At 52.5% G+C, this 137,499-nt stretch overlaps 6 protein-coding genes across 9 annotated transcripts; 4 read left to right on the plus strand and 2 right to left on the minus strand.

Annotated features, from left to right (window-relative positions):
• Positions 1-13,989: 13,989 nt before the first annotated feature.
• On the plus strand, positions 13,990-43,377 carry HDAC5 (histone deacetylase 5). 2 transcript variants are annotated; one of them, XM_065896585.1, is made up of 26 exons: positions 13,990-14,011; positions 20,874-20,948; positions 32,232-32,505; positions 32,564-32,733; positions 32,844-32,958; positions 33,241-33,371; positions 33,508-33,654; positions 33,744-33,856; positions 34,148-34,279; positions 34,500-34,722; positions 35,698-35,909; positions 36,172-36,498; positions 37,253-37,418; positions 38,257-38,390; positions 38,777-38,897; positions 39,339-39,388; positions 39,531-39,638; positions 40,009-40,064; positions 40,202-40,289; positions 41,216-41,335; positions 41,588-41,685; positions 41,860-41,978; positions 42,455-42,588; positions 42,853-42,937; positions 43,081-43,246; positions 43,338-43,377. In XM_065896585.1, the coding sequence occupies exons 1-26, from the start codon at positions 13,990-13,992 to the stop codon at positions 43,375-43,377; spliced, it is 3,426 nt and encodes a 1,141-aa protein (XP_065752657.1). The 2 variants fall into 2 exon arrangements, with proteins under 2 accessions (XP_065752657.1, XP_065752658.1); XM_065896586.1 differs by having other exon boundaries at positions 20,877-20,948.
• Positions 43,378-45,438: 2,061 nt separating this feature from the next.
• G6PC3 (glucose-6-phosphatase catalytic subunit 3) lies at positions 45,439-49,650 on the minus strand. Of its 2 annotated transcripts, XM_065897463.1 has the most exons (6): positions 49,382-49,650; positions 47,388-47,494; positions 46,981-47,071; positions 46,670-46,788; positions 46,345-46,486; positions 45,439-46,110 (listed from the first exon to the last, which is right to left on the minus strand). In XM_065897463.1, exons 1-6 carry the CDS (start codon positions 49,597-49,599, stop codon positions 45,747-45,749), a joined length of 1,041 nt encoding a protein of 346 aa, XP_065753535.1. In that variant the 5' UTR covers positions 49,600-49,650; the 3' UTR covers positions 45,439-45,746. The 2 variants fall into 2 exon arrangements, with proteins under 2 accessions (XP_065753535.1, XP_065753537.1); XM_065897465.1 differs by lacking the exon at positions 46,670-46,788 and having other exon boundaries at positions 46,090-46,110; positions 49,382-49,599.
• Positions 49,651-52,309: 2,659 nt separating this feature from the next.
• On the plus strand, positions 52,310-71,966 carry LSM12 (LSM12 homolog). Of its 2 annotated transcripts, XM_065897577.1 has the most exons (5): positions 52,310-52,517; positions 54,373-54,506; positions 68,116-68,225; positions 69,644-69,770; positions 70,550-71,966. In XM_065897577.1, the coding sequence occupies exons 1-5, from the start codon at positions 52,394-52,396 to the stop codon at positions 70,640-70,642; spliced, it is 588 nt and encodes a 195-aa protein (XP_065753649.1). In that variant the 5' UTR covers positions 52,310-52,393; the 3' UTR covers positions 70,643-71,966. The 2 variants fall into 2 exon arrangements, with proteins under 2 accessions (XP_065753649.1, XP_065753650.1); XM_065897578.1 differs by lacking the exon at positions 54,373-54,506 and having other exon boundaries at positions 52,394-52,477; positions 70,550-70,642.
• Positions 71,967-83,421: 11,455 nt separating this feature from the next.
• On the plus strand, positions 83,422-86,867 carry TMEM101 (transmembrane protein 101). The gene is made up of 4 exons (XM_065897521.1): positions 83,422-83,563; positions 83,887-84,067; positions 84,952-85,098; positions 85,821-86,867. The coding sequence occupies exons 1-4, from the start codon at positions 83,427-83,429 to the stop codon at positions 86,127-86,129; spliced, it is 774 nt and encodes a 257-aa protein (XP_065753593.1). The 5' UTR covers positions 83,422-83,426; the 3' UTR covers positions 86,130-86,867.
• A 1,426-nt stretch (positions 86,868-88,293) lies between these two features.
• On the minus strand, positions 88,294-92,734 carry NAGS (N-acetylglutamate synthase). The gene is made up of 7 exons (XM_065897193.1): positions 92,309-92,734; positions 91,461-91,735; positions 91,133-91,346; positions 90,652-90,832; positions 89,927-90,098; positions 89,646-89,828; positions 88,294-88,447 (listed from the first exon to the last, which is right to left on the minus strand). The coding sequence occupies exons 1-7, from the start codon at positions 92,732-92,734 to the stop codon at positions 88,294-88,296; spliced, it is 1,605 nt and encodes a 534-aa protein (XP_065753265.1).
• A 37,940-nt stretch (positions 92,735-130,674) lies between these two features.
• PYY (peptide YY) lies at positions 130,675-131,752 on the plus strand. Its single transcript, XM_065897225.1, has 4 exons — positions 130,675-130,731; positions 131,148-131,335; positions 131,425-131,505; positions 131,656-131,752. Exons 2-4 carry the CDS (start codon positions 131,148-131,150, stop codon positions 131,678-131,680), a joined length of 294 nt encoding a protein of 97 aa, XP_065753297.1. The 5' UTR covers positions 130,675-130,731; the 3' UTR covers positions 131,681-131,752.
• Positions 131,753-137,499: the final 5,747 nt, after the last annotated feature.

The following is a 137,499-nucleotide window of genomic DNA, read 5'->3' on the forward strand; positions in this document are numbered from 1 at the left end:
ATGCCCTGTGCTAGCTCTTCACACAGGTACCCCACATCCTGCTCTAGCAACCCAGGGAGGAGGAGGTCATTGTCCTTTCTTATGAGTGAGGAAATTCTAAAAGATAAAGTAAATTTCCAAGTTTACATAGCTGGTAAGTGGCAGAGCGTCAGCTCAGGTCTAGGTCTTTACCCTTTCATTGGGGCTGGGTCCAGTGGTTAAACTGATCGCACTCTGGGCTCTGATAACCTGGGGTCAGATCCCTGTATCCTTACTTACTGAGTCTGCTGCTTTTGGCAATTTCCTTATGTCTCCTGAGCCTCAGATCCTTCATCTTTAAAGTGGGGGCAATAATAATAACAATAATAGTAATAGCAACAGGACACTCATCTTGTGGAGTTGGGAGGATGAAGTGAAATGGTGCAGGTAAAGCCTGTTGCCTGCTGCTCCGTCTGTCTGCTGGGCAGGACGAGTCCTCAGTGGGTGTGCTAGAGAGGCCCTACTGCTTGAGGGTGATGGAATGTCCTTTCCAGACTGTAAATCAAGGCCTTCTCATTGGGGGGTCCTCGGTCCGCAAGGAGTTCCCAGGAGAAAGATGACACCGCGATGTCTCTGCGTATGCGGGGGAGACCCTTCAAACCTGGGGGGACCTCATCTGGCACTGTACCCACAGAGTCTGGGTTCTGCCCTGGTCCTGACACTTACTGATTGCTTAACCTCACTGGGCCTCTGTCTCCTTATCTATAAGATGGAATAGCACCTACCTTGTAGAATTGTGAGAATGGTAATACATGTGACAGGGCCTTTCAAAAGGAAGTTGCTCAATAAATGTTTAGCAGAAAGGGGGCAAAATGTATGTCAGGACTTCCCTGGTGGCTCAGTGGTTAAGAATCCGCCTGCCAGTGCAGGGGACACGGGTTCGAGCCCTGGTCCGGGCTCGAACTAAGCCCCTGCACCACAACTACTGAGCCTGTGCTCTAGAGCCCACGTGCCACAACTACTGAAGCCTGCGTACCTAGAGCCCGTGATCCACAACAAGAGAAGCCACCTCAATGAGAAGCTCGTGCACCACAACGAAGAGTAGCCCCTGTTCACCGCAACTAGAGAAGGCCCGTATGCAGCACAAAGACCCAGTGCAGCCAACAAAACAAAACAAAATTTTGTCAACCAAAGACGACTTGCTGGAGGGACACAAATTGGGCCAGTTTGGTGTGGCTGTGGCCCATGCCCCTCCGTGTAGCATCAGTCCATTGTGTCTTGTTCTCTATGGTTTCATGACCTCAGGGCCAAGAGGGCCTTCCAGAATCACAGTGCCCAATCCTCCGATCACAGAGGGGAAACTGAGGCTCAGAGAGGGCAAATGATTTGCCTGAGCTTCTATAGGCAGAACTGGCCTGTGTCTCCCAGGTTCCCTCCTTCACCACTGCTTCACTCTGCTTCTTGGGGCTCTGTTGTTTCCACAGGATCATAAGCTCCCAGAGGGCAGGCACATTTGCACCCTCTGTCCCCTCCCCGACATGCACACCCCGCCCAGAGAAGATGCCCTGGAGGGACCTGCAGACATTTGGAATGTGACTGGCCATAACCGCCCTTGCACTGTTGTGCTCATGTGGCCTTGACTCCTGAGTGGGCAGACAGGAACCCCGTATAGTCCAGGAAATCCTGGGCCTCACTTCCAGGTCCCAGCAGGGCGGTGGGGGAGAGGTTTCCTTTTCAGCTACAGTCCCCTGGGCCTCCTGCTCTTCTTGCTGCTAGAGGGGTAAGAAGCCTCTGTGTGGGTCACTCTGGGTCCTGGCGGGTAGCGGGGGTGGAGTTAGGCTGAGAAGCTTTTTCCCACCTCTGTCCCAGGCCTCCTGGTCACCTGCTGTCCTTTAGCAGGTAGCTAGCTGCTATGCGAGGCTCTTGGTCGATATACTGGCAGCTTTTTTCTGCTTTCTCTCTCTACATAACATATATATTAAAGGTACCATGACAAATGGTGGTAGCTGCACCCAGAATTGTCTTTATTTTTAAACAAATTCACAGCTTATTCCAGAAGCCACAGCACTGGCTTTCTCAAGGCTCGGCCATTGCCGAGTGAAGAGACAGTGACCTGCTTCCAATCTCTGGGCCAGGAAGGTAGGAGGTAGGAGGCCTGGGAAAGGACAGAAAGTGTCGAGGGCTAGGTAAGGCTTTCAAGTGAGAAATGACTGAGGCCCTCACCTCTAGCCACTTGTTTTGGTTTTGGTGTTTTAGAGCTACAGCTGTAGAATTGTTAGCTCACAGAGCTGGAAAAATCCTCAGAAGTCATCCGTTCAATTATACCATTTTACAGGTGAGCAAAGTGAGGTCCAGGGGGTAGCAGCCTTCCCAGGCACCTGTATGTTGCTCTTCTTCCAAACATCTCAAATAGTCAAGCGTGACTGTATCCTGGATGCTGGCCTGAAACAGGTTTCCTTCTGCCCCAAGCCTGGAGGAGGGGGTCCTGGGAGGAAGGCAGGAGAGGGAGGGGAGGAGGAAACTGTTTTTCCATCTTTCCTTTTCAACTTCACCTGTTGGACCCTCCAGAAATGTCTCCAGCTGGAAGGAAGAAAATCCAGTCCAACCCTCTCATCCTACAGGTAAAGAAACAGAGGCCCACGGAGAGGAAGGGACTTGTCCAGGGTCACGCTGGGAGGCCTGGGCCAAACTCAGGCATCCTGGGGGCAGTTTTCATTACACTCTGCATAGCTCAGTCCTCAGTGACATTCCTTTGCTTTGTGCCTTGGGGCACATGAATTGTTTGCCCTGAAATAAACTCTCTTGACTCTTGAATGTATTGTAAACCGCCCGTGGGCAGGACTGAACCTTAAAGCATGCTGAAGGAATGAAGGTCCCGCCTCAACTTCGAAGCCTAGCACTACGCTGGATGTTGTCATCACATCTAATTTGGGATTCTCAGAGGGTCAGGACTGAAAGGAACCTTGGAGAACAGAAGTCCAGTCCTGTTCCCCAGATAAGGACACCAAGGCCCAGATGGACGCATCCAATAGCATACCCGGATGGAGCTGATCCTAGGACCTAGGTTTTCTCATCTCCTGTCCTGTTTTCTTATTTATTTATTTATTTTTGCAGTCCCCAAAATACCTAGCATTGTGCTAGCCTGATAATTTTTCAATGAGCTCAATAAATTCTTGCTGAATGGACTAGAAACAACATGCCTCTACGTACAAGTTGCCCTTGGTAATTGATAAAAGCTTTAAAGAATGCGTATTTCCTTTGATAAATATCCAGTAAATCGGTGTTGTCTGAGTTTATCAGCTCAGTTCTTCCTTGTTCTATTAAATATTTTCCACCCGAGGCTGTATTTAGGCACAGCTGGACTATTTCCACCCCAGGCACCCTTTGGAGGCCGGCAGGGCCACCTAAAAAGTGTTGCTCCACCGGGGACCAGAGCTGTGGGCTGGACCGCTCTGACAAGGGCCACCCCAGAGCCTCTGGAATTCTATCCATGGATCTGAGGCTTTCTATCCCAGGAGAGATTCTGGGTGAGAGTTTGCAGGTAAGAGCACATTGGCACTGGGTGCCCTGTCTGTTCCCCAGGTAATGCTAACTTTATTATTATTTATTTTTATTCGTTTATTTATTTATCTATTTTTGGCTTCGTTGGGTCTTCATTGCTGCACACGGGCTCTCTCTAGTTGCGGCGAGCAGGGGCCACTCTTCATTGCAGTGCGTGGGCTTCTCAATGCGGTGGCTTCTCCTGCTGTGGAGCACGGGCTCTAGGCGCGCAGGCTCAGTAGTTGTGGCGCGTGGGCTCAGTAGTTGTGGCACACGGGCTTAGTTGCTCCTCGGCATGCGGGATCCTCCCGGTCCAGGGATTGAACCCGTGTCCCCTGCACTGGCAGGCGGACTCCCAACCACTGCACCACCAGGGAAGTCCCTAATGCTAGCTTTAGGTGCTGTGTGAGTGAGAGGGATGTGGAGGGAGATGGGTGTAGCTGTTGGTTCCGCAGCATTCACCGAGCAGGGAGGAAGAGCAGGGAGGAAGGTTGCTCTCTGTCCTGCTCCAAGAACTGGCCAAGACATTTCTCATGATTTTAGACAGGAGTAGCCGCTCCCAGAGCCCCCGGCACTGCTGCTCACCACTCTTTTTTTTCCCCAGCCCTGATGCCTCCTTCTCAAAGTCCAGTGGTGCTGCCAACCTGTCAGGCTATAGGTTAAACACCTGGCTCTCCTCCAAGATTGATTTCCTTCTACCAAGAGGCCAGATTCACCACTGGGTCCCAGGGTCAGAAGTTTTCCCATCAGCTACTAGATCCCATCTGCCCGATCATTCTAAATTGGGAAACTGAGGCACTGGTTAAGGAGACAACCCTGTGACTCCTGTTTCCATGGTGAATGGTCCTGGCAATGGCCCACCCCAGGGACTCATAACAAAAGATAGTTTTATTCTCTGTGAGACACCCTAAGATCCTTAAAGGCCGTTTCATCTCTATATCTCCAGCACCTATCGTTTGTGCTCAAGAAAAGTAAGAAGAATTCATGTGGAATTATTTAACCCCACTTACCAGAGAAGGAAAAATCTGAAGGCTCATCAGGGCCCCATATGGTGAATTCTCCTAAGTTCTGGGGCATTTGGCCACGGCGGGGACAAGGAGTTGATCTCAGAAACCTACAGAGAACAGGGCTGGAGAGCCGGGCTTGGGAGCCCAGCTCCCCCAGGCCCTTTTCCTAGTATTTGGTGGGACAGCCAGAGAGACATGGGTCTCAATCCTAGTTCTTGCTTGCATGAACTCTGTGACTGGGCAAGTTATTTAGCTTCTCTGAGCCTCAGTCCCTTCATCTGCGGAATGGAAAGGGCCTGGCCATAAGACAGTTACTGACATCTATCATACCACATGGGGAGATTCTTCCCCATGTTCTGAGATCTTGAGAGAAGAAATTCCAGAGTCTTCAGTGTCCCTGAAACTTTATCTGCTATATGTCAGGTGATGTGCTAGGTGCTGGAAAGGCAACGAAATATATATGATCTTACGGCTTTTCTCAAGTGGCTCATACTCTGCTTGGGGAGGTAAAATATATGCACTGAAAAAGCAAAATCCCAACCCAACCTAACCACCCAAGAGACATCATAAGATTGCACAAGAATGACGGGAAATGGATGGCACCATCATTACAGGATAGAGGCAAGAAGACCCCTGTCTTGGAGTGACACAGGATGACTTTGTTGGGGTGGCCTTTCTGCTCAGAGTCCACAGTCAAACAGTGCTTATCCTAAAAAAAAAAAAAAAAAAAAGTGCTTATCCTGGCTAAGTCATTTAACACTCATTAGGGGAAGAGATGCCATATGCCATAAATAGATGTATAGTTACAAATTGTTATCAGCATCAGTGAAAGCATATGTGGGCTTCCCTGGTGGCGCAGTGGATAAGAATCTGCCTGCCAATGCAGGGGGCACGGGTTTGATCCCTGGTCTGGGAAGATCCCACATGCCACGGAGCAACTAAGTCTGTGAGCCACAACTACTGAGCCCGCCTGCCACAACTACTGAAGTCCGCGTGCCTAGAGCCCATGCTCCACAACAAGAGAAGCCACCGCAATGAGAAGCCCGCGCACCACAACAAAGAATAGCCCCCGCCCTCCACAGCTATAGAAAGCCCACGCAGCAATGAAGACCCAACGCAGCAAAAATAAATAAATAAATATTTTTTTAAAAAGGAAAGCACATGTAACAAGAGGATCTTATTTAATCAAAGGACCAAGGAAGACCTCTTATAGAAAGTGATGTTTTTTTGGATCACGCCCTTGCAGCTTGTGGGATCTTGGTTCCCTGACCAGGGATTGAACCCAGGCCCTTGGCAGTGAAAGTGCAGAGTCCTAAGAAGTTATATTTAATTGAGCTCTATGGATGAGTAAGAGTTAGCTCGGCAAATAGAAGAGGGGAAGGGAGCATTCCAGAAAGAAAAAACAGCCTGTGCAAAGGTCCTGGGGAGCAAGGGACACACTATTCACGGACATGAGAGAAAGCCACAATGGCTGGAGTATAGAGAGCTAAGGGAAGTGAGGTGAGGTGGGACCAGATCATGTAGAAGCTTCTAGGCTGTTTTTTATCCAAGTATGAGAAGTATGACCAGCTGCAGCAAAATTCCCTGTGGTACTTACTAAAAATGAAGATTCTAGGCCCATCCCCACCCCCACCTCTGTCACTGGGGTTCCGGAATCAGCATTTTGAACATGTTCCTTAGGTAATTTGTGAGTACCCTAAAGTTTGAAAACCACTCTTCTGGGACAGATACAGATTTCGGTGACAAAATTGGAAAGGTTTTAAGCCCTCCCTTGATTAGATTTGTGTTCTAAAAAGGTCATTCTGACTTTGGGAGAAGGCTGGGATGGATGTGGGGAGTGGACTGGTTGGGGAGGCAGCTATAATATCTCAGGTGAGGCATGATTTGGCTTCAGAAAAGGGGTGGGGATGAAGACAGGTGGGACCTATTCATGAGATACTTTGTAGGAAGAACCTTTATCATTTATTACAGAACATTGGGCTTCCCTGATGGTGCAGTGGTTAAGAATCCGCCTGCCAGTGCAGGGGACACAGGTTCAAGTCCTGGTCTGGGAGGATCCCACATGCTGCGGAACAACTGAGCCCGTGCACCACAACTATTGAGCCTGCACTCTAGAGCCTGCGAACCACAACTACTGAGCCTGTGTGCTGCAGCTACTGAAGTCCACAAGCCTAGAGCCCGTGCTCCGCAACAAGAGAAGCCACCGCAGTGAGAAGCCCGCGCACCACAATGAAGAGTAGCCCCTGCTCACCGCAACCAGAGAAAGCCCGCACACAGCACCGAAGACCCAGTGCAGCCAAAAATAAATAAATAAATTTATTACAGAAACATTTATATAGTCACTTTTTCCGATCAGATAAGTAACATGATAGTTGCAAAATTTCAGCTATACAGAAAAAGATAAAGAGGAAAGCAAAGGTAAATATTTTGCATATATTCTTATAGGCTTTTTGATATACAAACATATTCAGACATATGGATCTAGTTTTTTGTTGTTTATAATAATGGAACAATTCTGTAGTACTTGTTTGATTTCTGATTTTCAAGAGAATCGTATACCTTGAGCACCTTTTCAGGTCAATATGGACATATCATTTTAAATGTCTGGATCTGGATGGTATTCCTCTGAATGGATGTGCCTTAGTTTATTTGCCAATCCCCTACTGATGGATCTTTAGGTTGCTTCCAACTTTTCACATCATTAGAAGCGATCTCTTTCCTTCTATACTCAGTTTTGAACACAACAATATTTATTTCCTTAGAATACATTTTCGTTAGTGGAATTACCGGGTCACTGACAAACCACCTAGGTTCTATCACACATACTCATATTGTGTTCTAAGGGGAGCTGTAGAAGAGGATAGCACCGAAGCCAGGGACCGGAAGTCTTCCCTTTGAAGGCCTTGGACTATTACTACATTACAGCTCTACCCTGGCCTTTCCCATTCTTTTTTTTTTTTTTTTTTTTTTTCTTTTTTTTTTCTTGGCACACATTTAGCGTGTGCGGTCGGAACTGGCGGGTTCGAGACTTGTCCCAGACATCCACCCCCAGCCTGGACCCCTAGCTGGGGCCTCCACGGCCCTCCCAGCCCCTAGGAATCCATCCCCAGTTCCCCTCCCCCACCGCGGGAGGGCGTGTTAGGGAGCCGCTTAGGCAGGCAACGATTGCACCATCCACGGTTTGAAAAGGAAGTGGAGGAAGCGCAGGCAGGAAAATCATGCATCCCAAACGCCGAGCCCCCAGCAGCCAGGCCCGTACGCCTGCAGCGCTCCTTCAACCGCTACTCCCAGGGCTCCTTCAACCACTACTCCCAGGGCTCCGATCCCTTGCCTTCCTTCCTCTCCCCAGCCCAACTCTTTGCTGGGTACTGGCCCTTTTAGAAGCTGTCACGGTGGCGCTGTTGGCCCCGCCCGGCGGGGAGGGCCAAGAAGGAGGGGAGGGGTTGCTGGTGGCTGAAGCTGGGGGTGGGGGTGTGTGTGGGGGGGTGGTCTGGGTCTATTTTTAGCTCCGGGTCGAGTCACGTGACGGCAGTGACGTCTCGAATGTTGTTGTTGGTGGCGGCGGCGAGCGGAGCCGGAGGAGCCGCCGCAAAGATGGAGGAGCCGTCGAGGAGGTGCTGCCGCTGCTGCCGCCGCCGCTGCTGCCGCCGCCGCCCGCGAAGCCGGAGCTCGAGCCGCAGGGGGTGAGCGCGCCCCACCAGCCCCGATCCCATCTCCCCCAGGCTCCCCGGACTCGACGCGGCGCCCCCTCCTCCCGCCGTCGCTGCCCGCGGGCTCCCCGAGCGCGCGTCGCGCTCCGCGCCCCCCTTCTTCCCTCCCGGCGCCCGGGTGCCAGTAGGCGCCCCCCGGGAGCATCGCCAGCCGGTAGCCGGGCCTCTGGGTTACTGCGCGCGCCCCTCCCCGCCCCTCCCAGGCAGGGGCGCCTTCCCTGCAGGTAAGGGAGGGGCCCGTCTTCCCGCTACCTACACCCCCAGATGGCCGGGAGACCGGCCGGGGATGTCTGATTTGTCCTCTCCCGGGAGACGCGTGGTGCGTTGCAGGGCGTTTTGAGCCCTGCACCCGGATTCTGTGCAAAGCCCTCTTCGCTGGACACCCTTTCTTGGTACTCTGAGGTGAGGGGCGCTGCCCACCCCACAGCGCTTCTAGCCATACCTCAGAACGCATCCTTGATTTTGTGTCCTTGACATCCGTGCTTGAGGAGGGGGCCTGCGGGCCCACCTCACTTCTCTCTCCCATTATTCTCACCCCCTCCCCCGTGAGGCGTTACTGCGTTTGTTCCCACCCTCTTCTCCCGTCTGACACCCTGGAGCCAGAGAGAGAGAGCTAGGAGATGAAAGCTGCCCCCCTTCTTGTCTGGGGTGGAGGCCCCCCATTTTTCATCCTGGGTCTGTATCTCACAGAGAGAGGGACACTGCCTGTGCCTTTTAACTTGGGTAGGCTGCTTCCCCACCCCACCCTTCCCTGGGCCCCTGGGGAAGATGAGAATTGGCTGGGTGATAAGTAATTAATCTGGGAGTCTGGTTGTGGGGAGAGAAGAGGGGAAGGTGGGAGCACCCCATTTGGGGGAGGAGATGACCACATGATGTCCCCCGTTGGCCTTCTGAGATGAGGTGTGTCCCTAAAGAGGAAGGGTAGCAGCTGCAGTTGCTCTTGGGGGTGCTCAAGAGACCCACCACTCTGACAGTGACCACTGTGCTTCTGGGGCCTGGAATGAGCTTTGGCGACTGGGGGTGATGATGGTGGTGACTGGGTTCAGGGTCCAACTGGGAGGGAAGGATGGAGCAGACCATAGGAACAAAAGGAGGCAGGGGGTGGGAGATCAGGAGTCTTAGCCAGAAGGACCCATGACCAGACTGCTTTGCAGGACTGGAGCCTGGAGCTGGGTCCTGCCCTGGGCCTCCTCAGGTTCAGAGGATGTAGGCAGGGAGGGTCCTCAGTTCGAGTTCCAGGCAACAGGGGCCCTGAGCCTATGCTGGCTGTTTAGGCGCTGGGCTGGGCTGGGCTGGGCTGGGGATGGTGGGTGAGCCATGTTGGGGGCTGCCTGCTTCTTCATTTCAGTCTTCCTTCCTTCCTCTTCCTCTTAAACACAAAGCTTGGGGAGCCCTTAGTTTGCCTCCTGCCCCTTCTCTTGAATCTTCTCTTTGCTCTATCTCCCCTTGGACTTGGATCTGGGCTATGTCCAGACAAGGCAGGGTGGGCGTCTCTGAGTTAGAGGGGTGGGCCCCTAGCGTCTCCACTATATGCCGGGAATGTATGCCTGCCAGGGGCCAGAGAGACCTACCAGGTGCAATTTACTTGGGGGCAAGGATGGAGGACATGTTAGCTCCGTGCCAGCCTCCCCTTCCCAATATATCCTCCTCTGTGGCTGGATGGAGTAATCTGGGGGGGGGGGAGGGCAGCACTATCACATGCCCCACCCACTCTAAGTAGCTGCAGAGACAAAGGTTTGCATTCCCTTCCCTAGGGGTGGCATCTTAGCTGTGTGTTTAGAAATGGGGGCTGGGGCTGGGGGGTGGTGGTGTGGGGCGGGGAGTTTGTGTTTCTGCAGGGGGGAGGGGGCATCAGCTATAGGAGCTGGGGGGAGTGCAGTTGGTGCCGAAGTACCAGCTGCTCTTTAATAATTAATTCTTCCTACTCACATCCCTTTGAGGAGGGATGTCTGGAACACGGCATCAGGCTCAGCCAGCCTGCTGGAGGACGCACTCCTGTTGGTGGGGGGTGGGGGAGAGACGGCGAGGGGGTGCGGTTCTTGGCATTTTTGGAGCACTGTTGCTTGCTCATGAATGAAAACCTGATGCAGCCCGTGAGGGGGCCTATTGTAGCCGACTTTGGCTAATTAAACTTTCTCTGCCTTTCTTCTCCCCCACCCCACCTCACCCCAGCCTCGGCCCCAGCCGTTTCTTGGATGGGGACTCTGTCTGGTAGTGCTGGTGAGGGGGTACCGTTCTGCGTGAGGTTTTAGGGCAAACAGACCCGGTCTTCTGCCCTTTGCCTCCGTCTTGCCCCTCCCTCCCCTCTCACCCCCACCCCCCCCACCCTTTTTCTTTTTCTAGAAATAGCAGCCTCCTCCATCTGGCTTGTGCAGATGCCTGGAGCTGCGTCTGAGCAGACAAGCAGAAATGGGCCGATTGCAAAAATGAATTTGTCAGCCTGGGGCCTTTTTTCCTCCCCTGTTGCCCTCCCCCCTCCGTTAGTCTGGGCCCTGGACATTCAAGTCAGCCATCCCTCTTGGCTCTGATCGCCTGCAGGCTTCTGGTGGGCCAGCTTGGGGGAAGGCACACGGCGATGGAAGCTTTTGGAGGCTGGGGAAAGCGATCAGCCGATCAGCCGTGGCCATGGTCAGGAGGGGTCAAGATGAGAGTTCCTTTGTGCCTTGGGATGGGATATCTGGACTTGTAGCTTTCTGATGACGTCTTTGGGGCACATCTCATATTGTGAGCAGTCTCAGGCTCACAGGATTTGGTTCAGACAGCTCACCTGGCTGCCTTGACCTGGGGACAGGTCCCCAGCCTCAGTGCTCAGGACTTGGGCCTGCCTCTAGCAGGGCCGGAGCTGGTGTGCTGGCAGAGCGGCTGCCTGGTGGTGCTGGAGTTCAGCTTCCTTGAGGGTCAAGATACCTGCAGGGCAGCATTGTGAACTTCTGGCCTTTGAGGCGTTGCATCCTCCTCATGTCCCTCACTTGGCTGCCCTTCTCCTGCCACCCTCTGCCAGAGTTTTTATTGCTCGTGAATGGAGTGCGGGATATTCCCCTAGGGTTTTTGCCTTTCCTCCCCGGCTTAGCCATGAGCTTGTAGGGTGAGATGCAGCAGGTTACCTGCCGTCCTGGCTGGAGGTGGGAAGTGGGTTTGGATCCTGGAGTGGGACAGAGGTCTGACTGGAAGAGAGAGTTCTCAGGGGATGGGGCCAGGGCCTGGGGTCTGCCTACTTGTGATGTCACGGAAGCCGGGCTACTCACTGGTTTGGCATCGAAGTGCCAGGAGCCACACAGCCCTTGGTCCCTGACTGCCCACCAAGACCTTCCTATAACAAATGGTCAGCAGTGAGTTTCTCTGGCTGAGGAGGCACCCAACAGCTCAGGTTTTAACCATAAAGCTGCCCTTTCCCCTTGCATGGCCCTCCTTAGTCAAAAATCTATACCTGGGACTTCCCTGGTGGTCCAGTGGCTAACACTCCGCGCTCGCAATGCAGGGGGTCCGGGTTCCATCCCTGGCCAGGGAACTAGATCCCACATGCATACCGCAGCTCAGAGTTTGCATGCCGCAACTAAAGATCCTGCGTGCCGCAACTACGACCCGGCTCAGCCAAATAAATAAATAAATATTTAAAAAAAAAAAAAAAAAAAAAAAATCTATACCTGTCCTGTCTGTCCTGATTAGACGGTGGATGCTGCTTTGTTTCCCAGGGAGGCTTGATGGGGGTGTTGGCAGACACTCTCCACAGGTGGATGGGGGTCCGGGGTCCTGCTGCATCCTGCAGGGTGGGCAGGAGTGTAGCCTAACAGAGTCCTGAGCCCCTTGGGAGTTCTAGGAGCCCCTCCCTTCCTCTTCTCCCCAGGGGGTGAGGAAAATGGGGGCTCAGGGCAGATCTTAACGTAGATTGTGTACCATGGAGGCTCTGCCCCTCCTGAGTGCCCTGTTGTGGAGGTTCCTTTCACTAGGGAGATGGGCTGGGGCACTCGGGCTGCTGGGAATCGTGGGAATTTCTGAACCTGTGTTCCCCAGCCCATGGGAAAGGGTGTGGACGCCAGCCCCGGGGTGGGCATGGGCTGAGCTGTCTGCCCACGCGGGCCCTGCCAGGGCACCAACAAGCCCACCTGCCACCTTCCTGAGCTTGGCCCCAGTCCTGCGCAGCCTCTTTTGTCCTTGCCCCACACCTGTACCTGCTGGGAGCAATTCAGCCCCTTCTCTCTGCCTCCTCCCACCTCCCCATCTGAGTGCACCTTGCTCCAGCTACAGAGTCCAAACCTAGGGGGCAGCAGGCCTAGGAGGACTTGAGGTCTTCCTACTCTGCATGGCATACGTGTGTGCATGTCTGTGTGTATGTTCCTGTGTCCCTGCCGTGGCTGACTCCTGCGCTCCTCGGCTCCAAATGGGCCCCACACCTGGCAATCCTTGAGAATGCAGAGCTTACCGAGAATTTATCCTGCCAGGAGGTGGGCTGTCCTGGGCTGGAGCTGATTGTCTCTTCCTAGTTTGGGGAGCAGAGTTAGGGTTTAAATCTCGGCCTCATCGATCGCTTCCAGCTACCTCGATTTCACTGGGTGTTGGAGGGCCTGCCTTCATCTGGAAGAAAACGAACGAGATCGTGTCTAGGGTGGATCGTGGACTGTTTAGGGATGGGCCCAGGTGGGTGCGTGTGTAGTGTCTGAGGCTTGAGGACTAGCTGTGGGGCTGGAGCGAGGTGGGGAGCTGGAGAGGTGGGGACAGGTTGGCAAACTCATGGTCCTGTAATACGGGGACATCCTCTCTTACTATATTGGCCTCAGCGGGTATACTGCTGGGCCTTTTGGTGCCTTTGTACAAACTGGAAAACGGTGTCCCTTATTCTGGGTGGATTTAGCCTGTGTAGCTTGGCAGGCAGAGCAAAGGCTGGATTTCAGACCTCGTTGCACAGGGCACAACCTATACAACACACACAAGGCCCTGGGCTTGGGCCTTGGACCCCCAGTCCAGAGGGCACCGGATGTGGGATGAATGTCTCTGTCTTTCGAAATTCTTGGAAACAGCATGGTTAATGGGTAAAGGAAAAACAATTGTTGCCCTCTTTATTCTGACCTGTTGTTGAATGGGGGAGACCAAGACAGAAGCACATCACGTTTCCAGAGTTGGGTGGCACAAGGATCAGGGAGTAGGGAGAAGATGAGAGTCCCACCTCAGGCTACTGGGGCTGGGATACCAGTCTCTCCCTTAAGTTCTGCGAGGGGCTCCAGATCAGCCCTGCGTCTCCCCACTGCCCTGGACAGAGGTCAGAAGCACTTTCCCTGCAGTTTCTCCTTTGGTGAGCACCATCTCCCACGTCAGGCACCCTTGGGAGTCTGTGAGGTCTCCCCACCTGGCAGTGGACATTGTCACCTAAAAAAGGATTTTGTTGTGGCTACTGTAGCCATTTCCCTTCCCTTGAGGGCTGACGTCCTCACCAATTAGAAAGAGAAGAAACCAGGGTCTGGTCCAGTTCTGTGCCCCTGGGCCCATGGCCCTCCCTCTCTTCCCTAGGTGTAACTGACAAGCTCCAAGGTCTCCTTTGACTCTCAGATTCCAGAGTTGGGGACCTCTAACCCTGCTCCATCTCTCCCCAGGGATGCCGTTCTGAGTGCCTGACTGCCTCGCCCCGAAGGATGGCCTCGGATGGGCGTTAGAGGCACAGCGGCCCCGGGCTCCTGTCCCGTCCGTCTGTCTGTTATCGTCTGTCTCTCTTGACATCACCGCAGCTCCACCCCCTCCCGTCCCAGCCCCCAACGCCAGCTTCCTGCGGGCCCAGAGCCGGCATGAACTCTCCCACCGAGTCGGGTAAGAGCTGGGAGGCTGGAGAAGGCACCTGGGGTGGCTTTGGATGTAATGGGCTGTATGGGTATCCAGCCCAGGCCAGCTGCCCTTCAGGGTCTGAGCCGTAAGGGAACAAGGGGTCAGGAGTGGAGAATCATCGTGAGAAAAGGACAGAGGCAAACCTAAAGTGATTGACCATGGGGTAGACCTGAAACTGATGGGTTGACGGTCCAGCCTGGCCCTGGGAGGGCATGGGTTCAACTCTGTCCCCAGGCCTGCCCTCTCAACTCAGGGGCCTTCAATTCCGTGCCACCCTGCCCTGTTCACCAAGACAGGCAGGGCTGAGGGGGATGTGTGCCCCTGAACCTCTGCAGGCGGTCTGGGGATGATGTTGGAAGAAGTTCCCTATGATAGCTGAATGTCCAGCTTCCTTTTTTGTGGTGGTGTCCTCTCTTCCTGGTGGAGTGTTTCTCTGTGTTCCTTACTTTATTCTTAGTGGCGCTTTGCAGGGCCTTCAGCCTTAGCCTATGTTGGGATATGTGGTATTGGGGTGGGCATGCAGTGACATGTTGGCGGAGGAGACTTGGCTCTCTCCTTTGAGTCCAGGTAGACATGCCCTGGACATGGGAGAGTCCTAAGTTGGGGTCTCTGAGGTTTCTTATTCCCCTCTGCTCGTGGGAGCCTGCCTAGTGCTTCCAGAAATAGTCAATGGGTGGGACTCCAGGCAGCTTTGTGTACGGGTGGGTCTGGGTTTGTGCCCGTGAGGGTGTGTCCAAATGGCCTGAGCTGGACCCTCAGGAGTTTCACAGGGGGGTCTTGGGTCAGTGTGGTGAGAGTAATAACTGCCTTCCCTCCTTGGCTGTCTCCTTCTGCACAGACTTAAAGGATCAGAGTCCATCTTGCTCAACTTTAACCGCTCCCCCCCCCACAGGCCATCCGGTCACTTAACATCTTTTTCTGTAGGGGTGGGAGCTATTTCTGCTTCTTTAGAGATAGGGAAACTAGGGCCTAGAGACCAAAACCCACTTGCAGGATGGTACTGAAGCAGCACCAGGGAGGAATCCAGGCCCCTTCGCCTCTCGTTCCCTGTCCTTGCCACCGTGCTCAATCTCATGCTTCCTGTTGTGAGGCTCCCCTGCTGGCGACCTGTGGCCCTGACCACAGCCCCAGGGCTTCCAGCAGATTCGATTCAGGGAAGCCGAAGCTGGCGGGATTGCTTGGCTTTGTGACCTTTGTTTTGGTCAAGGCTGTGCCCCCTCCCCTTTCCCTTTCCAGCATGACATACCCCGGGCACAGACAGAGTAGAGAGCCAGCTGGAGGAGGCTGGGCTCCTGAGACTTAACCAGGTCAGCTTTGCCGATGGGCCCCCTCCTGCAGGGTCTGAGGCTCCCCCTCAGGTCCTCCCGCCTCTGCCTGCCTCCATTCCCCCTGCAGGGGCTGTGCCAGGTGTTAGACGTGGAGAGGTCTGTGTGACTCTGGTGCTGGAGGGGGGCTGCCCTGACTTCCTGCTTCCTCCTCTGAGGCTGGGCTGGCGAAGGGAAGGAGAGGCCTGGTGGGTTCTCATCAGCCCCTCGGCCATCTCAGCTGGACACTGCCCCTTGCAGGGTCAGTTGTGCCCGGCAGGGGTGCCAACCACTCCCTTCCTGAGCTACCATGCTGACCTGTCCAGGAGCCACTTCCAGTCACACCGGGCCTGGGGTCTAACCCTTGGCCAAGGGAACAGGAGCCTCCCAGAGGCATCCGTTGGTGGCTTGGGGAGGACGTCTTCCAGCTTTGGGCTGTTATTCCCTTACAGTGAAAGGCTGAGATAATCAGCCTCAGATAGATCAGGTCAGTGGGTTGCCTTTCCACATGCAGGTGGTCCGAGTACCCCCTTGTAGCCACTGGTGCCAGGGCTGGCAGGGGCTGGAGGTATCCATCTGCGCTGAGCCGGGCCAGGAGGGGCCTCGAGTGGGGCCTGTGGAATTGGCCGTGCCTCCTGGCTGGCTTTCCCGCTCCCCCCAGCAGGGGGAGATGCCGTCTTCTCGTGTTCAGGAAGGAGGGAGGAAGAGAGGGGGCCAGAGATTGAGAAGCTGGTTTTAGGACTGTGGCCAGACCTCAGAGCTGGGATCGTCGTCATTGTTCAGGGCAGCGCCCTGAAGTCTTTCCCACCGAGTTTTCCCGGGGCTCCGGGCCTGGCTCGCCCGCTTGTGGAGTTCCAGCTGCTCTGGCCCAGGGCGAGGGCCAGCCTCCACACAGCCTCCCCCTTCGAGGGGCCCAGCATCTGCCATTCCCAGAGCTCAGGGTGGCATCTGGGCTGGGGCTGCGGGCGTCCGGCGCCTGGCAGAAGCCTGGGAAGTCAAATGAAACCATGAATTGTAGCTGGGCGTCCACATCCCGGGTAGACACCTCACAGGGCGCCCCGGAAGAGCGTGAGGCTGTGGGGCTGGGGATAGAGATGGGGATGAGAATGGTTAGTACCCAAGGCCTGGGTGCCCCGGCCCCTGAGCACCTCCCACCCCCTCCCGAGACTCACTTCTCTCTCCTTAGGGCGCAGAACGGCAGGCCTGGGTGAGGGGCAGTTTCCCTCCATTTCTCTCAGTGCAGGAACTTTCCTGTTTGGAAAAGAAAAATAGAAGATGGTCCATCCCAGCCTTCATAGCAAACAAGTTAGTAAGAGAGCACATTCCGGGTGAGGGGTGGCAGGTAGAGATTTGGAGAGATTTACTTCTGGGGCTCAGCCGTCCTCCCCGGGGAGTGGGAGCTGATCCACTTACCTCTGGGCTGGGCCGAGGGCCAGCGTTTGACCTGATTCGCCTCTCTTGCAGTCTCGGGAGTACAGGCAGAGCCACTGATGGGCTGCCCGCTTCCCTGAGGAGGCCACGGCCTGGGGTCTGGCTTCTCTTCAGGCAACAGGGGACTTGAGGAGCGAGGCTTTATTTTCATTTCTGCTCCCCTTAGTGGGACTGAAGGACTGACAGAATGTGCCCCTGGCCAGCCTGGAAGAGCTGCCCTGGGGCCTGGGCCCACTCTGGTCACCGCCCTGTCTTCCATGCTGTTGCCCAGAGGAGAGGGCAAGGGTGAGGCTCGAGCCAGTCTGTGTGGCGACAGGGCCCCAGGAGAGAAGGTGGCCAGGTTCCTTAGCCCCAGCTTGGGAGGGAGAGAAGCTTCATGACAACACCTGCCTGCCCAGCATCTCCCAGCTCGCTGCACACTTTCTCTCCTTCCCTTTCCTGGCTGCCCCCTCCTTTCTGGGTGACCAGAGAAACTGGGGCATAGGCGTGGGGTGGAGCCAGGAACCTCGGTGTCCCGCCTCCCAGCCTTGGGCTCTGCCTCTGAGCCCCCAGGGAAGGCAGAGAAAGTGGGTCAGAGTCGGCGTGGGGCGGGGGGTCTGGGAAGTGGACTCTGGTGTCCCTTCTCCACTTAGATGCCCCCGCTGGCACACCTCTGTGCTCACTATAGATCAGGATCTGCCCCACTCTCCCCTCCCCTGTCCCATCATTCCAGAGGGATTGAAGGCTTAGCACGGGACGTCCGGAGGAGGCAGGGTCAACCCTGAGGGGATGTGCAAGATGCCAAAGTAGGTGTTCACATTTTTCCCAGACTTGGTCTCAAGAGATGGTTCGGCCAGCACCTGGCATGGGACCTGGCGCACGGCAGCTCCTGGGCGATGCTGACGGGCTCCAGCATGACTGGGCTCCAAGGGCAGGAGAGAACCGGAGGGCAGGCAGGCCCTATGTCTCCAGGACCCCAGGGCAGCTGGCACCCCACACTCCATCTGGGGTGCTCCCCGGCCAGCCCTTGGCTTTTTTACCGTGCACAGAGCAGACTTTGCTTTTTTCTTTTCGGTCAGGCCCCCACTCCAGCCTCTTGAGCCCAGGAAGTGGGAGCCTTCAAGAGCTCAAGGAGCCACATTAGGTTCTCCTCCTCGAGATTTAGAGGGTTAGGAGGCCTGAGCCCAGCCTCCAGGGGAGGGAGCAGAGTGAGCAAGGTCATTGCGGCACCAGGGAGGGGTCGGTGCCTGTTCCTAATGAGGCTCCTGTAACCCACGCTTCGTGGGTGCTCTGTAAGGTTTGTGGGATGACACATGGGAGAGCTAGATGCGTGGGGATGGAGAAGAGACATGAACCGCAAGGAGAGGGGCTATAAAGCAAGAAGGATTGAGATTAGACATTAGGAAGACTTTGTTGCATGACTTGAATCTCCGAAGAAAAAAAAAGACACTTGTCCCCATCCCAGGCCTCCTGTCTTATTCCCCTGGAGGATTCTGGGAACTACACTGAGGATTGTCTGGCTGTGTCTGACACTTCACTTCCCACTTCAAGCTGTTACTGGAAGTCATAGTAGCGCTGGGAACTGCCCCGGGTCCCCGGCTCTGGCCACCTCTGGGTGCCCAGTCTCCTGGGTGCTCCCAGCTTTCCTAAACAGGGAGTTGTGTTTCCTTAGGTTTCTGACTGCTCCACGTTCTGGGGCCCCTGCTTTTGAGTCACTGTAACTGATGATTTCCTCTCTTCCAGAACAGGGCTGCCCTACCATACTCTTCTGTGCCTGGGGCAGGCAGAGAGAGTCAGGACAGGGCTAGCCAGCCCTTCTGGTTGCTTTCAGCGTGGGTGGGTGGAGTCCTGGCTGGGAGGGGCTGCTGCCCCCAGCTTTCTGGGTTCCCTTGAGTCTGCTGCCTGTCACCTGTTAAGGAGACCTTGACCTGCCCTTCCCTTGCTCTTGAGAGAGCCTGGTTGGCTAGGATGAGATTGGGGCAAGGGGTGCTGAGCAAAGTCCCCAGACCTACCCTGAAATGTCTACCAACTCCAGAGCCCTGTGGGGAGCATTGCTCCATCACCAGTTTTCTGGAGTCTGCCCTGGCTGAGAAGCTGAGGCTCCAGAGCTTTGTTTTGTTCCTGTTGACCTCCAACTCCCTCAATATACATCTTGCCAGCCAGTCTAGGGCCTGGGAAAGCCCACCTCTGCCACTTACCCATCCACGTGATCCCCCCCACCTGAGGGCAGGAGGCCCCTTTGCCATCCCCAGCTGGCAGGAGCCACAGCTACTGTGTCCTTGGTTGGCCAGCTCCTCCTGGGCTCCCGACAGGAGGGTGAGGTCATCTAGTCCAGGGACAGGACAGGTGTCCCTGGCTCCATGCCTAGAGTTGGGGGCAAAGGGGGCCAGGAGGGGGCTCCAAAATAGCCACTGTGACGTCAGGAAGGGGGAGGGGGACACAGACCCAGGAATAACCAGGCTATTAAAAGGCTCCAGTGAGGTCAGGGGGCCAAGTGGGAGGCACAACCTCAGGAGGAGGGATGGGCCAGCAGTGGGCTGGGTAGGCGGGTGTCACCAGTCCTCATGGCCCTCTAGCCTTAGGTGCCAGCAGGGCCCCAGTAGCCGGGGCTGCTCTGCCAGGCCTGGGGCTGGTGGCTGGTGGGGAAGGGCTGGATGCTGGCAGCCCCTTGACTCTTTTTGAAGGGGCTCCAACCTCAAGTCTCTTCCTGCCTGGGTACCGGGGGTCATTATACCTGTTAATGGAAACCCTGGGGCAGCTTCGTGTGCTCCCTGTGCAGGAGGCAGTGGGTTGTGGTGGTTAGAGCTCAGACTTGAACTTCAGACATCCCAGACCTACCACTGAAACAGCTGTATGACCTAGGGTGAGCGACTTCATCTCTCTGTGCCTCGGTTTCCCCGTCTGCACCTCTCTTCTGAGGTCATCGTGCAGAATAAACGAGGTGATGTATGTGCTGCTCTTAGCATTACACCTGGCACACTGCCACAGGAAGAGCTACCTGTGCTCTGAGAACGGGCAGGTGCTCCCAGGTGCCCTTCCCTGGGTGGGGTGAGGCCTGTCCGGGAAGAGTCTCCCTGCCCCCTGGAAGGAAGCCGAGCAGCCTCTGGAGGTGACACCCCTAATGGGTAGGCGGGAGCTGCCCTTTAGCTGCTGCTCGGGGGTCTGCCTGCTGGTCGAGGGGGTGGGGGAGCCACCCCCCAGCTCGGAAAGAGGGCAGAAATTAAATCAACTCCCATCCGTCGGCTGTTAGAGGGACTCCAGGGAAGATGCAAGTTTAGGCCAGGTGGCCCTGTCTGCCACCCTCTCCCAGACCCTTCCAGCTCCTTTACTTGCTCTGGATGGCGAGAGGGCAGATAGAGGAGGAAATCTGGCTTTTGGGTCTCTAGCCCCTCGCCAGCCAAGAGCAGCGCCAGAGCTGCTCCCAGATGCGTGGGTATTCCAGCGTGTGCCCTTCCCCAGCGCAGGCTCTGGCCACCCGGCTCTGTGGCGTTGGCCCTGAATGCAGGCCCTCCCCTGCCCCCATCCCCCTGCCTGGCGCTTCCTCCTGGGGTGGAACGCGCCTCCCCCTCCCCCACTTGGGGCCTCCGCCAGGCCCGGGCTCCTGGCAGCCGGCCGGCGGCTCCCTGAGCATGCTCCACCTATTTATAGACAGGGCCCTCCCCCAACTGCTATTTCAGTCTCCTGCCAGCTGCCGGCGGCTCATTCGGGAAGGAGGAGCAGGGAGCCGGGCCCAGAGCTGTCACCCAGGGCTGGGAGGGAACGCAGAGAGCCCGCCTGCCTGCTCAGCTCCCCTTCCTGTCCCCTGAGTGCTCAGCCATACCCGCTTCTGGGAGCTCTGGAAGGGCCAGTGGTTGGATGCCCCTCTAGCAGGGAGCTGGGCCTGTGGCTCTGGGGCTCCTGGCTCCTCCTGCCGCCTGCAGTGCCCAGGCCGGATGAGGCACCTCCCCACAGCGCGGGTCCCAGCAGCAGTGGCCTGAGGGAGCCCCTGAGCAGCGAGGGCCCCGCCCAGCCACCTTCCCTTTGGCCGACTCCCGCCTCAGGCGGCCCCCTGCCGGGCATGCTGCTGGTGCCCAAGGCTCAGGGGCTTGTGGAGATGCTGCAGACCATCTATGAGACGGAATCCTGTTTCTCAGCAGATGGGATGCCAGGCCGGGAACCATCCTTGGAAATCCTGCCTCGGACCCCTCTACATGGCCTCCCTGTGGCAGGTAAGTGCCTCGGTGTCCCCGCCTGCCCTCTGCCATTGGGCATCCTTGTCTCTGGGGCTGAGCGTCTGGCTCCAAGTCTCGCCCGGATGGGGTCCTGCTTAGATCTTCCTGGAGGTCTTTGTTGAGGATATGTGCAGTCAGGGGAGGTGTGCTTACTGGGATGGGCTTCCCTGCTCTTCCTGGGCCGAAACCTGCCCTCCCACCATGCCCTCCAGCTGCACTCTGCTGCATCTCTTCGAGTCCCTTTGGCCTCGGGCAGGGTCGACATCAGCTGCTGGGGGCTGTGGATTACTAGAGGATCCTGGCCTAGTTGGCACCATGGTCAGAGGGGAGGAAGTGGGTCAGTGACCTGCCTCCAGGCTGTCTGCTCCCCGGGTCTGGACAAGGGAGGAACCCGTAGCCCGAGTGTCCATAAGAATAAAGGCTACCCCCACTCCTCTGGCTGGGTTCTTAGGGTCAGAGGGTCCAGTGCAGTGATTTCTGCCGGTGCCCAGTCAGGAGTGCCCTGGGCATCACACACCTGGGGAGGAGGCTTGATGCAGCTGTGGTAGAGGTAGGCAGAGGCCGGCAGCTGGGATGTTGGGGGTCTTGGCTGCCTTGGCTTCTGGCTCCCCCATACCTCTCCTCCCCCCCAAGCTTTGGTTTATTCTCAGCCCATGAGGATGAAGGAATGTTACTCAGGCTCATAGGGCTTGAGGACTCCCTAGCCCTCCCACCTTCTCAGCGGGGACCTTTTTGGCTCTTGGCTGGGGGTGGTGTCCCCCAGAGCCGGGCCACTCCTCTCCTCCCTCCCGGGAACCTGTTGGCAGCATCAGGCCTTCCTGGCACAGCCTCCCCACCAGGCCGGTACCACAAGATGCTTCCTCTAGGGAGGGGCCTGCTGGACCCGTGCCCGCTTGGCCCCTCCTGGCAGTGGCTTGGCACTTGGGTGTGGGCGTCTGTGTGTGTATGTATGGGGAGTCTTTGCCTCTGGATATGTGGGTGTGGGTCCCAGGCTTTGAACTGGAAGGTGGGAGCCATGTGCCTGTGCAAGTACCAGTGATTTGACTCTAAGCTGTCCAGGGATAAGGTTGCAGCCGGACTGGGATGTGTGAGAGGATGGAGGTTTGGGGAACATTTGGAAAAGCCTTCAAGCCTACCATCTGCCTGAGCAGGGATGCCCATGTAGTCTCCTCAGGTCACGGCATAACCCTGGGGACCAGCCCTGAGAGTCCCCGTGCAGGCCCCTGGGATGGGGGGGTGGTGGAACCTTGGGGCCAGCCGTGCAGAGTCTCTGCACAGTCCCCTGGGAGGGGTGTAAACGCAGAGGGCCGTTCTAGCCCTGGTCGAGTGGAGCTCACAGCTCTAGCTAAAGACCTGCCTGCTCACTCCTATCCTGAAGCCTCTGGGAGTCAAGGTGGTCCCTTGCCAAGCAAAGGGCTGACTGTGCAGAGCATCTGCCTGGGGGGTGGTTCTACCCCATTCGGCAGATGCCATAGCAGCCCACCCATCCTGTCCCCACTGCCCCTTGCCTCCCAGAAGCAGTTGGCGCTTGGCCTGAAGTTTCCTCCTCAGCACGTTCTCTCATCCTCTTTCTAGTTGGGCCCCAGAGTCCTTGCAGGCTGGAACCCTGCTGATCCCATCCATTCCCTAAGGCTCCCTGTCCCTGCATAGACCCCCCCAGCCAGTCCCTCCCCCCCACCCCCTACCCCGACACATGCACACTGCCTAGCCGTCTGAGCGGTGGCGTGGTCCATGCTGGCAGGAGGGAGGCGTGAGTCACCTCAGCGGCTCGGGGAGAGGGCTAAGAATGTTCCCCCTGCACAGCTCTGATGCTGTGTCTGTGACGCGGCTGGGGACAGATATAGGCCTGGAGCTCGGCTGCCTTGTGTTTTTTTTTTTGGACTCTGGAATGTAAATAGATGTTTCAAATAGAAACGCTTTAACCTTTGGGTTAAAAAAAAATCCACCCCGGATAAACACGGCCATGAGGGCCAGGCAGCCTGGTGTTCCCCCCCCCAACCCTCCCCCGCCACCTCCTCTCTCCATCTCTTGATCAGTCTCCAGACAGGATGCAAAAGCCTGTGGCTAAAAAAGCAGGTGTCCAGGGACGCTTCTTGGGCAGTGTGTGTTGCCAGGCCTCCCCAGCCCGAGGGCTTGAGGAAAAGGGGCTTTCCAGGGTGGGTGTCTGCCCTGAACCCTCTGCCCACTCCAGCAGTCAGTCTTTGGAGCCCTAGTTTAGGGGCATCCTTGGCTCTCTGGACTGTCTTGTGCGCACTTAGCACAGTGCCGGGCACATGGATGAATGAATGTTGCTTGAGGGGTGTTGCTTGAGGACACTGGCATCCAGGGTTCACAGCAGGGTTCCTGGGCTCTGTTCTGGGGCTTGGTCCTCTAGGTGAATAGACAGATATGGTAAGTTGCCCTGGTGGGTGAGCCAGAGTCTTGGCCGGCGAGCCCACGAAGGATGTGGGGTGCTCTCCTCTGTTCCTGCTTGAGGACGGGGACAAAACACAGCTTCTGCTAGTGCTGTCGGGTCTTCCTTGATAGATGGGGTCTCTGCCTGGCTCCTCCCGCAACAGCCCAGCACACAGTGGACACCCCTCTCGTACAGGCTCGGTCCCGGCTCGGGGAGCCCAGGAGCTTGAACTCTGGTGAGGGTTTCCCAGGGATGCAGTGCTGGGGGATCCCCTGCCTCCCTTCTGTTGGGCCTTGGATTTCCTTCTGGCCTGGACTGGGCAGCGCACTGCTGCTTGGGCAACGTGTAGGATGTTAAAAGCAGGCGTGGAGGAGGAGTCTTCTTTCCCCAGTGAGGGAGGGTGTGAATCCCGCTTATGCCAGGAAGGGATGCTATGCATGTTGGGAAGTGCCATGGGGTTTGGGTTTGAGGTTTCCCCCTGGATATTCTTATTCACGTTCTCCATACCATTCCAAGCTTGGCTAGGTAGGTGGGTGTGTAGGCATAGGGGTGTGGGTAGGTCGGAAGTGCGAGACTGGGGTGGGAGGGGAATTAATATTATAATCTACTAAATGATGGGTATTAGGGTGCTTTCCTTACCTTATCTCCCTCGGAAAGGTATAAATAGCTATGTTTTACAATTGAGGAGGATCTGAGAAGTTAAGGAACTTGCGCAAGGTCCCAGAGTAAATGACGGCTGGGCTTCCGACTCAGGGCTTTGTGTAGGGCGACGTCTAACCCATACAAGAGCTTCCCTGTACAAACGTCTTAAAGGTGGCCCTTCTTCCAGGTGGCTGTATCCTCAAGCCAGAGTGCATGGCTTAGCACTGGGAGCATGGGCTAGACTTCAGCCCCCAACTTGCCCCTTCAGTTGGGTGCCCTTCTGCAGTACACAGCCTGCACAGCCTTATGTGGTGGGTCTGCCTTTGTTGCTTCCAAAGTTTGTGCTCCTCGACCAGAGAGACCATTCTGGTCTTGGGGGGCTCCTGAGGTTTCTGGGAGGAGACTGTTTTCTACCAATACTGGGGGCCGCTGGATCAGCTGTTTCCCTCCCTGTAGGGATTTCGGCCCAAGGGGGGAGAAGGGGGCTCAGGAACAAAGTTGAACACCCTGTCCCATTCAGACAGCCTCCCCTGCCCCCATCCCCCCCCACCCCATCCCCTCTTCTTGTTTTTGAGACCCTCAGCTGTCCCTTCCCTGCTACACAGCTGCCAGACAGGAAATCAGATTAACCGTGTCCACGCACACAGCTGTAACAGCTGTCAGGTTGGCAGCAGAAATGCGGCCAGCGGGGGACACTGTGAGAAAGTAGCTCTCAAACTTTCAGTTGCCACAGAATTACCGAGGGGAGCTATTAAAATGCGGATTCCCAAGCCTTACCCCCCCACCCCCACCCCAAGGTTCGGATTCCGTAGGGCAGCCCAGGAACCAGCATTTTGAACACATCTCAGATGATTTTGATGTGAGTAGGCTCAGACCATGCTTGGAGTATGGGCAGGGGTCCTATGGACAGGGGTCATGGGGCCTAGCAGCCTGCCCGTGGATGTCACCAGTCTCCCTAGAAGGCCTCGATGGGCTTTGGGACTCTTGGGAGAAGGCCAGCTGCAGAGGGAGGGAGGCTGTTGCCTCAGTCAGATTCAAATCCAGCTCCCAGCAGCCTGGCAGTCTGGAGACGGAGGATGTCTTAAGACACTGGGGAGCAGGTGTCTGAATCCCAGCGGGGCAGGGGATTATGACAAGTGGCCAGGGGGACAGGGCGCTCTGCTGGACGCTCCGGGCTGGGCTGTGTTCGGGGAGTAGTGCAGGCAGAGCTCCTGCCCTGGAGCCCCTGCTGTCCACCCCAGGTGTGGAGCGAGCAGTCCCAGCAACATTTGCAGACTTTGAACGGTTAGTGTGCCTTTTCATTGCTTCTAGCTTAGTGCCCAAGTGTTTCCTGGAAATGGCTGGGCTGGGAGAAGTGAGTCTACTTCTCCTCCAGAGAGCTGCTCAAGACCGGTGACTGACTCTGTTTTTGCCGGTGAGAGATGCTTTGTGCCTTCCACCAGGGCTCTGCATCCCTTAAGCTTAAGGTCCTTGAGAGGCACGGTCTACCTCAAGGTTTCTGGGGGTTCCGTTCACTTGGCCCCCTTTTCCCCTGCACTCTCGGCTCTGGGGTTCTGGGGCCAACCAGGTCTCCCATCTAGATCCCTGGATCCTTCACACGGAGTCTGGCTCCCTGCTGTCATTAAGTGCAGGAATAGCCTTCAAGATTTCTCCTGGGTTTTGGTGGGAGGCGAGAGAGAACCAGAAGACCCAGGGTTAAGCCCCGGCTCCTCTGCCTCCTTTCCAGGTGACTTTGGATGAATTTCTTCCATCTCTGGCTTTACTTTCCTCCTCTGTCAACTGGGGGAGTTGAGTCTTTGACATCAGTTTCACGTTGCTTCCGCCTAAGAGGGGCTTCGGGTCACCCGAGTCCTGGCCCCAGGTGGATGTAGAATGGTCCTGGGGAGAGGGGTGTTGCCTGCAGCAGGCACAGCAAAGTTTCCAGATACCTGGAAAGGCTTTCTGACTGCCGGGAGCTGGGGCCCCAGAGCAGGGACCAAAGCTTGTGCTCACCTGTGTTAAGTAATGCTTTTAAGGGACTGAGGGATCCCACCGCTGTGGGCTGAGCCTCAGAGGACAGGGTGGCCCTTCTTGGAGCTAACAAGGCAGGGGAGGCCGGAGAGACAGGCCAGGAAGCGCTGCCACCGGGAGGAGGCTCTTCCCAGGGATGCCTCCTCCTGCGCTGGGATCCAGCTGCCGGCTGCTCCGGCTTGTGTGGGGCCCACTGGAAGGGCTTTGATTGGGACAGGACCACAGAGTGACCTTGGGACGGTCTGAAATGAGAGCGCTAAGAGAGCTTAGGCTTCACTAGACCGCCAGAGGGGTCCAGGACACACACAAATGTCAGCCATTAATAGCCTCTACTAGTACCTCCTGAGATTTTCCCAGGCTCTGCGCCAAGCCCCACTGCACGTGTTATCTCTCCGGAGCCCTAGCAGCTCTGGGATGTGGGTGCTGTTCTTCCTCCCATTTCACAGATGCCCGCACGCAGCACAAGGAGGGGCTTGGTGTCTTGCCCTGGGAAGTGGCAGAGGCTGACTCGAACCCTGGTGTTCTCTTATTCCAGAGCCCTCGCTCTTAACCATTACGTGATGTGTGTTGGCTTGCGCTGCATGGGGAGTTGGGAAAATTGCTAGGTGAGCGTCATCCCCAGCTCGCACATGTGGAAATACTGTCTGCATTGTGGTAGAACCTGTCGAGCCTAAATTGGCCTCCCTAGTCACGTAAGAGCACAGAAATAGATCATGGGAAACCGTCCTTGGTGGGGAGGGGTCATCGGCGTCATGGGGAGGAGTGTGAAATGCTGTTCCCTGCCTCCTTCCAAAATCCCTCAAGGCCAGCAAGGGGACAAGAGCCTTTTCCCATTCTCCAGAGGAACAGAACGAGGTCATTTGACATTTAAGGAAGCCGCTGACACCCCAGACTGCTGAGGGAGCTCCTGAGGGCCTGGGTGCTGGTGGAAGGCACTGCCCTCTAGGGTGGGCTGCCAGCCTGTTGCCTCTCCAGAGGGGCCAGTTCTCTAGGGCTGGCTCTTGCTGGGCACCTGGGATGCCCCGCACTGGAGTTAGCACTGCGTAGGTTAGTGTTCAGACGGAGCCCGCCTGAGCTGGGAGCCGGGACACCTGGGTTTGAGTCCCTGCGACGTAAATGGTGAGATCTCCTGCACAGCAGCCCGAGAGGCTTGGTTTCCTTGTCTGTGACACGAGGCAGCTGAAGCAGGTGAACCCTCCCCTTTCTCCCTCTTCGTTCTTCTTGTTGGGGGTAGTAGCTCTTCAGATCCAGGGCTTATCTGCAGAGGCCTCATTTTCATCCTGTGTAGACATTCCAAACCGCTTAATACACCCCTCCCTCAAACGCTATGTACCCTGGCTCCCCTCCTCCCCCCAGCCTTCTGTGGCTGGTGGCTTCTGGGAGCAGGGTCTTTTCAGAGCCAATTGTTAAGCTTCTTAGGTCTACCAGGTCAGTCTACCCACTGTGGTGCTTCTCCAGGGGGAACTCAAGGTACCATTTCCTTGCTGCTAGGGTTTGGGTCACAGGGATACTGGAGTTGGTGACCTCTCCAAGAGAAGGCTGGGAGCTGGGGCATGGCCTGTGCTGTGTTCAGAGCAGGAGGAAGGCTTGACCTTGCTTTTTATCTTGAACCCTTTTCCCAAAGGTGCTGCTAAAAACCTGCTCTTGGTGTCCTAGAACCCCTTGTCTGCTTGGGGGCAGTGTCGCTTTGCCTGGACACTCTCTTTTTAGTCTAAGCCTGTGCTGGCAGTCATCCCAGAGGTTACCCTGTCAGCACCTGCGTCATCCTTCCCCCACCCCCCCGGCCCCGCCCCCGCCCCGAGGAGTCAGGGTATCCCTGGCAGTACTGCCCAGAGAATCTGCTGTGGGAGCCCCCGCTGGGCTGATGGCGCAATGGGGCTCATGGAGAGATCGGAAGCCCAGCTAGATGGGAAGGAAGTGTCGCTAAAGTATCACTGGCGCTGCTCAGTTGTACCCATGAGCTGGGCAGAGTGGTCTGCTCTAAGCCAGAGCCTGGTGTGTGCGGGGCCCTTCTGATGGCTGCCCCCCCAGCTGCCTGGGCCGGGGCTTCTCCGGGGAGGCAGTGTTGGTTAGTCCTTCCGAAGGCTGGAGGACAGGATTCTCTTGCCGCCAGTTCCTAAGGCCACAGCTCCCAGGAGGCAGGGTCAGAGTCCCCGGAAGGGGAGGAGTATGGAGTGGGCAGACCTGAACTCTTCTGTCTGCCTCTGCAGGAGGTCCCTGGGTCAGTTACCGGCTTCCTCTCCACTTCTGCCGCTCTCTGTCAGGAGGAGGCCTGGGGTAGGAGGCCGTGCCCTCCCATGTGACCCCTTCCCAGGCCTTTGCTGGCCAGAGTCCCCAGCCTGTCCTCTTAGGGACCAGTGTTCCTCCATCTACTTTCTTCCCTTTCCAGAGGTCCTGCCACCTTTCTCAGTCCACCAGGAGGCGGTCGAGAGCCTCCTCCTATCATGACACTCCCATTTCCCCTTCCAGGTGCTTGGTTCTCAAGGCAGCCACTGCCACCAGCTCTGCTCATGCTAAGCTTGCAGAGGGCACAGATCCTCGAGGGGGAGCAAGGCCAGCCACACTCTAGGTGTCATGCCCAGAATACTGCATTTGGGGGGCTCTGTGCCTCCCCCCACCCTTTCCCTGACTCCAGCTGTCCAGCCGCAGCCCCTTCCATCTTGGATGGAGCCGGGCTACTACCTGCAGACCCACGGGCTGCTGCATCCTGTCCAGGCCCCACAGGGCCTGCAGAGTAATATTCCCAGTCGCTCGTGCTTCCTGCTTGTGTGGGAACAAGGCTGTGTGGCAGAGCCTGCCGGCCGCCCCGCCACCTGCATACCAATGGGACTGAGGCTGCGACCGCAGCACAGGACCTAGCATCTCTGCCGCGGTGGCAGCGGCGGCAGCGGCTGTGCGGGAGCCCTGGTGGGAGAGTCCCCTCGCCTGAGCCCGTGCCCTCTCTGCAGGGCTCCTGCAAGAGAAGCCAGCACTGCTGGCGGCAGTTCCAGCCCAAGCAGGGTTATCTGCTGGGAGCCAGGAGCACTTGGACCCCTGCCCTTCCCTGGGCGGGCGGGCGGGCTGGCATCCGGCTCCCACAGCCCCGGCACTGCCGGGAGCAGGTTGAAGCCTGTCCACCTCTTGGCTGAGTGATCAGAGTGCCATGGGCCAAGCCAGCCTTGCCTAGGAACAGATAACACTCCGGCCAGCCTGGGACCTTGCTGAGTGTTTCCGGGGCTGGGGACACCTGAGGCTGGCTGCTGGTTCCTTGCTGCCATCCTACTTTTGCACCCTGGACAGGGCCGGCCACCTCCAGAAAGGGCCTCTGTAGTTTCCCAGGGCCTTTCCTCCTGGTGCTGGGGCAGGACATGGGTTAGGAGGGAAAGTGAGTGAGTGTGTGTGTGTGTGTGTGTGTGTGTGTGTGTGTAAAACCCCACCCTCCTGGTCACATCTGGCCACTCCTGCAGATGTGGCTCTGGCCTTGTGGCCGCAGAGTCGTCAGTGTGGCTGGCTGGCAAACCACAGAGGAATGTGCCCGGCAGTGCTGGGGGAAGAAGGGCTAATGGGGAGCATGAAAGATACTATGCTCAGGCCACCTTCCCTCTCCCATCTCCAGTGGGTCCCAGGAGCCATGTTCAGCCATGAGGGTAGCATGGCCTTGGCCTTCAGCAGGCCTTGTCCCTGCCTTGGGGGGACACTCATTCAGTGCAGGCTCCCTGGAGAGATCCAGGCTCACAGACTGCAGTGGGTGTGGGAGCCTTTCTTAGCTCAGCCTTTAGCCCCCCTCCCGGCTCCCTCTCCACTCCTGATAAGAGATGGCAGTGGGGGCCTGGGCAGAGGCCTGCTCGCGAGGGCAGGGGACACCGGCAACCATCAGGATGGTGGGGTCTCTCCTTCTGCAGGCCTGGGCTGGAGTGGGCCTCCTTGCCACCGGAAAGTCTGCCCAGCTCCCTGTGGCCTCCCTGGGCTGGAGTGGGGAAAGTGAGGGCTGTCTTTGGAGAAAGAAGTGGAAAAGAAACAAGACGGTCTGGCCCTGCCTCTCTCACTTCCTCCTTTCCAGGCAGTGGGTAGCTTGCCTTCCCTTTCCTGCAGGCGTCAGGAAGCTTTGTGGGGTGTGGGCTGGGCTTGGGGCTCCCTGCTGGCGTGGTGTTTGCCCAGTTGCCCTGGCAACCGTAGGGCAGTGGTGGAGAGTGACATTCAGTGACCAGAGGACAGTATACAGGGATCGAGAGGTCGAGACCCATCTTTCCCATAAGCCCATTGGAATCTTTTGCCACTTCCTGGGGCCCCTTGGTCCATGGTCCACATGGGGGGCCTGGACGCAAGGTCTTGGGACCCAGCAGTTCCCTCCACCCCTTTCCCCTTTCCCCGCGGGTTCTCCCTGGGACTGGAGTTCTGAGATCTCTGCCTTGGCTCCAGCCAGCCCCCCCTGCCATTACCCTTCTTCCTGTCTGATTCCCTTTCCTTTCCTGTCTCCTCCTCCCACCTCCTCCCTGCGCCTGCCCGCCCATTCTCTCTCTCTTTCCCCCCTCCCCCCAGGCACAGCTGCTGTTTGGCTCACTCTATATATAGCGGCATTTTCAGGGTAATTACAATAAAACTGTTGAAAGGAGATAATCCAGCAAAGGAAGCGAGTCTGACTCCCAGCCCCCTCCTGTCCCTGGTTTGGTGCAGCCCTGCACCCCCCCTTTTCCTGCGGCCTCCTGCTCCCACCCCACCCCGTATTCCCATAGCCTCTCCTGCCCGCCCCATCTGCCCTAGCTGAGTGTGGGGCAGAGAAAAGGGGAACGAATAGGGATGCCCAGAGGGTCTCCACAGCCCTCTCCTGGGCTTAGAGAGGTCCCTGGCTGCTAGCCACGTTAGTTCTAGAACTAACGTCTGTGCCTCGGTTTCTCCTGTAGTATATAGGCCTCTTGGCAGGGATTGTGTGGTGTTGAGAGGTGGGGGAGGAGGCACAGGAAGGACGGTGGTTAAAAGTATAGGATTTGGGGCTTCCCTGGTGGCGCTGTGGTTGGGAGTCTGCCTGCCGACGCGGGGGACACGGGTTTGTGCTCCGGCCCGGGAAGATCCCACATGCCGCGGAGCGGCTGGGCCCGTGAGCCATGGCCGCTGAGCCTGCGCATCCGGAGCCTGTGCTCCGCAACGGGAGAGGCCACAATAGTGAGATGCCCGCGTACCGCAGACAAACAAACAAACAAAAAAAGTATAGGGTTTGGAATCACATCTTGCTTCCTTGATCACCTGGCTGTATGTCTTTGGTCGTGTTACTTACACCTCTCTAAACCTCAGTTTCCTTATCACTAAAGTAACTCACAGAAAATGCCCAGTGGCCTTAACTATCAATGACGATATTCTTCGTTGAACACTCGTGATCTTCCAGGTACCCTGCTTTGCTTATGCATGTTTTCTCTCTTTTTTATTTTTTTAATAGATTGATTTATTTAATTTTGGCTGTGTTGGGTCTTCGTTGCTGCATGCGAGCTTTCTCTAGTTGCGGTGAGCAGGGGCTACTCTTCATTGCAGTGCGTGGGCTTCTCATTGCGGTGGCTTCTCTTGTTGCGGAGCACAGGCTCTAGGCGCGCAGGCTTCAGTAGTTGTGGCGCACGGGCTTAGTTGCTCTGCGGCATGTGGGATTTTCCCGGACCAGGGCTCGAACCCGTGTGCCCTGCATCGGCAGGTGGATTCTTTTTTTTTTTTTTTTTTTTTTTTTTTTTAATTAATTATTTATTTATTTTGGGGCTGCTTTGGGTCTTTGTTGCTGCTTGCGGTCTTTCTCTAGTTGCAGAGAGCAGGGGCTACTCTTCGTTGTGGTATGCAGGCTTGTCACTGCGGTGGCTTCTCTTGTTGCGGAGCATGGGCTCTAGTTGCGTGGGCTCTAGTAGTTGTGGCCCACGGGCTTAGTTACTCCACAGCATGTGGGATCTTCCTGGACCAGGGATCGAACCTGTGTCCCCTGCATTGGCAGGCAGATTCTTAACCACTGTACCATCAGGGAAGCCCGGCAGGTGGATTCTTAACCACTGCGCCACCAGGGAAGCCCTGCACGTTTTCTTAGTGAAGTTCATGGCTTCGATCTCATTTAATGAAGGCAGAAGGTTGTATCCACAGAGCAGAGGGATTTGACTCCCCCCTCCCCCATTCTCTTTGGCTCTAGTAGTCCTGCCTGGTAGCTTTCTGGGCCCCAGGCATAGCAGCCAGGGCCCGGTGGGGTCTGGGATGGCCCACTGACCCCTTCCTGTCTCTTCTCCCCGCAGTGGAGGTGAAGCCGGTGCTGCCAGGAGCCATGCCCAGCTCCATGGGGGGCGGGGGAGGAGGCAGCCCCAGCCCCGTGGAGCTGCGGGGTGCGCTGGCAGGCCCCGTGGACCCCGCGCTGCGGGAGCAGCAGCTACAACAGGAGCTCCTGGCGCTCAAGCAGCAGCAGCAGCTGCAGAAGCAGCTCCTGTTCGCTGAGTTCCAGAAACAGCACGACCACCTGACCCGGCAGCATGAGGTCCAGCTGCAGAAGCACCTCAAGGTGAGCGAGGGAGGGCGCGGGGGTGGGGGGCCACCCAGACCTCTGACCCCCGCCCGGACCCGGCTCACCCAGCCTCGCTCCCCTTGCGCCCCTGCAGCAGCAGCAGGAGATGCTGGCAGCCAAGAGGCAGCAGGAGCTGGAGCAGCAGCGGCAGCGGGAGCAGCAACGGCAGGAGGAGCTGGAGAAGCAGCGGCTGGAGCAGCAGCTGCTCATCCTGCGAAACAAGGAGAAGAGCAAAGAGAGTAAGGCCTGGGGCCGCTCGGGGCCAGCTGGGACTCCTGCCCCGCCCCACGCCTCCCAGCTGTGGGGACCTGGCCCCAAGCTCCCGGGTCAGCTGTGCCCTGTCCCGCAGGTGCCATCGCCAGCACTGAGGTGAAGCTGAGGCTCCAGGAATTCCTCCTGTCGAAGTCAAAGGAGCCCACACCAGGCGGCCTCAACCATTCCCTCCCACAGCATCCCAAATGCTGGTAATGGCCCTTGGCAGGCATGGGTTGCACAGGTGTCCTGCTCAGGGGCTGCTTGGCTGCAGGATGGCAAGGGGCTCCTGGCCTGAAGCCATATAGGGGCCCTGTAATCTCTCCTAGGAGACGAGACTCCCACCCCTGTTTGTCTCCTCGCTGCCCTCCCCAGGATCCATTTCCTATCCCCATATGCAGTGGATGTTTCATAAATGTAGATTGCTTGGTGGCCGGTCCAGCTGCCTGGGTGATAACCTACATCTGTTTCCATCCCCTCCCTCCACCCTGCAGGGGAGCCCACCATGCTTCTTTGGACCAGAGTTCCCCTCCCCAGAGCGGCCCCCCTGGGACGCCTCCCTCCTACAAACTGCCTTTGCTTGGGCCCTACGACAGCCGCGATGACTTCCCCCTCCGCAAAACAGGTGAGTGAGTACAACCTGGCCTCCCAGGGTATGGGTGGGTGGGGTGGGCAGAGGTGGGAATGTGGAGGGGCCAGGCTAGGCCGCAGGTGTGTCCGTTTGTGTGCGTGTGTCTGAGCCCCGGCTGCCTTCTCCCCAGCCTCCGAACCCAACTTAAAAGTACGTTCGAGGCTAAAGCAGAAGGTGGCCGAGCGGAGAAGCAGCCCCCTCCTGCGTCGCAAGGACGGGACTGTCATTAGCACCTTTAAGAAGAGAGCTGTTGAGATCACAGGTGCCGGGCCTGGAGGTAAGGGCTCCTCTCCTGTCCCTGCTCTGAGGGCCGGGGAGCGGGGGGTGGCTCCGAGCAGGCCCAGGTGACAGCCACTTCTCCCATAGCGGCAGCCGTGTGCAACAGCGCGCCAGGCTCCGGCCCCAGCTCTCCTAACAGCTCCCACAGCACCATCGCCGAGAATGGCTTTACTGGCTCAGTCCCCAACATCCCCACCGAGGTACAGGCCTGCCAAGGGCTGGGCGGGTGGGCCAGCGCTGCTTTCTGTCCCGTCCGGTCTGTCTGGCTGAGCGTGCCCAGCAGGGACCCTCTGCCTGCGTGGACAGGCTAGAGGGACCTATTGCCCCGAAGTGGGATCTGTCCCACGGGCCTCTGGATGGCTCTTATCTCTCAGTCCCCCCAAGGTGGGGCTTGGTGCAGGAAGCGGGGCGCCATTCAGAGCCCTCAGCCTTGGCCCCAGGTGGCCCCCCTTTGCCTGCTCTCATGCTTGTCTCTCCCAACTGCTCCCCAGATGCTCCCCCAGCACCGGGCCCTCCCTCTGGACAGCTCCCCCAACCAGTTCAGCCTCTACACGTCTCCCTCTCTGCCCAACATCTCCCTAGGGCTGCAGGCCACGGTCACTGTCACCAACTCGCACCTCACCGTAAGTACGGGGCACATACCCTGTCCTCCCTCTGGTGTTGAGGTCTTCGGTCCTGGATGTCCCCGGCTGGGGCTGTTGTCCTCCCAGGGTCCTGATGGAGATCAGATGGCCCTCCCCCAGAGCTGGGGGTGGGCAGAGGGTAGGTGAGGGATGCTGGTCCAAAGTCGGCATGACTGGGGACAGTATAAACCCCTCCCTCATCTCCATCTCCTCTCCCCAGGCCTCCCCGAAGCTTTCGACGCAGCAGGAGGCCGAGAGGCAGGCCCTCCAGTCCCTGCGGCAGGGTGGTGCCCTGACGGGCAAGTTCATGAGCACATCCTCTATCCCCGGCTGCCTGCTGGGCGTGGCACTGGAGGGCGACACCAGCCCCCACGGGCACGCCTCCCTGCTGCAGCACGTGCTACTGCTGGAGCAGGCCCGGCAGCAGACCGCCCTCATCGCTGGTGAGTGGGCGGGCAGCTGTCCGAGGAGGGGGTGTCAGCCCCCCCCCACCCCATTCTGAGGGCTCAGGGAAAGACCAACTGCCAGGGAGAAGTAGCCAGGGATCCTCACCAGCCCTGTCACAGCTCCCCTCCACGGCATCATTGATTTCTTCCATATTCTACAGACGTTATTGAGTACCTACAGCCGGCCAGGCACTGTTCCCGAACTCTGCCGTCGTCATGGAGCTCACATTCCAGAGCAGTGCTGTCCAGTAGAGATATAATACAAGCCATATGTGTACTTTAAAGTGTTCTAGTGGCCACGTTACAAAATGTAAAAAGGAACAGGTGAAATTAGTTTTAATGACATATACTTAACTCAGTATGTCTAGGATACTATCATCTGAACATAAAATGAATATGAAGAGTTAGCAATGAAATATTTTACTTTGTTTCATACCGTCTTTGAAATCTGGTGCGTATTTCACACTTAGAGTACATCTCAGTTGAGACAGGCCATGTTTCAAGTGCTCAGTGGTCACGTGTGTCTGGCAGCTATGGGATTGGACAGCGCGGCTTTGGACAGTCAGCCCATAAGTAGCTGGTGGCATCAGAAGAGGTTCTGCTTAAAAGACACGTGACCCTGGCCTCCAGGCTTCCCAGCTGGGTGGGATCCACGTCCATGATCAGGGAGGTCTTGCAGCTGGGGAGAACTAGTCATTGTTCATGCACACGGAGGGCCCAAGACTATACGTGCTCGTAAGTGAATCCAGGACGTTTTGCCAGAGGTGGTGGCTCTGAGCTGCGAGACTGTTCAGTTGTGGGGAGGAGGAAGAACGGGGTTCAGGTTTGGGGGCAGGGTGCTCCAGGCCCCTCGCGGGTTTCTCCTGAGTATGGAGGCGGCGCTGCTCCAGAGGCGGGAGAGTCTCGGGATGGGAGTGGGAGTCTGGTGCCCTGACAGTGATGGTTACTTCCCTCCCCGCACCACCTCCACAGTGCCGCTCCACGGGCAGTCCCCGCTGGTGACGGGTGAGCGCGTGGCCACCAGCATGCGGACGGTAGGCAAGCTCCCTCGGCACCGGCCCCTGAGCCGCACTCAGTCCTCGCCGCTGCCCCAGAGCCCCCAGGCCCTGCAGCAGCTGGTCATGCAGCAGCAGCACCAGCAGTTCCTAGAGAAGCAGAAGCAGCAGCAGCTGCAGCTGGGCAAGGTGAGCCGGGAGAAGCAAACATCCGGGGCCGTGCTGGGGTCAGGACACAGAGGGTGCCGGGCTGGCAGGGGGCTGACACCCAGGCCACTCCCCAGGCTGCATCAGAGGAGCCGCCTTGCCTTTTTCTAATTCACATCAAAGGTCTGTATGGGCTGGGCCGCTGTCTGCCGGGGAGAGAGGAGGGAAGGATAGAACCTCCTGGGCCACAGGCTGCATAGCCGCGCCCCCTCCCAGCTGACGCGCCTCCTTGCTCTGCTCCTAGATCCTCACCAAGACTGGGGAGCTGCCACGGCAGCCCACCACCCACCCCGAGGAGACAGAGGAGGAGCTGACAGAGCAGCAGGAGGCCTTCCTGGGGGAGGGGGCCCTGGCCATACCCCGAGAAGGCTCCACGGAGAGTGAGAGCACACAGGAAGACCTGGAGGAGGAGGAAGAGGAGGAGGAGGAGGAGGAGGAGGAGGAGGGAGAGGAGGAGGAGGAGGAGGAGGAGGAGGAGGAGGAGGACTGCATCCAGGTCAAGGATGAGGAGGGCGAGAGTGGTGCTGAGGAGGGGCCCGACTTGGAGGAGTCCAGCGCTGGTTACAAAAAGGTGCCCCCTCTGCCCCAGCCCTCGATCTCGATCACCACCCCTGCGTCCTCCCCGCTATCTTTCCACCTTTCCCTCTCCCCAGTCTGCAGTTTCCAGGCTGTGCAGGAACAACTTTTTAAGAGTGAAAGGGGAGCAGGAAAGAGACAAGGGGCTGTGGAACGGAGGGAGCTGCTTGTGTCAGTCTCAGAGCTGTCTGTGCCCCGTCTGCCAGCCCCTCCCTGCGTCTGTGACTGCCCCCGCCTGTCTGCTTCAGTGTGTGTGTGTGCGTGCGCACGTGTGCACATGCACGTGGTCTGTGTATATCTGCGTTTCTGCCTGCGTAGGGCCGGTTGTGCGTCGGTCTCTGCGTGCGTGTGTACACACACGCCCCCGCTGTTACTACAGTCTGCCCTGGTGCCTAGCATGCACTCCATTCATTGCGGACACAGCTGAGCCCTCCGGGCCTGACTCATCCCACCCCCTCTCACACCCCCGTCCCTCCCAGCCTCTTACCTCAATGCTACTCTGGTAGCATGACTCATCACGTCCCCCCCCCCACCCCCCCGCCCATCTCTCCCCATCTCCTCGGAGATGGAGATGAAGATGGCTAAGGCTGGAGTGTCTCCTGTCCCTGGAGGGAGGAGGGTGGGGGGAGGAGGCAATACAGAAGAGAAGGGCTGGATTCAGGCCCCCCACCCCCTGGGAGGCCACCTGTCCTCACTTCCATTTCAGACTAAGCCTCACCCAGGCTCCCTCCCACTCTCCTCCTTCCCAGGTGTTTGCAGACGCCCAGCAGCTGCAGCCTCTGCAGGTGTACCAGGCGCCCCTCAGCCTGGCCACTGTGCCTCATCAGGCCCTGGGCCGCACCCAGTCCTCGCCGGCTGCCCCTGGGGGCATGAGGAGCCCCCCGGACCAGCCCACCAAGCACCTCTTCACCACAGGTGAGCCCCGCGCCCGCACGAGCTGTCCTCACATCGTCTGCCAGGGGCCTGTGCATGGCATCCAGCCTTGGGCATCGTGAAGAGATAAGATACAGCCCCTGCCCTGGAGAGATGGCCAGGGCCCCTCAGAGCACCCCGAAGGGAGGGAAGACAGGCCTTGGCCCCCTCCCTCTGCACCACAGCCACCTGTGGTAGTGGTGGCAGCCTCTGCCTCGGTGGGAGGGCGGTGAGTGTCCCTGCCCACTGGGGCAGCGTCTTCTTTCAGGGGCCCACCCCACCACTGCTGAGGGACCACCAGTTTTGTGCCCTCGCCACACAAGCCCTGGAGGCCTAGGTGGAGGGAGCCCGCTGTCTCAGCTTGGTCCTGCTGTTCTAGCTCCCTCTCTGCCCTGTGAGGTTAAATGTGAGGCCTCAGACCATTCCAGAAGGCTCTTCCATGTGAAACTGCTCTGTGCTGGGCTCTGAGGGGGCACAGATGCTTGAGGACGGTCCCGACTCACCAGTGGGGTGTGTTGGGGGGTAGAGGGGCAGCACACAGGGGCTGTGACAGGAGGGGGAAAGGAGGATGTGCCATGAGGTCAAAACCGATGGGGGTGTCAAGGGCGGCCTGCTGGAGCCTTGACGAGCAGGGAGGCTTTTGATAGGTGGTGATGGGGGAAAGGAATTTCATGAAAAGAAGAGGGGCAGGTGTGTGGGAGGGCAGCTGGGGTGCCTGTGAGGAGGTGCTGGGACCAGGGTGGACTGGGGAAAAGCTCAGTGAGCTCTGCTGAGGATGGCGGGGGCCAGGCTGTCACACGGCCCAGAGCAGTGCTGGCTGACAGGTGTGTCTCTGGCCCAGGTGTGGTCTATGACACGTTCATGCTGAAGCACCAGTGCATGTGTGGCAACACACACGTGCACCCCGAGCACGCTGGCCGGATCCAGAGCATCTGGTCTCGGCTGCAGGAGACAGGCCTGCTCAGCAAGTGTGAGGTAAGGGAGCCCCTCCTTCCAGCTTCCACCTCAAACCCAGCGAAAGCCTTTGTGTTGCCCCTGTCGGGGAAGCCTCTGTCTGGGTCTCTTCTTCATTCTCTCTTCAACCCCTGACTTCAGGGCCAGGCCCCCCAGGCACCTGCCAGTTCCATCCCTTGTAGCCTGGTTCCCCCATGATCTCCAGCTGAATGGGGGAGGGTCCTGGACTGGGGTCCCTGGGGGACCAGGGCATACTTTCTCAACAACCTTTGATCTCCCGAGGCTAGAAAGTGGCTCCATGTGCCGTGCCCCAGGCTGTGGGGCAGAGAGAGGGGCTGGACCTCGGGGGAGCTGAGCCTGCGGTGCCATCCCTCTCACCGGCCTCTCTTCCTGCTCTCCCCTGGCAGCGGATCCGGGGTCGCAAAGCCACGCTGGACGAGATCCAGACGGTGCACTCCGAATACCACACCCTGCTCTACGGGACCAGCCCCCTCAACCGACAGAAGCTGGACAGCAAGAAGCTGCTCGGTGAGCTGGCCGGCCGATGGGGGGGCGTGGGCCAGGCCAGGTCTTCTGCCCCGGTGGGACTGGGGTAGGCGGGTGGGTTCCCGCGGGCGCAGTTACTACATTGCACGCCTCCAGAGGGCGCCATTCACACAGACTACAACATGCTGGTGGGATGTGTGCAGGAGGATGGGAGGTGACGGGTCAGGCCTGGTGATGGGCTTTGCCCTTCTCCCTAACCTGTCAGGCCCCTTTTTCTCCCTGCCATTTGCCCCAGAGGTAGGATTGCCCCCCCCGGGACGGGGGACAGACATCTCCCAGCTGGCATGGGCTGCAGAGGCCTGTCGTGTGCTGGGGCCTGGCCTTCTTCTTCTGTGGCTGAGTTTACTGCCCTCTGCACACCCCAACCTGCGGCTTCGGCAGTCGAGGCAACTTCCAGAGTAGCTCTGTTCCTCTTCCCTGCAGGCCCCATCAGCCAGAAGATGTACGCCATGCTGCCTTGTGGGGGCATCGGGGTGAGTAGGGCACCTGCCAGTGGGGATGGGTGGGTGGTGCTCCCAGCTCCAGCCCCTCCCTTCCTGCCCACCACAGCTGCACCCCCATTCTCGCCCTCCCCCTGCAGGGGGCACGCTGAAGCCTGCTCTCCTGCCCCCGCAGGTAGACAGTGACACCGTGTGGAATGAGATGCACTCCTCCAGTGCCGTGCGCATGGCGGTGGGCTGCCTGGTGGAGCTGGCTTTCAAGGTGGCGACGGGGGAGCTCAAGGTGAGTGTGTGTGGGGCCTTGGTCCTGTTGCCTCAGGAGCGGGTGATGGGGGCAGCTGTGGCTTTCCTGTCAGTAAGGCACCATCCTCTGTAATCTCAACCTTCAGGTGCAGATGTGGGGAGGAGGTGCCAGCTCCAGGCCAGCTGGGGGGTGAGGGGTAAAGAGGGAGTGACCAAGAGGCACTAAGGTCTGTGCTGTCATGGGTCTCACGTGGCCCTCGGCTGGCGTTCCTAAAGGTTGTGGGATTGATGCTTATGACGTATGTTCTCGTCCTGGCTTATGCTTCTCTCCTTCTGTGTCCACCCACTTCGTGGCCACCTTGCCCACCTGTCTGCCTCTTGTTTCTGTGCCTCCGTCTGTACCTCTCCAGAATGGTTTTGCCATCATCCGGCCCCCAGGACACCACGCGGAGGAATCCACAGCCATGTGAGTGCCACCGCAGCCCTGCCCCAGACCCACTGCCTTCACACCATCTCCCTCTCAGCAGAGCTGATGCGCGTGTATCTGTGAGCAAACATCCACTAAGGCTGACGACCTGCCCTCTTCTCCGCTCACCCCCGCAGGGGATTCTGCTTTTTCAACTCTGTAGCCATCACAACCAAACTCCTGCAGCAGAAGCTGAATGTGGGCAAGGTTCTCATCGTGGACTGGGTAGGCAGTCGGCTGGGGGGACCAGGGTCAGCCTTCAGGAAGCCTCCACCCCAGCCCCATGCCCTCGTCCTCAGGTGCCCGTGCTGGGGCTGTTAGCCCAGCCTTCACAGTCCCATGGGGCCCCCCTCCTCACTAGTGGAGACTCGAAATGCTTTTAGCCACTGGTCCACCTTGGCCCCCAGCCCGCAGCCTTGAGCAGCCGAGGAGATTTCCTGCCTTGAGTGGTAGAGACAGCTCCTGCCGTTGCTGGAGTCCCTGTTGACTGGGGGCTGACTGTGTGCCAGACACGTGGTGCTGCTTCATGGCCGCCTTGCTTCCTAAGTAGTAGGATGTCCATTTCGATAAACAGAGAATACTGGGCTGTTGGGGGACTTACCCAACCAAGGTTACTTAGCTTGGGATGTTGGGTACTGGGTTTCGGATCAGGCCTGTGGGCCCCGGCATTTCTGCTCCTGCTGCCACGCTGTGCTTCTCCGCCTCTGCCTCTCACAGCAGAGGGAAAGGCCCCTACCGCTCCCTGTGAGGAGCCAGCCTCAGCAAGGAGGGATCTAATCTCTTCGAAGCCCACCTTGGGCTTCAAAGTTCATGACGTTGGGTTCTCCTTCAGAATGCATCTGTCTGCTTTCACTTCCTGACTAGCCGTACTGTTTCCCTCCACACTCCTGAGCGGAGTGGGCTCGCAGGGAGATCCACCACATTCGTCCCCTGGCTTTGTGTCTCCTCTGTGCAGTGCCATGTCCCGGCCCGCAGACCCTGGTTAGAAAAGCGTGGGGTGATTCCGTGGCGGACAGAACACAGATGCCCTGTAGCTAGTGGTGGGCTGCACCCCCAGAGTCCACCACAGGGTCGGGGTGGGCCAAGGAGAATTTTGACCTTTGGGTCAGACCCTGGGCCTCTTCCCTGATGCTCCCACCCCTTCCCACTAGGACATTCACCACGGCAATGGCACCCAGCAAGCATTCTACAACGACCCCTCCGTGCTCTACATCTCCCTGCATCGCTATGACAATGGGAACTTCTTTCCGGGCTCTGGGGCTCCTGAAGAGGTACAGCTCCTGGGCTCAAACGTGGGGCCCTCGGGGAGATAGCAGAATGGGACCTGGCGGGGAGCCATGGAGGCCCGTGGTGGTGCTGGTACCTGGGGAGTCTGGGCTCCTAGTGGGAGGACCACGCCAGCCAACTGCCCCTCCATGCAGAACAGAGGTCAGTGGAGTGAGGGCTGGAGGCAGGGCTGAGGGCGGGGCAACGTCTGGGATCCCCAGGCAGTGAGAGTAACCCCTCCCCAACCATACTGCCAGGTTGGCGGAGGGCCGGGCGTGGGGTACAATGTGAACGTGGCATGGACGGGAGGTGTGGATCCCCCCATCGGAGACGTGGAGTACCTAACGGCCTTCAGGTGGGGACTGAGAAGAGCCGAGGGAGGGGTGGGAACCCCCGGGCCCTGCCATGGGAGGGGCAGAAGGCACTCAGTTCCGCATGGGTGGAGGGGTTCGGCTCTGTGTGGGGGGCAGAGCCTGGGGAGGCCTGGCTGAGCCACCTGCCAGGGTCAGCTTGGGCCCTCCCTTTGCAGGACAGTGGTGATGCCCATTGCCCACGAGTTCTCACCTGACGTGGTCCTGGTCTCCGCCGGGTTTGATGCTGTCGAGGGACACCTGTCTCCGCTGGGTGGCTACTCTGTCACCGCCAGATGTGAGCCTGTGGGGGGATCGAGGGAGGCTATGGAGCAGTGAATATGGGGTCGAGTGGGAGGTTGGGAGGAGGGTTGAAGGCAGGTCTAAGACTTGGAATCATCCTGGCAGCATCCTCCCACTCTCCCTCTGCCAACCCTGGCCTTGAGGGGCAAGCAGGTGGTGGGGGGAGCATCTCCTCCAGGAGTTGTAGGGATGGAGCTCGCTGATCCCTCATGTTTCAGTGGTGGTTTTTCATGGTGCTCCTTAGGAGACGCGTAATTGGATCTTTTTAGCCTCTTAGGTTTTGTGTTTTATGGAGCATTTAGTCCATTGACACTGAATTTTATTATGGATATCGATTTGGGTTTAAATCCACCATCTTCTTTTGTGCTGTTTGTCCCATCTCTCGTTTCTTTTTCTCTCCTTTCGGACTTTTTCTTGAATTGAGTTTTTTCTTTAACCATTTCCTCTTCCTCCCTTCACCCATCCCTAAAGGTTTTGGCCACTTGACCCGGCAGCTGATGACGCTGGCAGGGGGCCGGGTGGTGCTGGCCCTCGAGGGAGGCCATGACTTGACCGCCATCTGTGATGCCTCTGAGGCGTGTGTCTCCGCTCTGCTCAGCGTGGAGGTGAGGGGTGCACAGCGGGACTGGGGGAGGTGGGCCAGTAGGCCAGGGGGAAGGGGCCAGCGAGGGAGGGTCCCTCTCCTGGGTCAGGCAGCACCGAGGGCCCTTGGTGAGGTTTTCCTGATTCCTGAGGACAGGTGGTGACCAGGGAAGGCTTTCTAAATAGAGGTTTCCCCAGAAAGGCTATGCTTGCCCCTGTCATGGGGCTGAACGGGGGGATGGTTAGAGGGGCAGCCACTCTAAGCCTTCTCTTCTTTCCCCTGCCAGCTGCAGCCCTTGGACGAGGCAGTCTTGCAACAAAAGCCCAACGTCAACGCAGTGGCCACGCTAGAGAAAGTCATCGAGATCCAGAGTGCGTGGGCACAGGCAGAGGGACTCAGGGCCCAGCTTGCCAAGGGGGCGGAGCTTGTGTGACGCCAGGGCTAGGGCTGGGGGTGTCCGTACGTTTGGGGGTTTCTGGCTCTCCCTGACCCCCGGCCCATCCCTCATCCACAGGCAAACACTGGAGCTGTGTGCAGAGGTTCGCTGCTGGTCTAGGCCGTTCCCTGCGGGAGGCCCAGGCCGGTGAGACAGAGGAGGCCGAGACTGTGAGTGCCATGGCCTTGCTGTCGGTGGGGGCCGAGCAGGCCCAGGCTGCTGCAGGCCGGGAGCACAGCCCCAGGTGAGGTGCCCCCCACCTCCCTGCCCTCGCCCAGACTGCTCCCCCCCATCCCACAGTGCTTCAGTGCCCTTCCCTGTGCTTGTGCCCACAGGCCAGCAGAGGAGCCCATGGAGCAGGAACCTGCCCTGTGACGCCCTGGCCCCCACTCCTCTGGGCTTCTTCATTGTGATTTTGTTTATTTTTTCTATTAAAAAACAAAAAGTCACACATTCAACAACGTCTGCTGTGTGGGTCTCTCAGCCTCGCCCCTCCTGCTCCTCTTAGCTGCCTCAGGCCCCCCCTTTCCCCCGCCCCCCCGTGGCCCATGTCTCAGCTCTAGAAGTTTGCGCCCTCTGTAGGGCCAGGGGTACCCTTTCCAGCCCTTCCCTCACATTGTATCCCACACCCACTTCCTGCATTCTGTCTTTGTGCCCCTTGGAGCTTGGGCCAGCTCAAGGTGGGCCTGGGGCCCAGATAGCACCTTCCGGTTCTGGGGTCCCCCTGAGTGAGGAGGGAACAGTAAGTTTGGTGCCTTGGCTTCAGCTGACTTAGGGGGAAATGCCTTAATTTCACCCTCCTCCCCTCTCCAGCCCCAGGGGAGGATCCGGAGGGTCCCTCTACAGTCTTAAGATGTAGAGTGGAGGGGAGGTGGGCTCCGGCCCTGCGATTCTCACTCTTTTCCCCCAGTGTCCTCACCATCTCCACACAGACCCCTCTCTCCTCCTCCTTTCTCCTGGCCTCAGCACCGAAGGGAAGCTTTGTGCTGTCGGATGTGGGCCTGAGTGGGCCTGAGGTTCGCGGGCAGGGCTGTCTTGCCTTCCCCTCCTCAGGGCCTATTTCCCCTTCTCAGGGGCTGGAGAGGGTGAAAGCGTGGGGGGAGGTTTGGAGCTGCACTCCTGGGTTCTGAGGGGCCAAGAGGAGGCGCAGAACCGGGCCTGCTCTCCATCTTACTCTGTCGGCCTCCCTGCCCCTCTGCTGGCACAGTCTGGGGAGCGGGGAGAAGGTGGTCCCTGCAGGGGGGCTCCAGGCTGGTGAGAGCCCCCCTGCTGTTCAGGACCAGATTTCCCCAGCCATCCAGCACGCTGCAAGCAGAAGGGTCAGTGGCCCACCTCTCTCCTGGGGCCTTTGGCTTTGAAGCCTGGGGATGGTGAGTGGGAGTTCTAGAAGGAGCAGGGCCAGAACCCAGGAGTCTGCCCTCAGCTGTAGCTTGTCTTCCTCCTGGGCTTCCTTTGTGGGCCACCAGCCCAAGGGAACTAAGACCAGGATGGGGCTGGGCACTGCCCTTTCTCTTTCCCAGAAGCCCTGCTAGCCTTCTTGTTTCCAGGGCTAGGAGCCCACAAGGCTTCTAGCGAATGCTCTCCAGCCTGTGGGAAACCAAAGATGGGAAGCAGCTCCTAGGGGGCTGAGTCTTACTCCCTCCTTCTCCCCAACACCGCATATACTTTCTTTCCTCCCGCCCCCAGGGCTCCACCAATCTGTTTACATATTTATTATCCTAATAGGGGCCTGAGCAGGGTTGAGGGAGCCAGGGGAGGGGCAGGAGTCCCACCACCATTGGTTCATTGTGCGCTTGTGTCTTGTGTGTTGTTAGTGTGTTCCAGATCCTCCTGGGGGATGGGGATGGGGCTGGGCCCAGGGTACCAGGCCTCCCCATGCTGAGCCCCAGCTCCGGGCCGCTTACCCTCCCTCTCCCCACGGCCGGTCTGGTTCTCATGTAAACCCACTCCTTGCTTTGTCTCCTTGGACATGGATTTCAGTTAAGTATTGTGTAACCTGTTACACTGTGTGTCCTTGTGTAAATAAACTTGTTTCTGGCAGTGCCTTCTGGGGCCAATGTCTCTGTTCTCTGGGCTCTCAAATGGAGTTGAGGGTCTCATTCCCCCTCCTGGCCAAAAAAAAACTACCTTTCTCCAGCCCCTGGACTAGCCAATTTAGGAAACAAGAGGCTGGGGTGGGAGGGAGTGGGATCTCTGTCCTGTGGGTTAAGAACAAGGTTTCACTGAACGTAGCCACAGCATCTCCTGGAACCTCTGTGTGGCCTACGTGGTGATGGTGGGGAGAGGGCCCGGGCTGAAGGTCTCCCTGTTCCTTTTGACTCTCAGTCTCTGGGGGCACAGGGTTGAAGCGGGTGCAGAACAGGTGGCCTGGCAAGGGTTCCACCTGCAGCCACACGGGCAAGTCCAGTGGAGATGTGCACAGAGTCAAGAGAGGAGTCCAGAGGTGTGGAAGGGCTTTATTGGGGCTGCTCTGAGCCCCTCACAGTGTTACAGGAACCCACTGGTCTCACTGTTGCCTTTGCCCTTTGGGGACATGGGAGGGAAGGCAGGAGGAGGACCAGCCTTCCTGGGAGAGAGAAGGCCCTTCTTTAGGGCTGAGACCAGGTGGTGGGAGAAGTAGAAAATTCACCATGAGCAGGGCCTGTTGGGGGCTGGAAGGGGACGGGGCTGCCTCCCTGGAGTGTGGAGGTCACGGAGTGTGTGGGCTTTGTGAGAGGGAAAGTGGCAGTAGGAGGCACCTAGGGTCAGGAAGAGCGGATGGGTGGTGCTTCCTGGGCACTGAATGTGTGCACCAACCAGGGCACGAGGGCCAGGACCAGGCATGGCCAGAGGGTGTGCTTGAGGAAATTGAAGATGTAGAAAAGGCTGATCTGAGGGGGGTAGCCCAGCCAGTCCAGGGGGCCCAGCAGCCCCATGGCCAACACAAGGCAGGCTAGCTTCTGGCCATGTCCCAGGTATGCCCGCCGCACCTGGGCATAGCAGGGGGAGTGAAGGGCGATGCCCAGACCCAGGGCGGCCCCTGAGTCGCGGCTCAGAGAGGCAAAGGGCCGGCTGTCCAAGTGTACCCACTCAGGCCGTTCACACCACTTAGAGGCTAGGTTGATGGACCTGTGGGGAGCGAGAGTCTTTGCCAGGAGAGAGATTCCCCTGGGTCCTAGAGGGCTGATGGCTCTCCACCCCTTTGGGGCCTACCGCCATGTTCTGCCGTGACCCCAGGAGACTCAATGTTTGTGAACAGCTAATGTGTCCCGTTTTAGCTACAACCAACCAGAGACCCACCAGGCCAGGTATAGGTGAGGCAGGACAGACCCCAACTTGCCCAAGCTTCAAAGCAGGACTTACCAAGAAAGATCCAGGCCCAGTGTAAAGAGGGTCCAATAGATGAGGCTGGCACCCAGCAAGAGGGCCAGTGAGGTCAACCCGTAGAAGCTTAGCTCCCGCTCCGTGGGCACCCGGGGGGTCATCAGCCAGCCCAGGACAGCACCTAGGGAAGTGGGGTGACAGCAGCTTCAAGGAGTTTGGGGATATGACCCCCACCCCGAGCCGCAGGGTAGTTTGGCAGGAGAAGGGGGCCCTTGGGGTTGGCTGTACAATGGGAAGATCATACACTGGTCCTCCCACTGCCAACGGCACCCTCTGGGTCCACCCTGTTGCCCCAGTTGCTCACCAGTTATTAGGCCAACCAACACCTGGTGAGGGAAATGTGCTAAGAGGAAGACCCGGGACAAGCCGACCGCCAGCAGGAAGGTGCAATAAGCCAAGCTAGGTATCACCCTCACCCAGCGGCTAAAAAGAAGAGAGGCAAATGGTTCAGGAGGTGTCCACGCACAGCTTCCCTCAGCACCCAGGCACCTCACAGTTTGACCAGATGCCCCGGCGTCTGCAGAACTCCAGCTCCCAGGCTGCCCTTCTGCTGGGTCTTTTGGGTCCAGGGTACCATAACCTCTGCCCCCGTTGGTGGGCAATGCCAAGGTGTACCTGTGGGTCCGAGTGGCCACTTGGGAAGAGATGGCCGTCATTATGGGCCAAAGGGCTGCTCCTGTGATCATACAGTGTCCGGAAGGGCTGCCTGCCAGGGGATTCAGAAGCTTGTGGTGAGAGGATGCTGGTGGAACCCAGGTGCCCCTGGTGACTGCTCAACCCAGCTGCCTCCCCGTGGCCGAGGGGAGAGCCTTCCTCCAGCACTGACCCTTAGCTCCCTCTGCCCTGAAGCGGCACGGGTGCTCTTCTCCTATAATTCAACATGGTCTTCCCTGGGTTTCTTTGTTCTCTGGCCCAGTAACTGAGAGGCTGGGCCTCTGATTAGGTTGCCCCAGCTGAAAAGTACGACCAAACACTCACTGAACCCTAACCACATTGGGAGAGGGAAGTTTGAGGCTTCTCACCTGGACCAGTTTCACAAGAAGAGGGGAACTGGTGAACCTGGGCTGGAGCCTGGCTGTAGTACCCAGACTCATGGACCCACCAAAAGGGCCTATCTCCAAACAGAAACCTAGAAGAGAACAGATGCAAGATGCCATTACACGCACACACAGCCAGGGGAACGGGGGCTGAGGCAGAAGGGCACCTGGAGCACTCTGGAGGGCTTACAGGCTGGAGTCAGAAAGGGTGTCCAGTTCTGTGCCATTGCCTTGCCAGGGTTTTTTACCTTGGAACAGGAGAAAGCATGCTATTTTTTTTAAAGTGATAAGGAGGCAAGAGATTGTGGTGTGTGCGTGTGTGTGCTCTGAGATGCTCAGAAGTCCCATCCTTAGCCCTCCCGCTACAGGGCCAGCTCTGCTCTTGCCATCTATAGAGAGCCCAGGACCTGCCCCTCGCCCTCCCTCCCCAGACCCTCACTGACCCTCCTGCTTCTCCTCTCTCCGTTTCCCAAATTCCAGACTGAGTTACTTAGGTAAGCCTCTGGTCTTTGAAAATGGGAGTGGGGAATGGACAAGGAGGCTGAGAGAGAATGAGGAAGACAAAAAATTTCAAAATCCACTGGCTTAGCCAGGTGCTTCGCTGGACCCTGGGAAACACACTGCAGAGGCTGCTGTGGCCAGAAAGAGAAAAGGTGGGAGAGCAGAAGAGATGCTGGCAGGAAGCCAAGTGCTGGGGAGGGAGGTGCGGAAGGGACTTGCCTCTCCCTGCCAAAGAGTGAGCCTGGATCATGCACCAGATGCTCAACACATACTTAGGAAATGAATAGGGGCTCTGCCATGTGGGGGGCATTAAGAGTGTCTACCCAAGGGGGTGGTCTTAGGGGAACAGGACTAGAGAGGAAGGCTTATACAGACTCTGAGGAAGGAGAGCACAAAGCAAAGAGCAATTCAGTAGGAAGGAAATGATCAGACAATTGCTTTCCGTTTACAGCAGGGATGAAGCCCTGGCTGAGAAGAGTGGAAGGGAAGGTATTTTGTTTTTCAGCAAGTCATTCCAGCCCATCCATTCAAGTGTCTCCTATGAACCTCCCTTCCCTCCCCCAGGCTGGCAATCTGGCAACAGAGACAGTGGTGAGGGGTGAGGGGAGGTGCAGCTGCATGCCCAGCGGGAAGTATAGCTCCCTTCTGCACCCAAGAGAGAACAGGTGGCACAAAGAGATACACCCCAAGGGCCCCACCCACTTGCCTGGGGTTCCTGGCTTCTAAGTCTGTGTGCAGAGCCTACTAGTGAATGAAGGGGAAAAGGGAGAAGAGAAAGTGTTCCCTGGAAGGCAATGCTTTAGCCCAGTGCTTTTTGAAATTTCCTGTGCACACAAATCACCTGGGGTCCTTGCTAAATGCGGATTCTGATTCAGTGGCTCTGGCGTGGGGCCTGAGATTCTGCATTTCTAGCAAGTTTTAAAACGCTCCTTATGCTGCTGGCCATGGTCTGGGGGACCACACCTTAATCCGCAAGCCTTTTCTGTCCTTAGCCACTAGTGTGAAGCCTGGCACAAAGCATGCTTCTTAAAAACTATGTCAAATAAACGAATGAATAAATGAATCAAAGAGGGAGTTGAGAAGCAGGACTTTCTGCTACTTAAGTCACCACAGATGCCTGTTAAAATACAGATTCCCAGCCCCTCCCCTGGAGTTTCAAAATCTGTCTGTCTGAGGTGGAATGGGGTATTTGCATTTTAAATACGCCCCCTTAGGTGATTTCTCTGATCAGGCCCGTTAAACACCAGTTTAATGATTAGGATGGGGACTCTGAGGTCCAAGATGCACAAAGATGCTCATAGGGGAAAAGTCAGTGGCCACGGGGTAGGGGTGGGAGGTCTTAAGGCCATGGGTTCACTGTCGGGGCGGGGGGGGAAGCCAGGCCTTTGAGGCAGCTGACGAGAGAGATCAAGGACTGCACAGGGCTCAGGGCCTTTGGGGGTGGGGGACCAGGACGCGGGAGGGCTTCGCTGTCTCACCACTTGAAGACGAGGTTGAGCCACTCGGTGATGAGGCTGATCCAGAGCACTGCGATGCCCACCCGGCGAGAGGCGTAGTAGGCCACGGGAAAGTAGAACAGAAAGAGGCTCTTGGGGTCGCCCAGAAAGGTGACCCAGAGCCACACGTTCTCCAACCAGGGCAGCTGGTTCTGCAGCGCCTCGGCCATCGCGATGCCCGCGCCCAGCGTGGACTCCATGGCGACCCCGGGGTCGGCCCGGCCACGGTTTGAGCTAAGGCGGAAGCCGAGGAGTCCTGGCGACCGGGAAGCAGCTCCTCACGGCCCTCCAAAGCCCACCCTTCGGATCCGAGGCCCCGCCCCCTGTTGGTGGCCGGGGAAAGCCCCGCCCCCTGCCGCCTCAGGCTCGCGCGAGCCAGGCCTCCTGCCGGTACCGTTTCCTCCTCCTGCGCTCTTCCCGGGCCTCCCTCTCTACTGGGCAGCGCAGGGGACAAATCTTTTCGAAGGCGTTTCCGCAGAGCCCCACGTGGCTGCTATTGCCGGCACGTGGGCAGAGGGCGTAGAGGTGGCTCCAGCTGCTGTTCCGGGTCATCGGACAGACTAACCTGAGGGTCGGCGGTGCGTCCAGGGTCCCTCCTTTACTTCTGTGAAGATGGATATGTAATATCCCGGGCCAGGATTCCTTCCAGACCAGACCTTTCTCCTCCAGTAGAGCTACCCTCCAAAAATATTTCGAGATCTCTTGGAGAGAAGGCTAGGGACAACCCCTGCTGCGGGGAGCCAGGCATCCCTGGTTGGTGCTGAAGCGGGCCCCTATGTTTGCACACACAGCTGGCTAATCGGTACACGCCTTCCTCCCCCAGCCCAAGACTCTCCTGCTTGAATTCCTCTGCTGTTGATTTGGAGGCTGACAGATCAGCCTCTTGATTTTGAGGGGTCATCCCTAATGGCTTGAGAGTTGTTACGCATGGCACAGTCTAAATCACCCTTCCTCCCAGTTCTGTGCTTGCCTTGCCCCTCTCCTTTCGTCGTCTCGTCATCTTGCCTTCCAGAACCCCGCTGGGCAGATAAACCACGAGATAGTAGCTGGGTTGGTAAAGGAAGAGGAGAGGCACACACCCACGACAAAAATTGGAATAATCCCTTGGAGGAACACACAGAAAATAGAAATCTCAGCAATTCTAGGTGAGGTCTTGCCTAGAGGCAGAGGTGAGGTGGGAGGAGACCGGTGAAGTGGTTCCTTCCTACCTCAAGCAACTTTGTTCTTGGAGAGTTTTTGAGGGGTAAAAATGAGAATGTTAATTTGGGTTCTTCTTGGAAAGAGAGTAATTTCACTAATTAAAAGGGTGTGGGGAAAGGAAGCTGGATACAAATCTCATTTTGCTCCCTTGCTAAATGTTTTTCAATTGCCCCAAGGAAAAAGCCTAAATTTTCTTAGTCTTTGAAAGTTTGCTTGGCCTCTAGCCAAGACAACCTTTACCAGCCCAGTCCCACATTCTGTTTCATGATATTTCTGAGCTACTTTATGCTCCCTGAAATCACCAAGCTCTCTCCTTTTAGGGGTCCTGACGTCTGCAGTTACCTCTGCTTAGAACGTGGCCACTCTTTCCCTGCTTGTCTTTCAGGTCTCAGATTTTTCCACTTCTTCCAGGAAGCTTTTCCTTACAGTGCCTGGCAGTCATTCATGAGAACCTATAATCACAATGTTATATAAAAGGTGGAGTGGCAGTTATGTATGACTTGTTATGGGGTAGATGTGAAAGTTCTCTGGAAAAACCCAAGTATGAGGGAGCAGTATGTTTATTTCTATTACAATGATTGTACTAATATGGGCCCAACTTTAGGAAATTGATGTCTCTTGCAAGGCAAGGAAACACTTTTGAAACTTGTTCAGGTTAAGTAGTGCCAGGACTGGCCCTTCGCCTCCCTCTCTTTGCCTGTTGCTACTCATACATGAGGCTCTAGAATTTCTTTAGTGGAAGGGTAGGTGGGTTAGGGATGGCAACTGGTGATGGTAGGGCTTGAAAATGCATCTGTATCCTACTTACATGTTAAGAAAACTGTTTCGTATATTACACAGTCATTAATGGGGGGCCCAAAACTCCCGCCCCAAGGCTCCCTTTGTCAATACCATTGCTCCTCATTCTGGCTCTTTGCCAGGTTTTCTAGAGGAGAGGGCAAGATGGGAGATGGGGAAGCATCTTGAGTTCCAACAGTGATGGGTGATCACGGAGGAACTACCATTTATTGAGGATCTACTACGTGCCATGCATTTGTACACATTATCTCATTATCTCCCGCTCCTCCTAACTACTCTGTGAGGTATTATCTAATATAGCATAGCAGTAAATAGCACCGTCTTTGGAAACAGGTAGACCGGATCCTTGCTAGTTGTGCGATCCTGGACAAAGTTTAGTCTAAGACTTAGTTACTTCCTCTGTAAAATGAGGATATTGATTCCTACATCGAAGGGTTGCTGGATGCTCAACAGTGGTAATACAGAAGGAATAAAGAAAAGAATCAGGCTTAGTAATTTGCTCAAGGTCACATAACTCAGTGGAATTCCGGTTCCGTTTTAGCTAACTCTACAGCCAATGTTCTTTCCACTACCACTTTGTAGTTAGGTGTAACCGTTTTGAGCAAGTTTGGTTAAGTCTTCTGGGCCTCGGATTCCTCATTTGTAAAATATAGAGTTCATTCATCAGACTCTTGTGTCAAGGTGTGCACATAAGGGAGACTGCAGTTCCCTCCTCCCTCCCGTTTTCATTCCACGTAGGTCATTTATCTTTAACTTCTAAAATGGACCTTGCAAGCCTGTTACAAACCGGGCGCAGCCGCACAAACGTAATTATTCACATTCCTCTTTATTTCCTCTTTTCTCCTCATCCACCTAGGCTCCCGCCCCACCCAGTCCAGGCCACGCCCTAGCGTGTGACGTCAGCACGCCCCGTGCGTCGCGGCGCGGCGCTCACTGGGGGCCCGGCTTTCGCCCGCTGCTGCCGCCGCCGCCGCCGGCCGCGGCTGCTCTCCCAAGATGGCGGCTCCTCCGGGCGAGTACTTCAGCGTTGGGAGCCAGGTGTCGTGCCGGACGTGCCAGGAGCAGCGGCTGCAGGGCGAGGTGGTAGCCTTCGACTACCAGTCCAAGATGCTGGCTTTAAGTATCCTTCCCTGCGCGGAGCCCGAGGCCGGGCCGGCGTGTATGTGCGGCCGTGGGGGGGCGGGGGACGACGGCGGTGGCTGGGGCCCTCTCCGGGCCTAGGGGCGACCGGCTACCGCGGCGCCCGGAGCGCATGCGCACGGCCCTGAGCTCCCCTCCCCCTCTCGTGGGTCCCTCGGTCCGCCTTGGGGACCCTTGTCTCCCACCCCTTGTGGGAGCTGGGCCCCGATCGAGGGTGGGTGGGTGGGTGGAGGGGGGCTTGACACGCTGATTGCTTTTCGGGGGGAACGCTAGGAGAGGGGACACAGTAATCCGGAGAGGGGTGGTCGTGGGAGGGGGCTGGTGATTGGAGCCCGGATGGGAGGGGGACGGGTAAAATCATGTGGGGAAGGGGTGTGTAGAGTAAGGAACTGCTAGTGAGTGGTACAAGGGTATGGAGTTCAGGAGGGGTTGTCCACTGATGGGATTTGGTCCAAGAAAGGGCGGTGGGGTGGTGACCAAATGGGCCTCGCCTGTTTGGGGGGAGAGTAACTGCAGGACAGAGTTTGTAGCAGAACTGGGGATAGGGGCTTGTTTTGCTGGTGCTTGTGTATGCGTGGTGCCGCTGGGGGCAGGGAGTGCTGAATTTTCGGCTTCTCCGTGATTTGGAAGTTGCTGTTTTGGGGATGTTTGTATTGGAAACCTGGTCTAGAGAGAGGACCACGTTTTTCAGGGGCTTATGTATGGACGTGTGGGTTACAGGTGAAAGAGTAAACTGTTTTCTCTTGTCAGCTCAGCACATGGAGTCCTGACTTCTCCATAGCAGTAGCCTTCCCTTTTGAATGTGTCAGTGTTTAACAGAATGGAAAAGGTGGTCTCTTTCTTTGGGGTGGAAGTGATTTCTGAATTACTCCAGGAAACTCAGTCGTGGAAATGGAATACTACCTGGTTGTAATAAATGTGCCACCCCTTCCCCTTTTATTTGAGCCACAGGTGGGTTTATTTGGATTTTTTTTTTTTTTAAGTAATCTCTTATGGCACCTTTCAAAAGGAAGTTTCTTACTGAGTCTGCTGCTGCCTTTGACTGGCAAGTATTTTAATTCATTTAGCTACTGGTTGTGGATTTGTAGTTTAGGAAGATGTCCTTTGAAACTAATTACAGCAAGAAGAGTTGCAGATTTTTTTAAATTTTTGTTTTTGTTTTTTGAACACAAGACTTCATACCTGGACCAAGTAAGACCTTTTACATTAGTGGTTTAGTTGGAAGGGTTTCGGAATGAAGAATTACTCTACCTTTATTTGACATACAGTATGCTTTTGAGAAATGGTTGGAGAATGAGTGAATGAGTGAGTGAGTGAGTGAATGAATGAATGAATGGGTTAGCTAGCTGGGTCACCTTGAGTGAGCTTCCTTTCCAGTGTTGTAGTTTTCCTGTGCAAAATGGGAAATCTCAAATCTGAAAAAGAGAAAAGAGCACTGTTTGGATATAGGGAGTATTATACCAAGAACAGAAAGTACTTGCTCTTCAGTGTGGTTCATTAGGTTCAAGACAAACAGTATACATAACGGCATTAAAACTGTATTAAGCCTCTTCATAAAACCGGTAAAGAGAAGGTGACAGAAACACTGTCGAGGCTTCCAGTTTTGGATTGTGTCTGGCTTTGAAAAGCTTGAGATCTTTTGGTTATGGGGTTGTGCGGCAGGAAAGTGACAGGCAGAGACTTCCTGAGGAGAGGTGTGATTCTTGTGAGGCTCCCTCTCTTGCTTGTGGCACACCTTTTACACAAGCCTTGGGTGAATTGTGTTTTCCATGCCCCTTTGGGATGTGTCAGTTCTCTGCTTGCCCCTATTTTCCTTAACTTTACTTTTTCACCAGAATGTCCCTCTTCCAGTGGAAAGCCCAACCACGCAGACATCTTGCTCATAAACTTACAGTATGTTTCAGAAGTGGAAATAATTAATGACCGAACAGAAACCCCTCCTCCCCTAGCTTCACTCAATGTTAGTAAGGTAAGGACTTGAGGGCAGTTCTGGTTCTCCAAAATGATGGGAAATTTGAGTCTCATTGACTCTTGGTGGTACATACATTATCCATTGTTTGTTTTTCATTTTTTTCAGTGATTTACAATTGCTTGTTTTGATATATTTTTTAAAAAAATATATCAGTTTAACTTTTCTCTTTATTCCTGGGTATCTTCAGAAGATTTTAAGAAATGTCTTAATGCCCAAATAGAGAAATAGAGTTGAGAGCTGGCTTTTGTCCTTTGTGAAAGAGGGCTTCCCCGCCCCCCGCCCCTCCCCACAACCTGCAGTCCATGTGTGAACTTCCAGTGTTGGGAGGGTTGGGTAGGGACGTTGCTTCTGAACCTCCTGAAATTGTGTATGTGTGCACATGAGAATATATGTTTCCTGGGTGAAGATTTGGAATATGTTTTTAGATTCTCAGAGGGATTAATGACCTACAAAAATTTGAAAACCACTGCCTTAGAGCTTTGTTTTTGTCTTTATGTTTGAATTTCGAGGTCTAACAAAATTAGAGTTTTAGGATATTTTAATCTTGGATGTACAAATTGGTCTCTGGGAACCCTCAAATAACTTTCCTGATTCTTTAGTTCTGTTAGCCAAAGTTCATGTTGATCAATAATAGTAATACCCCAAGCCCTGTTGTAGCCTTTGCTGTCCCCTGTACTTGGAACACCCTTTCAGAATGACTGGAGTCGTATCCATCAGGACTCAGTTTAATGGCACCTCTTTCAAGAAGTCTTCTCTGATCATTCAGGCTAAAGTGATTTGCCCCCATTCTCTCTTACAGTACCTTAGCCTTCAGAGATAAGGTGACATATCATTTACAGTCCAACCTGGGACATTTTCGAGAGTAAAGGGGTGGGTGGTGCTTTTGTTTTACACCAAGTATAGATTAGTGTGTCCTGGGCAAATTGCGACTTAAGGTTACCCTCTTCATAGCTTTTTTGTAGTTATAATTGTATATCATCTGTTTACTTTTCTATCTAACCAAAATTTGTTTTGTGGGGATCGGAGCTATACCTGTTTTGTTCATCACTAAATATACAGAGCCTTGCACAGAGTAGGTGCTTCGTAAGTACTTGTTGAGTGAGTAAGTTAGGCCCTCAATTTTCATAACTGTTGCCTTAAGTCTCTTGAGTTAGTGTGGTGGAAGTTTTTTTCCCTGTACATGAGTATTGTAATAATGTATATTCTCTTGCCTCTCTTGGGAATGTAGTGTGTTTGCTACAATTCAGCAAAGCAGGGAGACACTCAGGCAGCTGAAACAAAGGAGAGTGACTGAGGCTGGCAGAATGCAGTTACCTCAGATCTGGAGCTCCCTTCTTACTAGATTCCAGGGAAGGGCCACACTTTTTTGTTTTACTGATGTCTGAGGACAGATTCAGAAGGGTCTTGGGTTTCATATTAAAGGCTGTTGCGTACAGAATGTCCCATTCTTAGACTTATAGATTTTTGGAACACTGGCTCAGTCCTCCTATTAAAGTATAGGTCGTCTTTGGATGATCTTCTGTTAGCAGAAGAGATTATTTTATTTTTGGCTGCGTCGGGTCTTTGTTGCTGCGTGCGGGCTTTCTCTCGTTGTGGTGAACGGGGGCTACTCTTCATTGCGGTGCGCAGGCTTCTTGTTGCGGTGCCTTCTCTTGTTGCGGAGCACGGGCTCTAGGCGCACGGCTTCAGTAGTTGTGGCTCGCGGGCTCTAGAGCGCAGGCTCAGTAGTGGCGCGCGGGCTCTAGAGTGCAGGCTCAGTAGTTACGGTGCTAGGGCTTAGTGGCTCCGTGGCATGTGGGATCTTCCCGGACCAGGGCTCGAACCCGTGTCCCCTGCATTGGCAGGTGGATTCTTAACCACTGTGCCATCAGGGAAGTCCCCAGAGAGATTTTAAAAGTTTCAAATAAAATAGTTTATGCCTGGTATGTTGAGGGTGAAAAGGGCTCTAAGTTATCCTTTAGTGTTTGTAGGGTATGAGAAGTTTGTCAACAACCTTTAGTGAGTAGTCGAGGAAAGGTTATCTGAAAGAGGGATGATTTTCTCAAATTTAAAAGATACAGGATTCCGCTCTTATGACCACCAAGTGCCACCATTTATCTGAGAGGGGCTGGAGTGGTGTGGATGGGACTGTTAAGTGGGAGCTGTTGAGAAGCAATTCTTTTCTTACATTTGACTTCAAGTATAAATGGTTCTTGGTTATTAGTTTGCGGATTATCTTTGCCTTTAGGGTTTTGCTTTCTGCTGGTCAGTTGTCTCCTAGCATTATTGTAAACTAGTTGTTTACCCACTCTTTCAAGAAAGCAGCCAGAAGTAATAGGTTGTGGAATACCAGAAATCTTTACTTTTCTTGCTTTGTGGCCTGCTAGCCAAGTCTTGAAAAAGGAGTCAGAAACTGAAGACTAAAATTAGGTTGGAGGGCTATCTTTGGGTTTCATTTATTCATTCTTCATTCGTAGAGTTGTTTATGAATAAGCTATATTGGTTTTCCCTTGAAACCAACCTTTGAGGATGCTTTGTGATTCTTCCTGAGGGCTCTTACTGTTACTGAAAACAGCTAATCTGGGCAACTACATGTTGCTTGAATGACATGAAAAGCTCATCTCATTTAAGAGCATGAGCTTGAGTGTTTTTTTTTAGGATGGAGGATTGTTTAAGCATTTTAGAAGGGAACTAAAGTGCCTTGAAATCCCTGGAAGAAAACTGTTGATACTTGCAGTCTAGGGAGCACTACCTGTGTACTCCACTTGCAGTGGAAGATAACATCACATGATGGCTCATCTTGCTGACATAGTAAGTGCTCTGTTTAATTAAACCGGTTGATATAAACCGGATATTTACTCCGACCCAGCAGGAAATGGAATAGAGGCCTTTTAAAGGAAATATTTAATTCCAGCCCAACTAGAGATGGTATGAACTAGCAATTCTTGGAGATGAGCTTGTTCAGTTTTTGGTTGGCACTTTTACTGCAGGCTAAGATGTCCTATGTCTGTCCACAGCAGTGAGACGTAAGAGGAAGCTTGGAAGACGACAGTGGGGTCGCAGAAGGTGGAAGTTTTGAATATCATTTTATCTTCTCCACAGTAACATTGTACCCTGTAAAATTGTTTCGAATTTCCTGACTGTGAAAGTACAAAAGCACACCAAAGCCAATCATAAGTGAGGTTCAGGTTATTCACCATGTGGCTTATTAGTTTTCTGTCACGAGGAAGGTTTAAATCTTGCATGAGGATGAGAGCCCAGGGTCTGCATGGTAGGGTGAAGTAAAGTGTTTCTTAACAAGTTCCTTTGAGTTGACTCCACATTTTGTTCTCTGGGGATAGAGATTGCCCATGAGTTAGCAGTGCTCTCAGATGATTTGGGACATGTCAGTATTAACAGAGTTCTCTTTTATGTAGTGTTTATCAAACATTTACTGAAAATTATTTTGTGCAAGGCATTGTGGTAAGCTCTGTTGGGGACCACACCTTACATTTTTCTAGGGCTTTACAGTTTACAAAGAGCTTTGACACATCTTGGTTCATTCTCAAAACCGTGCTTTGTGATCTTTAGAGTGTATTCTTTTCCTTTTAGTTTAAGAGATGGGAAGATAGGCTTATCAGTTTAAGTGACTCGTTCTAGGTTATATGGCAAGTAGTGTGGGAACGATTATTTTTACGTGCCACCCTCTGAACTAGTAATCGGTAGACATCTCGTTTAATCCTAACAATAGTCCTTATGGTGTGCGTACCATCACTATCTTACAGAAGAGTAAACTGAGTCTCAGAGAGGATGAGTCACTGGCTTAAGGTTGTTCAACTAGTAAGTGATCGAGCTGGGATTTGAACTCAGGTCTGATGTTTTGATGGCAAAGTCCCATGTTTTTTCTGCTTCTGTGTGCTTACCCAAGGAACTTATAGAGTAGGTTGGTGACATGAAATGAGTATGCAGATATCTATAATCCTAAGTAATATTTCTGAGTAAAGAGAAACATCTGTGTTATGTGGTCAGCAGCAGAATGGTCTAGTAGAAAGAACATTGGAACCAAGTGGATAAGTCGTTAAAGTCACTCCCCTGCCTCTTAACCTTGCTGGGCATCAGCTTTCTCACTGTGGAGATGGGATCATGTTAGTGCCTATCTCATAGAGTTGTTTGGAGGATTCGGTCAGGTTGACCAGAGCTGGCAGATGTTAGTCCTATTCTCCCGCATTAGCTGTGTGCAGCCAGTTGATGTTCCTTGAATTATGGTGTAGGAGCAGGATGGGGGGAGAGGGACAGTATGACAAAGGGAAGCAGCCAAGAACATTGGCACTGTTCCTATGTCAGTCTTTCCTGATACTGGATCTGACATTCACTCAGATATCAGAACTTGCCAACCCAAGACTGGGGAAAATCAAAATTATATTGGATACCTCTTGTTGTGACCAGAATTAACATGAGTTTCCAGGGCAGTGTTATCAAGGGGCACAATTAAGTGAACACTTGCCTGAGTACTGGAGGTTAGTGTGAGCAGTCAAAGAACTTAAGAGGTTGTGCTTTCAACTCCTGAGACTCTTAGGAAGAAACTCACTGAGACAGCCAAGGCAAGTGTTAGGTATTCATTTGTTTGGATAAATGCCTCCAGTGCATCGAATGATATGTAAGTCTTCTTTTCACTTTGCTGATTTGGAGAAGACTTTCTGGAGGAGATGCTTGTATGTTGTGCAGGAGGCAGGAAAAGGGACAAAGCATGGAAAAGAGAACTCCACAGATAAGGCATCTACCTCGCTTACCACTGACTGATTGATCAGCCTGTTTTGAGTATTTATTACCCATTTGTACCTTACTAACCAGCACTGAGTGATTAAATGGAAGAAGAACCAGGAAGAAGAGATTCAAAGAGCATTTCATCAGCACCTGGTAGTGAAGAATGAGTTTGCTGCCTTTGGATAAAAATGATACTTGGGAGATTGGTCTGGGAGTGGAAGGGCCTGGGAAGGCTGAGAAAATGGAAGAGTCACAAAGTTCACTTTTGAAAGGAACTGATGTCATTGCTTACCTTTAGGTATGATGTCACACAGGGAAGAACTGACTTGGTTTTTGTTTTGATTTCTCACCAGCTTGAAAGCTAAGATTTAGCATAACCTTATGGCTTTTTGTTGATGTGAGGGATAATCCTCAAGTGTGAGAAAATTCCTGGGGTCGTTGGTAGCTACTGCATTGTGGCCTGTGTTCATGGACGTATCCTGTTAGCTGAGACCTTGACCATATCTTGACCCTAATGTGTTGAGGTATGGAGTTATCACCAAGTAGAATCAGGCGACTTGGCCACCCTATGTTTAGGTATGTATATATTAGTAAAAGGTAGAATGTGTTCATATTGTGAAAGTGGAAGGAAAATAACCTGTCTAGGGAAGGCAAGACTTTTTTGTCAGATAAAATTTTTCTGGCTCCTTGAAGCTACGTGTAACCTACTGGCTCACTTGATTAAAATATGTTGTCAAGGCCACAGTCCCAGGTTAGAGTCCACCAGTAAGTTTTGCACCTGACTCTGAGCAGACAGCTGCTTCCTCACAGAAGTGTCATGAAGATGCAAGTGTGGGGTGAAGAGGAAGAACCCATCGTTGCTGAGTAACAGGGACACAGTAAGTAGTGAGTGGTGTGAGCTGAAGTCAGAGAGGTAGGTGATTGACTGCCATTTTAAAAATCACTAACCTTTGAAAGAGGTCACATTTGGTGGCATTAAAACATTGGGGTCAGGGCTTCCCTGGTGGCGCAGTGGTTGAGAGTCCGCCTGCCGATGCAGGGGACGCGGGTTCGTGCCCCGGTCCGGGAAGATCCCACATGCCGCGGAGCGGCTGGGCCCGTGAGCCATGGCCGCTGAGCCTGTGCGTCCAGAGCCTGTGCTCCGCAACGGGAGAGGCCACAGCAGTGAGAGGCCCGCGTACCGCAAAAAAAAAAAAAAAAAAAAAAAAACATTGGGGTCAACCTGATAACCATAATAGGGGGTGCGGCGTTCCAGGCTAGAGCTCATGACTCACTTCAGGCTATAGTGCATGGCAGCCAGCTGACTTGGTGGAGCCCTCCTCAGGTCAAGAGTTTGGTTCTGAAGGGGGCTTTCCTGACATCACAGGGGTGTGGGGAGAATCGTCTACATGAAAAGACAGATTGCTCGGCCCAAGTGACTGGCAGAGATGTGCCATAGGTGTGTTGTTGCAGCCACCTCTGCATTCTATCTCTTTGACACAGAGACGATTCAAAATAAGCACTTTACTGATAGCTCAGTGGTAGTATCTCTTACAGTGTTAAGAAAGGGGTATTCTAACTGGTTTAATTTTCCTGGCAGAGATCAGGCTTGGGGGGAAGAAAAAAACAAGTGGTGCAGTCAAGTTCTAGCATTGGAATTTAAGGCTAGCTTAGATAAATACCAGAAACTACCCTGGAGAGAGAAGCAAATTGTACATGAACTAGAAAGTTAAAGGATCTATATACCATGCCAAAAGTTAACAGTATAGTGTGGTAGAATGTGGGGAGTTTGAAGAACTGGGTTCTTTTCACAGCTGGGCTGCTAATGAATTGTTGTATGACTGTGTGTTAGCCACTTAACCATTGGGAACTGTTCTGTGAATCTCTAATAGTCAAGGTTTCTTTTCCTTTGATCTGACTTCCCTCTCTCTCCCCCTCCCTTCCTGGTGCTGGGAATGTCAGGATGATTAAGGTATTGCTTTTGCCCTCAAAAATCTCATGTTTGGGAGTGGTGAGAGACAGCAGCATTTAACTTTTTGCAGGGGGGGCAGCAAACCTTTTCAATGAAGGGCCCAATAGTAAATATTTTAGGCTTTGTGGGCTATACATTCTCTGTCACAACTATCAACTTTGCCTTTGCCGCAAAAGCAGCCGTGGGTGATATGTAAACAAATGGTCGTGGTCGTTCCAATAAAACTTAACTAAAACAGGTGGTTGTCTGAATTTGGCCCACAGGCTGTAGTTTGCCAATCCTTGGCTTAGAGTAGTGAACATTTTAGGAAAGCCTTCTCAGATGTAACAGTGGAGTAGGGTCTTGAAGAATAAATCACAATTCATTAGGTAAAGGGAGGGAAGTTAAATGGAATCAAGCTGATTTGGATTGACTTCAGTTTGTCCATCTTTGCAATTTTAGAAACTTTTGCTGTTCTGTCAGTGAGCTAAACTGGTGGCAGTTCTTAGAAATGAAGGAAGGGACTAGTTAAGTGCCAGTATTGGTGTTAGATGTGTATCTTACTGAACCCCAATAACAACCCTTTAGGACGGGCCCCCATGAATGGACTAAGGCTCAAGAGAGGCTATGCATCTTGCTCAGATTCATGTAGCTAGTGAGTGGTAGGTAGGGCTTTGATCTGGAATCTCTTTTGTTTGGGGTGGGGTGGCAAGGGGGTGGCTTTTCATTTTTACTTTTCTTTTTCTGCCCTCTTCAGAGCCCAGGAAACGACAGCACATGGTTCTTTCACTACCTCTGAATAAAATCAACTCTTTATTCTAAAACTCTTTATTGCCAAAAGCCCCCATTTTGGCACATAAAGTGCATTTTCCGACTTACTGTTCCAGTTATATTTTGGAAGTTATTCTGTTAAGGATTTATAGCCTCTCTAGCAGCTCTTACAGAAAGCAGAAGAGAGAGAGCCCTGAGCTCATTGGCTAAAGGAAGGTTGGATTATATGAATTTTTTTGAAATAACCCACAGCCACCTTCTCTGTGCTAATAATAATGATGTTATAATAATAACAATGTTAACAGCTGATATTTGTACGGTGCTTTACAACGCACCTAGTGCTTTCACCCACGTTATCTCCCTTACTCCTCACGGCCATGTGTGAGATGGCTAATTTGAGCGTGTACTCTCACAGATAGGTTGCTGAGGTCAAGTTTCAGTTTATATCTGCGCCAGTTTTTTTTCCTGGCAGAGTCCTGTGGAGGTTCCACAGCAGTGCTGGTGTCAGGGTCTTGGGACTAGGAAGTTACTCTGTTGGTGTCCAGGAGGTTTAGCTGTCTTCTGTAGCTATGAATAGTGTTTGTTGACATAATTACAAATAACTAAGAAAAACTATTGACTTTGCTGGCAACTAGTTTTTATTCTAAGCCAGGTGAAGTATAAAACTTTGCTTATAGCGTGTACTGACTGACTTGAGGCTGGCCTGTATTGTACGACAGCAATATGGTGGTCAGAGCCTGGAGACTGAGGTGGCACTGTGGCCCCTGGATTTGCAAGGGTGTTTTTCCTTTTTTTTTTAAACATCTTTATTGGAGTTTTAATTGCTGCACGGTGTTTTTCATCAGAGCTCAGCACTCTCAATGTACCTTAACTTTCTAGTGCAGAAGACTTGCTTGACTTACCTTCTCTAGTCTTGGCACATCAGAAAATGATGGGTTCAGGGAATACCCATTATTATCGGCCTGAAATGCTTTCTCACATAGGATCTGTTTTCTTAAATGCATTCCCATGAATTACCTTCAACCAAAGAAATAAAGGATGTCCTTGAGGTTTAGGGTGAGACTGGGACCCTTTTCAGAAAACAGAGGCCCTTCATTAAAAGGCAGACAATTGTGTTCTGTACAGAGGACATTGATGGAAATGTCAGAATTCACTGATAAAAAGAAGATGGCAGCTGAGGCTTAAAACGTTTTCTCTTTTATAAAACATTTTCTTTTACATTCAAATTTATAAGTGTATTTTCAACATTTCTCTTAGGTGGAACTATTTGAGTATAGTGCAGAGTTCAGAATGCAAGCTCTGGAGTCAGACTGTCTGGGTTCAAATCCAGACTCTCCCACTTGTGACTTGGTAAACTTGGGCGAGTCCATCTGTTAAGTTGGAGTGATTTTAGTCCCTATTTCACAGAATTGTTGGGAAGATTAAACATTAATACATGTAAAGCGTGTTGTTCCGTGCATTGCGTGGAGTAATTTCTCACTCAACAAATTAGCTCTTAGGATTTTAGTGTTCACTGCCAGGCCTCTTGGACTCTACTGTTCCCCTGTTTGACTCAGTGTTTTGGTTCATTGTTATGTATTCTGGGACATGACTTCAAGCAGGGTTCTCTATTTGAGTTCCCAGCTATCTGAGGTTGTAAAGAACAGTATTTTATTAGAAACTTTCAGACAGGAGCTTTCAGCCAGGGAGCAGGAAGACTTGGGGATATTGATAGTTGGAAGAAATATATATATTTTTTAAAATAACTTTATTTAATGAATCTCATATTGATGAATATTTGGGTTATTTTGGGGTTTTCATATTATTCATCTATCTCAGGTTACTTTTTTAAAAATTTATTTATATTATGTATTTATTTTTGGTTGCGTTGGGTGTTCGCTGCTGTGCGCGGGCTTTCTCTAGTTGCAGCGAGCGGGGGCAGCTCCTCGTTGCTGTGCCTGGGCTTCTCAGTGCAGTGGCTTCTCTTGCTGCGGAGCACGGGCTCTAGGCATGCGGGTTCAGTAGTTGTGGCTCACGGGCTGTAGAGCACAGGCTCAGCAGTTGTGGCGCACGGGCTTAGTGGCTCCGCGGCATGTGGGATCTTCCCGGACCAGGGCTCGAACCCGTGTCCCCTGCATTGGCAGGTGAATTCTTAACCACTGCGCCACCAGGGAAGCCCCAGAAGAAATATTTTTGAGCCTTCTTGTTGCTAGCCAAGAATGAGGGCTTTCCAGGAGTGCACCCCAGAATTGAAACAGCAGGAGCAAGCGTGGGCCCTTAAGATGACGGTGGTTCTTGGCTGCTTTGGTCTGCCGTCCCTCAGCCTCCATCAGGCCTTGCAGGCAGCACTGCCAGTTCTGAGCAGCAGCTGCAGTGCCGCCTAACCCCTCAGTGAGGGCAGCTGGTTGGAAGGCCCGAATACAGAGGGAAGACAAACCAAGAGTGGCTCAGTGGAGTCAGTAGGTCACATCCAGCAGGTTCCTCTCTGGACTTTGCTTCCCTTGTTGGATCAGCTGTCACAGCCTGTTAAATACTTGCAGTAGGAATCCCTCTGGATTCCTCACAGCACCTGTGCTTTCCTGGTCTGGGTATGTGGATATAAGATGGCCTAGCTGGTTACCAAGTAACAAGATGAGGTTATAACAAGATGCTTGGATTATGTTGTTGTGGCTGCTTCCTCTTCTCCATGTCACTGAGTGCAGGAGGAGAGATGTGTTGCCGCTGTTCACTGATTCACTCACTCGAGGGTTACCCAGCAGCGGGCATGACGAGAAGCCTTTTAATATTGATGTGCTTTGGAGTCACGTTCATGCACTTTTCTTTGTTTTGCCCACATCAAGATGCTATATATAAAATGGCCAAGAGAGGAAGAACTGGTTAGTAGACAAGGAATGAATGTTTTCACAGGGAATTGTGCAAAATAAAAGGAGGGGTAGATAAATGCAGGTTGTCTCGTGCAGTTATTTCAATTAGGTCACATGTCATTAGTAACATGTATTTGTAGGCTTGTGCTTCTCAGTTTGCCTGAACCCAGTGTATTCTTAAAGTTGGTGCCTTTAACATTCTTTATGATTCTAACCAGTTAGTGCTTCAGTTTTGATTGGAAGAGAGGCCAGCAGTTAGCATGCTTGCATTGAAAATGAATGTAGTATGGTGATAGTTACTGAATTTAAAAACTGCAGTCCTGATGACCCTCCGAAGCCTAAAAGGCACACCCTACACCTTCTCTATTGGGGACAGCTTTTATTGGTTCTGTCTGGCGATTTGACAGTAACCATAAACTTATGAACTTGGAGTAACTGGACCATTTATAGATATGCATTAGTTTACAAAAATACGATGTGGGGAAATGTAGAGCTACAGCTAACTTGAGGGTAGAGTGATAGTCACTTGCTTTACAAAAGGAGGCTTATCCATATTTGTTATGGGTTTTCAGGAACATGTGTGAAAAGAGCAGGGTAATCTCCCTTCCCTTCTCACCCCAATTTTGAGAAGAAACATTTCTAGATTCTTTTTGTGAAGGTAATCTTCCTCCTGCCTAATTGATGCAGTTCTCTGTGGCAGAAATCTACCCCATTTATACAGCTTCTTAGTGAAAGCAGATCTGTGTAGCTGAATATCAGGTTTAAGCATTTTCAGATAGCCATGAAAATACAGTTCATAAACTGGCAGCTGGAGGCTTCAGGGTTTGCTGTGAATCCAAATCCCCAAAGCACAATTGCAGGTACAGGTAGAGTAGTTGAGGCTATTGGGGCAAATTGAAATAGTCAGCTTACACTGACTTCTGCTGACTTTTCCAAGGCTCTCCCTTGTATCATTTAGCATTTGGGATCAGTCTGCACTATGGGTTGAGATGGAGAGTCATCTAGTCCATTCTCCTTTGCTTTTAGACCCTTTAGAAGAGATTGTACAACAGGTATTTGGCGGAGGTCGGGGGTGGGAGTGGCTAGGGTGTATTTTGAAATCATTGTTCTATAACCATTGTGTTGATTTGACTCAGGCTGTCTAAACAAATCACTTGTGGCTGAGATTTATATCCATTTTACTCTGCCTCTGGCAGAAATTCAAAAGTGGTTCTTCTTCCAGCCTTCCTGCCCCTCCCCAACCCCAGCTTAATTTGTCAGTTCCATTCTTAAATATTCTGCATGGATGCCTGCTTTTTCTGAGCCAACTCTTGTCTTCTTGAATGGGTGCTGTTACTATCTAGGCAACATAAGCTTTATAGAAGCAGCTTTGTCTGACCCAACATTGGGAGATGTTTTTGGTCTTCAGGGATAAATATTTTTAAAAAGACCTCAAACTGAGACCCTTCTGCCTGCTCATGGGGTAGACATCTGCCTGACCACTAGCCACTTCTCAGGAGCTCTGCAGGAGCTTGGTTAATCCAAGGGAGCTCTGCTTCCCTCCAGTTTTCCCTTCTTTCCTTGGAGACTTCAGATTTTCTTCAGGATTGTTTGGAAAGTGAGACTCAAGGAAACTCCTTGTTACTAGGGTTTTCTTGGTGACCAAGTAAGCTTTGCTTGTTACTGCTTAAAACACACCCTTAGCAGTTCTCGTTCCATAGAAACTGAGTGCTTTCAAGCCACGAGGCTTCCTTGCTGCAGTTGGGATTGCCAGTGCTCGGGGGAGTCAGCCCTGTGCATTTCCTTCTCTGTAAAGTTGGAGCCTGGTGGGGCCACAATGGCAGAACCTGGCTTGAAAGATCATTTATATACTGCTGCTGTATTTGTCTCTTTCCATGTCCTGGGGACCAAGTGAAAAGGGAGCTCTGGCTTTAAATCAATGCAGAGTTTTGGCCTTTCTTCCCCCTTTTACCTAGGGAGTCCGAAGTGACAGCATGTATGAGCTGTGCTCATACCCCCTCCTCCCTCAGACAGTCTTTGAAACTCAGAGACAGTTGAGACTCCTCAGTTACCCTAACCTGATTGAAGGCCTCCTTTTCTCTTCTTCATAGTCAAACCCACACTTAAGAAAGTGCTTCATTTTCCAAGTTAGACACTTCGCTTATTTTTCCCGCTGTAGAAGTATGTTTGGCTTATGGTTTGAAATGTCACTGTTAAAGCAGAATATGAATGTTTAAGTATTCCAAGCATCTAGGTACTCTGGGAATGTGCTGGAGGTATGATCTCTCTTTGCATCTAAGGAGCTGGTATTTGGGGACAGGTTGGGTGTTCTCATGTGTGTGTTTGTGCGTATGTCTTTAGCATGCTGCAGCGTCAGTATACTAAGTACATGTTCTTGTTCGTGGATCTGAAAATCTCCGAGTCGTTTGTTTGACTTTCAGATGCATTATCTGCCTCTCGTGTAAACCATCAGCGTACTTGTCTTGTCTTCCACTTGAATTTGTACTTCTGTAGTCTAGCAACCAGAAATGTATTAGAGGGGCAGTAGGGATAGACAGGATACCCACCCCTGCTGGGAGCGATTTACTAGATTTGAGTAGACCTACTAGATTTTACTACAATTCTTGATCAGTTTATGGTTGTTCCACTAGAGGGCAGTTAAGGAACAGACACGCGGTAGAATGCAGAGCATTCCTTTTTTTTTAAAGAGCATGGTATCTACAGCCCAAGTTGAAGGTGGACGGTATCCACGGTTAGGTTTCCTGGAGTCCTGGCTCCCCATGTGAGTACAGATAATGGTACTAGAATGCTTGAGTCTTTAGAACTTCAAATCCTGGTCTTTGAAGGTGTGGTAGGCATTTATTTCTAAACCTGAGGCTCTAGCACAGTAGCTGATAAAAATTCTTAATTCTTTCCTTTCGTAGAAATGTATGCATTACCTTTTATGTCTGACCATCACTTTCCATCAGGTAGGGCCCCCCCCCCCACCCCCCAGTCATACTCTATAACCTTGTCCTGCTCTATTTTCTTCCTAGCACTTAGCCCTGTCTGAAGTTGTCTTGTTTGTTTTGTTTATAGTCGGTCTCCCCTGCCCCCTTCTGTGCTGTATCTCTGGCTCAGTACAGTGACTGTCTGGCACACGGTAGGCATTCAGTAAGTACTGGAAGGAACGCATGTTTGCCAGGAATAGCAGAAACTGTTGAGGTATATTGTGTGTGTTTTTGTTTGTTTCACTTTTGATCTCTGAGAAAACTGAATCTACCCAAATCAGTCTTTTCCAGCACCTTTTCCTCAACTTAGGTCCTGAAGGAAGGATGAAGGTGAACGCTTTTCTGAGTCTCTTTCCTTTCCCCCACCCTAGCTTGCCAGCAAAGCACGGACAGAGAAGGAGGAGAAGCTGAGCCAGGCCTATGCAATCAGCGCTGGTGTCTCCCTAGAGGGCCAGCAGCTCTTCCAGACCATACACAAGACGTGAGTTGGGGGGAGCATAGGGGTCCCTTGCCCCGGGGGTGATGCTGCCTGGCTGTGCTGTCTGGTGGATGATTTTGGGGTAGTTGTGTTTATGAATGTCACAAGGGAAGCTGGGTAGTGTGTTAGCAGTACTTCGGCTTCCAGGGGTGCGGTGCTTGTTGCCTTTCTATATGGTAGAATGGTGTAATCTCCAACAAGTTGTCTGCTCTGGGCTTCAGTTTCTTCATCTGTAGAACTTAGTTTTGGATTAGAGTATCCCTAAGGGTCCCTTCCGGACCTAGTATTCCATAATTTAGAACTAGTGATTTCTTTCTCTTTTATTATTTTGATCTTGTACCTTTCTCTAAAAGCTGACGCAGTTTTATTAAGGGAAAGTTATATCTGTCTCCCTCTTCCCAATTATATATTGGGGTGAACATAGGGAGTTAGGGAGAGCAGAAGGCCACCTTATTACCACCTCATAAAAGACATTTTGTCACAGCAGAAGTCATTTGACTCTCCACTAGCTTCCCTAGCTGCTGAAAAACGGAAACATTTGACACTCCCCCTTCCTCCTGCTGCCTTCTGTTACCCTATTTAACCACCTGAGTCTGGTGCACAGATGGTAGCTGGCATCAGAGCTGTTTGAGGCCATGGTGTGAGTATCTAAGCGTTTACAGGTATGTGAAGGAACTCTCTTAGCAGTGGCAGCTGCCCTAGGTTCCCCCAAGTGTGAACTGGGATGGATTTTCCCAGTCTGGCAAGTTACCCAGCTGTCTTATAATTGAGAAGGGCCAGTTTGAGGAGCAGCTATCATTTCGGGTGGTGGGGAGCAGAGTACAGATTGCAATAAGATGGGGAGTTTTTTCTGTCTTTTTAAAGGTACCATTTCCCCCTAGGCCAAAGGTTGGCAAACTGCAGCCAGTGGGCCAGATCTACTCATTTGTTTATGTATCATCTGTGACTGCTTTTGAGGTACAGCAGCAGAGTAGTTGTGACAGAGATTGTATGGCCTGCAAAGCCAGAAATACTTGCTGTCCGACCCTTTACAGAAAAAATTTGCCAACCCCTGCCCTAGGCTGCTATTTAAATTGAATCTAGTGGCCTGAGCCTAGCTATTTATTTGTAAGTCAAATTAGTTTGGACTTCTGAGGCTGCCACCAAGTTTTCTGTGGGTTTTCAGGTCCCTAATGCTTCAGAGTAACTCTTCTGGACCATCCTTGGAATAAGTGTGCATTTGGTTTCATTGCTTTTCCTAGCCAGTGGTGCCCAGGAAATGTTTCTTGGCTACTTCTCCCTGTGGGCTGATGGCAACCAGTTATTGGCTGAGTGGTGAGCTAGGAACTTGGGGTTAGCTTTCTGGAGTTATTTATTCATCAGGCATGAGGTGTGGGATGCCCCGCAAAAGGTAACTTTCACCTGGTCTCTTCTCCTTCCAGCATTAAAGACTGTAAATGGCAAGAAAAAAACATCGTAGTCATGGAAGAAGTTGTTATTACACCCCCATATCAAGTGGAAAACTGTAAAGGCAAAGAGGGGAGTGCACTGAGCCATGTACGCAAAATAGTAAGTAAAGGAGCCGTGAAACCTTAGGGAGAGGATGATTCCTCAGCCTTCTCCCCCCAGCCTCAGGGCAAGACATTACGCCACAGTCCCTGCCCCTTTTGACACAGCCTGCGAGCAGCCCTGCCTGCTCACCCTGCCTCCCTGCACCATGGTGCTCTGCAGCCATGGCTTGGACACTTGGGGGGTGTGGAACCACTGGGCGGTGCAGAATAAAGCGAGTGGTCAACCCCGTGTCCTCTGCAGTGTGGCTTTTTGGAATTATCCAGACCATCCCATGATATTGCGTCTGAACCCAGGCAGGGTTCTTCTTGAGAAGGGCTGTTTGGTGTACATCAGTGGCCGTTGGAGTCTGTGACCCTTCATGTGTCATCTGACTTTCTAGATTGAGTTGCAGCATTTGTAAAAACAAACTGAGCATTGAGAGACCAACATTGTGGATGTAAAAAGTTTTAAGACTGTAATTCCCCACCAGCTTTTCATTCTGCACTTGTGTAAGGAGGGGAGAGGGAGTTTGGGTCATAATAATCTCCCTTCATACTCTACTTTATAGATTCCCCTTCTTTTAGACAGTCTTAGCTGAAGCTGCAAAAAAATGTGGCTGAAACAAGAGGACCGCCCCAGCTATCTTGTTGGGAAGGCCAACAGACAGCAAGGGCAAAGGTGCTGAATAATCCACGAGCTAGACAGCCAGGACGGGCTGTTGACGTCTAGAGTGAACTGTTTGGGAGGCCTTGTGTGCCCATCTCTTTTTCTGATCTAGGCTGACTGGTCTCTTTCAGGTTGAAAAACATTTTAGAGACGTGGAAAGCCAAAAGATACTGCAGCGTTCACAAGCCCAGCAACCACAGAAGGAGGCTGCCCTGTCATCCTGAGTCCACACACACAGAGGACTCTTCCAGCATCCAGCCAAGGAGGCGATGGTGGTGGCTTCAGCGGAGGCAGGCCGGGGGAGGGAAGGGATTCTATATTTCCTGTTGGCTCTTGTCAACAAAGGGTCAGCATTTCCAAATCTTAGACTTGAACAAACAAAACACCCAACAGAAAAGAACAAGAGAATAATTTAAAAGTTGAATCATTACTTGACTAACAGACTTTGGTCCACCATGTCCTTTTCACAGCCCCCTTCTGGAACAGTCACCTTGTTAATTTTATTTTTGAAAATTCCTTTCCTGCTCTGCCCTTTCACCTCTGACTTTCCTTTCCCAGTCTGTCTCTGCCATTCTGTTTTTATAAGTGGCTACACTTGCCTTCTGAGTGATTGAAAGAAACTTTTACATCTTCTCTTCCAAAATAAAAGTAACAAGCTGACTGTGATACTTAAGTTGAGACTAGAGCAGCAGACAGAGGTCTCACTTTAAATTTTTCTTTTTTTTTTTTGTTTTTGTTTTGTTTTTCTTTTTTTGCACAGGGCATGGCTTGAATTAGTTTTATTTTTCTTAACTTTAAATATATATATGAAAATATATATTAAAATGTTCTCTAAATATTTTCTGCTTCTTGCAGGTCTCTTTTTACTAGATCATGGCCACTCTTCCCACCTCATCCCTCTGAAAATAAAAGTGTATTGTCCTCCCTACCACCCATAGCCAGGCAACTAACTTGACTTAGTTCACAGCAAGAATCTCCTGCAGCACTTTGTAGAGCCAGTGTATGCAGACGGGATCTGGCTTTGAGGGTTCCTGGTAGCGTTTTAGTCTTTGACTGTATGTGCACCGGTCTCCCACTTGGCAAAAACCTCAGGATTCTCCCTCTGCCTTTGTCTTACTCCACGGTACTAGAAGAACTTCCTCACCACTCTCCTGTCTCCTAGATGGGAGCGTCCACTGCCCTTTCTCCGTGCCCTCTGCAGGAAGAACTATTTTGCACGGCACATCTCAGCTCCTTCTCGAAGGATGGTTTTCTTTCATGAGAAACCTGGAGTCTGCCTATTCCGACCTCTCTTTAACTCTGTATCCAGAGCCACTAGCCCAGGAGAAAGCTTGGGTGACCTATCATTTCTCTTCTGCCAACCTCCTGCTCTTATGCCCTTCCCTAACCCCCCTTAAGTTTTACAAGCTTATGACAGTTTGTATATGCTCAGCCGATGGGCAGAAAACCTGGGAAGAATTTCTGGACTTTAGCCCACCGGTTTGTCTGGTTTGACTAACCTGCTGAGAGTTAAACTGGCACCCACTGCCTCTGTGCTTGCAAGGCGGTCCAGTGGGTAGAGTGTGCCACCATCTGAATATCAGGCACTGTGGCGTGGGAGGTGGGTGATGCTCATGTGACGGGCTAGAGCTTTGGGGGTCGGGTGGGGGTTAACTACTATTGCTTTGGCCATGATCTCTTTCCCCTTCCTTTTTTTTTTAATTAAATAAATGGATCAAAATTAAATAATTCAAGCCCTGCCTTCAAAATGAAATTTTTTTTTTTTTAGTATTGTTTAGCAAAAACAATAAAACCCAAATTTTTTTAACCATCACTCATGTCTCGGGTTTGTGCGTGCTTTAGAGGCCCCAGAGGGAGGGGTCTGAGGATGTGTGTGTTTGGTTTAAGCTTTCCCTTTAAACTCTCTGGCTTTCTACTCTTTACCCTCTCTCCTTCTACCACTGAGAACTCATCTAGAAAACAGTGCCAGGTATATAAGTTAAGAAGGGGATCCAGGGTTGGGAGCTGCATGTAAGTGGAGTAGAAGAAATAAAGGGGGTGGGTACATACATGAGACCATCTGTTACAGGACTGGTTGGAGGAAAAATGAGAGAAGACTGAGAAGTATACTTTCATATCAGCTGCCATTGGCCAAAACTTGATTTAAAGTACCAAGCCTTTGATTTAGTCCGCGTGGAAATGTAGACTTCTGGAGAAGATAAAAGAGGGAGAAGAGAGGCGCCCTTGCAAGGTCTAGAAAACCGGAGAGATGTGATTAAAGAAGTGAACGTGGTTAATGGGAAATGTCAGTCCTGGAAGGAAGCTCTGTGTCACGTGTCCCACATCATCACTTTCTCCCCATTGGTCTCTAGGTCTGTGAATGGGAGACAGTGGGTACCAACTGTTTCTGGTAGGAAGCACTTTTGACTCTTTGGTTTTATTTCATGAAATGGTGTGGGGGAACTTTGAGCAATTCAAGAGGTGGAGTTAGTATGGTGGGAAAGACATGCAGTGTGGAAGGAAGAACAAAGGCTTTGGAGACATAAATAGTTAGCTTCAAATTCTCACACTTCCATTTCCTCCCTTTGTGACTGTGGATAAGTCATTTTATTTGTCCAAGCTTTAGTTTCCTCACCTGTAAACATGAAACTAATGCTCGTCTCCTAGAACTGATGTGAAGGGTTAAATAAGATATTTAAAATGCTTAATACTTAGAAGGTACTCTGTAAATGTTAGTATACATGTTAGCTTGGTCCTGGGGTGGTTAAATCTGGAGATGAGATTGAATTACTTGGTTTTCAGAAGCTCCAGCTTTGTTTTAGAAGTCTTTGTTTAGATGCCATTTTAAGTGAGGCTAATATGTAAAACATTTGGGCAGAGAGATAGGGGGCCTCGGAGCCCTGCCCTCTCAGTCTCTTACAGATCTCATCCCTACCTCTTCCCTGAAGTCTCTGAGAAGTTTCTTTGATTATAATTTGAAAACCACTCATTTTACAGAAGGTGAGTGGGTTCCACCAGGGCTAAGTGACTTGTTTGGAATACTGCCACTGCCCACAGTGGCAGTGCTGGAACAAACCCCAGACTTTATGCACTTGTGGGCTCCTAGTGCTTCCCTGTGACTTCACGAACTGATGGTATGTGTATTGTTCACTTTGTTAGCCAGGTTTGGGGTGGAACACAGAGGAGCTTGGTGAGAGGGGCAGGAGTTGTGCCCTGGATGGAAAGAACATTGAACTATTGAATGTGGTGCAGAGGGCTTACATCTATCGTGGAACACGTACAGGGGGTTTTGCAGTGTTTCCTTAGTTTTGAGGCATTCTCCTTTCTCCTGAAACACACATACCTTTACACCCCAGCACCCGGTCACCACCGCACTACCACATACATGCCTTTGGGTTTACTGCTATTTAGAGCGTCTGGTCAGTATGGTGAAACAGCCTTACCACGGTGAGTTGATACTGAATCTGTGCTGTTGTAAGTCTGAACAGCTCATTGCTGATTCATGTTTGGTGTATTGAATATTGCTCAAGCACTTCAATATTGGTTAAGGGGCTGCAGCCTAGGAACCACTGATTCACGGTAAAGGCTCCTTGACATTTTTTTTTAAAATAATTAATTTTATTTATTTATTTTTGGCTGAGTTGGGTCCTTGTTGCTGGGCGTGGGCCCTCTCCAGCTGCGGCGAGTGGGGGCCACTCCTCATTGCGGTGTACGGGCTTCTCATTGCAGTGGCCTCCCGTTGTGGAGCACGGGCTCTAGGCGTGCGGGCTTCAGTAGTTGTGGCTCGCGGGCTCCAGAGCGCAGGCTCAGCAGCTGTGGTGCACGGGCTTAGTTGGGATGTGGGATCCTCCTGGACCAGGACTCGAACCCGCGTCCCCTGCATTGGCAGGCAGATTCCCAACCACTGTGCCACCAGGGAAGCCCTCCTTGACATTTTTGAAGGTAAGAATGTGTGTGTCAAAAATCTGTTTTCCCATAAGACATACTGGTAAAGGAAGATGTAGAGGGCTTTCAGTCATGCACAGAAATAGAATCTACTGTCCTGCTGATGTGGAGGATGCTGAGAATGTGTAATACTAGAAGCTTAGAAGCTGCATTATACGGGATGTGTTGTGGGGACAGGCTGGGGACAAGAGTTTGGGAACTGGGATTGGTCATCTGGGTTGGAGGATAGTCATTGTTTACATGGCAGATTTGCTTTCCCATCCCTGCTGGAGGCCGCCGGTGCCAGAACGTTCCCCTTTAAGAAACGTGAAATCGTCATGTACTGCCTAGACTTCAGGGGTTTAACATAACGGCATGAAGTACTTTACAGGTGAAAAAGGGGTGCTGTTGGGCTGCCATCCACTGGTGATAGACTGCTGCTGGGCAATGAAGTTTCAGAATGGGTTTGTTCTTTATTATAAAAGCCTTACATGGCTTGTTACAGGACAATGAGAAAGCAAGGCAAATATTTTCCATCTACCACCCCCCAAAACATTTTTGACATCTTTCATATCCTCTAGATGTTAACACCCTTCTCCCTGACCCTTGCATTTCTGAAAATGCAGCGTGCTTCACCATGTCAAAAGAAACTTGCCCACCAGTTCCCTCATCCCCAGCCCACAGAGAGCACTCTTTAATCAGTTGGCACCTTAGAATTGATACATGTAAAATGTATGGGGGCTAGGTGATCTCTAAGATTACTTCCAAGCTCAATAATCTGTTCTATTTTATTTTATCTTCTCTGTCTTTTCGTACAATATCTTGCTTCAGTGCCACCTGTGAAGCCATCTTTGACAGTGAAAATGGAAAGGGATTCCTACAATTTGTTTATATCACTCATACCATGTGGCATGTATAACCTGCATTATAGTTATTTGGGTTTATCTTAAATGGTCTGATGAGGAATTTTGAGGCCCTAAGGCAAGGATAATGTATTATTCCCTAGCATCCAGCCATCAAGGTAAGACTGAAGGTAGAGTTTTGAAAGTCATCAGTTTAATAACTGGATGAGTTGCCTGAGCCAAGATGAAGAGTGGTCCAGGCTGACTTGAGTTTTGAGGAAAGCTTGAAGTCAAGTTTGGAAAAAGGATGAGGGACCAGTAAAGAACATGGGAGGAGCTGGGGAGGAGGGTTTACCGGGTTCCAGCTTGAACAGCACCGGGGCCCTCCCCCAGGTTTCTCCAGAGCAGACTTTGGCAGCTAGGACCAAGGTAGGTCAGATTGTGGCCTCCCAAATTTCCAGTTTTGTTGAAAAGACTAAAAAACTAAGTTCCTGAACTGGCAAGGTAAGGCAATTCTCTAGTGACTTCTTAACCAACCTCTCTTCCCTTTCTCCCAGCTAATCCTGATGCTGACTGCAACAGTTAGTCTTCAGTGGAGGGACTAAAGTGGTGGCTGCTTCTTCTGATCTGGCCCCCGTTCTGGTCTGTCTCGTAGCTTAAAGTAGTTGTTTATGCTTACTGTGGGGAGGTATGTGTACTGCTCTAAAGAGAATATTCTGGGATGGCTCCTGAGATGTAATTTAAGCTGAAATCTGAAGAACAAGGCGCCAGCAAAGGGTGCTTGGTTAGAGGGACCAGCAGGAGGTAAAGTTGAGGTTGACAGGAGCTTAGGGATGTTTAGGAACTGCTAGAATGTAGGAGGCTGAAGCCTAGTGAGCAAGATGGAGAACTTGGCAGGAGCCAGATCACGCAGGGCCTTGTAGCCATTGTCGCAGGGACTGGAATCTCCGCTCTTGACACAGTGGGAAGCTGTTAGAGGGTTTTAAGCTGTGAGGGGATGTAGGCTGATGTTAGATGGCAGCAGTGGAAGCAGAAAGACTTGGCATTAAGCGCCTGTTGCAGTGGTTCAGACAAGAGATGGTGGTGGCAGAAACATTGCAGGACTGATCGGACTGGCTAATAGATTGGATGTGAGGGCAAGTTGGTCAGAGAAAGAGGAACTAAGAATGACATCTGAGTGGATGGCCAACAGTGGGAGAGGAAGAGGTTTGTGGGAAAGTGGAGTTCTGTTATTTTGTCTCACCCGTGAAAAGCTGGAGAGCAGATGGCAAATGGGCAGCTGGATAACGAGCCTGGAGTTCAGAGGAGAGGAGTGGGCTGGAGCTAGACTTTTAGGAGTTGTGACCTCGTCCTGAATGCTGAGAAACGGATGAGGATCCATGGCCACGGTAGGGGTTTTGGCCTCTGATTGAAGGGGGCTCTTCCTCCATAATAAAGAGGAAGGAAGGAGAAGATAGTACCGCTGCAGGTGAGTTTGTAGGTTTGGCAGGGAGATGGGGGTGAAGGAATATGTGGCCGGTGGCTCCGTAGACACGCGAGGGAACCACCTTAAGATTGCTGAGTGCTCTTCAGGGGTGCTGCTCATGCGTTAGGGTGTAACCGCGTGGCCACTGTGTGAGTCATACTGAGTGACTCGGTGTAGACACAGCGTGGATAGTTGGCTATAAGCGGGATGGGAGGTTTATCAGGTCTGTACTGTGGTGGGAGAAGGGAGTTCAGCTGAGGATGTTTGCAAGGGGGAGTGATTATAGCGGTGGTCCCTTGACCCCTACAATGCATGCTGCTGTCAAATACAGTTCAGTTCTTGTTCAGATTAACCTTTATGAAAGTGTCTTGCCGTCATTCACATGCACTGGCTAAGGGAAGGATATGCAGCCATGTAACTCCAGAAGGCAGCGTGTGAGCAGTGTGCTTCTAGGCAGGATGCTTCTAGTTCCAGGGGTGGCCCAGGTGTGGTATCCGAAGCTCAGCACAGGTATCCTAGCACTGAGAAATGCCAACGATCTTGGAGCTTGTATGGATATTTAAACTGCCTCCCAGTTTAAATATCCACTCTTATAGCATCCTTGACAGGCTGCCCCTACTCGAACACTTCCATTGATGGGGAGCTCATTACTTTGAAAAGCAACATGTGATAGCTGTACCTCGCCGTTTGGTCCTCCACGCAGCAGCTCTAGAACTGAGGCTAGAGCTCCAGTCTCCTGCACTCTAGTCCTTGATCTTTATGTCCTTGAGTGAGGGTCACTGAAGTAGCTAAACAGGCAGATATGACTGGGAGCTGTCTTGTCTTCTCCAGTGAAATGGCTTATTTTTAGCCAACTATTCCAGCCTCTTAAGAGCTTTTAAAAAATTTTGGTGCTATAATCTAATATACTAGTTATCCATCCCAATGTTGTGTTCCAGTCTTTATAAACTGTCTTTTCATATTATCTAAAGGGATATCGTGAGAGAGTTTAATAAGATCCAGATGTTTGTCTGTGATAGCCACATAACAACTCTTATCAAAAAGGGAAGTAAGCTTGTGTGGGTAGACTCACGTGGGCACCTAGTGCCATCATGTTTTCGGTAATGATGAGACTGCCTGTTTCATGAGCCCTTTTTGAATTTTGTTAACTGTTGTTACTTATCTGACTTTTGAAAATTGGAACTTGTGCTGCGTTCTAGTCTCTGGCAACCCTCTGTGTGTAATGTTTTCTCAAAGATTATTGACAGTGATTCCTCAAGTTTTTCCGGTATAATTTGCTTGAACCAGATCACACTTGAATTAATTCAAAGGGGCTCAAGTCTGATCAACCACAAGCCGAGACTAATTTCCCATGTTGGTGGTGGCTCAGCTGCTCTTACCATTCTGGGCATCATCTGTATTATTCACCTGTGACCTTGACTTCTTAGGGGGATGTTTGGCTGGCATGGGAAACAGTGGCCCACTCTTTGGGGCCTTGTAGCTTAGTGGTTAGGCGCTTGCCTGGATTCAAAGAAGCCTGAGTCATGTCAGATTTCACCTCTGCCACTAGTTAGCAGTATGACTTGGCAACTTACCTTGCCTTGCCAAGCATCAGTTCCCTCATCTGTGAAATGAGTGTCTTGGTTGAGAATTAAATGAAGCCTTTAATGAGATGCCTGGCCCTTGGTAACCATCTCTCCATACGGCCATTATTATTATTCTCTTTAAGAGTTTGCTGGGTGGGGCTCGTGAGCATACTCAGGAACCTAGAGAGAAAGTAACTTGTTTAGCCTCCCAGGGCAAGGCAGAAGCACGGGGTACCCTGGCCCCAGACCCCTCTGTTTCAGAAGGAGATACTGGGTACTCCTGGAAGGCCAGAGTGGAGTACTTTGACCTTCGGCCTAGTGAGAACAAGAGCGAGCGTTCCCTTCCTTTGCGTCCAGATGTCTTAGGCAGGAAGTAAGAATGAAAGAAGAGACACCTGGCTGCTTCCTCACTTGAGTGAGGGCTCCAAGGGGCCTCCAGCTGCCATCCTGACAAGAAGTAGAGGAGGGCCTGGGTCTCCAGAAGGGAGAAAGAGGTGGAGGGGGGAACACCTGCTCTTAGAAAAGCAGGGCAGGGTCCTGCTCCCCTGGATATAAGGCCAAAAGGCCTTGGAGATTTCCTCAACCTGTCCTCCATCCCCACCCTCAGGATTATGGCTTCCTGAGAGCTGATTGCTCCTGCTTTGCGGGGTGGGGCTCTGGCAGGAGGCCAGCAAGGCAGGTAACTAGAGCTGAGCTTCCTCTGCCATTCCTGGGCTGGGATTGCACTCAGCAAGTAGTGCCAGGAATATATATGAGTGCCCAGGGCTTCCGCCTGAGGCCCTGACCTCAGTGGCCAGATTAGGCCAGGATCTAGCTGAAGCTCTTCTTGTAGGAGAAGGCAGCGTTTCTCCTGCGATCGTGTGGGAAATAAGTGAGGTGGGGTGTGGAGTGTGAGTAAAAAAAGGTCGAGAGGATTAAAAAGGCCATCTTCCTCGATTGCCTTTCATCCTAGTAGGAATAATGGAATGGGGGCGGGTGTCTGGGGCTGGGGGATCTGGTTGCTGGGGTCTCAGGCTGAAGTGGCTTTTGCCAGAAGCCTAGGTAGCAGGTAAAATCTTGGGAGATGGAGGGAAGGTGACCTCGAGACCATGTTGGGGGACCTGGCAACGTGGTGAGACCTCTGAATGGTGTTTGCGTGTATTTTTCTTTCCTAGCATCACCGTGCTTCCCCAGGCTCCTGGGTGGAGGAGTGTGGCGTGGGCTCTCAGTATCCATGACGGCCTGGTGCCATCCTCACTCCAGCCCCTCGTGGGGCAAGGATGGGGCAGGTGTGGCCACTCCTTCCTTACGGTGACCATGGCCACAATGATGGCATTGGCCTTGCTGGGAGTCTGGCAGCAGTGTGGCCAGCACCATGTACCTACCCAGCCTTGGGCACTGTGTGGACTGTGGGGGCCTCCACTTGCTCAGCCCCCTCCCAGGCTCCCTGACCGTTTAGCTCTTGGAGCTGAGCCACAGTAGTCTCAGCCACCTGGCCGGTGGCTCCTTCCAGGGCCTGTGGGGACTGTGGTGCTGCTGCTTTCTCACAGTGTCCCATGGGATCTGGCTGGTGGAGCCCTGGGTGAGGGGCCTGGGTTTCCTGGAGCATCTGGCCCTCAGCCACACCAGCTGGCTCACCTGTGCCCGGACTTTTCCATCACCCTGTGCTCTCTGCTCTGTCTAGACCTCTCACAACCTGCTTGCTACCCTGGAGCCCTGCAGCCTGTGGGGCCTGGGAAACTTGGGGCAGCTGGACCTGAGCCACGCAGCCGGGCTGAGCTGGGCACTGCTGGAGCCAGGGGCGTCTTCCACCTGTGCGGGCAGGGCTGGCTGGGAACCGGCACAGCGAGTCAGGGGCGCCAGCCTGGAGGTGCTCTCTGGCTGGGACCGACGTCAGCAAGCAGGAGGCTGAGGCCTTTGCAGCCCTGCAGGCGCTGGGCCTGCTCTCTATTGTAGGCAGCCTGCTGCAGCATGTCAAGTTCAAGATGTGGCGGGCATCCGGACAGCAGGCATGCTGCTGCTGCTGACCAGCAACCCCTGGGTCTGCGACTGACCTGCAGTGGGCCTTTGGGAAGCTGGACCACCTGTGGCACTTGCGTGTGGCTGACCTGGGTAGCATGACTTGTGATGGCCCCGGGCGGCTGGCGGGGCGGTGCTGGGCAGTGTGGAGCCCCAGCTCTGCCCTGGCTAGGTATCGGGCACCATTCTGGTCAATGCGGCTGCGGTCATGGTTGAGTGCAAGTGCAGGTGGGGCCCCAGGAGAACTGGAGAGCAGGGGAGCCCTCTAGAGAGGCAGCTGGAGGAGGGGGAGAAGATGAAGCTGTGAGAGAGGAAAAGGGATGGTCCTTAGAAGTCTTCGGGGCTCAGTTGTCTGCCCAGGCAGGATGGGAGGAGTGGTGGGAGGGGAGAGAGAAATGGCTGTGTTCATCTCTCAGGGCCTAGGGCCAACCACCCTCCTCACATATTTCCCCCGATCTAGCACAATGCCATCTTTTCCAGCCCTAGAAAAAGAGGGATCTGGCCCCTAGTCCTCAACACTTCTTTGGGGAAGAGGACACTAAAAGGTAGAAACTGAAGACAAGAGGGAACTGGGGTGGGATGGGTACAAGGAAAGCATTAATCCTCATCTCCCTCCCCTTCCTCACACATGTCCCTGGCCTCTGCTGTTGGGGACTTCATCAGAAACTGGTTGCTAAAGTTACGATGGAGGTGGGGTAAGGGGACTGTTCCCGTGGGCACAGCCCAGGCAGGCTCCTAGAACTATTTGGTGGATGTACACTATCCCAGTTCTCAACACCTTAGCTCCTTCCCGATGGCTGTGCATCTTGTCCCGTTTGAATCGGGGTTGGGTCAGGAGATTGGAAAAAGAAAATCAGTTGGAAAGTTGATTCTGTAGTATGTGCCTGCATTTTGGTGAAGAAAACTTGCCTCATGTGGTGGGGGGTGGGAGGGGTGGGAGGGGAAGGCAAAATGACCTTTAACCCAGTCTTTTTCTCATTCCCCTTGACTGGCGTCTTCCCACCCAGCAATCACACAATCTCATTCCCTAGTTTTCTGCCTGGATACATCCCTTTCTCACATACCCAGGCTTTATCCTAGTGACTGTAAAAAATTAGATGTGAAAAGGTGTTTTTTTTTTTTTTTGTTTGTTTGTTTGTGGTACGCGGGCCTCTCACTTTTGTGGCCTCTCCCATTGCGGAGCACAGGCTCCGGACGAGCAGGCTCAGTGGCCATGGCTCACGGGCCTAGCCGCTCCACGGCATGTGGGATCTTCCCGGACCGGGGCACGAACCCATGTCCCCTGCATCGGCAGGCGGACTCTCAACCACTGCGCCACCAGGGAAGCCCTGAAAAGGTGTTTTGTTGTCCCAAGCTTTCACTGGCTGATTGGGAATTTTAAATTCATATTGTCAGAAATGTTTCTTGGGCAGGAGGCCCCTCTCCCAGGGAAATGAAAACAGACCTCCTGAATTAAACGGCCTTGTGGAAGCGCTTGTAGAGTCTTAACTTGAATATCAGAAGATGAATTTGTATGTTGCGGGGTGGTGGTGGGGTGTGCAGGAAGATAGGTGGGGGTGGCTTTGTGGTGGCAGTCCCAGAGTGTCCAGAACTTTTGCTCATTTACTTATTCAACAAATGATTCCTGAGGCAAGAAATAACGGTAACACCTTTTATTTATCTATTCGCCACACGTTTCCTGAATGCATCCTGTCTACTAGGCCCTAAGAATATAATTGTAAACAGAAACCAGACACTGTCCTTGCCCTCATGGAGCTCACAGTCTAGTGTTAATCTAGTCATCAATGACAACAAAAGAATCACAAATATATAATTGCCAGTGTGCTGATTCAAAGGAAGGGTGCCTTTTGGTTATGAGAACATAAAATAGAGGAACTAAGAACAAACAGCACCGAAGGAGAAGTGGGGAAGACCAGTTGGAAACCTGGTGCAGCTAAACTGACAAAAGGTGGTAGTTTGGGCTAGAGTGGGAGCGTCGGAGCTGGAGAAATGGACTGCCTGAGTTGTCCCATATGTCCACATCAGATCTGTCTTCTCTCAGGGGACAGAAGGAAGGCAGACCAAGATCACAGTTCTCTACAAGTGGCTCTTAGGAAAACCTCTTTTTTTTTTTTTTTTAACTTTTATTGGAGTATAGTTGCTTTACAATATTGTGTTAGTTTCTACTGTACAGCAAAGTGAATCAGCTATATGTATACATATATCCCCTCTTTTTTGGTTTTCCTTCTCATTTAGGTCACCACAGAGCATTGAGTAGAGTTCCCTATGCTATACAGTAGGTTCTCATTAGTTACCTGTTTTATACGTAGTATCAATAGTCTATATATGTCAATCTCAGTCTTCCAATTCATCATACCCCCTCCTTTCTGCCTTGGTATCCATATGTTTGTTCTGTACATCTGTGTCTCTATTTCTGCTTTGTATATAAGATCATCTATACCAATTTTTTCAGATTCCACATATATGCGTTAATATATGATATTTGTTTTTCTGACTTACTTCATTCTGTAAAGACTTATAGTTTCTCGGTCCACCCATGTGTCTACAAATGACCCAATTTTGTTCCTTTTTATGGATGAGTAATATTCCACTGTATATATGTACCACATCTTCTTTATCCATTCCTCTGTTGATGGACATGTCCTGGCTAGGTTGCTTCCATGTCCTGGCTACTGTAAGTAGTGCTGCAATGAACATTGGGGTGCATGTGTCTTTCTGAATTATGGGGAAAACCTTTTACTTTCAGCTTAAACAGAAGCAGAGGGATTTCCTCTGGGGTGTGTGTTGTGTACACCATTTATTGAACCCCTACTATGTGCTCGAACCAACACTGTCACATTTAAACCTCACAACAACCCTGTGAGATAGGTGTCATCTCCGTTTCCCAGATGAATCTTGGAAAGTGTAGCAATATGCCCAAAGTCACAGGGTTGCATTAGGGGTTGAAGCCTAAGTTTAGCTGCATTCAAAGGCTAGTTCGCTTACTGTTCCCTCCTCTACTCTAGTTTTCAACTTTGCAGCTACAAGAAGGGACCCTTGAGCCTCCATGGTCAGAAGGAAAGACAACCCTGCAGCAAGAACACCTCCTTCGGTCCAGAACTAGAGAGCGAGAGCTTTGTTTCCTGACGGAAGTGGGGGGAAAAAAACCCCGCGAGAGCCGGAAGTTGTGCGTCGCGTCCTCGCGCCGGCCTCCTTGGCCGCGGGGTGAGGCCGCGGCGGACTGCCCTTCCTCAAGATGGCGTCGAAGATAGGTTCGCGACGGTGGATGCTGCAGCTGATCATGCAGTTGGGTTCGGTGTTGCTCACACGCTGCCCGTTCTGGGGCTGCTTCAGCCAGCTCATGCTGTACGCAGAGAGGGCCGAGGCGCGCCGGTGAGCAGGCCCGCGCGGCCGCCGAACGCGGTGGGGGCGGTCCGGCCTGTCCCAGCAACGAGGGTGCGGTGAGGTGGGGAAGAAGTTGCGGCCCAGAAGTTGGGACCCTTGGACTGGGAGGAATTGGGACCTTGGACTTGTTAGGGACTCTGGTCCGGAGCAAGGTGGGCATGGGGCGTAGTGTGGGGGTCCTAGCTATGAGAGGGGCCGCCGGTTTGGGGAAGCAGTGGAGCTTGCGGGAACCTAGGGGGTCTCAAGGCTCTTTCCCCGCTTCATTCTGTGCTTCATTCTGTCCTCGTTCCTTCCCCCCTCCCGGCTCGCAGGAAGCCCGACATCCCAGTGCCCTACCTGTACTTCGACATGGGGGCGGCCGTGCTGTGCGCTAGCTTCATGTCCTTTGGAGTGAAGCGGCGCTGGTTCGCTCTGGGGGCCGCACTCCAGCTGGCCGTTAGTACCTACGCCGCCTACATCGGGGGCTACGTCCACTACGGGGACTGGCTGAAGGTGAGCGCCTCGGCCCTAAGTGGGACTTCGCTGGGGTGTTGGGGAGCCAATGCCCGGGACAGTTGGGCGATGCCTGGTGCTATCCAGGAGCACAGTGCGAAGCCTGGAAAGGCTGAACCCCCAGGCGTGTAGAGGTTATTACAGACGGCGAGAATGGAAGGACCTTAGACACCACGCAAACCTCCCCTTCAGAGTGTGGAAACTGAGGTCCAGAGATGCAAAACGGACTTTCCCAAAGTTACACCACAGTTAGCATTACAGGTGTGACCAGAACCCAGGTCACCTGGTTCCCAGAACGCTTTAAACCATTAGTTATCTCAGACTCATAGGGCAAAAGGGACCTTAGAGAGTACCTGGCCCACCCAACCGATTTTATGAAATTTAATCCTAGGGCAGCATTTAAGCCTGTAGATGCCAGGACCTGTGCCAGGCACTACAGGCTTGGAGATAAGCCTGGACCAAGGCATTACCCGCAAGGAGCGGACTGTCAGTCCAGTAGGGGAGGCAGATGTGTGAATAGCCATAGGACAGTGAGATCAACGGTTAGTTATGGAACAGCGTATACTATATAGCAAAAAGAACATTGGGCTTCGAGTGTGCAGACCTGGGGGTGGGGAGGGGGGCAACGCTTGGTATCTGGGTTCTGCCACTTACTTTCTGTAGGACCTTGGACAATTTTATTAACCCCTCTGGGCCTCCGTTTCTACTTCTGGTAAAAAAACAAATTACCTATCTCTGCTCTACCTGCCCACCACACTTGGAAATGGTAAGAGGGTTCATCAGGTGGAATGGGATGTATAGAGATGGGCAGTTCTGCGCTCCGGGAAGCCAGGAGAAGTGTGGTGGCTTCAGGTCCTGACTGGGGTCCCCTCGCCTCGGCCTAGGTCCGTATGTACTCTCGCACAGTTGCCATCATCGGTGGCTTTCTTGTGCTGGCCAGCGGTGCTGGGGAGCTGTACCGTCGGAAACCCCGCAGCCGTTCCCTCCAGTCCACCGGCCAGGTCTTCCTGGGCATCTACCTCATCTGCGTGGTAGGTTGGGGGACTGTGGGCTGGAGGTGCCTGACTGGGAGTGAGAAGTGAGCCCGTGCCTGGCTCCCGGCAGTGGCCCCTGCCAAATTCTGGGCCTCGGGGGCCCTTCAAGTGCCTGAGACCTGGCCGAGAGTCCCTTCTTCCGGCATTATTGCCACTGGGGAGAGAAGAGGATGGGTTGACCCTTCAGTCCCAAGCCTGAGAGCCAAAAGAATAAGCGGGACGGGTCCTCTCATGGCTTCAGCCCCCAGAGGACTGGGAGAGGGGACAAAGGAGAGGTTTGGTAGAGTTCAGGTCCCAGATGGGACTCTGCCACTTAGAGCTGATGGGGCTGCCTATTATGGGTAGCCAGTTATGTCCTCCCTGGTGCTCGGGGAGGCCAGTGTGGATGGGGATGTGAACAGGCCCCAAGTCACTTGGCTTCATCTTAGTTGCTGGGCACCATCTCCCATGTGCAGACCTCTGTATTCAGAGGTGAGAGCCCCGGTCTGACTGTGGAACCTCCTCCCTTCTGAGACCCCAGAGTAAGGAGAGACAGAGGTCCTAACCCCATGGAGCTCCCTAGTCAGATGGGGAGACACAGGCTTTACTTTCAGAAAGCCCCAAGTCTGAGAGGGGAGTCAGAAGCCCACCTCGTAGGGGCTGCTTGCATGCCAGGGGTGGCCTTACCCAGACAGGCTCCTCAGCCTGTTGGAGAGCCTTAGAGGATGGTGTGTCTCTAGGCCTACTCGCTACAGTACAGCAAGGAGGACCGGCTGGCGTATCTGAACCACCTCCCAGGCGGGGAGCTGATGATCCAGCTCTTCTTCGTGCTGTATGGCGTCCTGGCCCTGGCTTTCCTGTCAGGCTACTACGTGACCCTGGCTGCCCAGATCTTGGCTGTTCTGCTGCCCCCGGTTATGCTGCTCATTGATGGCAACGTTGCCTACTGGCATAACACGCGGCGTGTTGAGTTCTGGAACCAGATGAAGCTCCTTGGAGAGAGCGTGGGCATCTTTGGGGCCGCGGTCATCCTGGCCACCGACGGCTGAGCTGTACAGCGGGAGTCTGCGATGGGTGCGGGGAGCCACTGAGGGCTACCCTACCTTCCTCCTTGCTGGCCCAGTTATGTTTACTTATGCTTTTTGGTCTGTTTGTTTGATCATTTGCGTTGTGTGCATGTGTGTGCGTACGCATGTGTGTGCGTGTGTTGGTAAGAGGCAGGTCTCTTCCCCAGTTCCTGGGCTTGGGCCTCAGTGAGGTGGGAGCCCTGATGACTCTGCCTTACAGGTTTCTTTTTCCTGTTTGTTACGAGGAGAGCTGAGGCCAGCTGCTCCCGTGGGTCTCCTGTCCCAGGGAAGGGAGTAAGGCAGGGCTAGGGTGGGGTACTGAGAGCGGGAGACGGGAGAACTGGAAGTGAGCCCATGTGAAACAGTCCCTTTTGAACCTGGCAGATGCAGCTAGGCTCCGCAGTGCTTTTCCGAGACTGAGAGCGAGCCAGTGTGCACGCTGACACTTGGCTCAGGCCCAGGAGGAGCAGAGGGGCCGGGCACCACGGAAGTCATGTGGGCTGTCAGGGTGTGCCGGGGGCAGAAACAGCACTAGCTGTCACCCACCTTGAGGGTAGAGCAGGCCCCAGTTTACTCTGGGGTTTGCAGGGGTGGGACAGGCAGCAGCCAGCTTCCTGCCTCTGGCCTTCTGTTTCCAGCTCCGTGGTTGGCCTGGTGGGGGTGAGTGCCCTCCCAAACACCAGACCACACAGTCCTCCAAAAATAAACATTTTATATAGACATTTGGCTTTGCTTCTCTGTTCTCCCCACGGGACACTTAGCCATTGGCTGGGATTGATCTTGGGTTTCTTGAAATACCATATCTGGTTAAGCCCCACCTTGATCCGCCCATGATCTTCCCCCTGTTCTGAGAGTTCCCACAGTCCTTTGGCTCTCTTTTCAAGAGTCTCCAAATGCTCCCTGTAGTATATGCTTTGACCTTTCACTTCAGTCCCTCTTGTGGCTTATCTTTTCCTCCCCATTTGGTGCCAGCTCTTTTCGATGAAATCTTTGGTGAGGGCAGCTAGAGGGAGAGAATTGATATTAAGTGTCACCATGAGGCCGAGGAGTTTTCATTTCACAGGTGAGGAAATGGAGGCTCAGAGAAGGTGAGCAGCTTGCCTCAGGCCACAGCGCTGGATTCCAGGTCAGGTCTGTCTGATGCCCACGCCCAGATATGTACGGGACACCAGCCCTCTCCTGGGGGTCGGTTGTGTCACAGCAGCCCCGTGTGTGTGCCGTGGTGACCCTCTCCCTACTCGTCTGCACACCTCCTGACAGAAAGGAGCCCCAGCAGCCAGTATGGTTCCTGGCACATGGTGGAGGACAAAAATGTGAAATGAAACCTCAGGCTTTGGACTCCTACCCATCTGAGATGTTCTCTTCCTGCAAAGATGGAGACACAACCTCCAGGGGGGCCCAGGGGAAAACATCCAAGTCTGGGCTTGGCCCTGAGCCCTGCCTGGAAAGGGAGCTGGGGCTGCTGTCAGTCTGGTCTGTGGCATGGAAGATGTTTCCTAACTAAGGGGTAGGGGAGTCTCTCTGGGGACTGCTGACAGCTGGGGGAGGGAGGTGGTGGCAGCATTCATCTGGGGGCCTCGGCCTCATTTAGCTCCTCTCTTCCCTCTAGGAAGAGGTTCCCCAGCCCTCAAGATCTTGTTTCCAGAGGGTCACTGCTAATTTCCTTTCAAGTGTGAGCTGACTTTCAGACAAGTATTTGCATTTTAATCAAGGTCTCCTGAAAAGTTGCAAGACCCGAAGGAACTAAAACGAACGGTGGAATATCAGGCAGATGTGGGTGATGTTTTGGGCAAGGGAGCCTCAAAACAGCACAGAGACCACAGACACTGGCCCACCCTTAAGCCTTGAGTAGAGCCCTCAAAGGCAAGCCCTCCTCCCCCCAGATCCCTAGACTGAAAATTCAAGGCCATCTGGTTGTGGCTTTGGAGCAAGCAGGGGGTCTTGGGCGGGCCCTTCTCCTCCCTGCCCTTGTCCTCACTTGGGTGCCCCCCTCTGGGCAGGGCAGGGTAGAGTAGCGGCTGCTGCCTCTACAGCTCACTCAGCCAACAAGCCTGGTCCGGCCTGTGGCTGCCTCGGGTCACCTTCAGCAGGCACGGCTTTTGGTCCACCCTGGCTGTCCCAGGGCTTGCAGGGCTGGTACAGAGGGTCAGCTGCCTGGGTCAGAAGCTGGTTTGCAGAAGGAGTCTGGCAGCCCCTTGGCGTGGTTGACCAGCTCGTAAGAGTCCCGGATGTCGGCTAGGCCAAACCAGAAGAAGATCCACTGCTTGTTGGAGAAGCTGCCGTCGCTGTGTTTGAAGTACCTGGTGGAGGTGGGAGACAGGTTTTAGGCAAGGCCAGTGCTCACTGCTCACTGGTTCATTTACCGAGGACCTGCTACAGGCGCACCTCGTTTTATTACGCTTCACTTTATTCTGCTTTGCAGGTACTACGTTTTTTACAAATTAAAGGTTTGTGGAAACCCTGTGTGGAACAAGTCTATCAGGGTAATCTTTCCAACAGCATTTGCTCACTTCGTGTCTCTGTTGCATTTTGGTAATTCTTGCAATATTTCAAACCCTTCACCAGCAAATAGATGATTATTCACTGAAGGCTCAAGTGATGGTTAGCAGTTTTTAGCAATAAAAGTATTTTAAAATTAAGGTACATACACTTTTTTTTTTAGACATAATGCTATTGCACACTTAATAGACTACAGTATAAACATAACTTTTATATATACTCGGAAACCAAAAAATTCATGTGATTTACTTTATTGCAATATTCACTTTATTGTGGAGGTCTGGAACCAAACTGGCAATATCTCTGGGGTATGCCTGTACATGCTGGACACTCTGCTAGGACCTGTGGTGTGTAATCTGATTTCATCCTTATAGCATTAGCCAATAGCCTGGTGGTGTTACGCTTTTTTCACAGAGAAGCAGCTAAGGCTCAGAGAAGTTAGCTAACTAGCCAGAGTCACACAGCTAGGAGGGTTAGAGTGAGGCCCTCTTTTGCTCTCTCCACACTGCCTTGGCTGTGCTGCCCGGGGAGGGGGGTTCCTGTTCACTTCTTGGTGCCCACAGAGCAGAGTAGTGGGGGATGAGGTGATAACTGCAGAAGGAAAGAGAGGAGGGAGTGTTCCACTGGAGATGCAGTGGGCCTGGGGTCAGAGCTTGGCAACTCGGCCTGGAATAGAGCCCTGAGGTGCTGGATTTCTGCAGACCCTGGGAGAGGCAGGCTGCTTCCCGGGTGGAGACTGTCTTCAAGGAATCTACCCTAGCCGGGCAGAGCCGGGTTAAGTGTGCTCTGCCTCTAGGGAAATCTCAGGCTCCGTGTGTGGTCCACTCCCTGGGGAATGTGCGGGCACACTGAGCGGGCCATTTCCCTTGGGGAAGAATGGCTAATGAAAGAAGGGAGGCCCAGCCTTCCTGGCTGGTGGTCCCCGGGGCGTGGCTGGCCAGAGCTGGAGAGGAGAGTGGGGGCGCGGCCCAGCCCAGAGCCGGGAGGGGCGGGACCTACCAGGGATTGATGGGGTTGGTGACCCGGGAGCGCCAGAAAAGCGTCTGCAGGTCCCGCCGCAGGCGCTCCCACAGCATCTGGCCGGAGCCTTGGCCCTGGCGGCTGGAGCTCACCACAAACTTGTCTAGATACGGGGTGCCCCCAAGTACAGGCTCCGTGGTCAGAATGGCAGCCGCGTTGTACCTGGCGCAGCGGGGGAGAGGCAGGCTGGGACCTCTCCTTGGTCCAAAGCTCCCCGGCTCTGTCCCTTGGTCCCTGCCCTCTGGGGCCCGCAGGCTCACCCCTCAGAGACGTAGACAGAGTGCAACCTCGGGCGCAGCGAGGCCAAGTAGTCGTCCCGGAGCTTTTTGCCGAAGCTGACGTTGACCAGGTTCACTAGGAGGCCCTGGTCCAGGCTGTCCAGGCTGCGCACTCGCAGCATCCGCTCGGCGTTCTTGAACAGCGTCCCGGACCCTGGGGGTGGGATGGAGGAGGAGGGGTGAGTTCGGCCCGAGATCCAGGTCCCCTCCGCTCCTCCCTTTGCGCAGCCTGGTGGGGATTCCAGATAGGACAGGGGCTGGTGGGGCAATTACTCTCCTTGGGAGCTCTCCATAGTGAGACGCTTCCTAAGATCTGCATAGATTTATGCGCGATTTTCACTCAGGGATTTGCTTTTTCCCCAGGCGGTTTGTCCCTCAAGTCCCGCCTATCGCCTGTAGTCCCACCTACCTCTCCTAGTCCCGCCTACCCTTGCCCTCCCCCGCCCCTGGTCCCGCCCACCCATCCAAACCCCGCCCACGTTTCCTAGCTCTGTCCATTCCACTTGGTCCCGCTGGGTCTGTGGTTCCTCCCACCCACCCAAGTCCCTCCCATCTGTCTAGTTCCACCCAAGTTCTAGCCCAGAGCCGTCCACCTCCTTGCTCACCTCCCCCAGGTTTGGCAAGAGCAGGAAGCCTCTACTGTCTGGAGAGGAAGCCGCTTCTCCTGGCTCCCCAAACCCCGACGCACCCCCCGCCCCGGCCCTCACCCTTGTTGCTGAAGAGCTCGGTGAGCAGCGTGCTGGCGTCGGTGATGACGGCCGAGGAGTGGTGAGGCAGGCGGCTGAGCACGTCTACGATGAGCCGAATTTGCTGCCGTTCTTTGGTGCTCACCCACTCGGCGTTGGTCACTAGGTCCAGGTCGGCAGGCAAGTTCACGTTACTCAGGACCTGTGTCCAGGACGAGGGGGTGAGCCTCCGACCTGCAGCCGGACAAGGACTGTGCCCCCGCCCCACGGACCTCTCCTCACTGACCCCTTTTCCCTTACTTCCTCCCGAAGTCCTTGGCCAGTGAGGGGCTCAGATCTGAGCACCATAGGCTGAGTCCTTCCCTGACACTCCATTTCCGACCCATGCGGCTGGAGAGAGACTGACTCTGGGGCCCGTCTGGGAGGCGTGCAGGGGACCTAAGAGAGGGGCTCAGCCTGGCGCAGAGTCGCGGGGAGTGGGGTCCAAAAGGAGGAGACACACCTTGTTACTGCTGTCGTGCAGACCGCCCGTGGTATTGAGGAAGATGATTTTGGTGGGCCGCAGCGCCTTGGCCAGGGACGCGGTCACCTCCAGGGAGTCCAGGAGCACGGAGCGGCGGGCGGCCGTCTCCCCGATGGGGCACAGGATGGGGATGCTGCTCGACTCCAGGCACCACTGTAGTAGGTCGGTCTCCACCGAGACGATGCCGCCATAGCTGGGGGCCAGACGTGGTGCTCAAGGAGGTTGCCTCCAGGACCCGCGGGTCTGGGGCTGGGCGGGTGGAGTAGCGTGATCTGAGGACGCAGGGGCACGCAGGGTCAGCACTAACCTGGCATGAGGGGCTGGCTCAGCAGCGCCCAGCACCGACCCGCCGCCAAAAAAAGGCACGGCGGTGGCGGCATTATGCCGCAGGGCGTCCACCAGCACCTTGCATCTCTGGGCAAGCTGTGCCTTGGCCTCCCAGAAGGAAAGACAGCCCGAGGGCGCCGTGGGAGCGGGCAGCCCCAGGACCACCAGGGGCTTCATGTCCATGCGCTGCAGGAAGGCCAGGGCGAAGGCCAGGCTGGATACGGCCTTAGGGCACTTGAGCACCTCCTCGTCCACCTGCGGAGGAGTGGGCGTTCAACGGGCACGACACCGGCCCTGACTCCTGCTGCACCCGCTTGCTCCTACAGCTGGGTCCTCAGGGCCCTCTCGGGGCCCCCACCCTGCCCGGGAGCTGTCAGGCTCCATCTCTGGCCACCTGCGCCCACCTGCTTCGCCCTTTGCCCCGTTGGGTCTTGCCATCCTCTTATCTCACACTAGTGTTCCTCCCTCCGCTCCTCCCTGCGACCTTGGACTGTAGGACACCTTAGGGGGAGGGGTGACGCAGGCGGCTTCTATCCAGTTCTATCCCTAACTGCCAACTGAACCCCTAACTGCGCCCAGGTTGGGAGGACTTCTCTGGTGCATCACGTTTGACGGGCTGGGGACCCGAGGCTCCTCACCCGGGCTGGGCGCGAGACTTTTCGAGGAGCGCACAGCCTCGCGCAGTCCCAGGCGCTCGTCTGGGCTCCGTCGAGCCCCTTCCTGGCTCCGCTGCGCAGAGTCCGCAGCCCGTCCTGCCATGCCTGGCGAAACGTCGCTACACAACCCCCGTCCCCTGTCTGTGACCCGGCCGACGCCGGGCTCTCTCACCTCGATGACGGCAAAGGGCCTGTCCGCGGAGTGGTGGCAGGTCTGGAACTGCGTGAGCCAGTGGCGCGCCTCCCCGGGGCTGGCCCCACACTGGTTCAGGAAGGCCTGGATGTCCCGCTGCACCAGCGAGCGGCCGGCCGGGGGCCCGGGGGAGTCGGGGGACACCGGGGGCGCGGGGGGCAGTGTCCACGACGGCTCCTCCGCTGCAGGCGAGTGGATGTCGTACACGGCGCCCTCGGCCTCCTCTTGGGCGGGCTGGGCCGGCGCCCAGGCGGTGCTGAGCCGGCGTCCCGGGCTGGTGCCCCTGGCCGCCCGCCGCCACGTGCTGCCGCTGAGCCTCCGGGCGCCCCCAGTGCCTTGGGGGCCGCGCAGCCTCCCGCCCGCAGGGGCGGCCCGCAGGGCCCAGGCCAACCGCGCCGTCGCCATGACAACCAAACCTGCTCGCCCCCCCGCAAGTGACCGTCTGTCCAGAGCTCCTGGCTCTGGGGGCCTCTTAACCTACGGCGGGGCGGGGCTGGGACTGCCGGGGCGGGGCGCCGACGGGGGCCGCGGAGTCGCCTCCGGGTGCGTTTGAGGAGGGTCAGGCCATGGGTCAGAAGGCGGCGCCGACAGGATCCCCGCCCCTGGGGTGGGGGGATGGAACCCACTAGCGAGAGTCACGAGGCTGAGATAAACGGTGGCTGGGTGTCTTTAATTTGCTGCCAAGGCCGGTTCCAGGAAGGGCTCAGGGGACCCACAGGTGGATTTGGCTCTCTGCGGGGTCTTGAATGATTAAGGGGGAGTCTGATTAGGGCAAGAGGGGAGAGCAGGTTGCAGTTGACGCCTGGCTGAGGGAGGAGACTGGAGGGAGACGTGGGGGAAGAGTGAAAGCGTGGAGGGCGGGGATGCCTCCGTCCTGTTGGAGTTCAAAGAAGATGGAATCACGAGGTTACCAGAGTTTGCCAAACGCCAGCCACTGGGTACCACCTTGAAGAATTTTGTCATATCTTCAAATCGCCCCTTATTAGTGTTCCAGTTTTTCTTTAAACTTTTTTTTTTTTGCCAGAGAAACCAAATGTTATAGTATGGTATAATGAAATTAACATTCTGAATTATGAAAAAATATGACATATGCCTTCTTACTTCCTTTAGCAGCCCCCCCATCCCCCATCACCCCCAGTGCAAGCGTCCATCACCTCCCACTTCTGTTATCTCAATCCTCTGCTAATTAGACTTCCTGCTTCCACCCTTGCCCCTTCAGTCGACTCTTCAATGAGCGGCTAGAATTAATCCTGTGACCTGGCAGTCCAGCGGTTAAGACTCCCCCTTCCAATGCAGGGGGTGCGGGTTCAATCCCTGGTCGGGGAGCTAAGATCCCACATGTCTCGGGGCCAAAAAAACAAAATATAAAAACCAGAAGCAGTATTGTAACAAATTCAGTAAAGACTTTAAAAAAAAAAAGAACTTCTTAATTTTAAAATTTATCCACATCAGGATTGTAACTAGAAGGCCATTATCACTCGAAAGAGAGTCTTACAAATAAAGAGAGAACAAAATGTTATAAATTCCAGCTGGTTAGTGTTGTCTGCTTCTCTTGGGAACAAAGAATGTTAGCAAGCACCAGGTGGTAGAGGTCCCCTAGCACACTGTGAGACTTTCTCCAAGGTAGGATAATAGCTTCTGACACATGCAGAACGCCAGGCGCTGTGCAAAGCACTTCACACATAGTAACTCATTTAATCCTTACAGTGACTCCAGGATCGGTATTATTATTACATCCATTTTATAGACGAGGAAGTTGAGGCACAAAAATACGTGAGGGACAAGGTCATTGAGTTCGTAAGCAGTGGAGCTGGTCTTTGAAGCAAAGCAGTTTTGCTCGCGATCCATGCTCTTAAGCAAGATTTGAAAAGGACTTGAAAACTCTCACAGGATGTGATTCATTGTTGCTTAATACCGTATCCCCTGTGCTGCCTAAAAACACCTGGTGTGCTAACAGTTGTACATATCCTGCCCTCGGGTACACTCTATCCCGGTGGGGTCCCACCCTCTGTCTTTACAGAGGGCGGTGAAATCATCTGTAGAGGGGAGGTGACTTGGCCAAGGTCACACAGCTTGTTAGTGTCATGGCTGGACCCTTGACATCCTGAGTTCCTACCCCCTGCTCTTTCCTCCCTTTCGTACAGCTCTGTGTTCCCTGTGCTGGGTGTCAGGCTCTGCCTGAACGGGGAGCAGCGGTCTGGGCTCTTCTCTCCTGGGTATCCCAGAGGATGCTGCGTGAGTGCACTGACCCTGCCAAGGATCCCCCACCAAAACACACGTTCGCGTGAACGCACACGTACACGAGCAGGCACACACACACAGCACAGCACATGCACGCACCGTCCTGGGCAGGAGACTCCTGGCAGGGGGAGACGGGAGCTGACCTCTGTGACCTCCTCCATTGACTTTTCCGTTTTCCTACTTAGAAATCCTGAGTTCCAACAGAGTGAAGCAATGGCAGGGAGTGTGTACCCCTTGCCCTGAGGGGCCACCTCCAGGGCCTTCGTTCTCTTCTCTCTTTACTGCTGCCCCTCCGATCCCCACACTTCCCAGAATCCACTAGAGGAGGTGGTCTTAACCCTTGGAGCCCAAATCATTTTCCTTCTTTTTGCTCTCAGAGACCCTCAACCTGAAATGTGCTTCCCCTTCCTGGTCTCTCCATCCAAACCCCTCGTCAGAGCGCCCACCCTCCGGGCCACGCTTTACTCAGATTTCCTCTTTCTGGGTCTCTCCCGCTTTTGCTGCTCTGGGTCTCTGCCCCTACCCTGGCCCCTCCTTGCTTCTTCCAACTAAAGCGTAAAGGACCCCTTTTAGGTCCTTTCCTCCCAGCTGCGGCTGAGTCCTGCTTCTTGCCAGGTTGGGGCCCCCGTGAGGGCAAGGATGGCCTCTCCCTTCAGACTGGGGCTTCCTGAGCGGGGGGCTGCTGTCTCCTTCCCAGACTGGTGGCTTCCTGAGGGCCCGCCAGGTCCAGTAGCCAACAGCATCCTCCCCATTTCCCCTGGGCCGGTGGGGCAGATATTGGCTGGGGAACTCCTTTCCTCTCCTTTGGGTTTCAGCCCAGAGGGCCGTGTCCCCAGACAGCCAATGGGGCCCAGGGATACCCCGAGTAGATGATTAACTCCAGGCCGGGTGACCCTGGGGTCACTCTCCCTGGAGAAGGCCAGCCCGTGGTTGGGGAATTGGCCCGGCTTTCTGGAGGAGATGGCTGCGGGTATGGGGTCAACACCCCTACCTGACCCACCCGTCTGAACTGAAGGCCTACAGGATCATTGTTGGCCTATGGTTCCTGCTTGAATTTTATGTTTTCCCCTCTGAAGCTGGCTGATGTTTCGTCTTTCAGAGCAAAGCCTATTGTCAATGGGCCCAGAATCAGGCTCCCATCTTCTAATCAGGCCTCGGGTCCTCGAGATGCTGGGAGCAGACACAACCTTCCAACCCCTCTAGACACTCCCCTCAGCAGGGGCCTCAGCCCTGGGCACAGGGGCTGGTTTGAAGGACCAAGGTTTTCCCTCCCATGAGAGTCCTCCTTGACTGCCACTTAGTACAGGTGGGCATGGAGGTGACAGGAATCTGGGCAGGTGAGGGTTGATAGCTGACCGTCCCAATCACAGCACCAGAGGGGACATACACACAGATACACAAAGTACACAAAAGTAGAGACCCACGCCACCCTTTGAGATGCACACAGATACACAGGTGTGTAGACACACAAGCGTACAGAGATACACAGAGTATATAACATGGAGAGCTCCAGCATCCATAGTCACACAGATACATATGTGCACATAGAGAGATACACGTGTGTAGACACACAGGTATACAGAGAGACACAGGTCCACTCAGACACACATATGCATACAGAATTGTGTACATTTGTGGAGGCTTTCTCAGTGACTGTGTCATACATAGAAACACACGCACGTTTACATGGAAGGATACTGAGAACACAAAACTATATAGCCAATTGTAGTCATTGACAACCACAGGGATATTTAGATCTGGAGATACAAATGTACACAGACTTGTGTACACACACACACTACATACAGAGTTAGAAGCAGAACCCACTTCTCCCCGAGACCATACCCATCTACCCATGTACAGAGGCACACAGCCATACTCATTCATATGCTCGGATGGCATCTGGCATGTGAGAGGTGCCCAGTAGTTATTTATTGGATAAATGAATGAAGAGAGGACAGAGAGAAAGAAGCAGAGCCTGTGGAAAGAAAAGGCTGGCTTCATGGTTTGTGGGGTCTGTGGAATCTGTGTCCGTGAGCTTGGCCCTAGGATTGCCCAGGCAGCCCCAAGGCGGCCCTCTCCACCAGTGAGGAGCACACAGTATGTGCCAGGTACTGAACTAGGTGCTCTGAGGAAGCTGTCCCTTTTTTTTTTTTTGGCTGGAAGTCAGGAGGCCTGGGGTCTGCCACTTCCTAGGATGCAAAGGTTTGGGCAAGGCTTTTAACTTCTATGAGCCTCAGTTTTCTCACCTGTAAAATGGGGGAAAGAAAACTTAATCTCATTGAATTGTGGTGAGGATGTAAAGTTCTCTGTGGGCATGCAGTCAGCCAAATTCTTGCAAACATTATAGGACAAACAACCTGGTTTCTTCAACAAATAAGTTGCAAGGAAAGAGTAGGAAGGGAAGGATGAACCTATAGATCAAAAGAAGCATTTTAAAAGCCTCTTTTCATCCTTATTTGGATTCTGATTCAAACAGACCATAAAATATTAGACGATCAGGAAAATTTGAGCGCAAAGATACTTGACATATTAATTTTTTAGATGTGATATGATTGTTAATGTTTTAAAAATGATTCCATATCTTTTTTTTGTTTTTAACATCTTTATTGGGGTATAATTGCTTTACAATGGTGTGTTAGTTTCTGCTTTACAACAAAGTGAATCAGCCATACATATACACATGTTCCCATATCTCCTCCCTCTTTCGTCTCCCTCCCTCCCACCCTCCCCATCCCACCCCTCCAGGCAGTCACAAAGCACCGAGCTGATCTCCCTGTGCTATGCGGCTGCTTCCCACTAGCTATCTACCTTACATTTGGTAGTGTATATATGTCCATGCCTCTCTCTCGCTGATTCCATATTTTTAGTATACGTACTGAATATTTATACATGAAAAGATAAGATGCCTTGAATTTTCTTCAAAATAACCCAGGAGAAGGGAAAGCAAGGTGGGGGAACAGAGCCACAATGAGTTAGGAGTTGCTACTTGTTTGTTTTTTTTTTTTTTTTTTTGTTTTTTTTGCGGTACGCGGACCTCTCACTGCTGTGGCCTCTCCCGTTGCGGAGCACAGGCTCCGGACGCGCAGGCCCAGCGGCCGTGGCTCACGGGCCTAGCCGCTCCGCGGCATGCGGGATCTTCCCAGACCGGGGCACGAACCCGTGTCCCCCGCATCGGCAGGCAGACTCTCAACCACTGCGCCACCAGGGAAGCCCAGGAGTTGCTACTTGTTGAAGCTGGATGATGGATACAGGGGATTCACTATACAATCTCCCAACTTTTATGAATGCTTGGACGTTTGCAAAATAAAAGATTCAATGAATTCCCATACGTGCATGTTCCCAGTCTGACATAATGTAAACACTTAGTAAAGCTAGTTTTCTCCTTCCAGGCATAGTTTTCCTCCAAGGTATAAATATGTGAAATACTAAATACTCCACAAATACACAGTACAACGTGGAGGAGGAAACCCACAGATTTATGGCTATAAGATTTTCAGTTCCAAATGTGCCATGAACCTCTTGTCCAGCAGGGGGCTCCCTACTCCCTGCCTCTCTCTCGCTGTTGCCCCGGGGGTTTGTTAAAGGGAATAGACAACCGGACTTCAGGGAGGTAATCTGAGACTTGTTCTCCCATCTCTTTACTTGGCTGCCTTGTGAGTAAACTCTCTCTCGGCTGCGAACCATGGCATCTCAGCGTTTGGTTTGCTGTGCGTTGGCCAACGGACCTGCTTTCCTTGGGCACACTCTCCTTATCAGGAATCACCATTCATCAAGTTACGTTGACGTTACCGGAAACAAAAATGAGCACTCAGAGGTGGTATCCGACCCATTCTCCGGTCTTTAGTCTGACCTGCTTGGAAGATGGCGCCAAGCCTCCCTTTTACATTCATGTCTTCATCTCTCCTGCCCACCGTGCTGTCCTCGGTCTCCGTTCCTTCTTCCTTTGTTATGTAAGGTCTAGGTGTCCCTCCCGGAGGCCCCTGTTGTGCCCTCAGGGGTGTCCCCGAGTCCAGCACGTTAGCACACCCCATCATTTAACCGGAGGGCAGTGCTCGCGGTGTACTACGGGGCCTCCAGGAGCTGAGAGAGGTCTGGGGACAGAACGAAGCCATGAGAGTCCCTTGGAGTTTTAGGAATCGTTCCGGGTTCTTCCAGAGCACGGTATGGCCAACACGAGGAGTCACGAGCCCTGGGCTTGAATCCCACATCCAATTCTCCTTCACGGTGTGACCTTGGACCAGCCCTTAGACTACTGAACCCGTTTCCTTATTTGTTAATCAGGAGAGAGTAATCCTTAGTTCACAAGGTCAGGGTGAAGATGCAACAAGCTCTGTGGAGACCATGAAGATGATGACAGTGTTTCCATTAATACTTGTGGTGGCCTCTTCCCAGAGAACCACCACCCCTCTTCCCCTATTGCAACAGGCAGGCAGCCTCTTTTCTGAACACTGCTGTCCTTCGATTATTGTTCCCCTTTATTTTTAATTCTCTGACTCTGAGGGGTTCGGTACAACAGCCATTAACCACATGTGTCTGTTCATTACTTGAAATGTGGCTGGTTTGAATTGAGATGTGCTTTTTTAAAAAAAATTTTAATTTTTATTTTGTTATTGAAGTATAGTTGATTTACAATGTTATGTTGGTTTCAGGTGTACAACAGAGTGATTCAGTTGTATATATTATATATTCTTATATCATTCAGTTATATGTACATATTCTTTTTCAGATTCTCTTCCATTATAGGTTATTACAAGATATTGAGTATGGTTCCCTGTGCTATACAAGGATCTGTAACCGAAAACGGGGTCTGGCTGCTTGCCGCTCAAAAGCCAATAACGAGGGACTTCCCTGCTGGCACAGTGGTTAAGAATCCGCCTGCCAATGCAGAGGACACGGGTTCGAGCCCTGGTCCGGGAAGATCCCACATGCTGCGGAGCAACTAAGCCGGGGCGCCACAACTACTGAGCCTGTGCTCTAGAGCCCGCGAGTCACAACTACTGAGCCCATGTGCTGCAACTACTGAAGCCCGCGTGCCTAGAGCCCGTGCTCCGCAACAAGAGAAACCACTGCAATGAGAAGCCTGCGCACAGCAACGAAGAGTAGTCCCTGCTCGCCACAACTAGAGAAAGCCCCCGTACAGCAATGAAGACCCAACACAGCCAAAATAAATTAAAAAAAAAAAAAGGAATAGATTATCAGCAGTGTAAGAAAGATGATGCACACAGGTAGGCATGTTAGCATCTGATAGGGACATTTTCTCTGAGATGACAGAAGGAAACAGAGGGAGAGAAAAAGCAGGATTTGTCCATAACTCTATGATAGGAAGGGTCTTTCTTAAGTTTATAATCTCTAGGTATTGGGGATATTTAGGAAGGCTACTATAATAATAGCAAATTCTGGGAATTCCCTGGTGGTGCAGTGGTTAGGACTCAGTGCTTTCATTGCCATAAGCACATGATACGTATTAACTTACTTAATTCTCACATAAAGCCATGAAGTGAGGCTTTACCTTTTTTTGTTTTTGGCTGCCCCACGCAGCTTACAGATCTTAGTTCCCCAACCAGGGATCGAACCTGCGCCCTCGGAAGTAAAAGTGGAGTCCTAACCACTAGGCCACCACGGAATTCCCACCATTATTAAAGAGATCCTAGGAGGCTGGTTTCAGACAAGTGGAGGTAAGGTGCTTTCAGGGTATAGGCAGGGCTTCCTAGCAGACAACTGGAAAAGGGGCCTGGAGCTCAGGAGAGAGGTCTGGGCAGGAGAGGTATGGAGAGGGTGGTGGATGAGACCCCTGATCCTGGGCATGAGCTGCCAGGGAGGGCTGTAGAAAGGGGAGAGGTTGGAGGGGGTCCAGAGTAGGAGGCCAGTCAGGAGTCACCAAGAATCCACAGGTGGTGATGTTTGAAGAAGGAAAGGGCAGCTCACACTGTAGATGCCCCAAAGCCTGAGAAAAGGCCATTGGCTTTGGGCTTCCCTGGTGGCGCAGTGGTTGAGAGTCTGCCTGCCGATGCAGGGGACACAGGTTCGTGCCCCCGTCCGGGAAGATCCCACATGCCGCGGAGCCACTGGGCCCGTGAGCCATGGCCGCTGAGCCTGTGCGTCCGGAGCCTGTGCTCTGCAACGGGAGAGGCCACAACAGTGAGAGGCCCGCGTACCGCAAAAAAAAAAAAAAAAAAAAGGCCACTGGCTTCACTCATTAGTGAGTTTTCTGTTTCAGTGGGGTGGTGGGGAGGTAGGGTGGGGGAACCAGGTGGCAGAGGGTTGGGGAGAGGTATGGGATGAGACCATAGCATGGAACTCCTGGGGAAATTGAGGCTGGAGAAAGAAGCAGGGCTACAGTACTCAAAGTATGGTCTGTGGCATCACCTGGGAGATGGTTAGAGATGCCCTATCTGGGGCCCACTCTAGGCCTACTGAGTGAGAATCTGCTTTTTAATGAGATCCCCAGGGGATTTTATGGGCATTAAAGTCTGAAAAGTAGTGGAGCAGAGATGTGGGCTGGTCCCTAGAGGTCAGGAAAGGTGGCTTTCTATATGGGGATGTCCCTAGTGAGTTTGAGGAGGTGAAGAGGGAGAGGTGAAGACACTGGGGTGAGGACTGAGGCTTGTGTGTGCGTTTATGGCTGGGCAGGGGTTAGGTGTTGTGTGGGACTCATGGCTAAGGTAGTGTGGTGCTACGTGGAACAGTATTTCCATGTCGCGTGGCTGAAAGCTCTGTGTGTTCTCCAGAGGAGAGAGGAGTGTGTGTGTGTGTGTGTGTATGTGTGTGGTGGCACGTGTGAAGGTGAGATGTGGGACAGTATGTGTGTTTTTTATACATCAGAAAGGTCAACTAATGGAAATTTCATACGGTTCGTCCTAAGATGTGCATGTCCAGAGGTGAGGTTAATGTGTAGGTAGGGGATTGTGGGGCCTTAGGGCTCAGGAAACTGTCCTAAGGATGAATAGTCAGCCTCCGGGGCTCAGGGAACTCAGGGCGTATGTCCACACCCCAAAATACTTTTCTGGTCCTCAGTGGCTGGCGGAGACGGATTCCGCTGTGTGCCCGCAGGCTGTAATTACACACTAGTGCCACGAGAGGGCAACGCCGGCCCGGCCACGCGGTACGAGATCCTGGTGAGTCCCGGACTGGCCGCGTCCAGTCCGCCCGCAGTGCCCACATCCTCGAAGTAAAGAGATCCGCGCGAGGGGCCGGTGGGAACGCACCCTGGGCGGTGGGTCTGGGGGTGGGGTACTCCCGGCTCTCTCGTGCCAAGACTTACGCCCCTCCCCCCCGAGCTCTGGCCGCCCCCACCCGCAGCCAGCACCCTCCCAGAGCCACCCCATCTTCGCGTGCCTCTCTCGGATCCCTTACTCCAACCCTCTTCCCTGAAAACCCAGCCCGCAGGTCAGGGAGTGAGGGTACAGTCAAAGAGGGGAGGCAGGGGCCAAGGCATTGAAAGGAGTGGGGGTATTATTTGGGGCAAAGATGGGAGGAGGGGTCTCAGGCATCCTCAGTCGGGACGGGACGCATTAATGGAGCTCCCACTGGGTACCCGGTAGGGCGCTGGGCGAGTAGAGACGGGGATCGGGCACGGTCCTTGCCTTGATCTGGGCTCAGACGCGCGGGTTCCGGTCCCAGCCTCAGAGACTGGCCTCGGGCGGGCTTTGAACAGGATTTTCGCTCCCTCCCACGCAGGGATGGATCCTCTGTTTCCGTCTTCCCAGCAGGGAGAAAACTCGCTTCCCTCACTACCTTACCGGTTGTTTTGCCTCCGACTGAGAAACCTCAGGGAAAGTACAAATGTTCCTCGACTGGACTGTTAGTGTGGTGGGCAGGCAAAGGGGAGGGAAGGACACAGCCCAGGGTGGGTTGAGGCCAGTACCGTAGGTGAGGATTAAACAGACCTGGGGAGCCACTGAGGGATATTGAGGAGGAGAGTGGCCAGATCCCAGCCGGGTTCTTGGAAGAAGGAAGGGATGTGGGATGGGGTGGGAGGAGTGGGAGTGGTGGATCCCAGGCAGAGAGGCCAGGGTCCTGACAGTGGGAATGGAAAGAGGAGCTGGTGGTTATAATTAGCATATACCTTTTTTAAAAAATAAAACATTTTTCATTATAAAAGTAATTTAGGGAAACAACTGAAAAACTGGATAAACAAAACCCACCTAGTCTAGTAATACAGCTGCTGTTTGCATTTGGTCTGTCTCCTTCCAGGCTTTTTTTTATATATTTCTAAAACATGGCTGTGTTATTGTGTACATATTAATTTTCCTGAGTTTTCATTTATCAGGATGTCACGAACATTTTTCATATTCCTTCCTGCATTCGTTTCCTAGGGTTGCCTTAACAAAGGACCACTAACTGGGTGGCTTAAAACTGCAGAAACTTATTGTCTCACAGTTCTGAAGGCTAGAAATCGATCAAGGTGTCAGCAGGCCATGCTGTCTCTGAAATTGGTAGGGAAGAAGCCTTCCTTGCCTCTTCTAACTTTTGGTGTTTGCTGGCAATCCTTGGCATTCTTTGCCTTGTATCAATAGATGCATCCCTCCGATCTCTGCTTCCACCGTCACCTGACAATCTTCTCCCTGTGTGTCTCCTCTTCTTATAAGGACACCAGTCCTACTGGATTTTTTAAAAGATTGTTTATTTATTTAAGCTGCACTGGGTCTTAGTTGTGGCACACGGGATCTTCCTTGCAGCATGCTGGCTCTTTAGTTGTAGCATGCGGGCTCTTAGTTGCAGCATGCATGCGGGATCTAGTTCCCCAACCAGGGATTGAACCCAGGCCCCCTGCATTGAGAGCGTGGAGTCTTACCCACTGGACCACTGGGGAAGTCCCAGTCATATTGGATTAAGTGCCACCCTACTCCCGTATGACCTCATCTTAACTAATCACATCTACAACGATCCTATTTCCCAATAAGGTCACATTCTGGGGTACAGGGGTTAGAATTTCAACGTATCTTTTTGGGGACACAATTCAACCGATAACATTTCCTAACTCGGCCTTGTAGTGACTGCCTAAGATTTCAACAAGGGTAAAATTCCCTCACTTACTTAATTAATTTTCTATTATTAAACACTTGATTTGCGTCCAGTTTCTATATGATTATAAACAACGTCCTGATTAGCGCTTTATGCATTAAAATTCCCTCATATTGTTGAGTGACATTTTTTAAGGATCAATATTCAGAAAAGTTTAGGAAATGTTTTAATTATGTTATTGGTTTGGGGAGAGGTCTGGTGTGTAGAGAGGAAGCAAAGAGAAGCAAAATGAAGAAAAGAAGAATTACGCATAGGTCCATCGGCCAGAGATAGTTTCCACCAGCCTGCTGTATATTTTCATATACACTTACTACCCTTAATTTTTTCCCTAGTTTAGATGTTATTGCAGGTAACATTTCGGATCCTGATTTTCCCGCTTGACATTAGATCCTAGACAGCTTCTCATCCCATAGACTTCATAACCATGTTTTGGGTGATTGCATGGTATGCAATAGGAATATTTTACAATTTAATATTGAATATGCTATTATTAGATATTTATAATGCCTCCAAGCTTTTATTATTATAAATAGACCATGGTACACATTTTTTGTGCTTAGATTTCTTTTATTTCTTTCTTTCTTTATTTAGGCTGTGTTGCGTCTTCGTCGGTGCGCGCGGGCTTTCTCTAGTTGCCACGAGCGGGAGCTACTCTTCGTTGTGGTGCGCCGGCTTCTCATTGCGGTGGCTTCCCTTGTTGCAGAGCACGGGCTCTAGGTGCGCGAGCATCAGTAGTTGCAGCACGTGGCCTCAGTAGCTGTGGTGCACGGGCTCCGAGGCATGTGGGATCTTCCCGGACCAGTGATTGAACCCGTGTCCCCTGCATTGGCAGGCGGATTCTTAACCACTGGACCACCAGGGAAGTCCCTGGGCTTAGATTTCTAAATTGAGTTTATTTCAGTCAGTGCCCAGAAACGGAATTTCTGGGTCAAGTACGTGAATAATTTTAATGCTCTTCAGTCTTTGGAAGTTGCTTTTCTTTTTCTTTCCGATGAAAATATAATTGATGTACAATATCATATAAGTCACAGTTGTACAATACAGTGATCAACATTTTCAAAATATGTTTATTTATTTATTTTTGGCTGAGTTGGGTCTTAGTTGCCGCATGCGGGATCTTTCCTCGCAGCGTGCAGGCTCCTCTCTAGTTGTGGCATTCCGGTTTTCTCTCTCTAGTGAGGTGTGGGGCAGGGGCTCTAGGAGGCGCGGGCTCCGTAGTTGCTGCGCTCGGACTTAGTTGCCCGACTAGGGATCAAACCGGCATCCCCTGCATTGCAAGGCAGATTCTTTACAACTGGACCACCAGGGAAGTCCCTGGAAGTTGCTTTTCGAAAGGGTTGTACCAATATACACCCTCATCAGCCATGAAGGAGTGTCTATTTGTCAGCACTTTTGTCAGCTGTGAGTTTTACCTTTTTTTTTAAGTTTTGAAATCTTACCAGGTAAAATATTGTCCCATTTTGTCTTTTTTGTAACCGATGATGCTAAACTATTTGTTCTAATGTTGCTTTTCCTCTTTTGGAGTTGTCTGTTCACGGCCATTTATCTTTTGGGCATTCTACTGTTTTACTTAGAGATTTGTACATTCATTTTACACATAAAATATACTAACCTTTTGTCATAACGACCATAAGGATGATTTCTTTTTTAGTCTGTTGACTTTCATTTGAAAAAAAATAGTTACCGAGAAATGCAAATCAAAACAAGAGTGAGATGCCACCTTACACCCATCAGGATGGCTACTATCAAAACCCCAAGAAAATGGCAATTGTTGGTGAGGGTGTGGAGAAATTGGAATCTTTGTGCACTGTTGGTGGGAATGCAAAATGGTGTAGCCACTATGGAAACAATATGGCAGTTCCTCAAAAAAATTAAGACGGGAAATTTTATGTTATGTGTATATTACTATAATTATAAAAAACACAAAACCTAGGGAAGCCGAAAATATAACACTAAAAAAGTTATTGAGTTCTGTGTGAAGTATTTTTGTATGCTGGGCACGGAGATTATAAAAACAGGAAGACATCAAGGTACCCAAGCACCATGAAGATCGAAGTAGAAAGCACCGTCCCAATGCAGTTTCATGTCTGCTTTGATAGAGGGTCGAGCAGCCGGGGTTCAGGGAGCAGTCAGGGGTGACAGCTGACCCAGAGTGGGTGAGTGGTGGGGTGGGGGTCAAGTTCCTTGTGTAAGTAAAGCTGGAACAGCTTAGGCGTTAGTCTGGCAGAGGGAGGAGGTCTGAGTCGCAATTTCGGCTATGCTTTTATGACACGCACACACGCTTAATGCTTCCGTGGGCAAGGCTGTTGTTGACCTTTCTCTGTGATTTTTTCCAGTGGTTTTATGCTCATAAAGAGCTTTTCCCTCAAGAGGTCTGATGGTTCTGTTTCTTCCTGGTTTCCAGTGGTCCAGTCTATTTTTACATTTAACTCTTTGATCTACCTGGAAATTATTTTGGTGATTGATGGGGGGATAAAGGACCCCAATGGAAAGGCAAAGAGGCAGAAGGGGAGGCTGGGTGGCTACCAGGAACCCTGCTTTCATTGCTCATCACCCTCTCTCCTCCCCGTGGTTCTTTTAGGTGATGGCTGGTGGGTGTGTGTGTGACCGAAGCCCTGGGTCATTGGAGGTGATGATCCAGTAAGACCACGTTGGCCTTGAAGTATGAGGGATGCAGAGCAGACTGCTGTAAGGACTTCCAGCATAGGGATTAAACAGGATGGGATGGAGGAGTATGTGCTATCTCTCCCTGCCCATCCCCTGCCACCCAAGCTGTCACTCTCTGCTCCCACTCGCCCCCTCCTTATAAATAATTTTATGTATCTGTTTGTTTGCTTGTTTGGATCTGTGCTCCTGCTAGACTGTAAGCTGCTGGACGACGCACGCCTTGTCTCTCTTGCTCTCTGTTGTATTCCCAGTGCCGGGAATATTGGGTGAATGAAGGAAAGGAAAGAATGGCCTCTTTGAGCTGGCCCCGTGGGGCTGTAAGCAGGTAGGGATCCGGGAGTAACTGCCATTCCGAGCATCTGCTCCAAAGCCTGTGGGCAGATTGCTGGGCGAGGGACTGAGGATCCAGACCCTCCAGTCTGGGGCAGACCTGTTGTGTCTGGTTTTCTGGTCTGCATTCCATGGGGGGCAGGGAGGCTGAGGGGCTGGGAGTCTCCTTCCCACAGATGTTCTCTGTAGCTGAAGCCGGGGCACAGAGGCAGGGGTAGGAGACAGGGGCAGAGGCTGGGCCGGTGTCTGAACCCAAAGGGACAGGGCTATGGGAGGCATGGGCTGAGTCATGGAGGCGGCTGCTCCTGAGACATTCATTACAGCCAGGAGGAGAAGTAATTAAGCCAGAGAGCAGCAGGGGTTGGGGGAGAGGGACCTGATTTTCTCAGTAGGCTCCTGGTGTAATTAATCAGGGCAGAGGAAGGCAGAGCTCTGCACAGTCTGGGAATATCGATAATAGAAACGTGGCTTCCCAGCCTCAGTCACCCACATCTGTGCTGACCACCAGAACAGCCGGGGCCCAAGGAATGTGATGGCATCTGGTTCCATGAGGCAGCCTGAGACAGAAGAAAGAGCTCAGGCCAGGGTTAGACTGGCCCGACCCACAGCCCCGGTATGGCCATTTACCTGCTGTGGGGCCTGGGGCAAGTTGCTTAACCTCTCTGAGCCTTAGTTTCCTTATCAGCAGAATGGCGCTAATAACACGGATCTCACAGGATTGCTCTGGGGATTAAATGTAAAATGCCTAGCAGTGCACCTGGCATGCAGCAAACACATGTAGAGCTGGGATTCAAAAAGTACTTTGTGGCGGCTGGGTGTGAGAATCCACACGGGAGCAGGTGACCGGGTGGGGAGTCCAGAACACGCAGGCTTTCCTGACGGGGTCCCGTGGTTCTGAGTCCTGGGGCAGGCAAAACAGCCTCGGGTATCGTCTAACAGGCACTGTACATTTTTCCCATTATTTGTGGTCCTTACAATGACCCTTGTAAGGGTGTTCTTATGCCCATTTACAGATGAGGAAACTGAGGCTCAGAGAGGCAAAGTGGCTTGCTGAAAAACAGTGGGTTGTAGAGCTGGGATTCTAGTTTAAGCCTGCCTCGTGCCACAGTCCTCAAATGACCCTTTCCTTTAGTCTGCAAGGTTACAGAAACTTGGGGTACACAAGTCACAGGAAACCAAGTGACCCCATCCTGGGGTGAACCATGGGAGCGATGGGGCACCCAACCTCCTCCTCAGACACCCCACAGGCCGTCCTCCCCGGACATACACTTGGGCGTGTGTCTTCAGGGGAGAAATTGCTGGACACTCACCTCTCTCTTTATGGGCCGAGGGGGTGTCTCCACCTCGTTACCTAATCCTGGTGAATCGTGGGTCTCTGCTCCTCTCAGGTCCTGAGTCTGGCCTCTGCTTTTTCCCTGCTGAGACCACAGCCCCACTGGGCGCTGGTCCTAACTTGGGCCCTCACTCGTGGCCAGAGGCTGGAAGGGGTGGGAGAGGCGGGCTGGACTTTGACACTGGGCCAGGGAGGTGGTGGTCGATTATACATCTTTTATTCTCATTTCTTTTGTTTGTTCTTGATTTTTTCAATTAGAACTTTTCTGATTATAAATACATATTCATTCTAAACTAGAAAAATTACAGAGAAGCACAAAGAAAAGAGCCACCTGTAATCCCATCCCAAGAGATAAAGCTCTTAACATTTGTTTTAATTTTAATTAAAAAATGTTTTATTGGAGTGTAGTTGATTTATGACGCTGTGTTAGTTTCAGGTAGACAGCAAAGTGTATCAGTTGACATATATTGACATTTTAATGTATAGAATATCCCTACAGGATTTCTTCCTAGAAATATTTCTTCCTAGAAATATATATATATTTACAGACTCAAAATCATTCTATATGAATTATTTTTGTACTCTGCTTCCCCCCATGTAAGCATATGTCATAAACATTTCCATATCATTTAACGTTTTTCTAAAACGTGATTTTAATGGTTCCATTAAAATAGTACATCTTTTCTATATACTGTATTTACCATTTTGGGGATTTGGGTTGTTTCCCTTACTGTGTGTGCGCTATTGTTAATTGCAGCTATGATGAGGATCCTGGTGCTTACCTCTGGATGTGTCCATTGGTTACGTTCACAGAAATGGAAACTCTGGTTGAAAGGTCATACACATTACCAGCCTTCTGAAAGTTCTCTTACAGTCTTTTTTTTTTTTTGATAAATTTATTTATTTATTTTTGGCTGTGTTGGGTCTTCGTTGCTGTGCACGGACCCTCTCTAGCTGCAGCGAGTGGGGGCTACTCTTCATTGCGGTGCGTGTGCTTCTCATTGTGGTGGCTTTTGTTGTGGAGCACGGGCTCTAGGCGAGCGGGCTTCAGTAGTTGTGGTGCGTGGGCTCAGTAGTTGTGGCTCGCAGGCTTAGCTGCTCCCGTGGCATGTGGGATCTTCCCTGACCAGGGCTCGAACCCACAACCCCTGCATTGGCAGGTGGATTCTTAACCACTGTGCCACCAGGGAAGTCCCTCTTTTATAATCTTATCTCTGGTGTTTGCAAAGGGGCCTGGGCAGCACTGGGCATTATCATTAAAAAAAATCTTTGCCAAAAATTTTTTTTTAAATTAATTTATTTATTTTATATTTATTTTTGCTGTGTTGGGTCTTCGTTTCTGTGCGAGGGCTTTCTCCAGTTGCGGCGAGCGGGGGCCACTCTTCATCGCGGTGCGTGGGCCTCTCACTGTCGCGGCCTCTCTTGTTGCGGAGCAGAGGCTCCAGACGCACAGGCTCAGTAGTTGTGGCGCACGGGCTTAGTTGCTCTGCGGCATGTGGGATCCTCCCAGACCAGGGCTCGAACCCGTGTCCCCTGCATTAGCAGGCGGATTCTCAACTACTGCGCCACCAAGGAACCCCTGCCAAAATTTTTTAATAGAAAAAAAAAAGTATCTGTTTTAATTTGCATTTCTTTGATTAATAGTGGAATTGAATCAATTCACATTTGTGAGTCATTTGTGCATTGCCCTTCCTTACTTTTTAAAATAGGCGTCTCTGTGATTCTCACCGACTTATGTAACCCGACTGGATTTAATTAAGAGCAAAATCGAGATTTAACGACCTTGCCAGTTGAGACTAGACTTAGATAATCAGTATCGGTAACCTCAGAGCCGACTTGGTGCCTGACACCCAGACAGATGTGGCAGTGCCGAGGCCGGTCTGGGAGCTGCCTTCCTGGCTGTGCCTCAGTTTCTCCATCGGTAAACCGAGGAGGCTGGACTAACCAGCTGGTGTCTTATGAGGAGGCCGGGGCAGGCTCTGGGTTCAGCCAGCACCAGGTTCAAATCCATGTGCTAATGTTTTCAACTTCTCTGAGTCAGCAGTTTCCACCTCTGTAAACCGGGGCTAATAACAATGCCTCCCTCACTCAATTGCTGGAAAAATGAAATCAGATGATAAGGATGCTTCTCAGGCAGCCCTGTGCCCCAGCTAAGCCTTGGTCAAGTTGATATTATTTTGATTATTATTATTACTGGTAGTAGTAGCCTCAGCAGCAGCGGTAATATTTAGGAATTCCTGTTGAGTCTCTTGCTTCCACCCATGGGGAATCCGGGTCAAGACGTGGATCCCACAAGGGGAAGGAGGCCGGGACAGCCAGGTGTTCTTGCGGCAGCCAGGCTGATGGCCACGGTCCGGGCGGTGGGGAGAGGAAGGAAGCAGGGCTGACGGAGCAGCAGTGGATAGCAACAGGAGAGGCGCTGGAGGGGCTCTGGCCTCGCCTGGGTTGGAGCTCCACTGACAGGGATCCCGTCACTTTTCCTGGCTCCGCGGAGCGATCGGAGGTGGTGGGGTGTCGGGGAGTGGCGGTCCCCCCCCCACCCCGCTCCTTATCAGCGGTGGCCGGATGAGCGCGCGGTGGGGAAGGGTTCCGGGCCGGGGCTAATGCAGGCGGGCGGCGGGCGCCGTGTTTGCTGAGATAAGCGCGCAGCTCTGTACACAGATGCCACTTAGCTGCGCAAACAGGCGTCGCTTGCCTCGGGATGCTCAGGACCCCCGGGCTGGCGGGCGGGGCGGGTGCGACGGCGACTTCCCTGCCAGAACTGCGAAGTATGGGGTGAAGGGTGGGAGCGCGTGGGGAGTGGGCACGTGGGGGGTGTGGGGTGCTGATGAGCGGCGGGGCGTTGTCAGTTTCTGGAGGGTGCGCCCCTGAGCCGGTGGGAGTCCGTGTGGGTCTGAATGGAAGCATGTGTGAAGTGTCTACATCCCTGAAGGTGACAGTTGGGTGCCTGAGCTTGTGGGGTGTTGGCAGTGGGCGCTAGTAGGTATCAGAGGGGCTGTGCCATCCTGTGATGTGTGAGCCTCCAGGGCACAGCCCTTACATCCTGCAGCGTCTCCTCCAGCCAGGCCTCAGGGACCTACTTGTCCACTGCTCCCTAACAAGCCTCACCTTCCTCCCCTTGGGGACAGGCACCCACACCCCTGGGTTCCCAGAAGTGGGAGACTCAGGCTGCCTGTGTCCCAGCAGGGCTGGGACTGTGGGACACTGAGCAAACCCCAGAGCTGGGGACAGCACCAGGCAGGGGTCAGGGCCAGAGAGCCCCTGGAGGGCAACACCCCCCGCCCCACTGCCTGCTCTATCCCAGGGCTGTCAGCTCTGCCCCCACCTCCCTCCTTTGGCCCCCATCTTCCACTCCTAGCGCCTTCAGGACCTCAGCGTACTGCTGGAGGCTGCAGACTTGGGGCCACCACCCTTCTCCTCCTCCTTAGGGTACCCCATGCTCAAGGTAGCCTGAGGGAGAAACTGTCTTATCTAGGAAAAAATGAGCAACTGCTCAGACCAGGAAAGCCTGCCGAACGTAGACTGGTCGTAGGCGTATGGCCCAGACTCCCAGTTGAGAGCAGAATCCAGCTTGGCCCAAGTTCAAGTGTAAGCCTTACTGACATCTGATTAGCTTGAAAGACTGTCCAGTCCTGTGCAGTCATGCCTGTTCCTGCCACATGCTTAAATCTACATTTTTTTTCCTACTTTGGCCAGAACCTTGGCTAAACTTTCTCTGATTTTGACGGATTCCTGCTTGAAAGCAAGGCTGCCAAGTACTAGGATCCAGGTTGTGCACCGCACGAGAGCATTGAATCTCAGAGGCGTCGTTCCCATCGTAGACATAGAGTAATATATTTGAGCGTGCAGTGGCTTCCTCGTCAAGTCCTTGATTGAGAGGGGAGCCTACGCAGGCACCCAGGGCCATGTATGGGAAAACACACTCACTGGCTCCCACACGTGCAAGTGGTTTGACCCCATCCAATCCACGCTCCAGAGTCCTCCAGCTTTTCCTGACAGCCTGCCACGTGGGATGTGCTTCCCAGCCCATTCACTCTGAAGTGGGGATGCTTGCCAATTAGTGTGGACCTGCCATTCAGATACAGGGTTGGGGAGAGGTGTGTGGGTGAGAATGTGTGTTCAAGTGTGAATGTGGCTAGGGCTTCCATCGTCTGGGGTTCTGGAGTCCCCTGTCCCTGTCCAGGCAGAGCTGGACAGGGCTGGAGGTGTGTCTGTGCAGTGATAATTTCATCCAGTACCTGAAAGAATGCATATGTTCTCTGGCTGCCAATTTAAAATGTTTATGCAAATTGATACACTGGACTGTAGTGATCATACCACTAAGGGATTGGAAAGGCAAGCCACAGAGTGGAAGAAGAGATTTGTATAGGACTCATATCCAAAGTATATAAAGAACTTGTACAAATCAATAAGAAAAAGGTAGACAATTTGATAAACAATTGGATAGAAGGCTTAAAAGGAAATTCACAAAAGAAGTCAATAAACATATGAAAAGATGCCCAACTTTGTCATCAGGCAAATGCAAATTAAAACCGCAATAAGGGACTCCCCTGGCAGTCTAATGGTTAAGACTCCATGCTTCCAATGCAGAAGGCATGGGTTTGATTCCCGGTTGGGGAACTAAGGTCCCACATGTCGCGCAACATGGCCAAAAATTTTTTTTAAAAACCCAAACAAATCCACAATGAGCTACCACTACACATCCATCAGAATAGCTAAAATGCAAAAGAGAGATAATGCCGTGTGTTGACAAGGATGTGGAGCAACCAGAACTCTTATCCTGCTGGTGGGAGTGTAAACTGGTACAACCACTTTGGGAAACTGTCTCTATCTACTAAAGCTTAACATATACACCCTATAATCCAGCAGTTCCACTCAAGGATGTATACTCCACAGAAATGTGTACACGTAGTCACCAAAAGACACTTCCAAGGATGTTCATAACCTCAGTATTCATAATATCCCCAAACCTGAAACTACCCAAATGTCCATCAACAGTAGAATGAAGAAATAGGGACTTCTCTGGTGACGCAGTGGTTAAAAATCCACCTGCCAATGCAGGGGACACGGGTTCGATCCCTGGTCCGGGAAGATCCTACATGCCGCAGAGCAGTTAAGCCCGTGCACCGCAACTACTGACCCTGCGAGCCACAACTACTGAGCCCACGAGCCTAGAGTCTGTGCTCCGCAACAAGAGAAGCCACTGCAATGAGAAGCCCGTGCACCGCAATGAAGAGTAGCCCCCGCTCACCGCAACTAGAAAAAGCCCGTGAGCAGCAACGAAGACCCAACACAGCCATAAATAAATAAATAAATTTAGTTTTTTAAAAAAAGAAACAAATTGTGACATATTCACAGAATATTATACAGAAATGAGAATGAACAAGCTATAACTACACACAAGGACAAATTTCACAAGCATAATGTTAAGTGAAAGCTGGACATAAAAGAATACTTATCATGTGATTCCATTGATACTTTAGAAGTAAAGATAAGTGATTAGGCAGGGAAGCGATGGGAAGGGGGCAGCTAGTAGGAGCTCTGGGTGAGGGTTGATAACGTGCTCTGTTTCTTGTGCTGGGTGCCAGTTACACTGGTGTGTTTAGTTTGCGAAAACCCATTGAACTGAACGTTTACAATTTGTGCATATTAATGTATGAGTGCTATTCTCAAATAAAAAGATGAAAACATTTTTTTTTAACATTTATCGGGTGCCCACTGGGATGAATTTAAGCTCTATGCCACTGGTTAAACTCTCTCTGTCCTGTTCCTCCCCCCTATCCCCTCCCCCCTCTCCTCTCCCCTGTCTCCTCTCCCCCCTCTTCTATTCCTGGTCCTCATCTAGATGCCAACATTCTCATTTTCCCAGGGCTGGCCTGCTTCTGGTTGCTCAGGTCATGTAGTTATATTCAAATATATTTTAAAAAATTTTTGTTAGAGGAAGGAATGCTATAAATTTGTTTTTCACAAAGATGCTGTATAGACAAGTGCAGTCCTTGCCTGGAAGCCTTGTTTCTCATTTGATGTTTTATCAGTTGGAATTAGGTTCAGCTTTTTTTAAAATAATTTTTAAAAAATTAATTTATTTTATTTATTTATTTTTGGCTGCGTTGGGTCTTCGTTGCTGTGCACGGGCTTTCTCTAGTTGTGTCGAGTGGGGGCTACTCTTCGTTGTGGTCGGTGGGCTTCTCACTGCAGTGGCTTCTCTTGTTGCGGAGCCTGGGCTCTAGGTGTGCGGGCTTCCGTAGTTGTGGCTCATGGTCTCTAGAGCGCAGCCTCAGTAGTTGTGGCACACGGGGCTTAGCTGCTCCGTGGCATGTGGGATCTTCCTGGACCAGGGTTTGAACCCGTGTCTCCTGCATTGGCAGGCGGATTCTTTTTTTTCTTTTTTTTTTTTTTTTGTGGTACGCGGGCCCCTCACTGTTGTGGCCTCTCCCGTTGCGGAGCACAGGCTCCGGACGCGCAGGCTCAGCAGCCGTGGCTCACGGGCCTATTTGCTTCGCGGCATGTGGGATCTTCCCGGACCGGGGCACGAACCCGTGCCCCCTGCATCGGCAGGCGGACTCTCAACCACTGCACCACCAGGGAAGCCCGGCAGGCGGATTCTTAACGACTGTGCCACCAGGAAAGCCCTAGGTTCAGCTTCAAGTGAAGATAAACTCAAATCAACAAGGCCTTAAATCAGTGGTCCTTAAACTTGAGCATGCATCAGAATCACACAGAGGATTTGTTAAAACACAGAAAACCTATTGTAAATCAACTATATCTAAAAAAAAAAAAAAGTTAAAACAATAAAATAAACAGTATGAACTTAAAAAAACAAACAACCATATTGCTGGGCCCCATTCCCAGATTCTAGTTCAGTAGGACTAAGATGGGGCTTGAGACTGTGTAGTTTTAACAAGTTGCCAGGTGATAATGTTGCTATTCATCTGGAGACCTCACTTTGAGAATGACTTCCATAAACACACAGGGTTTTATTTTCTCATGTGAAAAGCCCAGAGGTTGGCAGCCCAGGGTTGGTGTGGCACTGAATTGTCAGGGATCCAGGGTCCTTCAAGCTTTTCATTCTGGCTGCCTCATGTGTCATCTGCCTCATGGTCCAATATAGCTGCTTGAGCTCCAGCCATTAGGTCTTCCTCCAGCAAACAGGAAGGAGGAAGAAGCAGGAAAACAAACCCATAGTGTTATGGTGCCTTAAAGTGCCTTTAAAGACACTTCCTGGAAATTATAAACAGCACTTCCATTTGCAATTGATTGGCCAGAACTTAGTCACATATACAAAACTAATTGCAAGGGAGGTTGGACAGTGCTTTTTTATTCTGGATGGCCAGGTGCCAGCTAAGTCAGGAGTTCTCTGACTAATGAAGAAGGGAAGAATAGATATTGGGGGCAACGAGGAAGTGCCAAAGAGCACACCCCACTCCATTTGCCCAGGGCTAGGGAACCCAGGGTCAGCAGGTTAAGATTAGGTGACCTCAGGTAAGGCAAGTCACCTTACCTTCATGTGTCTGTGAAACGGGGACTCATTCATGTCCTCATCTGACACACATTTATTGACGCTCTTCCCTGGCCTGGTACTGGGCTGGGGGCCAGGATGGAGAGGAATAAGTCCAGGGCACTGTAAGCAAGGTGCCCACAGTGGAGGGTCCAGATGGACAAATACCTCTGTCCTCCCGATGCAGGGCATTGAGGGTTACGCTGTGTGGAATGCAGGGAGGGGCCCTGACCCAGCTGCGGAGTGGGAGTGGGGTTGACCCTTACAAACAGCTTCCTCCTACCTTTAGTTTTGTTGTAGGATCAAATGGAAACAATGGATGTGAGCGTGGCTTGTTGTTTTTCTCTCTGAGACATGGACCCAAACTGGGTATATGGCGTGGAATTCCCAGTGCCGCCAAGCCTTGCCAATGGGAGAGGTGATCTGGGAGAGGGTGGTGGAAGCTTTAAGAGTGGATGGAAACTGGGAACTCTCTTCCCCCAGAAAGATGTACTTTCACACAAATTTTGCCACACAACGTCAAGGCGTTCAGAGACCCCTGAAACTTATTGAAGGGCCCCATTTAAGAACTCTGATTACAGAGAATATCTTCATCTTTTGGCTAGTGGTGGTTTTTAGGAGCCCCAGGCTCTGGGACAGCAGTTTCAAGAGGTTTTCCTGAATAGCCCCAATTCTGGAGCCGGGACTTTAAGCAGGAAGACCGCTGTGGCAGTGGCAGAGGTGGCTCTGAGACCAGGCTGCACTTGCAAGGGATCCCAGAGCTGGGCAGAGGAGACAGAACAGAGCAGGGCAGAGGGGAGCAGGAGAAAGTGGACAGAGGATGGAGGAGGGCAGAAGCGGAGGACCATGAGTGCATCCCGCAGGGGAACAGGCAGGCCTGTGGTGCCTGCAGCGGGGGTGGGTGGGCATCAGAACAGGCTTCAGGCCAGCATCCTCTGGCTGGGGGCAGCACCCCCCTGTATTCCATAAGAGGTGAAAAATCCTGGTGGAGGGATTGTCAAGGAAAGGTCCCAGGAACCCCAATTTTCTTGCAGCTGCCCGGGCCTTTGTCTTAATGGGAGGCGCCACGAGGGCGGGTGGTGGGTTGTTTTCTTGTTTTCTCTTCTCTCTGCTGTCACCCTCCACCCCCCACCCCTGATGGATGGCCCAGACTGAGTCACACTAATGGTTTTTTTTCCACACACAGAGCCCTCAGAACTAATGAAGCTGCTAACAAGTGATCGAGTAAATGAGTCGACACTGCTTTATCACTCCCCCTGCAACAGCTCTCCCCATGTTGGGGTTGGAGGGGGCGGGCTGAGGAGCAGGTCACAGGCTGCACAGTGGCTCATGGATACTGGGGACATAGGATAGGGTGGTGGATGGAACCTGTTACTTGGGCTGGGCAAGGAGGTGGAGTGCGGGGGAGAGAAGGGAGAGATGCTGGGTGAAGGAGGAGAGGAAAATAGGTAGAAAGGGAGTTGGTGAGAATTGTGGGGAGAGATGAGGAGATGCAGGTGGCAGGGATGAAGAGAGGGGAGGGGAAGGGATATGTGGGGTAGGTGGAGTGAGGGTCCTCCTTCCTACCAGGCACTGGGGTACAAAGATTGGAGGCCCCAGGCCTTGGCCTTGAGGAGATCACAGTTGGGATGGGGAGGGAGACAGATATAGCCATCATTTTAGTTATCAAAAGAAGCTGGTGGGGCTTCCCTGGTGGCACAGTGGTTGAGAGTCCGCCTGCTGATGCGGGGGACACGGGTTCGTGCCCCGGTCCGGGAAGATCCCACATGCAGCGGAGTGGCTGGGCCCGTGAGCCATGGCCGCTGAGCCTGCGCGTCCGGAGCCTGTGCTCTGCAACGGGAGAGGCCGCAACAGTGAGAGGCCCGCGTACCGCAAAAAAAAAAAAAAGAAGCTGGTGACACTGGCTTTATTATTCCTTTTTTACAGTGAGGCTCAGAGACGTCAGGCAACTTTCTCAAAGTCACACAGCTGAGAAATGCAAGTGAAATTCAAGCCTGGAGCAGGGTGACTCCAGAGTCCAGGTCCTTTCCACTACCCATGATTTGCAAGTATGTGGAAGCAGAAGGCGGGATCAGAAACCACTAAGAACAGATTACTCTGGGTTGATCTGATTTGCCCCATTGATGGGATTTTACTTGCTCTGGGGTGGAGGTGCTGCAGGCTCCTTGTGCATGGACTTCGGCAAAGCACCCAAAAAATCTCTCCTGACATCCTGTGGACACAAGGGTGACGTGTGGGCAAAATGGCTCAATGGCTAGAAGAATTTCTAATTAGATGTGGGCCAATTCTAAAGACAGTTGCTGGCAGAACCGACCTATCAGTTGGAGGCAGTGACTTTGGACCATGGGGTTCTGTCCTTCGTCCTGCTGTACTTAACATTTTTTTCCTTTTCCCCTCCCCTGTATTTAACGCTTATTACCCAAGTAGTTTATATTTGCTGTAGAAAAAGATACACTAGGGGCTTCCCTGGTGGCGCAGTGGTTAAGAATCCACCTGCCAATGCAGGGGACAGGGGTTTGAGCCCTGGCCGGGGAAGATCCCACATGCTGCGGAGCAACTAAGCCGGGGCGCCACAACTACTGAGCCCGCGTGCCTAGAGCCCGTGCTCCACAACAAGAGAAGCCACCACAATGAGATAGCCTGCGCACCACACGGAAGAGTAGACCCGGCTCACTGCAACTAGAGAAAGCTGTGCACAGCAACGAAGAACCAAAGCAGCCCCAAATAAATAAATTGATTTTTAAAAATAAATAAATTGATTTTAAAAAATAAATAAAAGAAAAAGATACCCTATAGATAAGTCAAAAGAAAGAAAAAGCATCCTCAATCTCACTAACAACACTCACTGAACAGTCTTTTCAACCTGCTGTAAGTTTGAAAATTTTCATAATAAGATGCTGGGGATTAAAACCCCACAACAAAAGGTTACCTGCTGTTCACATTTAGGGTGCATCCTGCCACTCTCTATTGCAAGTAATAGCCATAAAAAGTAGCATTTTATCGGGCACTTACAATGAGTTGGCAATGGTACAGAGCAACTTGCAGGCCTCATATCATTATGTCCTCATAATCTTTTTCAGGCACTTTTGTGATCTACTTTTCACAGATGACAAAGCTCAGAGATGAAATAAGTTGCTTTGGTCGCGGAGGCTAGCGAGCAGCTGGAGCAGGGCTTGAACTGGGATTTGTCAGACTCCGGAGCTGAACTCTGAGCTTCTACGGGACTGCATGCTCCATGAGTGCGTCAGGACCCGCCCCCCCACAGTCTACCCCTTACCACCTCACCCCTCCTGCGGGCTGTTTGTGCAGGATGGTCACGAATCCTCATGTTGCTTCCCTTTAGCTTACACAGGTGGTGTCCTAGGTGGAGACACCACCTGGGATGTGACCTTGTAGAAGGCAAGGACCCCAGTGAAGCTGGAGATTCTCCTGGTGTTTAAGCAGCCCCCCCAGTGGGTGTTTCTCGTATGTTTCTTATACAGGCAGGTTCCTCAGCTTGGAAAAGCCAGGAATTTATTTTCTTTTGAAGTAACAAACGGTTTTAGAAAACTTACTATTTGCCAGGTGCTCTTTTAAGCACTTTAGAGATAGTAACTTAAAAAAATAAAGATTAAAAGAATTAACATGCAGTAAAATTGACTTTTTTGGTTGTTGTACAGTCCTGAGTTTTTTTTGTTTTTATTTTTGCGGTACGCGGGATTCTCACTGCTGTGGCCTCTCCCATCGCGGAGCACAGGCTCCGGACGCGCAGGTTCAGCCGCCATGGCTCACGGGCCCAGCCGCTCCACGGCACGTGGGATCTTCGAGGACCGGGGCACGAACCCACGTCCCCTGCATCTGCAGGCGGACTCTCAACCACTGTGCCACCAGGAAAGCCCCAGTCCTGAGTTTTAACGCCTGCATGGATTCCTGTAATCAGGATACAGGATAATTACATCACTCTGAAGGACTCCCTAAGGCTGTCCGTTTGTAGTCACGCCTCCTCCAAGCCCTAAGCTTTGGCAACTACTGGTCTGTTCTCCATCACTATAGTTTTATCTTTGTAAGGATGTCATATAAATGGAATTATACAGTCTGTAACCTTTGGAGACTGGCTTTGTTCACTCAGCCTAATGCTCATTGACATTAATCCAATTTGTTCCATGTATCAATAGTTCATTCCTTTTAATTACCGAGTAGTAAATATCCCAATATACGGATGTACCATTGTTTATTCAGTCACTCACTGAAGGGAATTCGAGTTGTTTCCAGTTTGGGATAATTATGAATAGAGCTGCTGTACACATTCGTGGACAGATTTTTGTACGGACATCTGTATTCATTCCTCTGGGATAAATGCCTTGGAGTGGGATTTCCGAGTCCTATGTAACTGTATGTTTAACTTTAGGAGAAAATGCCAATGTCTTTAGACATTTGTCTGAAGCGCTTCCTTCAGCACTTCTTTTAGCACAGATTTGCTGGCGACGAATTCTTGTAGTTTTCCTTCACTGAGAATTTTATTTCGCTTTCATACTTGAAAGATATTTTCACTGGATCGAGGATTCTGGGTTGACAGGTATTTTCTTATAGCCCTTAAAAAAGGTTGTTCCGGGCTTCCCTGGTGGTGCAGTGGTTGGGAGTCCGCCTGCCGATGCAGGGGACGCGGGTTTGTGCCCCGGTCCGGGAAGATCCCACATGCCGCGGAGCGGCTAGGCACGTGAGCCATGGCCGCGGAGCCTGCGCGTCCGGAGCCTGTGCTCTGCAACGGGAGAGGCCACGACAGTGAGAGGCCCGCGTACCGCAAAAAAAAAAAAAAAAGAAAAAAAAAGGTTGTTCCACTTCTTTCTGGTCTCACGGGTTCTGGGGAGAAATCTGAGGTCAGTGACATAGTTTTTTTCTTACAAGCAACCCATTATTCTTCCTTGGCTGAGTCCCAAGGAAACAGTACGATCATGATTGTGATCTGTCCTGCTTGGGTTTGCTGAGTTTCTTGAATTGGTAAACTTATGTCTTTTTGCCAAATGAGGGAAGTTTTCAGCCATTCTTTCTTTCTTTTTTAAAAAATTAATTAATTAATTTTATTTTGGGCTGTGTTGGGTCTTCGTTGCTGCGCGCGGGCTCTCTCCACTTGCAGCAAGAGGGGGCTACACTTTGCTGTGGTGCGCAGGCTTCTCATTGCGGTAGCTTCTCCGGTTGCAGAGCACAGGCTCTAGGCACACGGGCCTCAGTAGTTGTGGCTCCCGGGCTCCAGAGCGTATGCTCAGTAGTTGCGGCACAAAGGCTTAGTTGCTCCATGGCATGTGGGATCTTGCTGGACCAGGGCTCGAACCCGTATCCCCTGCGTTGGCAGGCGGACTCCCAACCATTGCGCCACCAGGGAAGTCCGCCATTATTTCTTCAAACACCTTTTTTTTCTGTACTGCACCCTTTCTCCTTTCCTTCCAGAACTCTGATGTCTTGACTATTAAACCATTTGGTATTATCCTTTCATATCCCTGAGACGGTTCGAGTTTTTTTTCCACTAGTTTTTTTTCTCCGGGACTTATTGATCTAGCTTCGAGCTCACTGGTTCTTTCCTCAGTTATCTCCATTCTGCTATTTGAGCCCATCCAGTGAATTTCTGTTTTGGTTAGTTTATTCTTTCAGTGCTAAAATTTCTATTTGATTCTTTTTAATATCTTTTAGTTAGTAGCTGAGACTTTCTATCCTTTCATCCATGTTAAGAGTATTTGCCGTTACTCCTTGGGGCATTTTAAATAACTGCTTTGAAATGTTTGTCAGATGTATCCAAAGTCTGTGTCATCTCAGCATTTGCATCTCTCTGTGTGAGGTGATGATTTTCCTGGTACTAATAGGCTAAATAATGCTAGCTTTATCCTGGATAGTTAATACTATTGTAAGAATCTGACTACTGTTCAAATTCTTCAGAGGATGTCGGTAGTTTTGTTTTAGCAGGTGACTGACCCAGGTGGGTCCAAGCTGCAAGTCCTACCCAGACTTCTGTGGGTTATAGTTTCCATGTCAGTTCAAGGTCAAAGTTTTTGCAGTGCTATTCAGATCTGTGCCATGTGTGTAGCATCCAGTGGTCAGTCTGGGACCTGGGGAGTGACCTTACCCCAGTCCGTTTCTCAAAGCCTTAGGTCTACTGCTTAGGACCAGATCCACTCAGATGCAGCTGAGGGGTGAGCTCTCAGGGGTTGCTTGTACCTCTCTGCGATTTTCTTCATACTTTCTGATTCTCTGGGGCCTTTTTGTTCTCCAGTGAGAACACTGGGGCTTGAGTTACCCTCCTCTGTGGCACACTTCCTGTGACTGTGCCCATGTTCAGGGCCACATGGCAGGAAGACAAAGAAAAAAGCAGTGAGGTTCAACCCACCCACTTGAGACCACAGCTCTTTTGATCAGAGTGGGGAGACTCCCCTCCCTCAGAGTTTTAGGTGCCTGGGGGCCCCTGCAGCCACTGATGTAACTGTCACCACTGCCACTGCCGCGGAATTGCCTGGGGTCTGGGGCACGAGAGAAGGCAGAAGAAGAAAACCAGGTTTCCTCCACCCTCTCTGATGTTAGACTTCCCTCTTCCACTCCTTGAGGCAGAACTAGAGAGTTTCTGCTGGAGATCTTTCTCTTCTCCCCAGTGCCCATTCTGGATCTGGGGCTGTCTTGTGTCCATGCTGGGGATACCAGAGGGAAAAATGAGACACTCACTGCCAGTCCAGTGGGACTTCAAATTCTGGCTCTCTTCCCCAGTTTGCCTGCTTTTCGTTACTTTTTAGACTCTTCAGATGACTGCTCTGTGCGCTTCTGTCCAAGTTTTATAGCTTCATTCAGTAGGAGAGACAGGGTGGCGTGGGCTTACACCTTCTTACCTGGAGTAAGGCAAACACAGTATATACTTTATCCCATCTTATAGTTAGGGATAAAAATGTGTTATACAAGGTACACACTACCGTATATAAAATCAACAAAAGGACTTACTGTATAGCACAGGGAGCTATATTCAATATCTTGTAATAACCTCCTAAGAATAGGAGCGCTTACATGGTGGGGATGTGCCTGGACCTCTGGGGCGGGGGGAGTGGAGCCCAGGGCCCCCTCACAGTATCTCATTCCTGGATTCACAGCAAACACCAGCATTAAAAATTTTTTTAACTAAAAAATTATTTTAATAAAAAGAATTATTTTTAAAAGTATTATTTATTTATTTGGTTGTGTTCGGTATTAGTTGCAGCAGGCAGGCTCCTTAGTTGCGGCTTGCCGACTCCTCAGTTATGGCATGCGGACTCCTAGCTGCAGCATGAATGCGGGATCTAGCTCCCCTACCAGGGATCGAATCGGGGCCCCCTGCATTGGGATCGCAGAGTCCTATCCATCATGCCACCAGGGAAGTCCCCTAAAAATTTCTTTTAATAGTGCTTTAACTTATTAAAATAACGTATATATACTCTATAAAAACATTCAAACTATATAGGAAATGGATAAAGTATTGGAGAAGTTCTTATTTGGAGATAAGCAGGACTGGTTCATTGCCCAGTCTTTTGAAAAAATGAGTTAAAGTTGGGCAATAATGAAAATAGACACATATATGCCTTAGTCATTTTGTCTGGACTTGAAACATAAAAATGCACATTCAGGCACCCACCTCTCTTGGGGTCTTCTGAGTCCAGCTCGCCTTGTCTTTCCTGCATAAATCACAACCACAATCCCACAATCTATCACCTACTCTTTCCAGTTTCACTAAATGGGCCAAGAACTTAAAGACGCATGTAAAACTCTCCTATGCAGGATCTGCCTTGATTTTTTTAGGATTTTCCCAGAATATTTTACAGTTTTCCTTCACATTTAATCTCACATTTCAGCCTTTCCCTTTGTTGAGTCTTTCCAAAGCATTCAACTTAGTTTTCAAGGAAACGACTCTTTATGCACGCATATTTCATCAGTGTGTGTAATATTTAATTGGATTATGTAATTGTGTGATAACAGTGAAAGTATAACTGGCATAAATATCAAGAGAACATACTCAACTCACTCTTGGTAAACAGAAAACTCAACCCGGAGGGAGGGGAAGCCCTTGTGTTTTCAGACCATGGGGTTAGCAAACTATGGCCTGTGGACCTGTTTTGGTACATCCTGTAAGTCAAGAGTGGCTTTTCATTAAAAAATATATATATATTTTAAATTTATTTATTATTTATTTTGGCTGTGCTGGGTCGTAGCTGTGGCACGCGGACTTCTTAGTTGTGGCATGCATGCGGGATCTAGTTCCCCAACGAGGGATCAAACCCGGGCCCCCTGCATTGGGAGCGTGGAGTCTTACCCACTGGACCACCAGGGAAGTCCCTACATTTTTCTTTTCTTCTTAAAATTGAAGTCTAGTTGATTTACAATGTTGTGTTAGCTTCAGGTGTACAGCAAAGTGATACAGTTATACGTGTGTGTGTGTGTGTGTGTGTGTGTGTGTGTATTCTTTTTCAGATTCTTTTCCCTTATAGGTTATTACAAGATATTGAGTATAGAGACTTCCCTGGTGGCACAGTGGTTAAGAATCCGCCTGCCAATGCAGGGGACACGAGTTCGATCCCTGGTCCAGGAAGATCCCACAGGCTGCGGAGCAACTATGCCTGTGCACCACAACTACTGAGCCCGCATGCCACAACTACTGAAGCCTGTGTGCCTAGAGCCCGTGCTCCGCAACAAGAGAAGCCACCGCAATGAGAAGCCCGCGCACCACAGCAAAGAGTAGCCCCCGCTCACCGCGACTAGAGAAAGCCTGTGCGCAACAACAAAGACCCAATGCAGCCAAAAATAAATAAATAAACTTTTAAATAAATAAATGTCTATTTAAAAAAAAAGATATTGAGTATAGTTCCCTGTGCTATACAGTAGGTCCTTGGCTTTACATTTTTAAATGGTTGAAAAAGTCAAAAGAAGAATAATATTTCATGACATGTGAAAATTAGATGACATTCAACCTTCTATGTCCACAAAGTTTTATTGGAGCCCAGTCACATCTATTCATGTTTTGCATAGTTCTATAGCTGCTGTTGCACTACAATAGCCAAGTTGAACAGCTGCAACAGAGACTAGAATATTTAATATTTTGTCCTTTGCCAAAGACTTTGCTGATATCTGTTCTAGGGAGGAGCCTGAGCCTTGGGTATGTACCATGCCACAGGTGTCTGGTCACTGTGTTTTACAGAAGGACCTGCAACTTTGGGGAAGGGGAGATCTCACAGGAGAACTACTAGCATAAAAAGTGAAATCCTTTCTTTCTTTCTTGGCATTACTGCCTCGCAAACCTACTCCCAAGATATAACCAGCATACATAGTGTGATAGTTTGGACAACTCCCGTTCACCCCACTCACTCACCATGGTCCCCCTGGTCCTCCAACAGTGATTCGTCCAGGATGGAGGATCATGGGACATCAAGAGTGCCTCTGCCCACTTCCCTACCGTTTGTCCCAGGAGATGACAAAGCTTCCTGGACTGTGGGTAGTATCGCTTTGGAGAGGAATGGCCATTTTTCAGTGGCGTCAACTGGCCGCTTTCACTCTCTGCTTTGTTCTGTGCGAAGAGCCAGAGTGTTTTTAAGTAAGAGGACATTTATACTCATGACAAAACGAACAAGCTTGCACGTCTGTAAGCACCATCACAGGAGCCAATATTTTCCTGGGCTGCAGCCACTAATCAAGGTGGCAAAGAGAGTTTCACATGGGCGAATAAACGAGTAGCCTTAACAATCAGAGAACTGACAGATCCAGCCCCTACTGTAGATATCCTCTGATTTTTCCTCTATCTTCTCCAGTGGATTTTGTCAGCTAGATGAAAGGCTGTCAGTACTGTACGGACATAAATGGAAGTTGTTCTTGGGTGAAATGTGTGGGACGTTTGCAGCTGTGAGGAGTGTGTGTGTGTGTGCGTGTGTGCTCTCGTGTGCCCACTCGACCAACATCTCTTGGCGGGATCATAACAACAGGTTCCTAATTGGGCTCCTGCTTCTGATTTTGCCCCTCTTCAGTCTGTTCCCAACACAGCAGCCAGAATGCTTCTTAACAATGTAAGTCATGGGCTTCCCTGGTGGCGCAGTGGTTGAGAGTCCGCCTGCCGATGCAGGGGACGCGGGTTCGTGCCCCGGTCCGGGAGGATCCCACATGCCGTGGAGCGGCTGGGCCCGTGAGCCATGGCCGCTGAGCCTGCGCGTCTGGAGCCTGTGCTCCGCAACGGGAGAGGCCACAACAGTGAGAGGCCCGCGTACCGCAAAAAACAAAACAAAACAAAACAAAAATGTAAGTCATTGTAATTAAGATACACACACTACTATATATAAGACAGATAACCAACAAGGACCTATTGTATAGCACAGGGAACTCAACTCAATATTCTGATAACCTATATGAGAAAAGAATCTGAAAAAGAATAAATATATGTATGTATATGTATAACTGAATCTCTTTACTGTACACCTGAAACTAACACAACATTGTAAATCTACTATACTCCAATAAAATTTTAAAAAATTAGATTGCGGTGATGGTTGTACCACTCTGAATATTCCAAAAGTCACTGAATTGTTCTCTTAAATGGGTGAATAACATAGTATATGAATTATATCTCAATTAAAATTATATCTCAATAAAGCTATCTTTAAATGCACAGACTTACGTAAAAAAGTATAATAAGTCAGCTCATGTCACTCCTCCAACCAAAGCTCTCATCTCATTCTGAGCCAAAGCCATCTTATTCCTCCCGGCAGCCTAAAAGGTCCTACATGATCTGATCCCCTGCTGCCTCCCTGATCTCAGCTCCTTCTGACTCTTCCCATTGCTCACTCCACTCCAGCCATACAGGCCTCCTCGCCATTCCTCAAACTGCCAAGTGTACTCCCACTTCAGGGCCTTTGCACTTGCTTTTTCCCCCACCTGGAACATTCCTCCCAAGGTAGCCTCGTGGTTTGCTTCTTCAGTTCCTTCAAATGTCATCTTATAGGTGAGCTCTTCCCTGACCATCCAACATAAAACAAGTCCCCCGCACCCCAGCGTCCTTTATCCTCCTTACCTTGAGTTTTTTCTGTGGCACTTACCATAATAGACATACTACACGATTCCTTGTTTATTCATTTATTTTCTATTTCCTGTGCTGACTTAAAAACATGCATAATGTGAGAGTTGCAAGTTAAGTTTTATTTGGGGCAAAATGAGGACTACAGCCTGGGAGGCAGCATTTCAGATAGCTCTGAGAAACTGCTCCAAAGAGGTAGGGGGAAGGTCAGTACATATGTGATTGTGGTGAAGGGGGAGTACATGCAATCAGGCACATTTATTTTTGCGGAAGGTTTCTGCAGATGTCCCCATGAAGGATTTTAGTGTTTTTCTAAGTATGAGGAGATACAAGAATTGGACTCATAAAATCGGCTCCTGAAAATATCTAACTCTCTGAAGACCTGTTCTGCCAGCTTTTCCCAGAGCACAGAGGGCCTCGTTTCTGCTCTCCACCCTGAGCTCCTTTCAGGGGGTGTTGAAAGTCAGCAGGTGCAGCACGCATGATTCAATCCTTGCAGAGGTAGATGGCAAGTGCCACTGGCAAGTCCCAATTTGTGGATGACACCTGCCACTAGAATGTAAACTCCACGAGGGCAAGGATTTTGCCTGTTTGTTCACTGCTCTGTCCCTGGTGCTTAGAACAGTGTCCGGCACAGAGTAGGGGCCTAATAAGTGCTTGTTGAGTAAGGATTGAATCACTCTTGCTGCATGGCCACCTGCTGTGTATAGACCCTCGGGCACGTGGCCTTGCCTGAGGGTGGACTATAGCACTGCCCAGTGGATGGTATATCAGAGAGGGGCCTTGTACCGGGGAGGTGGGGGAGGGTGGGCTGGGGGGGGACACAAAATTAACCCTCTGGGCTACTCTCTCTCTTTTTTTTTTTTTGAGGTACGCGGGCCTCTCACTGCTGTGGCCTCTCCCGTTGCGGAGCACAGGCTCCGGATGTGCAGGCTCAGCGGCCACGGCTCACGGACCCAGCCGCTCCACGGCATGTGGGATCTTCCCGGTCCCGGGCACGAACCCGTGTCCCCTGCATCGGCAGGTGGACTCTCAACCACTGCGCCACCGGGAAGCCCCAAGGGCTACTCTCTCTTGATGAGTAGGCCTTGAGCCCACTGGGCAAGGGCAATGGTCAACTGGGGTCCAAGCCCATGGCCTCCTTGACCCCTGGAGTGGCCTTGCTAGGTGTTCTGAGAATGGGGATCAAGGGAACCCCAGTGATTCTGTCCCCACTTCCCTTTGAGGACAAGTTGGAGGCAGGTGCTAGTCCCAAGTCTACAATAACAACTATTTTGAAGTTTCTCCCCTCACAGATGTCAGCCCCCCACCCTCCAGACATGTCTCAAAGCGACTGAATCATGGATCAATAATGGTGATGGGTGTGTGGGTCGGGGGGGTGGCTGAGCCCATTGATCGAGGGCTGAGGCATCCTCAGCAAATTGATAAACTCTTCAATGAGGCGGTGGTGATTGATGAACCGATCAGCTGGCCCTGTCATTGTGAAGTGGAAGCCTGGCTCCTGGCCCACCCTGAGGGACCTCTTCCGGTCCCCTTTGCTTTCACTCTAAAGGTAAATGGGGAAGCGACTTCTTGAGAGGTTGAACCCTGAATCCGGGCCTTCCCCCATGCCTTCTAACTTCTCCTCCCATCTATCCTCAGACACCCACTCCCCAAGGTGTGAGGGGGTTCCAGGAATGCCACAAATTCCCTGTGGGCATCTCATAACACCTGTCGTCTCTCTCTGCCTGGGATCAGCTGCTAGAAACCCCAGCTGGTGCTGCAGGGTTAGTAAACAGCCCCTCGCTCAGATGTCCCTGCCCCCTTTAGCCTGCAGGCTCCTTGTCTAGGCCCTGACCCCCGGGGGTATAGCTGTCCTCACGTCTCCCGGCTGCCCTCTCCATCTCTAGGGTGAGCACCTGTCTTTTGTCTTCCCAAGGCCTCTGGAGGAGTGGAGTTCTTTTATTTCTGTTGTTTCCTCTCCAAACTGACCCAGGCTTGTTCCCCTGTATTTCTCTGTCGCTATGTTCTTGGAACTCCTCAGACAGGGGCTCTACAAGGATGGTGCCTCCTCTCTCAGATTGGGGCTCCTCTCACCACAGACTGGGAGTCCCCAGGGATGTGGCCTGGGGTTCCTGGAGAACAGGGTTGTGCCTTGCCCCTCAGATGAGAGCTCCCTGAGAAGAATGATTTTCCTCTGCTCTCTGAAGACGGGGTCCACGCCCCCTCGTCCTGGTGTCTTCCTCCACCTCCATGCTCGGCACACTGACCTGGCCTTTCTTGGGATGTGTGGGGCCCATAGGGCCCAAGTGGCTGATAAGCAGCCATTTCCGGAGAGTGCAGGTGACTGAACCCATAAAAAGGTAATTGAGAGAGCCCTGGACTCTCCACCTCCAGAGAGAACTCTAAAAATAACACCCACGGCCATCTGTCCTGGAGGGTGGCGGGGCTGGCCCTGAACTAGGGGCCTGGACAGCCCCCTCCTGCTTGTGTGGGCTGATGGGATGCCTGGAAGCACTGGAGGATCCAGCCAGGCCAGGGAAAGGGAGCTGGAAATGGCTTTATGGGGAGACTCCCCAGTAGCCCTCTCTTTTCCTGCTGGGGGTAGGTGGGTCTGATGGGGTTGGCAGACCCCATACTTAGCTTCCTTCCCCTGGCTCCCATGCCTGACTCCTAAAGCCCATGGTTATCCTAGGTAGTAAGCCTTTCTGTCCACCATGATTGAGTGGGATTCTTCCTGGGGTCTGCCTCAGCCCTTTTGTCTTGTTTGAATCCTGGGTGACCTTGGCTCTTGTTTCCTTATCTCCTAGAGCTTTAGTTTCCTCATCTGTAAAATGGGGGAGAAACTAAGCTCATTGTGTTTTGGGGCCTGAATCATATACTGCCCAGTACACAGTAGGTGCTTAATAAACAGGAGTCCTTTCCGGTTTCCATCAAAGGCCCTGGCTGAAGATATTTGCCCCTGAGCCCAGTGGAGATTGCAATGGGCTGGGGATGGTTGCATGTTCTTGGGCAGCCCTGGCATCACTCAATCCCATAAGACACCAGTGCCCTGAGTGCAACCTGGATGGAGATGGGGGCACACTGCCTTGCAAGGGATCTCTGTGCCAGGCCTGCTGGACCTGAGTCTGTATGTGTCAGGCTGGGTGCACAGGTGGCTTGACTCAGCTGCTTCTGGGGAGGGGACTGCCTTTTGCCTCCTCCCGCCCCTCTCCCCAACTCTTTTTTTTTTTAATTTTAATTAATTTATTTTTATTTTTGGCTGCGTTGGGTCTCTCTGCCGCGTGCGGGCTTTTCTTTAGTTGCGGCGAGCGGGGGCTACTCTTCATTGTGGTGCGTGGGCTTCTCATTGGGTGGCTTCTCTTGTTGCAGAGCACGGGCTCTAGGCGCACGGGCTTCAGTAGTTGTGGCACTAGGGCTCAGTAGTTGTGGCTCGCGGGCTCTAGAGCACAGGCTCAGTAGTTGCGGTGCACGGGCTTAGTTGCTCTGCGGCATGTGGGATCTTCCCGGACCAGGGCTCGAACCGGCGTCCCCGGCATTGGCAGGCGGATTCTTAACCACTGCGCCACCAGGGAAGCCCTCACCAACTCTTTAACAGAGAGGAGACACAGTGGGGTGTCCAGAGAGGCCTCTCCTCCAGGACATCATAAACAGGAGGTCAAGAGCCAAGGTCATAGCTCCCATCCCTGCCTCCAGTAGAGAGAGAGTTTTCCCCACAGGTCCTGTCACTCCTTGGCTCTCCTCCAACATATTACAGAGCAGGGGCTGAAAAGGCTGGCTTTTGGAAGGAGTGGTCACAGGTCCCGCAGGTTTGGCTTCCTGCTCCCCTTCCCCCCCGAGCCCCCACCCCCACCCGTGGACAGGCTAGGAAAGATGGAATCTCAGCCCTGATCCTAGGGGTCATCCCAGGAACCTAGATCCAAATGCTTCACTTCCTCCGAAGACTAGACCTGCTGTTGGGGGGCTGTAGGGTGAAGATGGGGTTCCGGCTAGGCACCCTATCCAGAGGTACCTTGAGTCCGAGTGTGGGCGCTCCCCCCACTCCCCGGCTCCTTGGAGGTGGAGACATCACGCACTGTCTGGGTGTTAGCTCAGCGATCTGGTCTGGGGTGGAGGGAGGAAGGAAGAAGAGCCCTCCCCCCTCCAGCTCCCCTCCCTTTTCAGGCCTGGATATAAGCCCCGGAGGGGAAGCCCTGAGCTGAGTAGGCCACAGCCCGACCTGCAGCAGCCCAGCCCTTGGGACTCCTCTCGCCTTCCATCTCCTGATCATCTCTGCCTCTGGAGCTGTCGCTGTGAGTGGCCTGGGACCCAGGAACGGTCTGGTGCTGGGGATCCCAGGCTATCTGGTGGGGAAACTGAGGCTAGGATGGGGGAAACTGGGACTGAGTGGCGGGAAGCTGGATTGGAAGGGGGCCAGCCGACGTGGGAAGGAGAGAGGCGGGGGAGCCCCCATTGCCAGCATAGCCTTCTTCCTCCATCTACCCTTCTGGGTAACACGGGTGGAGGCATGCAGGGCTTATGCCCCTCTGACAGATGAGGAGACTGAGGCCAGAGACGGTGCAGTGCCTGAGAACACACAGCGAGCAGGTGGCTGACCCTTGGTCGGGTACCAGCCCCAGACAGGCCGCTGGAGCGTGGGCCCCACGGCAGCCTCAGCCTCCTGCCTCAGGGGTAGAGGCTCGGGCTGACTCCAGTGCCCCTTCTCCAGATGGTGACGGTGCGCAGGCCGTGGCCCGCCATGGCCACAGTGCTGCTGGCCCTGCTCTTCTGCCTGGGGGCGCTGGTCGACGCCTACCCCGCCAAACCCGAGGCTCCCGGCGCACTCGCCTCGCCGGAGGAGCTGAAGCGCTACTACCTCTCTCTGCGCCACTTCCTCAACCTGGTCACTCGGCAGCGGTGAGCTCGTGCGCGGGGTGGGCGGGGCGGGGTCGCCACTAGGGGCGCGGCCGGGCCTGACCCCGCCCACCTCTGGCCCCGCCCCGCAGGTACGGGAAACGTGACATCTCGGAAGCTCTCCTCTCCAAACTGCTCTTCCCCGATCCCGAGGACCGGCCCGTCAAGTCGCGGTAAAAGCGCCCCGCCACACGCCCTGTCTCCTGGAGCGTGGCCTGGTCCTACTGCCACCCTGGCACCGCCACCTAGTACTTTCCCCAAGTCTCGCCTCCCCAGATCCGACGCTGGGCTCTGTGTGATTCTTCTTCTTTTCCCTCCTACAGGCCAGAAGGCGCCTACCTGTGGTGAAGACCCCCAAGGCCTCCTGAGAGACACGCTGATTCACCAACCTCATTTGCATGTTTGCTCCTGACCCCGGAACCTGGATTCCTCTCCCGCTTGCTGCGTCTGGGGAGGGTTCGGGGTGGGGTCCTCATTCCACTTCTCGGTACCCCCGCCCCTGGGCTGGAGGGCTGTGTGTGGTCCTTCCTTGGTCCCTAAATAAAGAGCAAATTTCACTGACGTGCAAAGCGTGCGTTTCTATTTCCTTTCCCTTCTCCTTCGTGGAGGTGGCATCCAGGTGGGAGTGGAGGGTGGAGACGAGAGAGCTGCGAGGATAGAAGACGGCACGTGAGACAAAAGGCGCCCCAGGCCAGGGCTGGGCTGGAGTGGTGGTGGGGCTCTCTCTGATCCGAGCTTAGAGAAAACGCTGCCACTCGGCGCGGGGGGTGGATAGCATCCAGACTAGGGTCCTCTGGAACTCTCTCGTCCAGTGGGGTGGAGATAGGTTGGAAGTTCTTCAAAAGGGGTAGAGAGGAGCAGCGAGAATTGTTGCTGAAGGGTGAAAAGTGTGGAAAGGAGCATGCTAGGCAGCCCAGCAGAGCAGGTGGAGACAGGGTTGCCCCCATCCCCCAAAGGTGAAGGTGGTTGGGAGCGTGGGCTTGACACCAACACCCCGGTTACCCTGAGGAGGTGTATTACTAACCCCCCCGGCTGTAGTGGCTGGGGGTGGAGATGGGACCCACGATGGGGCTGTGGAGGGAGAGTTATTTGGGGGGTGAGGTGGGTGTGTGTGCTGGGGAAGGGGTCATTTCTAACACCTCTGTTCCCTGGGCAGGAGGAGCGATGGGAGTGTGGAGGCTGCCCTTTCTCTCAGCAGCCGCCCTCCCCTTTCTGAATTTACACCCAGTAGATAAGTCACTAACTATGCCCTCCTTGTGACAAGGCCATGACAAGGATACCCTCATCAGGTGGCTCTGGGAGGGGACCCTCAAGCTGGCTCTGCCATAGTTGCAGAAGAGCCCCTGCTCAGACACAACCTGCCTTGGAGTCCCTGGGGCTCTAACACCTACCCTCCCCCGAGCTGCCCTCCGGCATCCCTGAAGGTAGGGCAGAAGGGGGAGATGAAAGCAGGTCCAGGGCCTGGTCAGGTCACAGGCTGTGTGGACTCTTAATGCTCTAAGCCCTTGCCCAGGCCACTCCCGCTGCCTGTAAATCCCTTTCCCTCTCTTCAGTCTGGAGATCAGCTTCAGGGTAGTGGCTACCTCATCCCAGAAGCCTTTCTTGATTGCTTGGGGGGTGGAGTTAGTTCATTTCTCTGGTTTCCTCTCCCTACAGTATTGCCATTATCTGAGACCCACTTCCCATCACAATTCCCCCTGTCTTCTCTCCTCTACTCTATCCCTTCCCCCTCCCACCCTGCGCCCCAGGAGAGGTGGGATGGGAGCACGCAACGGCTGCCACAAGCTTTGGTTCATTTTGTGGTTGGAGAAGTGGGAGGATGTGAATCTGTGTTGGTGTCCATGGTCCCCTGTGTGTTGGTCTGCTTGGGAGAGCCGTGGTCAGTTTGAGGCTAATAGAAGAGAACCCTGGTATAAATTATATGACCACGGACAACTTTTGTCCAGTTTGACGTGTCTGGTTCAACATCAGTGACGTGGGTTTGCCTCACGTCCACTGGGGGGAGTGTTGAGAGGTGGTTAATCCACTGTTGATCAAACCCAACCAGTGTCGGAGCTGGAGGGAAACTTAGATGTAACATTAATGACGACAATATAAATAGCTACTTTTTTTAAAAGTGCTTACTGGGAATTCCCTGGTGGTCCAGTAGTTAGGACTCGGTGCTTTCACTGCAGGGGCCCAGGTTCGATCCCTGGTCATGGACTAAGATCCCGCAAGCTGCACAGGTGGCCAAAAAAAGCACTTACTTATGTGCTAGACACTGAGCTATTTGTTTTACATACATTATATTGCCAGGATATTGATGTGGCTTTTAAAATAGAGACAGAATTAAAAATGGCTTAAACAAGAAAGGAGTTTAGTTTTCTCCTACATAAAATACGAGTGGCATCTGGGGAGTTGGCATCTCTGCTCCATGGGGGCATCCAACATCCCAGGTTTCTATTCTGAGGCTTCCCCACGCCCTCATCTACACGACTGAAGATGGCCCACCACCACCGCATCCATGTTCTAGCCACTGGGAAGGGAGGGAAGGAGAAAGAGGAGGTGCGCTTGTTACTACGCTGTGTAACAAGTTATCCTATAACTTAGTGGCTTAAATAACCGCTGTATTTCACTCATGATTTTGTGTGTCAGGACTGGGAAGGGCTTGACTAGGCAGTTGTCCCTTGGAGCCTCTCATGCAGTGGCTGTCAGAGGTTGGCTGGGTCCGGCAGGTGCTGCTGGCTGTCGTCTGGGATCCCAGCCCGGCACCAGCATCATGCCTTGGGGTAGTTGGACTTACACGGTAGCTGGTTTCCCCCAGAATGAATGCTCCAAGAGAAGCAGAAGGCGCTCCATTGCTGTATTAGTTTGCTAAGGCTGCTGTAACAAAGTACCACAAACTGGGTGGTTTAACAACAGTTCTGGAGGCCAGATCAAGGTGTTTGGCAGGGTTGGTTCCTTCTGAGGGCTGTGAGGGAAGGATCTATTCCAGGCCTCTCTCTTTGGTTTCTAGATGGGTGTCTTCACTCTGTGCCTCTTCACATCATTTTCCCTCTATGCGTGTCCGCTTCTGTGTCCAAATTTCCCTTTTCTTTTTTTTTTTGCGGTATGCAGGCCTCTCAGTGTTGTGGCCTCTCCCGTTGCGGAGCACAGGCTCCGGACGTGCAGGCTCAGCGGCCATGGCTCACGGGCCCAGCTGCTCCGTGGCATGTGGGATCCTCCCGGACCGGAGCACGAACCCATGTCCCCTTTCCCTATTTATAATAACAATAGTCGTGTTGGATTAAGGGCCTGCTCTACTCTAGTATGACCTCATCTTAATTAATTACATCTGCAATGACGCTATTTCCAAATAAGGTCACATTCTGAGGTAGTGGGAGTTAGGATTTCAACATATGAATTGGAAGGGGGGTAGCAGAACACAATTTAACTCGTAACAATTGCCTTTTATGACCTGGCCTCAGAAGTCACATAGCATTTTCCATTATACTCTACTGGTCCAAGCGGTCACAGGTTCACCTGCACTCAAAAAGAGGGGACTTAGACCTCATCGTAGAACTACTTGTGGGATAGGAAGTATTTTTGTGGTCACTGTTGGTGCCATTTGTCACAGGGGGGTACATCCACTTGTAAAAACAGAATGGCACAAATCACTCAAATTCTCATCTCATTGCTTAAAACTTAGTCATATGGCCCTACCTCACTGCAAGAACAGCCCAGGAGATGTCTTCAGCTGAATGGCCATGTACTCGCTTTAAACTCTTTTATGATGGAGGGAGGAGAGAGTGGATATCGGGGCAGCTAGCCTAATCTGCTACAAACACCATCTCCTTTGAACATCATCTAGAAATCATTTGGTCTTACCTCTTTATTGAGCAGATGGAAATTTCAAGGCCCAGAGAAGGGGAAAGACTTACAGGAGGCCATAGAGTTAGGGACAGAGGTAAGAGAACCCACCCTGTGCCTGTTCTGATTCCATTAACTGTTAAATCTAAATGCTTCTGCCAGAAATGCAAGACTCCCGATACACACCCTTTCTCCTCTGGTGGCATCTCCCACGATTCCTTGATGTGCACCCCTGAGCCGCTCAGTCCTGCTGCCACCTCCCTGCTTCTGTGAAATAGCATCCCCTCACCCCTCACCATTCCTCACATCCACCTCAAGCCTCATTTCCTTCGGAACCTTCCTGGTCTGCCCTGAGTATATCTGTAGCCCGAATCTGAGCTCTCACACCAGGAGTTCTTCAAGGGCAGGGACCCCAAGGTTGGTGCAATAGCCTCAGGGACAAAAGATCTGGATGTGAAAAAAAAAAAAAAAGATCTGGATTTGAGTCCCATCTCTGCCATTCATTGGCTGTGTGACTGGCCTAGTCATTTAATTTCACTGCATCTATTCCTTCACTGGTTAAACAGGGATCCTTAAATAATAATACATCTTACACCTTAAATAATAATAATAGTTCGCTGCTTTAAGGCTCAGAGAGATGATGTAAGTTGCTAAAGGTCACACAGCTAATGAATGGCAGAACTGGTGAGTAGGAGAGCTGAATCTACAGGTCAGCTTGGCATAGCCTGGCACATGCTTATGAGTATCCCCCTTCTTTTCCTTTCTTCTCCTACTCATTCCTAACCCATCTCAAAACTGCTCTGGCCCCCTTCCACCCCAAAGGAAAAACTCCCCTCCTTCCAGAGCCAGCCCCTACGTTTTTCTTTCCTCCCCATGCATCCATCCCTCTTCCCCAACACTTTATTATATGGATTGGTTTAGCCTTTCTCTTAGCAAGAAAGAAGCCTTCCTCTTCAGGAAAAATTCGAGCTGACAATGATAGGATTTGTTTTTGCAGGCACTCGCGGCAGGGAGAGCTATTGAGCACTCCTGAGCCTGCAGGGGACCCTGGAGGCAGATGGAGTCCCCAGGGCGGAGGGAAGTGGGGACAGAGCCCGGGTTCCAAATCAGTGACCTGAGCCCTTAGTTGGGCCTGAGTTGGTCCTAAGGGGGTGGGATAGGGGCCCAAGGTGTGTGTGAGAATCCTCAGCCCAAGGGGTTTCCCCAGGGAATGGGGGACCCCCTGGGTTCCTGGTATCTGGGGGTGGCCACAGCTTAGCTTTCCCCACCTCTCCTGCTGCCATCCAGTGTGGGAATAAGACATTGGCCTAAGAGTTGGCCCAGGCTGCTTTGGAGGAGCTCTTGTTGTAGGGGGTGGGTATGGAGGGTGAAATGCTGGTCCAATTCCTGCTCTTGCAGTCCCATATGTGGGGACCCCCGTGCCCCTTGCTACTGTCCACTCATTTTCACCTAGTGACCCCAGGTGTTTCTGGGGTCTTCCTTTCCTCGTCTCATTGAGCCCTTACGCCATCCCCAACGCTGCCCAATGGCCATCGTCCCCGTCCCAGAGGCATGAGGTTTGGCAGGGGGAGAGAGATCACTTCCGCCTTCACTTACTCTGTCTGCAGGTAAGTCCTTGGTGCTTCTCTAAGCAGGGCTCCATGGCAAGCCCTGGGAATATACGAAGGTGAGTGAGAAGCATCGCCAGTCTGGACACGGCCATATGGTTTAGAAAGCACATCCACTACCCCTTCCTCCTCAGTTGTCACAACATCCCTGAGAGGACCCAGAAGAGGAATCACTTGTTTGCAAAGGCGAAAAACGAAAGCTGTAGGTTCAGCTGACATTGTAGAGTAACTGTCATTTCTTAGGCACTGACAAAGCTATGACAAAGCTATGTCCCCTCTGTGACAGGCCAAAACTATAGATGGCCCCAGCACTTGAGTCAATCCCCAGGTCTACCATCTGTCTGCAGGGGTTGGGAGCTGACCGGGGTGGTGGCCAGAACCGTCCCACAGCACTACAGTCCTGTGGGAGACCAGACCTGTTGAACTAGGGTTGGAGCCTGGCGCCCCCTGGTGGCAGCCTGCAGCCTCTGCTGGCTTCACCAGAGGCCCTCCCGGGACCAGCCACTAATTCACCCTTGTTTTACCAAGTGGGATCCCGAGGCCACAGAAGGGCCAGGGCTAGCGGAGACCGAACGACCTCCATATTTGCTTTGCAGAATGTAAGTTGTTGTTGGGTGAAGCATCATTGTTCTTGTTGCCAGAAGTCAGAACTGAGAGGAACAGGACAGAACACTGGTGTTTCCTGAAGCTTCCTTAATCCTCATTATCTCGAGGAAAAGCAAAGCTCAGATC

The sequence above is a fragment of the Phocoena phocoena genome, chromosome 19 (genome assembly GCF_963924675.1).
Source record: "Phocoena phocoena chromosome 19, mPhoPho1.1, whole genome shotgun sequence".
In the NCBI taxonomy this organism is placed as follows: domain Eukaryota; kingdom Metazoa; phylum Chordata; class Mammalia; order Artiodactyla; family Phocoenidae; genus Phocoena; species Phocoena phocoena.

Coding starts and splice junctions, on each gene's coding strand:
- HDAC5 (XM_065896585.1), top strand. CDS start 13,990: ATGAACTCTCCCACCGAGTCGG. Junction 33,655..33,743: donor CACAGGTGCCGGGCCTGGAG/GTAAGGGCTCCT, acceptor CTTCTCCCATAG/CGGCAGCCGTGTGCAACAGC. Junction 41,336..41,587: donor GCTCTGGGGCTCCTGAAGAG/GTACAGCTCCTG, acceptor CCATACTGCCAG/GTTGGCGGAGGGCCGGGCGT.
- G6PC3 (XM_065897463.1), bottom strand. CDS start 49,599: ATGGAGTCCACGCTGGGCGCGGGCATCGCGATGGCCGAGGCGCTGCAG. Junction 46,487..46,669: donor GTTGGTTGGCCTAATAACTG/GTGAGCAACTGG, acceptor CCACTTCCCTAG/GTGCTGTCCTGGGCTGGCTG. Junction 46,111..46,344: donor CTGGGCCTGGATCTTTCTTG/GTAAGTCCTGCT, acceptor CGCTCCCCACAG/GTCCATCAACCTAGCCTCTA.
- LSM12 (XM_065897577.1), top strand. CDS start 52,394: ATGGCGGCTCCTCCGGGCGAGTACTTCAGCGTTGGGAGCCAGGTGTCG. Junction 52,518..54,372: donor GTCCAAGATGCTGGCTTTAA/GTATCCTTCCCT, acceptor CTTTTTCACCAG/AATGTCCCTCTTCCAGTGGA. Junction 69,771..70,549: donor TGAGCCATGTACGCAAAATA/GTAAGTAAAGGA, acceptor GGTCTCTTTCAG/GTTGAAAAACATTTTAGAGA.
- TMEM101 (XM_065897521.1), top strand. CDS start 83,427: ATGGCGTCGAAGATAGGTTCGCGACGGTGGATGCTGCAGCTGATCATG. Junction 83,564..83,886: donor GAGAGGGCCGAGGCGCGCCG/GTGAGCAGGCCC, acceptor CCCGGCTCGCAG/GAAGCCCGACATCCCAGTGC. Junction 84,068..84,951: donor ACTACGGGGACTGGCTGAAG/GTGAGCGCCTCG, acceptor GCCTCGGCCTAG/GTCCGTATGTACTCTCGCAC.
- NAGS (XM_065897193.1), bottom strand. CDS start 92,734: ATGGCGACGGCGCGGTTGGCCTGGGCCCTGCGGGCCGCCCCTGCGGGC. Junction 91,736..92,308: donor GGCCCTTTGCCGTCATCGAG/GTGAGAGAGCCC, acceptor ACTCCTCCGCAG/GTGGACGAGGAGGTGCTCAA. Junction 89,829..89,926: donor TCTGTCTACGTCTCTGAGGG/GTGAGCCTGCGG, acceptor CCGCTGCGCCAG/GTACAACGCGGCTGCCATTC.
- PYY (XM_065897225.1), top strand. CDS start 131,148: ATGGTGACGGTGCGCAGGCCGTGGCCCGCCATGGCCACAGTGCTGCTG. Junction 131,336..131,424: donor AACCTGGTCACTCGGCAGCG/GTGAGCTCGTGC, acceptor CCCGCCCCGCAG/GTACGGGAAACGTGACATCT. Junction 131,506..131,655: donor GACCGGCCCGTCAAGTCGCG/GTAAAAGCGCCC, acceptor TCCCTCCTACAG/GCCAGAAGGCGCCTACCTGT.